Source organism: Tetrao urogallus (genome assembly GCF_951394365.1).
Source record: "Tetrao urogallus genome assembly, chromosome: 2".
NCBI classification, from domain to species: Eukaryota; Metazoa; Chordata; class Aves; order Galliformes; family Phasianidae; genus Tetrao; species Tetrao urogallus.
The window spans coordinates 56,533,825-56,678,003 of NC_136814.1; the positions used below are offsets into that span (position 1 = coordinate 56,533,825).

General features: G+C 38.8%; 2 protein-coding genes across 2 annotated transcripts; one reads left to right on the forward strand and one right to left on the reverse strand.

Moving 5' to 3' along the window:
- Positions 1 to 9,831: 9,831 nt before the first annotated feature.
- Positions 9,832 to 82,665, reverse strand: AKAP7 (A-kinase anchoring protein 7; the record flags this gene model as incomplete). Its single annotated transcript, XM_079550291.1, has 8 exons — positions 82,338 to 82,665; positions 78,413 to 78,568; positions 77,284 to 77,429; positions 73,803 to 73,939; positions 69,946 to 70,106; positions 59,460 to 59,572; positions 49,388 to 49,532; positions 9,832 to 10,034 (listed from the first exon to the last, which is right to left on the reverse strand). The coding sequence occupies exons 1-8, from the start codon at positions 82,534 to 82,536 to the stop codon at positions 9,832 to 9,834; spliced, it is 1,260 nt and encodes a 419-aa protein (XP_079406417.1). The 5' UTR covers positions 82,537 to 82,665.
- MSH5 (mutS homolog 5) lies at positions 52,609 to 55,038 on the forward strand (the record flags this gene model as incomplete). The annotated part of the gene is made up of 1 exon (XM_079550289.1): positions 52,609 to 55,038. One exon carries the CDS (start codon positions 52,609 to 52,611, stop codon positions 55,036 to 55,038), a length of 2,430 nt encoding a protein of 809 aa, XP_079406415.1.
- Positions 82,666 to 144,179: the final 61,514 nt, after the last annotated feature.

Genomic DNA, 144,179 nt, shown 5'->3' on the forward strand with positions numbered 1-144,179 from the left:
TGTAGCCGCATCAGAGAGACCCTGCATGGTGACTGCTGGACAACACAGGGCGCAAAGTGGACTACATACAATATGGAGATTTTTGTGCGTGATCAATGTCCATCCCTCAGGGCTTCTGACTGATTTTGTCCACATGTCTCCTGTGCCATCATGGCCAATCTCCTGGGGCCAGCTGCAGCAGAAGGAATCTTCTCTTTGGCAAAGAAGTGGAGTAAGGAAGCACCCAGCATTTTGGCAGAGCAAAGCTTAAGGGATTTCTTCAAAGGATAATGATTAACAAATGTTACCAGTGTTCTGAAACCTCCTTTTCCTAATTCTTGCAAGGACCAACTGGAGCCTGGAATATTAATAGTAATGTTAATGCACTCACTTATTAGCTAACACAGTGTTCGGTGGAAATGCCTGCTGGTAGCAGAAACAGCTCTGCTTAGTGCCCTGGCCCTGACTACACCACTGGCTGCTATGCAGCTACAGGTGTTCTGTGAGGCAGGAGCAGAGGGATGAGGCCCCATGGTGCAGGCTGTGACCTTCCCCTGACTCAATGGCTTGGCATGGCTGGCCCAGGTGTGGATGCTGAACATCAGGCTGGGCCACACACCTGCATGCAGGTCCAAGTGTGGCTGGCTTTCCTCTGAAGTGCTTTTTTTTTGGCTCTCCTGCTGGATAAGAAGGTGCTTACAACCAGTCTGAGCTGTTGTACAACACATGGTATGGGGAGGTACAGGATCCTGATGGCATCAGTGGAGACCCCTCATCTCCTGCCCCATGCCTGCATGGCCATTGGCAAAACCTCTTTGTGACCGGTTGAAGATGCCCAAACTGAGGCAAAAGAGAAGTGTTGAGTTACAATCTATTTGTGTTCACCTTCCCAGCCCTGGTCATCCTGTGCTGGTGGAGTATGTTCACTCAGCATGATAGGACACATCTTTGCTCCTCTCCTCAAAGACATGAGGCCCTACACAGAGCCCTTTATTCTCTCTTCATGACCCTGGTAGGTTAAATGACTACAGCAAAGATCTTCACTTTGATCCTGCAGCCTCCAGGCTCTGTTACTCCATCAGATCCTCCAGTGTAAATTATTATCTTATATAAATTATTAATTCACATCGGTGATCCAGAAATGCTACACAAGTAAAAGAGCCAAAAGGTCAGCCAGTAATTATGAAGGAGAATCCCCATAGTGACCATGGATATAAGTGGTCTTCCATTAATTTGAAATTATACAGTAACAAGACAAAATGACACAAACTGCTCTGGGGGTTCTCCACACATACCTTCTTTAGTGGGACTCACTAAATCCAGTTATGTCTAGTAATATGTTTATTCTGTGTTATTTTCAAAGTGATAAGTCTTCATATACTGAAAATGCAAGAAGTGCCTAGTATAATATTAAATGATGTCACTCTAAGCAGTGTGTAACTTCATATCCTTTTCTAATGTTCCTTTAAGATACAAGTGAAGTGGGTGTCCTCTGTATTTTAGCCCCCTTCTAAAAAATTACAGGATACACATGTAAAGAGAATGTTAGATAAGTTACAATAAACATTAGTTTGATGAACAATAGTTCTATATGCATGCTCAAATTTAATACTAAAAGCAGCTTCAGTCATGTTCCCATAGAAATTTTTTATATTTTTCATGTAATGGGACAATAGATAGCTGTCTTGCACTTGCAGATTTGCCAGGAAGGGTGAAATAATAAATATCTGCATTTACTTAAGAATTAATCAGTTTTTTCATTTTCCTATCTTCACTTCTGAAACTTTGTCTTCATCTTTGCAGTATTATTCTTTAGGTACATTGGTCTGGCAGTTCTATACACAGACCCTTTTTTAGCAGTCGTTCACTGCAACCAGGTGCAGTAATGCATCTCATTTTATATCATAACGGTCTTTTCATTTGTGTAGTTATCATATTTGCCTGGTTTTGTAGGGATTGTTAATTCACCTCCCTACACAAAGAACAGACATTTCATTTCCTCTTATATTCTGTACATTACAAGCATAATGTGACACAACTGGCAATTTGATGCTGCGTCCACTTGTAAGCATTTGGTTATAAATATGCTCTTAGAGAAGAGAGATGTGTTACTGCTGTGCTCTGTGCTGCTGCCCTGATGGCTGGGAGCACCTTAGGACTGTAAGATCATTCACACAGAGACTGCATAGTTACCTGTGAACATTTAGAGATTTGGCTTTGAGTTCCAGACACAGAGCTTCAGTAGACCTACATTATGGAAAAAAAGTCTTAATAAAAGTTTAAATAACACGTCCTGCTTCTTTGCTTCTCCAGAGATCCTTTACTTGAGTGTGCAGATTCAGTCTCAGACTACTTTGTCTCCTCTTAGGGGTTTACCCTTAGGATCCCTCATATCACCTCACTACAGTATTCTTCCAGAGAGGTATTTCACACCAAGGTGATCATTTAGCTTTTCCTCTCTGATATATTTGATGACTATATATATGATTGGAAAACATGACCAAAAAGAGTGACATTTGCCTCTACAGTGCATCTGAGTGACAAACACAGGTGTGCCCCCCTCAGCTGACCAGGCGCAGAGAATACTGTCAGTTTTCTTCATTTCACCACTTATTCTTCTGAACATTTTCACTCATCAAAGCTCTCTTACTCTGGCAGCTGTTTTGCTGGCAGCTGATGGCTTTTTACCCTGACTTTGTTTTCCTGTTACATTCTGGTTGTCTGAGTTATGACTGAAGTCAAATCATCTCAGTATCTGTTATTTCTTCTTCTCTTCTGAATGTTTCAGTGTCTGAAGTTCTCTGTGTGGTTGAATAAAAAAGAATAAAAAAAAGATTTCCAGAAGCGCAATGCTTTCCGTGACTTGTAATTCACGGTTGTAATTTTCCTCAAAACCCAGAACCTCCAGAGTAACCTCCATCCTCAAAACATCCCTTTCTTATCTGAAAGAAAAACTTTTATTTCAAATAAGCTTCTGCTGAAATCTTCATGTATTGTTTGTTTCTTAATCAGCTCTTCTAACTACCTTAATTCTCCACTTCTGATTAACCCCAAAGGGGACTTGAATTTCCAGTAATGAAGACAGGCCCTTGGAAAAGGTAGTTCCCCATTCTAGTCACTGCATTTTGAATCTGAGAATTGTTAAACAAAACCCAAACACTGTGGGAGTGGAAAGCAGACCCCAGCAGTCAGACACGCTGTGCCAACACTTGCTTATCAGTGCCAGCATGCCCCCTTTGCTATGCCAGGAATGGCAGCCGTATCTCTTTTGGTTTTCCTATATACTGTTCTAATTACTGATCCACTATGAGTGTGTTTTACTTCTCAGCCCGGCTGTCTCTCAGGTCTGATTTTCATTCTGCACAAATGTTCTCATTATGAAGACTTAACTCGAGGAGAATATAAATGAGAGGATGAGTGCACGCTGAGAACTTGCTTATCCAAAAATTGTATTGATCAAAGGAGTGGTGGAGTTAAACACACACCAGCATTCATGTGCTCTCATTTACTGAATTCAGTTAGTTTCCTTTCCCATAAGAATGGTGTGACTCTTGGTCTCTGAAGCCAGGCCAATTTCATGATTTTGCTTAACTGAAAGTACAAATAATTTCTAAAGAACCATTATACTTGCCATTAGTATGAGGAGTCCTTTGCAAGCAAGGTTCCCACCATGCTCATACATCAAGCTTTATGGTTATATGAAACCTCACGGAGGAACTGAAATTCCAAAAGGTGCTCACATATGAGGCCACTGGGTGAGCCTGGCTGGGAACAATTTCCAGAAGGCTGAAACACTGCTGCTTCATCTGAATGCTTCATCTGACCAGCAGCTGAACCACCTATGGCTAGTTTCTAGGATGTGCATCCCTTGGAAGCTGCTTTCATCCAGTGGTTTTAGGCTGCTTCAGGCTCCAACAGCAGCCACCTGTAGAGCAAGACAGCCTCCTCTGCCCCCTCCCACTGTAAACCAGATTGGAAGTGGCAAAGACACGGACTTCTTTGAAATTTCAGTGTCTACTCTTCCCCTCCTCTGCAGAGGGAATTGCCAGTTTAGCTTCTCCTTTTCTAAGGCTCAGACAACATGTCATTAAAAGCTGGACAGAGGCAGGGGGCATGCACAGATAAAGAGCTGCCTTGAGGAAGACCACACTAAACAAAACCTCAGGTGAGGAGCAGTGCAGCCACAGGTGTCCAGCAACCCAGCTCCCTCTGAGGCCATGGGATCCACTCCTGGCTTCCATTGGGCCAGCTCTGCCTCTGCAGCTGGTGTCTCATCTGCAGAGAAAAAGTGTCAATTTACACTTAATTTCACCAGCATATTCCCAGGCACAACCGAATTTAAAATGTGCATGTGTATTTCTACTGAAGTTCAATTTACAAGCTCTCTTGAGTGTGGTGGCTTCAATGTTTTTGTTTTTCCTGCTGGCTGGTTGTAGAAATCTGTAGTATTTCCTCAGGGCTTTCACAAAATCAGAATTCTAATAAGAAGACATACGTCACATCTCTACATTGACATAAAAATGGAATGGTATCATTCTCGTTGCTAGAACAAAGCATGGCTCACACACTTTGACTGCTCACTGACCCAATGTGGCCTTTAGGCTGAAATAATACACACAGAAGTGTGCAGTCAAAAATCATGAACGTCCATAAATTCAAAAAATGAGGTCTCTTAAATCCTAATTTCCAAGTTGTATAACCTTAAGAGGCATTTTTACCATTGAAAGCATCAAAGTTCAATAACTCTACCACTAGATACAATGTATTATCCAAAGTATATTCCAGTATCTGTGTATCTGGATACTCCGTGCCTGAATCACCCCTCATGTTCCAGTCCCTGTTTAGATTTGTATCAGCCTCAGCCAACACAAAAGCACCACTAAATGGTCTCCCAGAAGCTTCCTGCACATTATCTGCTGTGTTAGTCTCCTTGCAGACTGAGCATCTTCATGCCATGTTCACCTATGCTTTGAGTCATTCTTTCTAAAATAGTCTCTCTCCCCACATCAGTGAATTCATGTCTGTTATCAGGACTTAGACATGATTTCAGGAGTCAGACATGACAATCCTTGTGGGTCCCTTGCCAATTTGGGTTACATTATGATTTACTAATCTCTCTCATTACTCCTTCAACCCCTAACACCTCAGTTCAGCAGTGCAGACAATCTATGGCATGGGTTGTTGAGGTATCAAAAGTATGGCTTCTACTCGGAGCAAGTGTTGATATCAGACACAGTTCCTCAGAGCAACTCGAAGAGATCCAGCCAGACTTGGAAGCTGCTTTGGAACCATCACAAACATCTCCATAGCCAGCAGTACAGAAATAGTGTGGAGCGTGAACTAGAACTGAGAACAGAACGTGGACACACTTGCACCATCTGTTTTTAATACCAACACTTTCCCAGAACAACCTGTTGTATGAATCCTTCTTTGGTTTTGGCTCAAAGCTTGCTTCCTGAGGTACTTCTTGTGGTAAGACTGACTTGTCTAGGAGATGAGCAACGGGTGTTGCCGTGTGGCAATCAACTGTGTGGACAATTTCACATTTGAAAGCATTTCTTTGGAGCTGTTTGCCTTCAGAAGAGAGTCCTCAGGGCTGTTTACTGGCAGAAGATCTGGCCTGTGACCAAATAACTTTAGCTTGCTGTGGGATATTGGGGGATGATATCATTGTATCCTGTGAAGGCAAGATACAAGTTGGCGCCTCCCAGCTCCCTCTTATCTGCTGGCAAGGCCTGGAAGATGGAAACAAAGGAGTTTCTGCTGAGATCCCAGAGCCAGAAGCTGCCACTCCAAAGAGAGCTGACTTGGCCACTTTGGACGTATAAATAAGTTGGTACTACATTGAAAAGTTGCCATCACTGCCGTGGTCACTGTCGTCATCAAAGGAACGCCCGACAACCCACCACTACTGAAGACCAATCACTGAACTACAAACCACGCTAGATCCATGGAGGTGACTATCTCCCTCTTGCTTCCTATAAAGACTCCTTGCTTCTTTCCTATCTTTTCTATCGCTCTTCTTCCCTTCCCCATCACCCTAATTTGTAATAGTGTCCACCCTCCTCTTCCCCATCTCCCTGATTAAGATTTGTAATAAACTGGTCGGACCAACATTTGAACTGTTGTTTCTTAATCTCATGCTGGGTATACAGATATCAAAGAACCTCCTCTCCCTCCTGTAAATTGGAGTGAGACACCTGTGCACCATTACCTCAAGACATTCTTCCAAAGAAGCACTTAAATAAAAATCAGAATTGTTGTCTGAAGATATAGGAGGAAGGCAACATATTTTTTCTGGGACATGCTGTTATGCTTCTGAGAGCTTCACACCTTTCTACACGAGGTTTGGTCTCTGTGCACCTGCACTCTAAAGTGTTCACTCCACTGCCTGTGGCTACAAAAACAAAACAAAACAAAAACAAAAACAACAACAAAAAAACCCCAACTCCAAAATCAAACAAAAACATGTATTTTGTTGTTGTTGTTGTTGTTGTTTTTAACCCTATTTTGAGCCCGATTTTGAGTAAATTAGTAGTGCTACCTAGTAAAACAAACAAACAAAAAAAGAAAAGAAAGAATTTTAGAAGAAACAATCCTAGAATCACAGAATCACTCAGGTTGGAAAAGCTTTTCAAATGCTTTTGAAACAAAAGCCCTGTTTACTTTCATGGGTCAAAACACCTCAAAATCAAGGATGGGGTCCAGTTTCTTTGATATGGACATCAGTGTCTCTTAGATGCTCTGGGGTGGCCTCCAGCCATTCCTGATCCAGAACACATCTCCATAGAGTTTTGCTTGTCATATCCCCCATACCAGGACACCCCAAATGACACCAGGTGGCCAATAAGTCCCCTAAGATTTACTTTTTCAAGCTTCTATTCTTGATGATAGCCATAAGTACTGTAAATGTGTGGAGTCTCTAACTATCAGATCACCTATCAAAGTGTCTGGACGTGGCTTCACTGAAACATCAATTTCTACAGCTTTACTTGAAATTAGTGGATTATGTCTGCTGTGCATAATGATACAAAAAGGCACTTATTCATGGCAATGACTTGTGTGGATAAAAGGGAGGTGACAATCTGAGACTCAGAGGTCATACAGTTTTTTGTTTTCCTGCTTTGTGTTGCCATACGTAAGTTGTATTTAAATTACTTGATGCCATGGTAAATAGATATCTCCAAATGAAGTAGTTCTTGACAATACATATCAGATGTCAAATCAGTTTGATATGACCAAGAAGATTTTATACAGAGATACAACAGTTACAGCTTCTCTCTCCAGTTTTAGGCATCCTGTAGAATAAGAGGACATGCTGGGCTCAGAGAAGCACAGTGCAGAAAATGATAGGACTCACCTGTGGAAGTTTGGATTTTTATATCCAGTAGGATGTCAAAAATTTTTTTTTTTTTTTTTTTAAATTATATTTGAGACCACTTGTTAAATTCAAACTTAATTTTTCGAAGATTGGATGTGAACCTGAAGGAAGTTGTAGCAGTACCTCCTTAAATCTCAACCCACATCACCGGAACCCGGTTTTAAGGTTTTATCATTTAAAATCTTGCCTTGGAAACTTTTCAATGAAATCAGCATTTAAAGGAAGACAATGTGGTAACTGGTGGCTTCTTGAAACAGCAATGACTTGGGATTAGCTTATCTGCATAAATTTTTTCACATGATTTCAGCACTCAGACTCCAGATCAGTGTTTTGGCTCTAGACCCATGAATCAGCTCCACCAAGCTGACTATACGAGCAATGGTTCTGTCACTTTTATTACTTGCAAAGCACTTCATTTTATTATTATTTCCAAAGTCTATTTGGAAATAGGTGAAAACATACACAGTGCAAAGGAAGAAATACTTTATTGCGAGCGTGGTTTGAGAAATGTATGACATTTCAGAATATACTGTTATATACTCAGTGAGGGAAAAGAATGTAAGCCATGAAACATGAGATAAATGATCAGTGCTTGATATCAATGAAGAATATGCACACAGCTGTTTTAACAGCACAAAATTGATACCAACCGCAACATGTATGAAATAGCTTTTATCACCAGAGGCAATTTTAAACAACGTTCATAGAAAATGCAAATATTGGACCTACTCCTGCATTGTACATCCAAAGCCTTTCTGAATCTTGCGGGTACATGGGAGGAACAGTAAGAGCAAATTGACACACAACCCCAGGCAGCAGAAGGCAGAGATAGAAGAAACATCACAACCCGAATGCATAAAACACTGTTCTAAAAAAAAAAGAAAAGGCAAATACCATCAAGGAATATTATTATTTTCAGAAGATCTTAATTGCAGCATCCTGACTCCATTAAAGCCAGTAATGTTTGCCATTGACATTAGCGGAGCCTGAATTTTATTCTGAAATTTGAAACATTCTTGTGGTAGTGTAAACATCTGCAGAAACAGCATATCAGCATCTACACACATATTCAAGTGCTGTTTTTTAAAAAAACAATTAAAAATAGACAGTGCTAACCCAAAACGCTGGTACACATATAAAAGGCAGAGAATTAAAAGACCTTTTTCCAAATACACATTTTAAAGTATTTAAAAGCATCCATTTTTTTTAAATATCCATATATCATTGCTAGAGAAAAAAATCCATGAGAAAAGTCTGAAGTATCTGCAATGATAAAGGAAGGGCACAGTGTTTGTTCAGATTTATTTGAAATCAGTAGTTTTCCACTTTGGAACCACGATGTATACCTGCACATTCAAGTGTGTTTCAAAGCAGTGCCGAGGAGTGGCTGTATTTAATGATGAACTACAATCCTTCTGTGCAAGTACTTCAGCATTATTCTACAGGAGCCATTTACACCCATTCGTATTTTCAGTAAAAAAAAAAAGATGAAAAGAGAAAGGAAAATTTCTTGAAATACTTTTCATCTTCAAACAACCTGATGAGGGTCTTCTACTACAGCAATTTACAATCATTCATTTGGAGATCCAGAGTTGATATAACTTTTCCATTTATTGTTAAGGTTGTGCCCATCTTCAAACAGTTCTTTTCTCATTTTCATGCGGACCTCAGGCGTGGATAACAGCTCCTTTATTTGACTCAGCCCAGATAACAGGGCCTGTGTTTCTCTGTGCAAAGCTTCCTTTACAAAGTCTGCTTCATGGCTCTTTCCTAGAGAAGAAGAACAATATAACATTTTATAATAACTAACGTCACTTAGAATCATTAATGTACAGAGACAGAGACCAACCATATCTGTTTTGGACAGTGTTAAGTGCTTTTTCCCCATATTTTTTTATAAAAAGGTACTCCATCGAAAGAAAACACACAGTTTGCATCAACAACAGTTACCAAAAATACAGAACAGAAAGGTGTCACATTTCAGAGAAACTCCTGCTATGTTACATACTGTGTAATAGAATCTATGACGAGTACTGGTAGTGGTAATTTTTAGCTTGGGATGCCTGCTGCTGACTTTGCAGCCCCATGGCAGTGCCAGGCTGCGCACGGGGCATTGTTTCCACTTGTGGCAAGGCCTCTTCGTGCCCATTCCTTACGATCCAAAAGGCAAACACAGAGAACTCAGTTCTTCTTCAAAAGCAAGGGAGGGACTCTTGGTATTAAGAGCCCATGGAGACTGGAGCTGTTTCACCATTCTTGTCCTTTTCCAGCATTCAATAGATTTTCAGCAATGCAAGCGCTTATTAGACCGGCAGGCAGTGTCCCTCGATTTAGAACAAACTTCTGATAAGAGCCTCTCAGAGCAGAGTGCCTGTCACCCAGCACCGCTCAGCAAGTTTCAGCAGGGAGCTGGGACACTTTTTTGCTGTTATTCTTGGTGGGATACTCGCTCCCAGGCTTTTGCTCAGTGCTCACTTGCTGTTGCCATTGTTGCTCTCATTCTTAGTGCCACTAGCAGCTTCCTCAGCTTTCAAAGGGCTCCCATCAGTCTGTCTGGCTTTGTTTTGTGTTTCTTCTAAATACTGCTGTACAGCCTTGAGCACTGCATTCTCCACCAGCCTTTTGCTGAGGCTCACGAGCTCTGCGTCATCTGGTTCTGCCGCGTGCTTTTCACCTATGTGTCACAACAGATAAGAGAAGGAATTCATTTCCATGGAAAGAGCAGCTGGAATTGCATCAGGAGGAGCCTCTGGCTGAGCTGGCCATCTAGATTTCAAGTTATTAGACAGTTCTAAGTCTGCCTCTTCCTGACTGTAAAAATAATTTCCCCCTCCAGGAGCTCTGAATCAAGTGTTTCATGAAGATGTACACAGTACATCAGACTAAAAGTATTTCATTTCTCATCTTTATTGTAACAGTCCTGTAAGCCACTGGCTAACATTAACAACACCCACTCAGCTTAGAAGTGTGCAAATTTCATTTCTTCTGGTCAGTAATAGCACATGCCTACTGGGCACACAACTGATTTACATTTTAGTAAAATTCTTATGTCTAGCTGCTCCTTTTTCGTGAGTTTGCTTAATAAATTTGAAAATGTCTACCTTTTAATTCACTGCTTAAAATGCAAGTTTGTCACAGGAAAAAAATATTAAAGTATTTGTCTAAGAGCAGGTTAGAAGATACTACTATTATTACTACTTTTCTTTTAAAATCCAGCACAAAACATGGTAAAACCATTTCCTCCCCCCGGTTCACCCTTCTGTCTTCTGATCTAAAGGTCTGTCACTGATGTAAGTGCCAACTCTATTCATAGGTATCTACTGATAAAAGCAAAAAGCTGGCATTTCCCTGCATTGAATTCACTGGAATAAACACATACAACCAAGTAACTGTACACATAATGAGGATTTACATGTTACATATAGTTTGAAATTATACTTTTCCATGAATCGTTTTCCTAGTGACTTATGCAGCCTGCTACAGCATCGTCCTTTGATGAGGAATGAAATCCAGGAAAAATGCAATCTATTGTCCAATTTCCACTGGCTGTATAATCTGCACTTGCCACTTTGCAATTTCTTGCCCTAGGCAAACAACTGTTTCCCTGTGCGTACATTTAAAAGTCATATTTTTAATGTCCTTTTCTGGAGTTCGCATTCTGTAACCAGTAATAAGAGGCTGCTTAGTCACACGCATCTGGTGAAAGAGATACTATTGTATGTTCTCAGTACAAAGCTCTGCACTGTTCAATTACATAAACTTGTTCTCCTTCAGATATGTAAATTTATTCAAGTTTGCCAGCACATATAGATTATAGTTATAAAAGACTTTCATTAGTCTTGCTAGGGGACTGAACAACCTGTGAGCAATTTCAGTGATAAAACGCAGTTCATAAGGGAATTCAAGAGGGAGAGGTACACAAAAGCCTCCATTTCCAGGGGCAAAGCCTTTGTTAGCTATTAGCAGGAGCATCCTGCTCTGGAACAGCAAGACAGACCAATGTCCTCCAGTTCTGTTCATAAAGTTAATACGGTGCCGTTACAGTGGGTCTGAAAGAACTGGGGTCTGCAGCTGAAGAGTGATCAGACTAGATCTGGGCAAAACATTTCATTTGGTTTGTAAAATGTTGGGAAATACCCTGAAAAAAATATTCAGAAAGGCATCTGTGGGGAAAAAAAAAAAAAGTTAAAAAATAAGGCATCAAAAACAGATTTTGCAGTTCCAGGTAGAAGCATTTCAGGTTAACGTACGAGTCACAGACACCCTTCCCAAAACCACTCAGATGCCTACGTACCCCGTGGCACATCAGTTACCATGTTCTTCCACTAACTGCATTCCCTGGGTTTAAGTCCATCCTTTAACTTACTTAGAGGAGGGACTTAATTCAGGCTCTTATCTCTTTGGAGACCTACGATACACATGAGCAGCATCTCCTCTCAATTTCTATGAGACGATCCCTCAGGCTCCTCTGAATGCAGCCCTTTGATTTCAAATTTCCTCTGCTTTTATTAAAGATGCTCAGAACCGAAACAAAATGTTTTGGTTGTCACAGTCTATTTATTTACTAGAAAAAATACTGCTTTCCAGTTAGGAGTTTTTTATTTCTCAGAACTGCCAGTGAATCACAGAAATTGTTACTCACGCAGCTCTAATGATCTGTCCAAGGAATTCTATAAACAAAATCGATGGGAATAGGTGCTCAGCAGCCCTGGCACTTGACCTAATAGTATTTAATATGCAGAATATGAACAGTCAGCAACAGAGGTCTCCAGATAACATAAAACAGTTGTGATTGCAGTTATTCAGAATCATTTTACTTACAGTATGTTACGTGGGGTTTTTTTTGTATTTTACATTGTTGAAATGAACAGAGCTGTTCTCCCACAAATATTTCCCGCATTCTTATTAAACAGTTGTCACTTCTACATAGGTTTTGAGTTCACAAATAAATTATATATGTATATATATGCATCTAGATGCAAGTAGATGGTTTGCTGTGTAATCTGTCAAGCATGAAAAAAGATCTAAAACGAGCCTTCTAGAAGTACACTTTAGAAAGCCACAGAACTGCTTTTAAAATTTTCTGTATTTTTAATATTTTGAGATGTTTGTGGCTCACCAACAGTCTGTAGTACTCCTTAAGTCCTCCACTCCCACTGGGAAGATTGCCATAGGATCTGGCTGATGTATGGTGTGTGCACATCCCACTATCAAGAGAAAGCCTAGATTTATCTTCCAGACACTTCGGTGGCCTGGCACATGTGGCTATACGATTCACTCATTACATCTCTTTACATTTTCAGATTCCCTAAATAGCACTGTGTGTATGCGTGTGCACAGTACTGAAGTTCATTGGCAAGGCAGCTGTGTACTCTAGCAGCATTTCTATTCATGACCATTAACAAAATGAAATAGGTCAGGCAATAACAACAGGTATTGATCATTTATATTTACTTAAATTTTTATGTATACGTCTACTCCATGTATTTTTCTCCATGCTGCATTTGTTGCTTGCAGGCAACAACGTAGACTGTTGTTTTCTGAATATCAGCAAAAAGTCATTGCTCGTATGCATGTTTTAGATTCAAAAAGGAGGTTTAAAAATTCAGCATTACTTTGACTGTAATCTCTAATCTGAGAGATATCTGAAAAAGGGAACAGATATACCACGTGCACTGTATTTACATCCATAGTGTGTCTGTTAGTATGGACTATGGACCGCTGATTTATTCCTGTGCCTATGTATGAAAAAATGTTTCCCATCTTGCATATGGCTTAGAATAGAAACGAAACAAAGCCTCCATTTTATCCCAGAGTGTGGTAATTTTTGGAAGATGAAAACAAATTCTTATTCTGTGAATATGACTCAATGCATGCATCCTTTTTATTATTTACTAAAACTGAAGCAAGCCTGTTATCCTGAAATGGCCACACATTTTTTTTCCAAAGGGGAACTACGAAGTGCACAGAATTATTCAAACAAGGATTTATGATCCCACAACATGCTGCTGCAGTCACAGACATGAATAGGAGTCCTGAAACAAAATCTAAGTTTAGATTCAAACTCACTGCTGAACAACTCCATGGGATTAGGTTTACTTTCCAATTTGATGCTTCCTGACATTTTTACAAGACCATTAACTGAATTTTGAAAGATAGCCTTGGAACAAATCAGATGCTGCAGTCCTGGTTCAGCCTGAGTTAGATACCTGTGTGAGCATTTCAGGTTTGGAGAGAGGCAGGACAGTCACTGGGATCAAATCCTGTTTATCCTACTTGTCCATTTTTGAAGAACATTTCACTAAAAGAGCCAGCTATACATCCATTTTACAAGAAAAGACAGTTTTACAGCCTTTAATCAGCTACATTCTAAGACAAACTTCTGCAGTCCTTGCTTTATGGCCTTAAAACGCCGCATTTTGTTTTTGCTTTCAACAGACTTTCATCACTGAAGAATGATGCCAACATGGGGCAAATTATAAAGGAGAGTGCTGGTAATTCACATAGGTGGATGAGACGAGCTGGAAAGATTGTTTTCTGAGGACAGGGGTTATAGGCAATGAATGCCCTGAGGACTTTCGCGGTAACAGAAATGCCTCTGTCTCCCATTAGTTCATCAATTTCTAATACTCTTTACAAAATCTGGAAACAAGAAAATCCACAAAGGATTCTGGCACCTTTTCAAAAACTAAACTTTATAAAATTCCTCCTAAATGCTAGAAAATACCATTTTTCTACTTACACTGTGCCTCTTGCTGACACTCAAACTGTGAGCCAAGTTGCTGTTGCACGTGCACAAAACTTTGTACTTCAGTGAAGGAATCCCTTTCTGTCTGAGATCCTGCAATGACTGAGGAGTCCACTCTAAGTCTTAATAATCACCCACCATCAGTTAATTGATTATGATCCCCTGGTACAGAGGCAAAGGATTTGCTACCACACAGTATGGTGAGATTGGAAGGGAAGAGACAACCACCCAAATTACTGATGGACTAAGGAACGTCAGCAGACTACTATCAATGATTTCTATGATGGGGTTGGAACTAACAGAAAGAGGCCAATAAAGGCAAAGTCAGACAGATTTCAGCCATGTGAATCCATACAGTTTGTGACTTCAGTGTTTGTGTCTTTACCATGGTTTACTATTCCCAAGTCACCAAGAGAAGATCTACACTCACAGTACCCAGGCAGATGTAGACTACTGCAAGGCTGCCGTGCCCTGCTACAACCCATGGAAGTACCTCGTTCTTACTGTGATATACCTTTGTGCCTGCAGAATCTAATTCAAAATTAAAGTAAATCTCATTGACTTTAGTGGGAATAAGATTCCCATACTGGCACAAAAAACTGCAGTGTTCTTGGCATCAGACCAACGTGCTGAACACCCTCTTTGCTAAGGACTTTCAGATAAATTTGGTAGGTCACATATTCTAACAGAACTACAGCATTAAAAAAATACCACCACCTTCATCCCACTAAGACAGAACCTACAGTCCATAACGAGCTGAATTTCAGGCTATGACCACTCACTGGACTGTATGCTTTCCACCCTTGTAGCAGACTGTAAGTCATCCAGCACAGTCAAGATCATGGTTTTGAAGAAATGAACACAAACAAGTGCTCATGCCCATATCTAATCAACACAATAACCATCAGCAGGAAAATCGCAACCCTGAACAATTCCTTGTTAATTAGGAAGGGCTTCCATGAAATGTCTCCAGTGGTCACTTAAGATATTGGCACAAATAAAGCAATGAGAGGAAGGGTGAAATTACAATGTTGTTATGACATTACAGTAAGATTACTGCATTACTGCATGTTCCCATAAACGACACTAAGCATGTAATACAGCTAGTTTAGCTCACCTTGGACATGTAAAAAAACTTGTTCGGTTTTAAGAATTTTCTTTCTGTATACACAGAACTGCCTAACAAAGCAACACTAACCCTTCATGCTGAATGCATGGGTTTCTAGTGTGTTAATTTATGTGATTTAGCCTACAATAAAATAAAAGCATAACAATTATGAATTTCAAGTGCAGAGGAAATTCAGGCTATTGCAGCTGTTCAGGGAATATGACGCTTTTGCCAGTTTTTATGATGAAAGCAAGAATATCTGCAGGCTGCCTTCAATTTGGAGGCTTAGTTAACTTGGCAAAAGTTTGTTTTGTTTCAGACAAAATCCTTCAAAGTTCAGTGATCTAAGATTTCTGACCATCTCTTCTTACAAGTGGAGAAACACAACATGCTCTGCTAAACCTATCCTTTCTCCTACAAGCACTGAAGGATGCAATGTCAGTTATGAACATTCCAAAAGAAAAAAAAAAAGAAAAAGGTCTAGTTTGTTAAGCAAATAATTCAGACAATTATTTGGTCTTAAGTGATTGGTCTGTCATAGGGTTCCAGTCACCTAGGCTATATGAAATCAGAGTTGCTGCAGTTAAAAAGTAGCTAATAATTCTAAGGTATGATCACAGTTTGCCAGCAGTTAACCTAATTCACAAGAATCCAGAACGTGTTGTCAGAGCATAGTGTAGAGATACCACTTCGTTTTAAAAAAAAAAAAAAAAAAAAGAAGATGAGTATATCATAAAACTAAATGCAATCAACCTTTCAAACAAACCAAGCAGATTAGGTTAAAAAAAAAAAAAAAAAAAAAAAGCATACTAGAAGGTAACACCTTTTTTTTTTTTTTTTTTTTAATTTTTAGTGTTTGATAGTACATATATCTTAAATTCATCAACAAGCATTTAATAATCAAACAAAATTTTATTCTAGAGTCTCTCTTACTGTTAAAAATCAAGAAACACTGAGTTTCAATTATTTGTTTAAGCCAGGGGGCCACACTGTTCACAACCTTCCAATGCTAAAAATGAAATAGCTGTAAAAACATTTTCTTCGTCAAACAACAGAAAACACCTTAAGAAGATAACCAATATTCTCAACATAATAGCAACATTTCCTTCACAAGATTCACTACAGCTCCAAAAATGCACTCTTGCAGCAAAAGAATACTTCTCTCTCTTTCCCCCATATTTCTACTTCCTTATAGTCAGCAAGCCAGTCTATTCCAGTGGCATTTCTATGAAAGAAATTCAAAAAATGTCAGCAATGACATAAACTGAACTAACCATCATAACTTTTACCAGTTTACACTCTATACCACAACAGGTTGCTCACTAACATGCCTTAAAATTCTGTTCTCTTTCCACTCTGTTGTCCATTCTCAAATTTTATTTGCTCTAACTGCAGAGTATTCCCAACTCTTTAGCATCCTAATAATTATAATCTTGTCTTCTTAGCATCAGTAGAGAACTGCTTATTTATGCTTGTCCTGGTCCTTTATTTCTGTCACGTTAAATACTTCTAACCTGGAGTTTCATCTTCACCTCTTCACCCTCTCTTATTTTAAAGCAATGTTTTTCATAGTCTTCTGTCAACTCAAGGTAAAGGAAATAAGGGTTTGATATTCAAGCTAAAAAGTGTTTTTGCATTTTTCTTCACTATATTCAGAACTAGCCTTGAAAAAATAAAGCAGTATTTTTTTTTTTCTTTAGTCCTGTTAAAGCAATGCATTTGTTTCAACAGTTCACTTTGCCTGCATGTTTTCCACATCTACTTCTGGTTAGAAAGACTAAGTGAATTTCCACAAGATGAGTATTAGGAAGAAGATGGGCAATGTTTCTCCTTAAGAACAAATAATATCTTTCACAGTTTTGGGATTTCCTGCACCAGAAGTAGTCGTTCAGAGCACCTGAAGATCTGCCTGTCCTCATAGCCTGGGTGCAGCACCACAACGATCCAGCTATTCTGTCACTGAAAAGCGTGAAAGCTTGCACTTGGACACATCACTGATGTGGGAGCTTATACTTGGACACATCTTAACACATAACAAGTTTTCATCCAAAATCTAATCCTGTAATCTCTTCTTATTTTATGCCTAGTATATGGCTTAAAGAATGGTTCCAGGCAATTAAATTCACCTTTCAAAGCTTCATTTGCAACAGAGTTACTCACCACACTGCGTTACAGGCAGTGCCCCAAGCAGCCGGGGCTGTGTTGTACCAAGCCCTCTGTCCTTGTTGTTCCAAGGCCCTCACTCCTTATGTTTCAGTCCGTTTGTAAGTGCAAATACCCACGGTGGGTGAACAGAGCACACAAGGTGGAGGTAACAGAAAGTACTATCTACTTGACTAAATCAGAGGATCAAGCCTTTCAAAATATGCATACGCTGTATATGTATTTCTCATTTCATAGATTTCTCATTAACAAAAAAGATAACCCCAGACTCGAGAAGGGTGTTCTATCCCTGAAACTCACCTCAGTCTCATATTATACTACAAGAACAAACTTTTTTTTTGTGTGCTGAAAAAAGCCTCTCACACTCTATTACTGATGCGTTTGTGAAAAGTAAAGGGAGAGTGGAAAAAAGAGAGGAGAGAGAAACTTTTATGATTGTGTTAATCTACACTGAGTGGTAATGGATTTTAAAGACAGAAAAACATGTTTCTCATTTGCTGTTTCCTCTCAGCCTCAGAAGTGCTGCAAAACCCATGCCTGATACTTAATACGGCTTTGTTCAATGCTTGTGCTTTGTACTAAAGTGGAAAATTGAATAAAATGCCATTTAAAAAATTATTGCTACGATGTGAAACGGAATGAGTAACACCATAATAGACCATGACATAAAGCATTTCTCTTAGCGAGAAGATACAAGTTCTCCAGTGAGAGTAAATGAATTATCCATATCTCAGCATTTTAACTCACAGGAAATGAAGCAAGTGGCCAGATGGATTCTACCTGAGATGGGAAGATATTCAAAGGGATTAAGCCATCAGCAGGAATGATAAAGCTAATGGAGGATTTTGAGACTTTGGGCATTGGAATCCAGACAAGATTCAAAATAAGGAGCAAATTTTCTCTATACCAATTTAAAACAGCATTCATAAGGTTCATGAGGGTTTCACACTGGGTTATGGGCCTGACAGAAGTTCAGCTGTGTATGCTAACATCAGAACTACAGGTCAGAAAGAACCACCCATTGCAAGAGTTTGGAAAGGCCACAGGTATGCCAATACGTCACACTTCCAGGTAAAGGCCCAGGGACTTAGTCTATACTCAAAACATTTCCTTTGGTAGAGGGTAAATTTAAACAACACCCGTGACATCCAATCCATTTTCCTTTAACAAATGCAAAGTAACTGCATATCCCTTTCTCCAGTTTGACTTCCAGAGCATACGTAACAGCTCTCCAACACCCAGTACTCTCCCTAAATCTCAGTCTTTTCTCCTAGTTTCACAATTCAAGCTTAAGGGAACAGAAAAGACAGTTTTACCCAAATCTTAGGAATAGCAGAAAAGATATAAATAGTACTAAATCAATAATAACTAGCTGCTGAACAACACGTCAGTACCATTATTACAATACTTCACAAGATCCCTTATTTTCCCTTTTGCCTAGTGTTTAACAAGTAGTAACAGCCCAGTGTTATCTAAAGGACCACTTCACTGGACCAAGGACCTTTGTTTGCCTTGCCTGCTTTGTTTGTCTGCATTCATCTGAAAATCCCAGTCACAATATTGCAAAATGTAGAGTCTGCTCCGCAGCCCAGCATCTGTCACTGGAAGGAAGCTTTCCCCAAAATATATACAAAATGTTCCCTCTTGTTCCTATTATGCATGATGTAACAGAAGTAATCCTGCACTATCTTAACAGTTGCTTAATCAAATTAACCTCCTCCTGCCTCCTGGGTTTGCAGCTCCACAGTTTCCCAGCCATTTTCTGGAAGCGAAGCTGCCTGGGTTGCCATAATTTTGAAGCATTATCTTCCGGTGAGAAAGCAACCCTTCTGACTTGTTCCATGTGAGCACCCCTCACACAGAGATGCCCTCCATCTGTACCCTGCTCAGCCCTGCCTTGTGCCTCTGGGCTTCCCAGACAGAAGAGACTCCGATCTTCCCAGAGCAGACTTAATTTGCACCACATGCATGTCCTTTTATGCTAAAATGCAGCAGTAGGCACAGTGATGTATTATCTTGCTAAAGGGGAAAAAGAGAGAAGATTTGGGGTTTTCTTTTCCTTCCCAAAGGCGAATATTTTCTATGGATGAAGCCTTTTTTCAAAAGAAGGCAGAGTACAGTATTCCTGTCATTCCAGGTCAGAATGGAAATGTCAAGTCAAGTCTGACTGACTGGGATTATTTACCCAGATTACATTTTCTAATAAGCCAAAATGAAGCAAGTTAGTTGTCTTCTCTTTTTTAATTATATGACATCTCTAAGAGAGACAGTGCAGGTTTTTTTAAGTATATTTACTATTTCAACATTTTCTGGATTAAAGGTTAAAACACGCCTCGCTGCTTCCAAGAATACCACTCTCCACTAGAAAACAAAGCACACAATTAGCTAGCATTAAGCATTACAATTAAGATGGGGAAAAAAAAAGCCCATTTAAGTCAGGGCTAACCATCAGGTTAGGAAGGAGTAGACAACCACTACACTACAACCACTACATAATGGCTTTTAACACTTTTCCCTTACTGTGACTGTGTTCTGTAACGCATGCTTTTCTCCATATGTTAGGATTTGCATGCAGTGACTGACTTTGGCCTGAGCTCATGGGGACCAGGCTACAGCATGACCTGTCATATAGCAATTCAACAGCAGAAACAAATGAGTTTTGCAAATTGAGGGAGCTGTTTGTATCTGATAAGAGAGAACAGTATTCAATGTTCAGCACATCACGCTTCTTGTCTGGCCATAATTTGGGTTTGCTCACACTTCATTTCTGAGTGAAGAAGGAAAATACAGCTTAGGTTCTCCTTTGCTATTAGACAAACCATTAGAGCAATGTGAAAATGATTCCCTCAGCCCAGTGTTTGATTGAGACACACACAACTGTGTTGGCACAGGTGAGCTGCAAGTGCCACTGTTTGCTCTCTGGCACTGAGGCCTGCTAGCAGAAGCCAGCTTGGGCCCACACCACCACAGTGACTCAAGGATGCAAGCTCCTGGGCACTGCCATGCGTTGTTTTCAAAAGTGTTTTTTCTCCAGAGCCAGATCTGTACCATGCTCTACAGATTTACCAGCACAAGCAACCAATATTACCAAGAACACATAATGCAGTGCAGCAGCAGCTCATAATGCAACTGACAGAGACAGGATTTGGCTTGAGACTCTGATAAAGCTGTGGGTACAACACAGCCAATTTCCTCTTCCATGATGATAAGATCATTCTGCAGCACTTCTGATTTAATCTTCAGACATGAGGAAACACAGAGATATCACTCATATCCCTTGAGGTTCTCTGACACTTTCTACTTTTCAGGGCAGGTCTGACAGGACTTGAGAAAACATACTGCTCCTTCTTTTGTTTGGTGAGCTGCAAGTGGCACAAGTCCTTTTTCTCAATTAGTACAACAAGGGGAAAGGCACCATGCCAGAGCATACATACAGCTCAGTAAGTTGAGAAAAGAGCATGTGAAAATTAATATGAATATGAGAAACAGTACTAAGCAAGGGGAGTTCCCTTAGAATAGGCTATTTGGATGTTGTCTTATGTTCAAAGGGAACATAATGCAGCTTCTAATAGTATCAGTGATAGCAACAGCGTCTCATTTACACTTTGGGAAATCAATACAAACAATGTCATAGTCTTTGCTTTATTCAATAGTACATTAGTGAGAAGCAAGAACAGCTCTGAGCACTGTCTTGCCTTGTCTTCCTTTTGTTGCAGCAGTGGTCTTACTGAGATTATCTTAAAATCATCTTAATGGCTTAAAAGACAGAATATCTCATATCTAAGTGTGTGTGTGGTAGATACAGAACACATTTTATCACTAATAAGCAACACTGTTTGATCAGCTCACTTGAAGTATGAGAAACTCAACACAATGCTTTCTCTGCTTAAATGGAACATCTGCATAGAGGACAATTATTGAAGTTTACCTAAAACATGCTTGTATTTGTTTACTTTGCTGTCCTTTATACTCCCTTTCAAACCCAAGAGAATATGGGATAGCAGTAAACAAACTGCTTAAGGACAACAGTGTATATGCAGAACATTTAAAGTGGCCTTATTCTCCTTACAGATCTGCTGCCTTCTCACTTGAAGAAATTGTGCAGGAAGTCTCCTCCAGCAGCTGTGAGCAGAACACCAGCCTTCTTCCAAGGGAGTCTGACATTGTCTGCCTGAGGCTGAAAGAACAGTATTTTTAACCTGTCCTCCTCCTCTTCTTGCTACGAAGTAGATTCCAGATGAAGCTGGCACTTTGTTGGCTTGCCATCTGAACTAGCCCTCCTGATACTATTTATAGAAGGCCACTTCTACATGGTCTTGCTGATATTCCCATCCATCTTGCTGCAGTCCTTAACTCCAGGGATGCCAGCAGACTGTCACAGCCATGACACTTGGCAGGCCAGGTCCTAGATTGGTATAAACCAGCACTATTCTTACTTACAGCTGCTAAGGATTTCACTTGACATTTTCACTACCACTTTATTCACGCCCCAGATAATCTGTCTCACTTTTGTGAGACAGATTCACTTGCATGTTTAGCAAATACCCCTAAACACTTAACTTGCTTCTAACGAAATACTTCAGCCTAAGTGTCTTCTTAGACAGCTCCCGAGCACTGAAATATCTGAATGGCATATTACTGAAATTATTTTAAATGAATACAATCATTATTAACTGACTGCGAATTTTAATGTGCATTTAATGAGATTTTGTCACTAGTAAAAAAGCTATCATATTTGTTGTACAGAAGTAAGTTTGCAGGCAAAAGCACTGTGAATTGTTATTTATGCTACACTGCCAATTGACAGATACTGGTTAACAACTAATTATTTGGTGAAAGGCTATCATCCATTCCAGTATAATTAAAGAAATATTTATTTTCTATTCAAGTTTTTATTCTAACTTTGTGGGAGATCTACTATACACAAACTAATTACCGTTGAAAGATTTTGCCCCAGGAAAGATGATATTCACCACTCTTTGGTCTGTGCTACTGTTCTGGTGTTTTGAATCAAGCAGCAGCGTAATTTGGAATATTAAATGCAACTGCCAGCTGTAATCTACCATGGCAGCTGCTACCCCACAGAAACGCCCAGGGCTGCTTGAAATCTACCTCAGCAGAATTTGCTCACATTGCAAGCTACTGTAAAGTTTCCTTCTCCCTAGACTGCCATACAGAATGTTTTGGATATATTCTTAGGCATTCTCTGCCTGCTGCCCTGCCAGGCAAGGAAGTGACCTACAGTGGATGGAATTTAAACTGACATCTTCAACCAAAGAAATTTAAAGCTCAATTCTGCATCTACAAAAGTTTCCTGCTGCATCAAACATTTGCCAATCAGTTTAATTGAAGGAACGCTAAGTGTGCTCAGTAGACAGAGAACACACTATTTTTATTTTGCAATCTGCTCTTCCATTCGTGCAGTTCTCTGAATGAAACACCTACCAGAAACAATAAACAAAACATGTGTCTAATGTCACGGTGAGAAATGTCTCCACATAAGCAAGTTTCCAGTGCATTACCTCTCCATTTGGACTGCCTGACCCTGTAGCAAAGTGTGCTAAAAAGTTACTTGAGCATAAATTTTGAAATAGATAGTAAATGTAAAAAAAACAAGTGACAGAACTAATGCACTGCATCAACCTGCAGTAAAATAAGCATTAGGGAAGGTCCCTCTCCTTGACAGAAGATTCTCTTTGCTGTTCTTTACAGTGCACCAATACTGCATAGTCTCTTACTATGCTTGATTTCTGCCCAGAAAGAGCTATACAGTTATAAAGTAATAAATAGTTCATTTTTCCCTATCCACTGTTAGACTGATGAGTACTGATTAGTTCCAGCAGTGGTAATCTCTGTATTGGCTAACTCAGATCATAAGCTCCGTTCCCATAATCTATAAACAAAACAATGTCAATATAATCTCTCATCTTTACTAACGAAAAAAAAGTCTCAAAATTGAGTTATCCACTGCAGCACTAAAGACTAAACAATGAAGAACTTGTTTTTGTATAATGAAATAGATTATTTTACCTGAAAATACATAAATGGATCACAGAATGCTCTTCACAGCAGAAACGTTACATGAACTTGATTCATTCACTGCATTTTTCTTCCACAACTTTCAACATTCCCAGACTGGCATAACTATGATTTCTTTCTCAATAAACCCAGTTCTGGAATTCTCAGAGAAATATGTTTTTGGAAGATACAAAGAGAATGGGAAAGTACACAAATGTGAAGGTAAACTTCTTGTGAAACACAGGCATAATACACCTTACAGAACATTTTAAGCCAGGAGAAGTACAGCACTTTATTTTTGGGGCAGCAGCCATGAAGCGATAATACTGGGAGGAATGGCAAGAGAAAGATGCACAGTCCATAAAGCCCTCTCAGAGATTTGTCCTTCCAACTATTCTTGTTGCACTTTCCAAAAAGCATTACGACTACAACTAGTTGTTCTCTCCATTTGAGTCCCATCTGATGTCTATCTCAGAATCACAGAACTTTCGAGGTCAGCAGGGACCATCTGGTCCAATTTCTGCTTAACTGGGCCACCCAGAGCAGCATGCCCAGGAACACATCTGTGTGGCTTCTGATGATCACCAAAGAGGAAACCTCTCAGCTATTTGTTTTATATCCATGAGTATTAGCAGATCAGCCTGCACTGAAGCAAAGCTTAGTACTTTAAACAAAGCAGAATCCTTTTCACTGTGCTAAGGGTGTTATACCTAAACATGATTACCAATACAAACATTACTGAGTCAACCAAGAAAGACCATAATGTCTACACTTCCAATCCTTTCCCCTGCAAGAAAAGTTTCAGCTACTTGTCCCTCCCAACATCCCTCCTGGCAGCAATATGACAGCACTATTGTATGCACATGTTCACAAAGGATCGAGGCTGGTCAGTACCTTGCAAGATTGAGCCCATATATTTCTGATGTAACACGAAGGTATTTTTTACTTGATCCAGTCCTACACTGGAAGAAGTTATACCTAGCTGGTTCTTACCATCATCTGCCCCACAGGTTTGGAGAATTCCTTAATTCAATTCAAGAAAAACAAGATGGGTTAGTAATGGAGAAGTGTTTTACCTCACTGAGGTGATTTTGCTTTAAAGGATGGCTCATGTAATCTGCTCTGCTATGGAGCAGTATATGTAGCATACATCACCACTGTATGACCAACAATACTGGCAACAATGACCACGTGGGATCAGCAAACACTTTTGTCAACACTTCTGAATTTAAAAGAGAATGGGGTTTTATGGCCTTACAGCCACTACTGTTTGCTAACTTAACAACTGCCAGGCTAACAGCTTTGTTTCTATCAACATTAAATTGTAACAACAATATTAAAATGTGTTGTTAATAAGCGCTGCACATAACCATGTATTTCTAACTAGAACTCACTGTAAAAGAAGGCAGCTTCCAGCAATCCACTACAAGGCACTGGCAGGATTACCAAATACGTGTCCAGTTTTCAACTCCATGGTCTTATCCGAGAGGTGGGCATGCCAAATATCACACAATTCCTACATCTGGGCCAAGATGAATATAATCACAGCAAACGGGAGCATTAAAGGCATTGTTACATTACACTCCACTCTGCCTGTAATTTAAACAGATTTTTGGAAGCTAACAGTTGTGGAGGTTTTCACATGAAAAGTAGTTTGCAAATAGAGGCTCTTGGCCTCAGTACGGAAATCAAACATATGATTTCAACACAATACAATGAACCTATGCAAACATGTATACAAAATCATGTGTGTCATTCAAAAGTCAAAACGTCCTTATTTTGACCACTTATTCACAGCAGTGATTTCACAATTGTGCTTATTATAAAATGACATTAAACTATTTACCCTTAGATGCTTGAGCTAATGGTCAATGCTCATACAACAGATTGCAACAAACTGGCCACAAATAAATCCAGAAGGGAAGTTTTCAAAGGGTCTTCACCTTCAGAACAGACATTTTCTGCAGCAGGCTCCCAGTGAGGTTGTGGAAGAAAGAAACAATCAAGGTATTGCTGTAACAGACTGTAGCACTCAGTGATCTCAGCACTTTTCTCATCTTGCTCTACTGAGTCACAAGTTGCTTGGTGGTTGATTCTCCGATCATACACTTTTTGAAAATGAGACCCTTGAGTTCATGAAAGTTTCAAATATACTAACATGACATTTTAGCACTCTGCCTCAAAGTTTTCCATCAGGTTCTTCTCAATTTTCTTATTACTCTTCACCCTTTTTCCATCTCTTCTCACTGTGATCAAGGAGAAATGTTGGTATGTGTCCCACCACTGAACTAGTCACCTACACCAATTAGATCATCCTGGTCTTCCCTTTACTATAACTGAAAATTCCTCCTAATTTCTCAAAGGTAATTCTTTAACTCAGAATCACAGAATGGCCAAAGGTTCCTCAAGGATCATGAAGCTCCAACCCCCCTGCCACAGGCAGGGCAACCAACCTCCACATTTAATGCTACACCAGGTAGCCCAGGGCCCCATCCAACCTGGCCTTGAACATCTCCGGGGGCATCCACAACCTCTCTGGGCAGCCTGTTCCAGCACCTCTCCACTCTCTCTGTAAAGAACTTTCCCCTGACATCCAACATAAATCTTCCCTCCCTCACCTTAAAACCATTTCCCCTTGTCCTGCTGTTATCTACCTTTTCAAAGAGTTGATTCCCCTCCTGTCTGTAGGTTCCCTTTAGGTACTGAAAGGCTGCAATGAGGTCACACCGCAGCCTTCTTTTCTCCAGGCTGAACAAGCCCGGCTCCCTCAGCCTGTCTTCATAGAGGAGGTGCTCCAGTCCCCGATCATCTCTGTGGCCCTCCTCTGGACCCTCTCCAACAGCTCCCTGTCTTTATTGTACTGGGAGCTCCAGACCTGGACACAGTACTCCACATGGGGCGTCACAAGAGCAGAGTAGAAGAGGACAATCACCTCCCTGTCCCTGCTGGCCACCCCTCTTCTGATGGGCTCCTTTAGTATAGATATGATGACTCCTTTAATAAAGATAGGTTTGGTTAAAGACTTCATTGAAGTTTCTCAGCGTTCAGCAGAAAAGGATCACTGTGGTCCTAAGCACCTCCACACAAGGTCTTAGGCTTCATACACATTTTCATTTGATATGTAAGTACATGTTACATGAAAGATTTGACTTCTAACCAAAACCACAATTTAAAGTATTTAAAAGCAGTTACATATTACCATGGACTTTTTTCGATTACGTACCTAAGAACTTCCTGCCTTTGCTCATGTTTCTACTCAGGAAAGCAGCACTTCTGCCATTTTTCTAAATAAACTCTGTAATAAACACTGCTGTTCCGCCTCCCTCCACCCCCAGTAACATAATTTAATAGCAAGGCAATCGCACTTGACTTGATTCATGTCCAGAATTCCTAGTTGTAATTCATTTAACATAAAACATCCTGACAGAAATGTGGAAGGGATCCCAACATCTGCAGTCTAACACATTATAAAGTAAGACAGTCTGCTGTACCTTCATGAAATACGAAAATGTAGCCTAATTCTAAAAATAATATAGTTCTGTGCTCCAGAATTCCTTACACTCAAATAAAAATTGACACAAAAATTGAATTCAAAAGGTCAATTTCTTACCATAGGATACTTATGCTTATAGGACTAAATTTTTACTTATCTTTCTATTAAACATAAAGGGAGAGAAAAAAAAAAAAGATTTTCTCTTTTCAATCAAATGCCAAATATAGCTGAAACAACTATAGATAGTAGAAAAAAAATTCAGCAGTGTGTGTTTGTACCTTGCAGGGCTACTTTCTAAAAGCAATAAGTAATTTTAATTAAATAAATACAATGTAGGGACATTTCAGTTTGAGGAAGGCTTCCATAAAGGTATAAGGATACACCTAATGTCATTCTACAATCCCCACTTTTGCAGTCACCTTTATTTTTATTCTTTTCAAGATAACTACTCTTTTTTGTTTTTGAGGCCATAAGTAGGCATATATGTTGTTAGCGCTTTATTTGTTTTTGTGGGTTTCTTTGTTTTTTTTGTTTTCAAGTCTGCTTCCTCCTATTTGAAAGCTTGCTCTTCCACCATCCCCTCTAGGACACCTTGCAATGAAGCTGAACTTACCAGTACAACTAACTCCTCTGTTTTACCCGCCAGATTTTCTCTAAATCTCTGCTTTCTCTTTTTCTGCATTGATACGTACAATTCCCCCATTACTGCAGGAATTATTTTCTAAGCCAACGTGAATCCCAAGATTTGACAAACAAGTATCCACAATCATACTTCACAAACACGAATGACAGCCTTGGATATCACCAAATATTGCTTATGCTCACAGCCTTGATCATTAAGCCTAACATCATTGGCAGCAGGAGAGAGATTTGTGTACTTTTCAACTTTGACTTGTAAGTATTGAGCAATTAGTTTTGGATGGGGCCACCAAATCCTAAAGGAACTAACGACACTATCACGACATGTTTTTCAGCATTGCACCATATTTCTTTACTGTTTAGAAAGTCTGTGGGATCGTTGTCTCCTGTGCCCATTTTCTTCCAGCAGAAAATGGAAGCAACATTAGAAACCTCACTGTGGTCACTCAGAAGCTTTATGAGTGGAAAAAAAAGATTAACAACACCGAATTATTATTCAAGCTGTCATTTTGAGGAACACACATACCTCTCCTTCAAATTGTTTGTTTCTTTATCCACATCATGCATAACTTTGTTGCACATATCTTCATATCCTACGCATATGAAGATGTGTAGGAATTGAAACAATATTGCCCAGAAAGAATGTCAAGACCAGAAAGAATAGAAGCACTGAAGAATGGAGGATTTACCAAGTTCAGATAATGAGCGTGTGTTGTCATATACAGGGAAGAAGATAGGAAAACTGTAGGGCCTTCCTGGTATCTGAATGGCCATCAGCTTGAGCAGCCAGGAGTTAAAATCTCAGAAAAAGAAAGTGAAAATGTCATGCACCAATACATGCGCCTGCTGGACAAGCAGCTACCAGTATCAGAAACCAGTTAGACAGCTTGGCAAGCATTCAAGGACAGTTTAACAACAAAGACTGACTTACTGCTTGTGGTAGGTAAACCTGTCCTGCCTCTCATGACAGAAGGCTGGACAATACATCTTTTCTGTGAATGTAGTACAAATACAAAATAATTCATGTCAACCGCTATCCAACATATTAAAAGTTTAGTCAACTCACTGATTTACAACCATAACTTTTAGAATTTTCAAAATTAATTCAAGACTTACTTAAATAAAACGATCACATTTTGTCCACTGACCTTTCGTTTACTCTGGAAAGCAATCCCTAGTTTGATGTATTTTGGCAGTTTTGGGTCAAACCCAAAAGAGCAAGATTGAATTTTGCTGGCCAGGCTGTGCGTTTCAGCTTCCCTTATTCCTGCCTAGACAGTATGCAGCCCCAGTCCCTGTATTAATTTACTTACTTCCACATCTATTTTCAGGTATTATATTCAATCTACATCATAAGTAATAATTTATTGTTTGACAGCTACTCTGCACTAAATGCTTGATCTCGTTAAATCAAAACATAAATGCTCAAATTGTTATGCTCTGCCCTGCCAAGATGCAAATTTCAACTTCTACAGTGCAAATAAGTTTCATATTCTACTGTGATGATCATATCACTAATTGTCTGATACGTAATTTTGTATATGTTTAATATTTACAAGTCTCTCTGGTTTGTTTTTTTTTTGTTTGTTTTTTAAATCATGCTAATTCATGAAAGACTCAAACCAGGTAGCAAATGGGCTAACATGAAGTTTAACACCACTTATTTCATAAAACGCTCTCTTTTTTTTTTTAACCACACACACAAAAAAGCATCACATGCAAACATTTATTACATATGTATGGTAATCCTGAGCATATACATAGCCACCACAGTACCATATGTTTTAAATGTAGTGTGTGTTTATGAACTTGTATATATCAAATAAACACATGATTAAGCAATTTCTCAGCATGCACCAAAGATGCACTTCAAGTAAAATTTAGTCAAAGGAAGAAAAGAATAAATGTATTGAAAACAAAGAGGTGGCACCTTTAGCTTCACACATTCACTGTAATTAATTCCTAATGGGCACTGAAGCATGGAATAATAGGGAGAAAATGAAACAAAAAAACCCAACATGTTTAGCACTAACATAGGCAAACCAATGCCAGGCCTAACTGCAGGGTTATCATGGAGAGAATTCCCTTATGACCACAGAAATATCAAGAATTTGTAGACCACACACACATACATAATATACTCCATAGTGTATTTTTGGAATTTACACTTTTTTAAGAAGTCTCTTCTTAGGAATAGGAAGCCAAATTTTGATGGCCCTACCAACTTCATTGTTTCTAGTGCAAAACAACCAGGCGATTGTTACTGTCACAAGGGAAATAAAAAGCTCAGGTTAATTTCCCAGCGCAATCCCAGTTTAAAGGCCATCATGATAGCATGACAGAAGATGACAAACATACATGAATGTCATTCCCTTCCTCCCCTCATATGCCTGTAGTGGCAGGCAGGGCTGTCACAGAGCAGCGATCGAGGCAGCAACCGCTGACACAGCAGCTACGGAGGGCAGGGCAACACATGGCACGCTGGGCTCAAAGCCATGGGACATGAGAATCAGCGCTGGCGCACACAGGGACAGTTCTGGCTCTTTCCTTCTCTCTCTTACCAGGCTGTGCTGGGCTGAAGGCAAAGCCCAATACTTACTACCCCTGTCAAATACTTCCGCTACTTTTCTCTTTCCAAGGTATCTCAGCACACCTCCTTCCCACACAAAGAGCAGCGCCGCCTCTGTGTTTTTATCTCCACGTCAGACACCACACTCTTATCTCAGCCATCACCAGACCTCCCCACTTCAGTTACCCATAGTTGTGCCATATAACGGTGCCTATTCCCCCTCCCCAGGGCATGTGCCGCCCACATCAGACACTGCAGGCCCCAAGCCTACCCTTCCAATGCTCTTCTCATTTTGCCACAGTGCAATCCCCAAACACCACTGTCAGATCACAAGCAGCTTCAGGTCACGTTGTGCTAAATGCTATACACACTGTGTGTTGCTCACAGAACTCATAGGAGGAAAGCTGGTGCATGACAAGGGATGCCTGAGAGGAAGCACAGAGGTGGCAGCGTGAGAGGATTGAGAGCAGTGGGATGCAGGAGGACCCACCCCTCGTGTATCTTTGGTTCTCTGTCAGCACAACAGTCTCAAAGCACACTTGCTAATGCTGTCTGTGCCCCTCTGCTCTGTGCATTAGAAATGAGGAGCACTAGCAACTTGCTTTTCACACAAAGGAAATCTATACTTGCTATATGCTAAAAAAGAGTTCTGAAGTATAAAATGTTCAGTCATATTCCCCATGCAAAATTTATAACAGTCATCCTCATCCCATGACCTGTTAAGGAAAGACACCTATGAACAGCAGACTCCTTCAGGCTGCCTTCTAGATATATGGCATCGGCGGTGTACACATGATTTTGACTGATGATACCTCCTCTGATTTTATTTATGCCTGGACAGCTTCCTGAGGAACAAAAATGAATATAAACCAGACCTATAAAAGGGGATTCTCTAGCTTACGGCCAATGCATTATGTGAATTCAGTTAAAACTGGTTTCAGGAGGAGTGTGACAGAAATTTGGCTACAACCTCTAGAAGAAAGGTTGCAAATATTTCACCCAACAGCAAGTCAAGAGTGAGAATATTATTGTGTAACCACACTTAAGACAAACACAATTTTCAGCACATAACTGAGTAGAAACAACACTCCAGCCAAATTAGCCTGCGTGACTAGGCGCACCAAAGGGTAAAGCAATCAGAAATCGCTTCCTCCTATCCAACATGGGTTTGCTCAGCCAAAAACCAAAGAGAAGTGCCGCGCCTGTTGGTCACTAGGACGTGCTAGCCGGACACACACTGTGCTGCCACTGTGCTGCACGTCAGCTGATCGTCGTGCGGGCTCCCGCAGCACCCACACAAAGAGGACTGCTGGGCTCTGCCAGCCGTCAGTCCCCTGCCCTGCAGTCACAGCCCGCCTGGTGCGGGGAGCACCGCCAGCCTTGTGCCATGCTCACAGCAGTGGGACCTCTGTGTCCTGCCCTGCACCTCGCATGTTAAATGCCGCTAACAAGGAATACTGAAACGTTCACTTAGACTGCTTCTGCCTATGGAGATGGTTTGCCAGAACGCAAATACAATCAGACGTAATTACTCAGCTGTATTACAAAGAAATCATAATCTACTTAGCAGAAATATTGTCCAGTCTGTCACCACCTATTCAGAAAGGAACAAATCCCACCCGCGGAATTCCAGCCGGCTCTCCTCTTTAAACTCCCCGACACGGGCAGCACGCCCAGCGGCACTTACTGATCTTGTCCTCGCCTCTCGAGAAGGGGAAGCAGCAGAGCTGCCCCATGGCAGCAGCCACGCAGCGCTCCCCGCGCCCCTCTGCCTGCCGCGAGCTCGACTGGGCGCGGACCGAACAGAGCTCCACCGCCTCCCGCCCGCTCGGCTCCCGCTGCCGGCGGCCGCGGCACGGGGTGGGCGGAGGGACGGACGGGGAGAGGGAGCCTCCGCCCATTGGCCCGCCCCATCACACGGCTCCAGCCCCGGCCCGATCGCGGGTGGAGGTGAGAAATAATCACAGTGCTGCGGGCATTAGTGCTGTGGGTGCCCACGTCTTGTAAAAGTTCAGCTCATACTGCAAGTTCTACATTCATAGGAATTCTCTTCAGCTGTGCAGTGCCCTCATCTGAGAAGATGCTGTCAGCCCAATCAAGAGCAGAAAGAACGCACATGACCCACATTCTGCTATGCAAGTGAATTAAACATGAATACTACAGGGCATTCGTGAAGCCAGTCATCAAAGCACAGAGGCTATGTCTAAGAGCCAGAAGGTCCTTCCACACTGTTCAGGATCAAAACAGGAACACAGGCAATATTTTATGGAGAAAAATAAATCTTCTCCATTAGGAAATGTTAAAAAAAAAAAAAAAATCAGAAACATTAGAGTAATACAGCAAACAATAGCATACATTTAGCGGGCACAATCTCCTATATATCCTGTCTATGCAGTATTTGAATGAATAGAGAACTTGGGGTGCTGTCATCTTTTGGATAATGTTATACAAAGCAGCACATGAAGCATAAAATACTTCAAACATGTAGCAACCAGTTCTCTTCTGGTTGCTCTTCTCCTTCTAAGCAGTCCTGGCAATTCAGAGATGTTAAGTAGACAATATCAATTTTGGAACAGTCACAACCAGTGACAGATCTCTTTCATATATACAAGCCATCTTTCAGCCAAACCTAACAAAGCACATAATCACAAATGCAAATACAGAAAAGAAATAGAATAACAAAATCACAGAATCACCAAGGTTAAAAAAGACCTCCGAGATCATGTAGTCCAACCATCCATCTACCACCAATATTTCCCCAGTAGAGCATGTCCCTTAAAACCACATCTTAATGCTTCTTGAACACCTCCAGACATGGTAACTCAGCCGTCTTCCTGGGCCTTTTCTATAGCATCTGACCACTCTTTTGGAGAAGAATTTTTTCCTAATATCCAAACGGAACCTTCCCCAGCACAACTTGAGGCCACTCCTTGTTGTCCTATTGCTAGTTACCTGGGAGAAAGGGCTGACTCCCACCTTGCCACAGGCTCCTTTCAGGTAATTGCAGAGAGCAATAAAGTCTGCCCTGAGCCTCCTCTTCTCCAGACTAAACAATCCCAGTTCCCCCAGCTGCTCCCCATAATACTTGTGCTTCAGATTCCTCACCAGCTTCATTGCCCTTCTCTGAACCTGCTCCAGGGCATCGATGTCCATCTACCCTCCACTGAGGGGCCCAAAACTGAGCACAGTATTCAAGGTGCGGCCTCACCATAGATGAGTACAGGGGGATGATTACTCCCTGCTCCTGCTGGCAACACTATTTCCAATACAAGCCAGGATGCCCTTGGCCTTCTTGGCTAAGTTGACAAACTGCTGGTCCATATTCAGCTCAGTGTTGACTGACTGCCCCAGGTCCATTTTTTCCACACAGTCTTCCAGCCACTCTGCTCCAAGCCTGCACTGTTCCATGGGCTTGTTGTGGCCAAGGTGCAGGACCTGGCTTCATCCCAGTGGTGGCCTCAGCCCAGTGATCCAGCCTGTCCACATCCCTCTGTTGGGCCTTCTTACACCCAGGCAGATTGACACTTCCTTCCAACTTGGTGTCATCTGCAAACTTAATGAGGGTGAACTCAAAGCCCTCATCCAGGTCATCCATAAAGATACTGAACAGGACAGGCCGCAGTACCGATCCCTGGGGAACACCACTCGTGATCAGTGGATTTAACTCTATTCACCACCTCTCTCTGGGCCCAGCCCTCCTGCCAGTTCTTTACCCACCAAAGAGTGTTCTTGTCCAAGCCACAGGCTGCCAGCTTCTCCAGGAGAATACAGTGGGAGACAGTGTCAAAGGCCTTGCTGAAGTCTAGGTAGACTACACCAACAGCCTTCCCTTCATCCATCAGGCAGGTCATTTGATCACAGAAAGATCACAGAAGTTGGGCAAGCAGGACCTGCCTTTTGTGAACCCATGCTGGCTGGGCCTGATACCTTGGATTTCCCATATATGCAGTGTGATCTCACTCAAAATCATCTGATGAAAGGGGATTCAAGGAGGGCTCTGTCCAGGTCAGCCTGTGGTGCTGCAATGTGCAGGTGAGAGCAGGGACCATGAAGTCACCTTCACAGCTGGATATGGTCCGTTTAGATATTTGAGAACATATTCACTGCCAGAAGTGTGACTGATCATAAATCAGTGCTTTGTCAGCTTTAGTTCATTCTGTTTTGACACTTCTTGAAATTTTGGTGAGATACATAAAGCTGTCACAGGCACAGAAATGTGACTGGATGTCTAATTATAACAACTGTAGTCACATGAGGCCTGAGCAGCCACAGCATTAGAAAAAGCAAACAAGCCCTACAGTACACAGGTACCTGTTTTGTTGAGAGGCAGAGAAGCTGGAGGGTCCTTGGGGCTATAGCTGATGGGAGGCTTTTCTCCAGGCAAGGAATGGTAAGGTAGCGCCCTTAACAAGGATGCCTGCCTAGACTAGCCAAGTTGAGCTGGTACAGAACCAGCAAGCAGAACTATTGGCTTTTACCAATCAGAAATTATCATTTTTAATCTCAGAAAGTGTCTCTTTCAGAGCAGACAAAGAAAAATAAAAGGTATTAATTCCAGGCAAAGATAATTTCAGCCTTCTTAATGCTTTTGAATACTGTCATCCATCCAGAAGGAACATAAGTTGTTCCCAAGCCTGGGTATCTCTCTCTATGTGTGTATAGGTATTAGATTGTCTACCACTGTCAGGAACTGTTTTTTGAGCATCTATCAGTTCAAGACTACAATCTCTGTCAAGAAGAAAAAAGCAGAAACAAATGAGGAAGCCTTTACAACTACATGCCTTCTGTTGGACTTCCTGAAATGCAAACATTTTCCTGCTGCACTTAACACTGCAGACTATACTCCCATTTATTTGACACTTGATTTATAATGCAGTGTTAATTCCATCAGAATTTCCATTGTGCCCTTCTGAAAAGAATTCCATTTGATTTTTATTTTTTTTACAGAGAAAAAGCTTAAATGACTAAACCAAATTGATTTTAAAGTGTTTGATTTTCTTATTCTTATGGTTTAAGCATATCCCTAGAAACATCTGCTACAGGGAAAAAAAGATACTGCGTTGGCATTTGCATTCTAAAATAGAAGTGCCTATTTTAGCTTTGCTTTTTAAAACTACATTAAAATATATACTTCCAGGGATGTCTAACTGCTAATATATGTTTTACAACACTGCCTTCTAGAGAGAGAATCTTGCTTTTATTCACTGTAAATTACTGCTTCTCAGACTTCGACTTGCTGAACATACTGTACCTTTTCCACAAAGGCTGAAAACTCAGCCACTGATATGCCTGACTTCTATTTTAAGTGTAACCTGAAGGCGAGGCTCAAGACCAAATCTGCCAACTGCCCAGATTGCTTACGCTCAGGAATGCATTCAGAGCCATGTTTGGAATGAGTCACAAGCTCTTCTGGGTGAAAACCTTAAATTCAGGAGTACAGACAGAACCCTTTCTTGCAGTGAACACGTCCGTGGTACGTGCCCTAATGCATCACACCAGCTCTGGCAATGATTTTGCCTAAGCAGAGGGTAGGTGTATGAGATGGGCTTCCTAGAGAACTCCAGCATATGTGAATGTTCTCCTTGATAAAGGAAATGTATAGATAAGCCCTATGAGTATGACAATGTGAAAAGCTAGGGGAAGACACACCTCATACTTCAGGCTCTTTCCAAGGCTCACTTTACAGGCCTGAGCCTCTGAGTACTTTCAAGCATTCCTTTAATCCAGAACTCCTACTGGCTCAATTTGAGTGAAGGATACATTAGTCAGAGACAGAGAAAAAACCCTCCAAAACCACAACAAACAAACAAGCAAACAAAAAAAACCCTTGAATCTTTTAGCTTAATAAAAATTACCAAATGCAATGTGAAAAAAACACTGAAATTTAATTTAGGGCAAAAATACTTGCACCTGTGAACTTTTTCATTCTAAAACAGCTGAGAGTAATGAAGTTTGAAAAGCTATGTCCCTAGCAGTAAGTAGTTAGAGACAGCTATCATTGTTCACTGATGGTTAACTAGGAGTTAACCTGACTGTGAGCATACTAAAAAAAATTAAGGAGAAAATAAAAATGTTGCCTTCCTTCTAACATATCTAATATAGTAAAGTAAAAAGACTTTTTCTTCTGTGGATAGAAATTAAACAAATTTTAAAAACAGTGGTGAGGTTCTAAATGACTATATACGAATACTTAAGCTAGGTACACCTTCATTTCCAACAAATTAATGCTGTATTTTTTTTTAGAGGAGTTCTGATTTTTTTATTTTTTTATTTTTGTCCAAATGATGGTTTGAGTATTTGCGTTGTTTTCCTGATTATGTTAAGCATTTAACAATACTTATGTTAATGAACGGGAAAACTTGGCTACCAAGTTGTTAGATGTTCTCAAATTTCTTTATCTTTTTGGCATTCAAACATGCCAACTTTCTACATTCGAAATAAAATGCAGTATCAACATGGCACAGTGTGATGTTCTTTGCTGCATTGACAAGGCCTTCTTGCTTCAGCTACAAGAGGGCGTCATGATCACAAACTCTCATACTGATGAGGGATTTCACGCAACCCAGATATCTGCTGGGAAAGCAACATGGCACAGTGCAAACAATCCAGCAGACTCTCGGAGTGTGTTGAGGATAACTTCCTGGTCCCAGGTAATGGGAGACCAACCAGAGGTGAAGTATTACTGAACCCGTGCTCACCACTGCAGAGGAAGTCATTAAGTTAAGATTGGAGGCAGTTTGAACTGTATTGACCATGCCCTGGTCAAGTTTGTGATTTTGAGGGACATGGGCCTGGCAAAGAGCAGTCAGGACCCTGGCTTCTGCAGAGAACCTTCAGGCTGTTTAAGGAATTACTGGATAAGATCCCATGGGAAATTGTCCTCAGGGAACAGAAATGGAACAGAGCTGGTAGCTCTTTAAAAGACACCTTTCTGAGAGCACAGGAGCTCTCTGTCCTCCAGCAGAAGAAATCAAGCACAGGAGGCAGGAAATCACCATAGCTGAGTTTGACCTGCTGGTCAAACAGAGGGAAAAGAAGGAAATGTACAATCAGTGGAAACAGAGACATGCGCCCTAGGAAGAATATAGCGATGATGTCCAAACGTGCAGGGATGGGATCAGGAAAACACAGGTGCAGGTGGAACTGAAGTTCACAAAGGATGTAAAAAATAACAACAGGTCCTACAAGTACATTGGTCAGAAGAGACAGGCCGAGAAGAGTGTAGCCCCTAAATAAATGAGAAGGGAGAACTGGCTTCAACAGACTGACGAACTCAGCAAGCTCTTTGCTTCAGACTTCACTGGCAGACTGGCTTCTGACAACTTTCATGTCCCTGAACCTCTAGCTGGGGGTAGGGGGAGCAAATCCCTCCTGCTTTAAGGGCAGAGCAAATCACATGAGATTCATGTGACTGCCTCATGAGACTCAATGTGTACAAGTCTATGAAATTAGACAATACCAGTTCACTGAAATCTAACAGCTGTGAACTTTAGTGAACTGCACACCTTAACCTGTTCAGAGTATAAAGAAAAAAATATTTGGAAAATAAAGGATTAACTTCGACACCCCTTCCTTTGAAACATGTAACACATTCTGTCTCATGGTTTTCCAAAAAGAAGTCCCAACTTCTGAATGTGCTCAGCTGAGTTCTAGCTTCCTCCACACCAATAAGGGAGAAAGCAGCTTCATCTTCCCAACAGCCAGACCTCCACCACTGCCAGGGCTTTGACTACTGCCTGCAGGCAAAATGTCTTTTTACCACACTGCGAGAGTACTGCAGTTGCCACACTGCCTGTGTGTTCATCTATTGGATTCATTATCACAAAGAAATGTGCCACATAGTCTCTGGTAAAAGATCCAGAGAGGCAGTAACACTAACTCCTTTCTTATGATATTCTCCTCCATGGTTTCTTCGACACCAAAGCAGAAAATTCACTCTAAATAGAAAGCAAAGGAGATTTTGGAAAGCCAGCTAGCTTTTGCTTTCTTGGGTGGCTGCAAACAGAACTCCTTTTGGTTAGACATAGGCAGATTCCTGCTATCACCAAATTACAGAATTGCAAAATGGCTGAGATTGGAAGGAACCTCTAGAGGTCATTTGGTCATACAGTTTCATACACACCTATTTTATTTGTAGAAAAATGATATATTTTTGAGAAAAATATCTTAATTCTTAAAAAAGAGCTGTGACTGAGACACCTCTATAGACACCATAAGCAACTGAGCAGACATTCCTATATATTTCTTCACTCAAATAACACAGTGGTATTTATAAAGATAAGAAAAAAAGGAAAGGGATTCTGTACTTACTGTCAAAACAAGAACATACAATATCTATTAAGCAAAATAATAAATCCATTCTCCCTTCCTGAGTCTATTGAAAATATTTCTTTATAAAATGTAGTCAAGCTTTATAAAAACTAAAGTGGTTTCCTTTGCTCTGGATACTACTTATTTGCATAACATTTTTGTGTGCTGTAGAAACTAAAACTGCATTTACTCCTAGAAACAAAAAACTTGTACAGGAGATCACTGGTTACACCTTTGGTATTGATGTTTATTTTTAAAATACCTTTCTGCGCTAATTGATAGGATTTATGTATTTATATTACTTACAATGCTAAAAATGAACTTTTCATTAATGTGCTAAAGAAGCTTTTAAGCAAGAATGCAAAATAAAGCATAGCTTAAAAAGTAAGCTCACATATAAAAGATAATCTTTTAAATGGACATTCACAAACATGTCAGTCTAGGAAACTCTGAACTGTTTCCAAGTACAAGAACATTTTAATGAATCATGTACTAACTGTACATGTGAGAAAGAACATCTGGGCTTTACTCAGTCCAAAGCCTGCATGTAGTGGGTAATCTGTAATCCACAGGACTGGCAGGAAGCAGCTTTGGTATGTCAAGAACGCTGACAGTCCAACAGTCAAAGAATGCTCAAAAATGCATGCTTATTCAAATGCATTTCTTTTGTGCTTTTTGTAACTCTCTCCATGTGAACACACCAATTTGGAGGCTCAGTTGGTTAAAAGGTTTCCAGAGAGAAAAGAGCTGCTTAAAGGCAACTTTTAGTTAAATAAATAGCTGCGTTACGGTACATAGACATGCATGCATGTGCACATACACAAACATGGAAATACACACACACACACACACACACACACATACACACACTCATCAACCCTTTATGTTGATAATTTGTCTTAATGAACGAATACCACTAAAATTAGAGAAGACCAAACAGAACATTTTGACTGATATGTCTGCATCCAAAAATAGAATAAAAATATGTACATACTACTATAGTCAAGCACTCGTGTAGAAGTATACTTATGTTCATTTTGAACAGCCTAGAAATGGAAGCATCTCATTTTGGGACCAAATGTCTGCAAAAGATATTCCTTTCTTTGAATTGTAACTTTTGTTTATACATAGACATGTAACACGCTTCTTCTATAACGCAGATTAACAGGACTTGTCAACATAACACACCTATCAAATGCACATTTCAGTCGGGTAGATAACATTCATTCAGTCCATGGGTTATATTTCATTGCACGCAAGATGACCAGGAATGAAAATCTGTTTGGAGAACAGCCCTTAAGATAGAGACTGTAGAGAGAATTGCTAATATAAGTGCGCTAATAGCACAAAGGTTTTAATATAGTTGCACTGGTGGACCGTTGCATTTGAATTTCATAAAATTGTTTGAGTTGGGAGGGACCTTTAAAGGCCATCTAGTCCAACTCCCCCACAATGAACAGGGATACTTATGGTTTGATCAGGTTGCTCAGAGCCCTGTCCAGCCTTTGAATGTCTCCACGATTAGTCTGGCTCCATGTAAACGTACACTGAAGAATGTATGTGTATGACAGAATGCAACATCTTCCATTAAATTAAATTAATTCTTCCATTAAAGTGATCGACAAAAACTGAAGAGTTCAAACAAAAACACAATTGTCATAAAAGTTATGTCTATAAAAAGTGAATTTACCAGCAGCGGATTAATTCCATGCATTTGTTGCAACTCATCTAATAAAGAGGGATGCTAAGTAGGATCGAAACTTTCAGAAATATTTTTACTTGGCTATTGCACTGTGCTCTGTAATTTTTACCTCTAACTCTACTGTACTACAGAGTTTTTTTTCCCAAAATAATTATTTTCCTGAAATTTCATTATGTATGCCTCACCGCTACTGGCCTTGAACCACATGAAATCCCAAAATGTGAAAGACATGGGGAAAAAAGGACAGAAAGTGATTGAAGAGTTTAGAAATAAAAGGACATGAAAAATCAGAAAGAACTCAGTTTTAAAAAAATCTTATCCTTTTTCCTAATAAGCAACTTGAATAATCACAGCTTCACTGCACAAATTGGTAATGTAAGTTAAAAAATAAGGCATGATAATACAGAGAAGCAGCAAAAACTCAGATTCTGCTTCGACAGGAAAATATTTACAAATTTAAAACTAAACAAAGCCTTGGTATTTACACATCTGTATTTCAAATTACATAGTTAGGTTTACTTTGAAATAGGTTTGTGCTGTCTATATAGAAAAATGTGTTATAATATTTTAAATCCCATTTGGAGAAAAAAACTCTCTTCATGACTTTCCTAGTTAAGAAAAACTATCCTCAAAAATATATAACCAATATACCAGTCTACTTATCTACATTCAAACCAATCCAAGTAATGAAGAAAGATTATCAAGGTGTTGTGCATATGTCTCAAAAGGAAAAAAATACACATAGAAACATAGAATCACATGAGAAGCTGAAACTAGATAAGTAGGTGACTGCAAAAGAATTAGATGATAGAAATGACTGAGGTAATGGCTAATCCAGATTATGGAGAGCAGTTGAGAGATTTGGAGATTAGCATCTATGCATCTTGGCTAACTTGTCAGAGAAGATAACTGCAATACTGAAAAAAACTGAATTGACTAGCAATAAAAACTACAAAGAATTCAACTTATGTTCCTAAAAAAGTCCATCTATGGGAAGCAGCTATATTTGCCATGTAAAATAATTATTACTTTCACTTGCTTTTACGTGTTTATATGGTCACACTGCAACAATCATAAGCTTTTGTTTGTCTCTTTGATTTTATATTAATGCTTCTACATACTTTTTTTTTTAACCAAAGAATGGCCATACATCTCTTGACAAATAAACCTATTTATATAGCAAAGGTTTTGTTCTGGAAATGATTTCTTCACATTGATCCAGTACAACTGCAATACAGTAGTAAAAATAACATCTGTAATAATAAATATGCACCAATATGTCTCCTTTTCTGCCAAGGGTTGTATATGTCCTAATTAAGTGATGCAAATTTTAGCATGCAGCGCTTTGTGTTTCCAATACGATAGATAAAAACAGAGAAGGAAAAATACGGAGCTTTTCTGCATTTGAAAGATAAGACAGATTAACATTGGTTGGGCATTTTAAAATACAAAGTGCCATTTCTGGTCAATTCCATATGTGAACACTCTTATTTTGGAATAAGAGTGCTTTGTTCCTGTTCAGCTTGACCCATTTTCCATGTGTATTTAATCAGGAACAGTTTTATGTGTAAAGAAGCCTTTTGTTTGTTCTCTTGATTAAAGCAACAAAGCTCAGTATGTAGGCATTCTGACCCAAACATCTTTAAATAAATCAACAAGCTATGAAAACACTAACTGGGTATTAAAATGCTTTTCCACTGTTTCCCTGAATAAGTGATTTTAAAATTACAAAGTTTTTTAAACAGTCTTTGGTCAGCAAGTACTTTCTGCTATAATTGGTAGGCTGTGGACAGTTAGTCAGAGCAATTGAAAAATACTCACACTGTACCAACAGAATACTGTTTTTCCTCTCAGAGTACGCCCTTTGAATTACTAAAAAGCACTCCGTGCAGGTACAGCAGGAGAGCTTAATTAAATAACAGTAAGTCAAATATAGCTTCCTATTGATGTTACGACCATAGAATAAATATGCATGAACAAGATGTGACTTTCTAGCTTGGAAAATTGTAAAAAATTACTATTTTCTACTGGTATATTCAATGAAAGAACACTAAATATTTTATTTACTCCTCACATAAATAAAAATAAACTCGCAGTTTATTTATTGCAGGCATTTAGCATATCTTGACTTCAATATGTTATATATTTGCAATCTATTTAAAAATTTAAGAATGAATCAGCTGTTTGGAAACCAACATCTGCCTGAGGAAAAATGTCTGTAAAGTAAAAATACTTAACATACAAAAAAGATGGTTGGTAATTTTAAATTGTACTTTACAGCATGTTAGCCTATGTGATGAAAAATCAGTTGTCTTCTACTTACTTACTCAAGAAAATTTTCACTATGAGTCACATTCTGATTGATCTGAAATACACTTTTGTACTTTCTGTCAGGTTTACTTCATCAATTTTCTTCCCTTGTCTGCAGATAATTTTGAAAGCTATTTGTGGGAAATCTTATTTTTGTTGTTTCCACTGCTGATAACAGCACTGGCATGAAACATCTCTGCTTCAAACATCTTTTTATTGGAAAATAGGAAGACAAATACCAGCATTTAGACTTCAGACAGCCCTAGAATTTTAATACAATATCTTTAAAAGAAAATTGCAAAAACTGCCCCATACAAAGTAAATAATATGTAATCATGGACTCACAAATAACAATCTTGGAAGATGATGAGGTTTTACTTACTTTGAGTATTACAAAATGCATGATTGAACACCAAGCATCACGCTCCTGTATTTAAGACTCTCTGCTGCTTTCTAATGAAAAGTTTTGTACACATTTGCCAATGTTAGAGCTGAATGTTGGGGACACTAGAAGTTGCCCTTGAAGCAATAAAATATCATTGTGAAATGAAAATCTTTTTGAATCATATTTACAATGATTGATTTCATTTCAGTCAACTTGTTAGCCTCCCTATTTACACAGAGTATTTATCACTATAGCTTTTAATTCATAACTGGTATCAAAAAGTTAACATAAAAGTGCTGTATCATTATGAAAAATGCCATGCTAATGATAATGTTTCAATAGCATAAAGTTATCAGTAAAGGAGGAACTGTACAGCATATGGCATATGTCACTAAAGCTAAAGAGAGCATACATCAAGTTTTAATGTAAGGCAAGAAAAAATGAATGACTAGGGGAATGCTCCATTCTCAGCAACGAATAGAAAATATTTGCAGTGTATGAAACTACTGGATCACCACTTTCTATCCACTGTCCATAAAGAACCTGGTTTTTAGGTAAACTAAAATGTGAGTGCTTCTCTGCCACATTGAAAGGAATCCCTCTTATACGTCAGTATTTGATGACATGACACTATAAACAAATAGTGCTTTTAAGAAAGACTTCACAGATTAACCCACGGTATCTGTTGCTTTACATGTAGGCAAAGCGCTATTTAGCATATTGTATGCAGAAAACTGTAGCAGCTGTGGATAAACTCATCACAAACAGTGAATGAATTACTAATTACAAATGTTAAGAAATAGCCCCTGTGAAGCTGCCCAAGACATTTTTATCCATTAGCAGCATGACTGCCGTTACTAATTAAAATTTAGGAAGTGTGCCAGAGATATGCAAGAAACACAAGAATGGTTAATCACATCCTAATACAGTAGAGAAATTAGAAGCCTATAAATAGATCATCAAGGAAAGAAAAATTAAAAAGTGAAACAATATGAATAGGAATATTCTGAAATTATAGAACAAGGAGTAGGACAGATAACAGGCAAATTCAAAGGATGATTCAGAATTTTAGAAGTGATTCAATGCCATGCAATTATGGAGAGTAAAAGAAATCAATAAAAGACACGCATCATTTTAAAGGATGTAGAATCTGGACGATCAAACCAACATTTACTTGTTTACCACTGCTGTGTCCAACATGAGAAAATGTTTAATTGCTGTATGAATAAAATCAATCACAGTCGGGTCAAACCAGCTGCCTGGCTAGCACTGTAAAATGTAATATGGAAGCATAAGGTGCACCACTACATCCTAAATCGAGGCTATTAAAAAAGTTACTTAAACAATTCCGATGGCCTAAGAACAGCTGTCTGCAAGAATATGTTTTGTTTGTAACATGTTCTGCTTATAAGGTTATTGATCTCAAATGCAAACCTTACAAATATAATGCATCCTTCAGATGAGATTCTGTATGGTTTTGTATCTATATAATTAAGAAGCAAACTAATTAACAAATACTAACAACTGTTTAAATGGGGTTATCGCAGATCCACTTCTTGCCTATATTAGACATCTCTTAGCTCTTGCCTATCTGATATGCATTTTAGGATGGGATGAATGACTGTCTGCAGATGTCTCCCACTTCAGAGAGACTGCAAAAAGCAGACTGGACACCTGCCTTCTACGTAAGTTCCAGAGAAATGGAGACTGACTCACCAATGCTCTGCTGTTTAAAAACCCACCTGTTCGAAGAATTATTTGAGAATAGAGCATTATTTACCATATTCTTACACTTACAACACTCTTACAACAATTAAATGGCTGTCATCTGCTATTTCACTTTCCAGATTGCTACTGCTAGATTGCAAGTGTTAAGTGGAGCCCTAACCTCTGGCCTGGCACACAGTCCCAACATGTGAGTTCTAGTTGGGCAGAAAGAAAGAGCTGAGTGGTTTCCACCAAAGTACAGACTACTGTAAAAAACTACTGTTTTGAGACTTCTGTCTCAAAGATATCACAGAGGAAGTCTCATATTTAACCTTATTAGCAGCCACTCAGGAGAACCTTACCAGAGTTTACAGCACAAATACAGCCTGGCATGTGAAAGCTTCCTTTGATGTATATATAATTCAATTTTATTTTTTATTACAATAAATACATTCTCTTTAAAACAAAAGTCTACAAAAATCTTAATATACAGATCCTGAAAAATACTTAAGCAGGATACTTAACATCAGAGTCATGTTTAACATAAGGAAATTTAATAATGATCACTTTGATGGCCAGATGGTCTACTGAACATCTCTAACGTGACATAAAGAACTGACCCATCATTCAGCTAAGGGAGTACATATTGAGAAGCTCACCTCATTCCAACATTCACTGTTCTTTCAGATTTGGGGTGACATACAATGGGTGTCACAGTGAGTTGTCTGAAGAAGCACTTTTTGATGGCTTGCTGTTTTATTTGCTTTAAAGAATAAACTGGTCTCTGCTTTGAGAATAAAGCTTCAACCCCATTGTCACTGTCATGTCAAATTCTAACTTCTGAATACATACCCTGAGGGGCTGACATGCAGATGCAGAGATCTGGTACATGCATCTATAGGCTATGCTAAAGATATTGGATGTTTCTCTGTTACATACCATCAGTGCTTGTTCACCTGCTGTGCATATTGTTACATCTCAGTAGGTGTTCCACCTCTGTCTTTATCAAGCTTTAATGCTTCCTCTATTTTTAAACGTTTTTAAAATGTGCAGCTACCAAGCTGGTATGTGTTGTGGCATTTCTTAGCAATAGCAATGACAGTATGCAGCCCTTAATTGTGTATCGATTTGTGTTTCTCTTCTAGCATTACATCTGACCCTTTTTTAGATCTTTTCATCTTATTAGATGAGTAAACTTGAAATTTGGCCAAACTCAAAGTAGCAAAAAGTAAATACTGCCTTTGTATTTTCTGTGCACTCTGAGGAAAAACCTGTGCTTGAGTGCCCATACGCAGAAAGAATTAGGGCTGGGTACAGCTCTTGTCTGTAATAAGTAATTTTTAATTTTTTCTATTTCTGATGTGTTGATAGAACTGCATTGACTCCCTCTCATGTTTACTTGAATGCTGTAGCCAGCTATGTTTACTAAAGCCCCTATTCAAATAATCTTTTAAAACATTTAAAAATATTTAAAATATTGAGTTTTTCAAATTTCATTAAAATAGTTTCTCCTTCTCTGAAATTAAACAATAAAGGCTTTAAACTCTGTTCAAATATAGCTGTTTTTCCTCTACTATTGCTTTTAGAATGTACACAAAACTAGAAAAACAAGATGCATACATTTTGGAAAGACGTGTTGACCCTCTGAGGGTCTGAGGAAAATGGGGATCAGAAAGCTCCATTTTCTTAATGTCATGTCATTGAAGAACTTCTATCCAAATATGATGGCTAGAGAGAGCCAGATGTAGTACTCATATAAAAACAATTCAGAGGATTCTGTTCTGACTGTGAAAATTACACTTCCCATAAATTCTTTTGCATTATCACACCACAAATCAGCCAAAGAGGCATCTGATTCTTGCTTTGAATATCAGCTGATTGACTGTTGTTAAAAAACATTTAATGGGACTCACACTCAAAAGCTGAAAGATTATCTCATTTTAGCATTCTCAAATGCTGCTAACACAAAAAGTTCAAGAAGCACAGAGATTTAAATAAATGTTCCAAAATAATATCATCAATATCTACCAAATATACTTTTATCCATAATGAGCTATTTACCATATTCCTTAATCAGATACATATTCCAAAACATTCTGAAGTATATTTGTGAATAGTTGAGCCTTACTTTAATCCAAATGAAAAATGTTGTTCCATGGTAAATAATCTTTACTTTCTCTTTTTCTAAGTATTTGAATATATATAAGTACCTAATTGGATGTGCAAACATATGTGCAGATATTAGCGATATATATACACATAGATATAGCTATAAAACATCCATAAGACAAGTAAAAAATATTATATATATTAAGAGAGAAAGAGAAATGTATAAATAAATCTAATTTTGGTTTTGATTGATCTGGATTTTGCAATATTGTTGACACTAATTTAAAGAGCCATCCTATATATTTTTTTTAATCTGTACCATAGGCAGTATTTTCTATTTGTTTTGTAACAGTAAATTTAAAGAAAGATGGCCTAAGTGCAAACAAAACCATTAACACAAAATAATATTTAGCATCTGCAAAGTGACTGGCACGCTGAAAGTACTGTGTAAGTATTTAATAATTCCTCAAAACAGACCTGAGGATCAGTAAGCACTTCCCCCATCAGTGTTGGAGAATAGGGAAACAAGGTACCACAAGGCACAAAGCAAGTTATCCCCTGCACCCTACATAGGGTACTGGAGACAACACTACCTTTTAGTAGCAGTGTTTATGCAAATCTGCTCCGAACAATAGAAACTTAAAGAGATGGTAATAACTGCTGGTAAACACCCTTTGTCTTCTCCACTACAGTTAGTTTTGACATAGCATTAAGTATGAACAACTTCAGATGTTGAAGAGTAGGTGAAAAACAGCAGATGAGGCATACAAGCTCAGTGTAGTTTTTTTATGATGAAAGAATAGTATTTGCTAGGGAAAAAAATGGAGTATATGGAATTAATCCCATGTATTTCTGTTCATTTCAGGCCTTAGAATGTTATAGCTTTCCACTGAAATCAGCTCAGACAGAAAAGATGCCTGTATCAGCAGTTTTCATTTTATTTTTTTGCTCATCGTGCCTTTAAGGATTGTGCAGAATTTGAGGATGAATGGACACGCTACCTTTGCAAAGTTCCCATCTTTTTGTGATTTTTTAGTCTTTAAGGATGCATCTTCAGAATAAGTGGAATTTTTCTTCTTTTTAAGATTTCTCAGTCCTTAAAGATGAAGTCGTGGCTTTCCTTTAAAACTGTCTGCAATGAAGGTGTTTCTATTGAGCTAGAAGGGATGACAATGGTCTTGAAAGACTTCCCTAATGTATGTTTTATTCTCTCTTTCTGAGGATTCCATCATTCCTTGGTCATGGATATTTTCATTAATAAAGCTAGGATGCTTTTAAGTTGGAAAGGTTATATCCACTGACATGCTTGTTGATATCCCTCTGGTCAATTTTTGTTAAGAATATTTCTGCTTTTTACCAGAACTCTGGAAAATGCTGCAATGTATACAAGAATTAGTTTATCATAGTCTTTAAGTAAGCATTTTGTTGTTGAGGACACCTGTAAAAGATTTTTTATATTTCTTTCTTCTTGTTAGAGGAACCACACAAGAACAGATGTTCTCTTTTTCCTTGAGTATGTCAAAGTGAAGACTTCAATTTATTAACATTTAAGACTGTCCATATTCTTGTTGAAAAGGAACCACTGCTCATTCACAACATGCAAAACAAAGTTTTGCTCCATTTCTGAATTTCTATTTCTAAAGGAAAAATCCAAATGAAATCTTCAAATGAGCTTTTGGCATGAATGTCAGTATCCCATGTCTTCCAACACCACTATATTACTATTGACATGACCCAAAATAGAAAATCAAAGGTGTACAAAGAAAAAACATAAGTTGACCTTCTGTGACCATGAACTGTTCCCTGTTATAAACCTCGTTTAACATTCACATCTGACACAGCACATATAAAGATCCTGCCTAATTAGGAAAGGGAAAAAAATTACAATTAATTTTAATTTTGCTGTACGACTACTAGCCTGTCATCCCATTAAAGATCTCCAAACTGTGGGAATGGTGTCTTTCAAGGTAATAAATTACTCAATACATACCTAGGTTGAAAGGGTTGACTGTATTTAAGTAAATATCCTAAAAATTTTCTAAATATTTCACTGAAGATTATTTTAACTCATGTTCTTAATATGACTAACAGCAGTCTCAACCAAGCTCTACCATCAGCTAGTGGGAACTAAGTGGGTTTATGATAGAGCCTTTATCTCATAGACTCTCAGTGCATAGACCTTCTTTGCATACCACCTGAAATGCCAGCTATATATGATTTGTGGCAAAAATTAAAAGTCAAGCCTAGAATAACTACTGAGTGAAATTTCAAATAAAGCAGGAGTAGACAAATGTAATTTCTGGTATTGTAATGTTCTACACAAGGTATCTGTACGTCAGTAGTGTTGATGATACTCTGACAAGTTATTAAATCTGTTACACCATTTAAATTCTCTTTATATATGAATAAGTGAAGTCGCATCTCTCCCATACCAGAGATATTTCACTTATTGTTAATCATCCATAGTTACTGTGTCTAATCAAATTTGGTAACACATGCTGCCTTTGTAGTCAAAAGAGAGATGAGCTCTCACTCATTTTAGAATAAGAAACAGGACTGGGGATGGATAGTTAACCACAAGCTTTAGCTGTCATCAAGAAGCACTACACAGTATACCTACATGCCAAGACTTGAAGGACAGACTTCTGTCAGACTCCATGGATATTATTACAAAAAATTCCTAACACACACTGCAGAAAGAACAGTTTTTCATGTAGATAAATTATAGACATCACTGATAAAAGAGGAAAATGAAGATGTACTTACCAAGAAAAACAGAGGACTCACAGTAGTAATAGCCATTGGGTTGCTTTTTTTTCAACATAGAGCAAAGATCGAAGCGATGCAGGATTTCATTTCCAAAATAATGGCTTTTATAATCTTCATAAAGGCTTGAGTCAATTTTTTTCACCTTTAAATATCAATATAAAGTTCAATTACAGGTTCTGCTAGAAGACTGAACTTTCACATTTAATGCCTATAGTTTCATTTTAACCAGAGGTTTTGTTAAAATGGAAATTTGCTTCAAAATGAAAGAAGAGTACTGAAACAATGCTATGCCAAATATTCTGTTTCAGCTACACAGTTATCTACTGCAGAACTTAAACAAAGGATTAAAAATGTCATTAAACCTCCTTTCTACTCATTCTTCTTCAGTCATGTACCATACACAACACTGCAAGTGCTTTAATTTCAAATGGTTTGCAAGAGTCTTCATGGAACACTTAACTGTAAATTATTCTCCATATCAGCACCAGGCAAGTTATTACAGAGAAAAATCTCAAATGTTTGTCAAGAGCAGTTTTATGTTCTCAAAGTCATCAAATGGAAAATATGTACTTTTTTTTTTTTTCCTTTTTTTTTTTTCCCCTAACAGATTGGCGCTGTGGGGACACAGGCTCTGTGATGGATGTACTTGCTGCTGTTCTCTGTGCAGGTGCCACTGGTAGGAAGGCTGAGCACATATCCCCACACATAGGCAGAAGTGTAGAGGACATACACTGAAAGTGCCCCAGCAAGATACACTGGTGCAACAGTACCCACAGATAGGGCAGACAGCAGACAGACCCCACTCACTTCAGCATCTGGCACTGAGACTCCACTGGCTCCAGCCACTGACACAACAGGCCTGCGGAACTCACACACTGCCCTAACTTGAAATTCACACACACCAGTCCCCCCAGTAGCTGGCCCCTTATCCCTGCAGCACACACAGGACTGGGAGTAAGATTACGCAGACAGCTGGTTAAGAGGCGATTTAATAAAACAGGACAGCCTTCAGTGGTCAAGCAAGTGCTGTTTTACATGATTTTTTACACTCTTTTTTGTCCCTCCTTTGTTTCTCCAATATCCCCTTCCCCAGTGTGTTTGTCCATTAGTTTGTAGTCTCACCTTTAACATCCTTTAACATCCTGGACCCTCAAGGTTTACACAAACCAACAGTTGCGATGTCCTATTTTGCCTGTACTTTCCCAGCAGCCCACCAATTAGTGTCATTGGCAAGGTTTGTTTTTTGGTTTTGCCTGTATTACATTTGCCTGACAGCTTTGTGTCTCTATACATTTCATTTATGGCTTCTCTCTTCCCCTTATCACCCCACTTGACAAGGCCTTCTACTAGACAATCTGATGGAAATAAGCATTCCCACACTCCACACACTCATAGCAATCACTGTGACTGACTAGGTTTAACTCTTGTTGCTGTCTCCTTAACCATGTTAATCAGGCTTGTGTCTCCATATGCCACTGCTTTTGGCTTCTTGCTTTTCTTATTATCCCCATCCACACTGAAGAGGTCCTCCACCAGATGCCCCAAGGCAGATAGATGCTCTCTCCTTCCACATACCTTTATACAACATCCATTTGTCTAAGCAGTGCACATACTCATTTCTTGTGATCCTTTCACAGTTACTCGCATGCAATATGTGCTCAATGAAGGTTTTCTATTGAGTTTTTACTTCAATAAAGATTCACTTCAAAAGAACCTTGTTTCTCTAAGTACCTGCACATTTGGTTCTATCATCGTAAGTCTTGTTCAACCAGGTCAGAAATGTCTTTCCAGTTCCTTAATCTCTGAAATGATGACATCTAGTGGTGGATGTTTTCTATCTAAGGTACACAATCTCCTTGTAAGTGTAAGTGCATTCCAAACTCACTCATTATTTAAAATATGATATTCTATGGCTGAATTAGTTCTTAGATAATTTTGAATTCTAGGCTACTTTGAAACTAAATCATCAATTGTGTTCTCTGGCTGACAGTTCTTTGAAATACGCTTAGTCTTCCATCAGTAATTTAAAGAAAGACCTTTTCAGCCAGGAGAATGCTTGTCAAAATGTGAAGCCTCAAGTATTCGGTGAAGAAAATGAGGGAGGAATCCAGGGAAGAGATTGAGATCATCGTGCTCCAATAAGAAACAGCATTCAAAAGGGGCTGGGATGGTGCTTGTCAAAAACAGATTGGTTGTGAGTGAATCAAATGCTAAATGGTCAGGAATTGAGTTTTGCTGTTGACACATTCCTGGAAGATATTTGGAAAACTGAATGATATTTGTACTGAGTTGGAGCAGTTGATGGAGCCCTGCCTGCAATGGCTGCAATGAGGTGCTGATGGTAAAAGGATGAAACAATGCAGGTGCATGGGAAGGTCATGGCTCATTTATACCAGCAGTGGAGAAGAGGAGCTGTTCCCACATGGGAAAGCTACAGACGCTCGATTATGAAGGACGTGCTGTACTTGGGTGCTGGGTGGGGAGGAAGAAAACACCCGGCCTCTGAAGCAGTGCCGCAGTGAGCGGAGGCCTCCGGGGCACGCGGCCGTGCGAAGGGCCCACAGCACAGCAGCACAGCAGCACAGCCCGCCGCCTGCCGAGGGCCGGGCTGGCATCGCGGCGGCCAGAGGCGGCGCTGCGGACCGTTTGGAGCGGCTCGGCCCCGGCGCAGTGCCTCCCTGACAGGCCGGGAGCCAGGGAAGGAAGAAGGGGGTCGAGGTCGCGGCCTTCACACAGCTGCAGTGAGCTCTTCACCGGTGGGCGAGGAGGACGAGTGGAGGGTAAGGAGAGGAGCTGGAGGCAGAGAGGTGGCTGTTACTGTGGCTTCTGTAAGGGAGACTGGCTGACCCCTACAGCAAACGTTCATCTGCTGGTACAGAAATTGGCACTGTGTGAAGAAGCAGGTGCATAAATAGCAGGGAGGCCCAGCTGACCAGTCCGTGTGGCTGTGTCTTTGCAAGGCACTGTGGTCAGTGGGGCAGGCAGTTGGTTTTGTGTGTGCGTACATATGCACAAGTACGCTGCTGTATTTATGGGCATTTGTGCTTACTTCTGGTAAAGCTGCACAGTTCACTTCACAGAAATGCTGGGCGTAGGTCTGAGTTGCTGAGGTTGGGAAGGACCTCTGGCAATCACCCATCTGCCCTCTGGCTCAAAGCAGTAGCCTGCATCAGGTTGCACTGGACCACATCCAGTCAGGGATTTTGTTCTCCAGTAGAATGAGTGCCACATCAGCCACGAGTTGCCCCTTGCCACCACTGCTTGCGCCTGAACAAGAGGAGCAAGAGTGTTCTGACATACATATGTCTGTCTTGTGGTATGCAGGGGAGTTTGCAGTTACTTACTATGATACAGAAGATTGCTCAGTTTACTTCATGCCTGACACACCTGACAGTGAAGGCCTCGAGCTGCTGCAAAAAGTGACTGGGGAAGTTCATCCTAAATGCATAGTGACAAGTGCAAAACAGGATCAGAATATTGCCAATTTCCTGACCAACCTAGCAGACAGTGATAGGGATAAAGGAAAAATAGAAATTGTCCTGTTTCCTAACATAGATTTTGGCCTAGAAGTCAGCAAGCAACGAATTCTATCTAGACAATTTCCATTTATCCCATCCCATATGACTGCAACAGAAAAAATTCTTTATTTGTCCTCAGTCATCCCTTTTGAGTGCCCACTCATGATAAGAGCATTAGGGGGGCTCCTTAAGTACCTCGACAGGAGAAGGGTTGGAGTTGAACTGGAAGAAAGCGGTATTGCAGTTCCTGTTTTAGCCTTTAGAAAGTTTGTTCTGTCAGAAACTGTGAATATAGACCAAGACACTTACAGTGTTCTACAGATATTTAAAAGTGATATCCATCCTTCTGTGTATAAACTTTCTAGTGGATTAAAAGAAGGATTCAGTTTATATGGGATTTTAAATCGCTGTAGGTGCAAACGGGGAGAAAAACTTTTGAGGCTGTGGCTTACACGACCTACTCGGAACTTGACAGAGCTAAACAAACGGCTGGATGTTATCCACTTCTTCCTGTTGGCTCAGAACCATGAAACAGTCCTTACCCTTCAAGATTGCTTGAGGAATATAAAAAATGTGCCTCTTATTCTAAAAAGAATGACTCTATCCCATACAAAAGTTAGTGACTGGCAAGCACTCTATAAGACAGTGTGCAGTGCACTGTGCCTTAGAGACACATGTCGCTCTCTGCCCCATAGTATTGAACTCTTTCAGATTATTTCACGCGTCTTCACTGATGATCTGCAATACATTGCTAGTCTTATCAGCAAAGTGGTGGACTTTGAAGGCAGCATCTCACAAAATCGCTTCACTGTTAGACCCAATGTGGATCCCACCATTGATGAAAAGAAGCGAAGGCTAATGGGTCTGTCAGACTTTCTTACAGAAGTGGCGCAAAAAGAACTGGAAACGTTGGACAACCATATTCCTTCCTGTTGTGTGATCTACATTCCTTTGATTGGGTTCCTTCTCTCCATTCCACGGCTACCGAGCATGGTGGATAAAAACGACTTTGAAATTGAAGGCTTGGACTTCATGTTCTTGTCAGAGGATAAACTGCACTACAGAAGTGCTAGAACTAAGGAGCTAGACAGCCTGCTGGGTGATTTGCACTGTGAGATAAGAGACCAAGAAACACTTATTATGCACCAGCTGCAGGCAAAGATCTTGGAGAGGTCTGAAGTGCTTAACAGTGTGATTGAGTATACTGCACACCTGGATGTGCTGTTGGCTTTGGCAGTGATGGCTCGGGAGAACTCCTACTGCCGGCCACGCTTTACTCAGCGCCATGGCTTCCACATCAAGGATGGAAGACATCCACTGATGGAACTATGTGCAAAGACATTTGTGGCTAATCCTGTGAACAGTGGTGAGGCTACCAGACGAATAAAGATAATCACTGGGCCCAACTCATCTGGAAAGAGCGTCTACTTAAAGCAAGTAGGTCTTATAATATTTATGGGTCTAATTGGCAGTTATGTACCTGCAGCAGAGGCAGAGATCGGAGCAATTGATGGGATTTACACAAGAATCCACACTAGGGAATCAGTTTCTGTAGGACTCTCCACATTCATGATTGATCTTAACCAGGTTGCCAAAGCAGTAAACAATGCCACAGAGAGGTCATTGGTACTTATCGATGAGTTTGGCAAAGGGACCAACACACTAGATGGCCTGGCCCTTCTGGCTGCTGTGCTGAAGTACTGGATCAGTCAAGGAACCCAGTGTCCGCAGGTCTTTGTGTCCACTAATTTTCACAGCTTAATGCAGCTGGAACTTTTGCCTGACACACCTCTTCTAGAATACCTGACCATGGAGACTCACCAAGATGGAGATGAATTGGTGTTTTTCTATCAGATCAAACAAGGAGTCTCCACTGTTAGTCATGCTGCCAACATTGCTGCACTAGCTGGAATGCCTGCCAAAATTATTGAAAGGGGTGTGGAAGTATCAGAACTGATTCGCAATGGAAAAGCTATCAAACGTATTGATCATCCTTCAAAAGGAGACCAGATGGAAAAATGCAAGGCTGTTGTTGAAAAGTTTCTTAGCCTAGACCTTGATGATCCTAATGTGAACTTAGAAGAGTTCATGCATAAAGAGGTGTTGCCCTCTGCAGCATCAATTCTATAGCACGGCTATGTCTAAAAGCATATATTACAGGGTATCTGCCACGTTCGATAGGGTGGCTTGGTAATTTCAACAATAAAGACTATGACTAATGCCTCACACTACATTTCACTTTTAAAAATTGTCTATAATGTATGTCATTTCTTATTCTTGTTTAAAATCAGTATGGTAGTTGTATATCCCTGTATGGTGCATGATATGAAAGCAGGAAGACTTGAAAGAGGAGAGAACCTCTTCCAGCTGTTGGATCGTGCATTTTGAGCCCCTATTGTTAGATTCTCAGACTGAAAAAATACTGTAGAAAAATCAAAACAGTTCTGCTGGTCTCATGGCACTATAAAAACAAAGTGTTGATTGTTTTGTTGAAGTAATCATTTCAGTCATTTTAGGATCATCATCAAAGGATCACATGTAAGTATGTGCTTTGGACTCCCAGATCAACAGATCACTTTGTTACAGTACAAACCACTAAAGTAGACACTGCTTAATGGAAATATAGAGGGATTTAATGAGCTCTGTGACATTTAATAAAGCTGCATTTCTGGCCATAAAGGCAGAGAGATTCCAAGAGCTGATATAAAAAGAATGGGAGTCAGAATCAGTGGGGTCTAACTAGAGGGGAAACGCTTTGGTTTTATCGATAATCACTCTCTTAAGGTCCTGCAGAGTAAGAGTACATAACTATGCTTTGTGAGTACAAAAACAAAATTACAAGTCCAGGAAATGGTAAACTATACTAGGCATATAAGGCAGGAAAAACCAGCATTTTTTTCAACTATTCAACTAAACTTAAAAGATTAATACCAGAGCAAAGGAGTCCATTTCACTTCTGTCAGTGCCAAGGATCAACTCTGAACCCAGCATTTGATCACTGAGTATGCAACACATATACATGAACAAGTGAATAAAGAGGAGGCATGATATGTAACTACCAAAGAAGTAATAACCTTCTCTGCAAGAGCATAAGTGCCTTATCTAAGTTATCTAAGACAGAAAAGACATGAGATAACTGATTGTCTGTAACCGCTAACAGTATTGCTAATCAGAGAGAATCAGCAGATACACTGGATCTCTCTTCAGCTCTACTTGATTTCAGGAAGCCGAGATTCCACTATCACTAATCCAAGAGAAAAAAAAATTATATGAGAAAAAAAAAAGTTATATTCATAATTACTAACATTTAGATACTTAACATAGATACTAAACATTTTATCTGTTTGGTATATTTTACTGACGACAGCAAGAAGGTGAACGTGAGTGTCCACCAAACAGATCTGAAATCAGAGACAGTTCAGTGCAGGCTCAGTGCAGAATGTCCTCCTTTTATGATGTGCATTTATGACACTACAAAAAAAGTAACTTTTGTTATCTATAATGAAACCAGGTTAGTGACAAATGTTTAACATAAACTACGTTAAAAATACAAGAGTAAATGACCAAACTGTGCAGTTTTGCTGCTATTTTCAGTGTAATAATACTGCCTGCAAAATAATATCTAACATCTTGGGGATATTACCACTGAAGTTCAATGACAGCAGTGAACAGGCCATGTACTACACTTACAAGTGTTGTTTAAAGAGTTTTCCCACAAATATATTCTCTTTTATTAATTATACATACTGCATTCTAAATATGTGCTGCATAGAGTTATATCATATGTCAAATATTCTTAAATTATATTTTTGGAATACTTTCTTGTCAACCTATGCCTGGACTAAGGATATACAGCTTTTTAATTAAGCAGATGCTATCTGAGCAGTGTAATTGCCAGTCATCTACTAACAAAATCCATTTCATCACATTTGCAGTTCAGGCAGCAGCATATGTACTAAAGGATCTCTGAATATTATACAGCATTTATCAGGTGTGCCTCACAACACTCCCTGAAATAAATAGCAGATGAATGAAAAACAGAGGGGTTGTGACTGACCTACAGCAACGTAGCAGAATAGTGAGGGAAACAGGAATAGAAATGTTATTTTTAAGTGCAAAACTCAGTTACTTCTTTCACTGTGTTTCAGATGTTTTGTTCAGAAGATAATGATACTAACCCAGTATTCTTACCATCCACGTCAGCTGTGAAAACAACTAGGCACGTGCAAGTAAATTATCTCCCTTTGTCTCAGCCCAAAGGGCACCCAAAGACACACAGTGCCTGCTTAATCTGGGGAAGTTTTCCATGGCGCATTTGATTTCAGGATTGTCAAGCTGAATGTGAAGAATGAGTTTCTCCACTTCTGAGCAGTTAAGAAGGTTCTTTAACCTGAGAAGCTGAGAGGGCACTCAGGCAGCTCTTTCCTTGTCCACTTTATCTGAAATGTTATCCTTCACTAATTTTGATTTCCAAGGTTGTGGGGTTTTTTTTGTTTGTCTGTTTTTGTTAATATTTATCATTTATCATTTTGTCTATTTTTAGCTTAATGCTGTGACTTCAAAGTGCAAAGCTGTTTTCTTGAGATTTTTCTTCAAAATGAACTCTCAAACTCTTCTACATTGTAAATACCCGTGACAACTTTGGAAAGTTCAAGTCTTCTCAGAAGATACATAGGTCACAAAATGTAAAAAGATATTTAAAATTATTTTTACAAAAGGAAATGTTGGTGGAATTTAGATGTCATTGTATGGAGAATGGTTTAAAGTACTGATTCAAATTAGAAATCTCACATTTTAAAAAATATTGATATATATTTGAAGCTGTAGCTATGAACTACAGTCAACTACTTTGTTCTGTTTACTCTTTTATATGCTTTCTCATGCTATCGTCATCCACTCTCCATTTCTTGTTTTTCATGCTGTTATATGATCTGAAAATGCAATCCAACATTATGTTAAGAAATACAACAAAATAGATAGAATTTCTGTGCTTCATGTTGTTATTTATTGTTGTCAGGAAATGCAACGAAACTATCTTACGAAATATATGGACACAATAAAACTAAAAATGATAGAGAAGACTGATGCTAATGCCAGACAGTGGATTGACTGACAAAAATTCCTGATAATTTACAGATTTTTAATACATAATATCTTTCTAAACAGTGCATCTTCAGAATACTATGTGTATTATCCAGTATTATGGAGGACTAAGGAAGATGATTTGAAATGACACCGACCCGGTTCTGTCAGTAGCTGTGAATATCAGAACACAGAAAATATGTATCCTGGCCAATACTTCATGCAAGGTAGATAAATGTTTAAAAAAAAAACAAAAAACAAAAACACAAAACCAACAAAAAAGCAGACTGGCAAAAAAGCACCTTGATTATCTGAGATGTTTTAACAAAACAGTTACATTGGTGAACAGCTGATATTCTGCAAAAGCTGTGCATTTTTAGAATGTTTTAAAAAGCAGCTGTTAATACAAGCAAAAGCGTCAGCCTACAATTTGATGAGCTATAACACACCACCTACAACCTGCAGACAAGTCCTTATTTTGCTTCAGAGCAATTATGCATTATGTCCCTGAAGCTACTTAATACATCTCAGAACTCATTCCATCTTCCAGCTGATTTCAGAATATTCCTTAATTAAGATCTTCACCTTTCAGATTTTATAGTTTTTTTCTAATGAATAAAGTACTTTAATGCTTGCTAAATCACCTGACAATAATTATACTGTGTACTTTAATCCTTATTTTTAGAAAATATTTCTTCTGAAAATTACTTTCCAAGCCAATGTTGAAAGGTTACATAAAGCATTGTATTGCAATACCAGCAAAGAAATTTTATGGAGATAGATCTTATGTTAATAATAAATTACTGTTAAGTTAGTGTGAAATAAAAAGCTAAATATCCTATTATTGCTTCTCTATATTTCTCATTATAGTTATTGTAGCTTACTTCTAAGTTTGTCTATTTTTTCTTGTAAAAAAAAGCTAATAAATGGGCAAGAAATAGATACCTGCAAGAGAATATAATGCTGCATTTTATCACTGCTGTGTAATTCAACAAAACATATTCAATCAAAAGAAATGCAAGCCTGCACATTATGCATAATCAACATACAAATTCCCCTGTTTATTTACTTATTTTCTCCCACAGAGTAACCAAACAATATCCACGCAAGCAGCATATAAATTCTGTGACAGCATTGCCAACTATGTGATCTACACCTTAGTACTAATTCTGTAATTTTGAACAAGTAATTCCACCTTTTTGCTTTGCATAGTTTCATTAAAGAAAACAGGCTATGATTTTACTGTAATGCAAATATCAAGAGTATTAACCTACAGTACAATATAAGACTACTTTTTACACAGTAGATGTACTAATTATTCCTTCCAACATATCAGTATTTTAAAATCTTACCTCTTCAGCTGGCTACAAAGATGTAAAACTATGATGCTATAGCATAAGCAACTCCTTCGTTCATCTACAAATTAAACTTTCTGGAATGCTGCTGAGCTACATGAAACCTGAGCTCACCTGCTTACGTAGCTGTGTTGATTTTGACAACTTCATAAAGGTCAGATGGGGCTTAAAAGCTCTTTCTTCTCCTGCCAAGATGCCCTTTTCTTGAAATATCTTCCTCATAGTCTCTAAGAGGGGAAGAAAATGTAGAGGAACTCAGAAATTAAACCACAGAATGCTTAAAAGTGTGTTTCCGACTGTAGTATGAGTCGCAAGCACGCCAGTATTTAAAAAAAATATATAATACCAAAAGGCAGAGAGGTTTCTACACAACTTCAAAGGTATTCACTGTTTCATGTGAAAATCTTCTTGCATTTGCAATTACTATGGGTCACAAATTTGGCATTAGTAAGATAATGGCAATTAAATAGCAATCAGTGCTGCCTTCTTTTGCCATCAGATTAAAACAGTCCAGGAGTTCTCACTGAAAAGTTTTGCAAACTCCAGGAAGACTATAAACAAATACCAAAATTTTCTGTCTTTAAAAATATTGTTCTGTGATAAGTCCTACTTTCTCTATTTGGGTAATATCCCTCTTAGACTAAAGGAATCCTGAAGTTGGAAGCTATAAAGTCTGTCACTGAATTTATGTGGCAGAGCTGGAAGACATGCTAAGTATACTGAAGTTAGATTCTTATTGTTCTACTTTTTTAGTCTTCACTGTTGCCTTTGAAGTTCTTTTCCTAATTTTGAAATACACATTTGTCTACCACAAAGGTCAAAGCAGCTCTACTACACAGACCTAGCTTGCCATATCACAGCTAATCTGCCCAATATAATGTTTTGTTTCTTGGAAATAAATTTCAGTGTAATTTTTGAACTAGGCTTTATTTTTAAACTGAAATACTATAAATGAAAAATATCTGTTGTAATTTTGAAAGTTCAGATGAATTAGATAAAACCTGTGGCAAACAGAATATTCCTATTACTGAAAAACAGAAAAACTGCTAACATTTTTTTTCTGTGCAAATACAACTTCAAATTTTTCACTAGCTGTAAATCTAGATGACACACGCTATCCTTGAGCTAAAATCGAAACAGGAAAAAAAAAATCCTATCAGATGAATTTAATCTGCTCTTACTATAATCATGTATCTGCAGTAACGTGAATTACTTCTGGTTGAAATGCTTAAGCTGTATCAGAAAGATCCAGTGCATTATTCTTCTCCTTGGAAGGAAATGCATTACACTGGCAAGTGAAAAGCAAGGCTAGATGAAAAAAGGGAAGGCCCAATAAACCAAAATTCAGGCATTTAAAGCTGGCTAGCGCGAGTCTGCCAGTTCACACATTCTTCTAGTACTTACTCTTACCTTTTTGATTGTTTGCTATAGTAAATATATGTGAGGTACTTTGGAATCACATACAAGAAGAGATTTTACAAGCTTGTGCATGACTTCACATCAGAGGAGTTCTAAAAAATACAGTTCTATATAAGATGTCTTAAAACTGGAAGGCTGACATATTTCACTTGAATGGAGAGAAAAGATTCTAGAGATCCCATGAAGTTTTTTGTTGTAGCTAGAATTGGGTCTCTGGTGGAAAACTGGACAGCTGGAGAGAAGATTTGGCTGTGCGAAAGTGTGAACTGTCAGTACTAAAGCCACTTTTTTTCCATAGCCAAGTAAATTCAGGCAGATCGACAAAACACAGGTAACAATTGGTATAAACAGTCACTTGCCCTGTGGTAGTCAGTAAAATTAGATTTGGTTTCACTCTATGGTTTTTGAGTCTCCATTCATTTACCATCTGAATTTATTTCTTGCAATTACTACTATACTACCCAGCCAATGAAGTAAAGCAAACATTTGTAATGACAACTTTTGTAATAACATTGAGAAAAGAGAGATGAGAAAGGCATCAAAATTTAATTTTAAAGTAAATGCCAGGGTTTCAAAATAAGCTACTAGAATTCTCTTTCTGGAGGATGTATTCATATTCTGCACGTAAATAGAGAAGGAGGTGGAGGTATGATGCAGCCCAAGAGATGAGGTACAAAAGTGATCTGGACTTCCTTCCCACAAGTGAAACAAACTCATTGTGTTATGTTGGACAATCACTATTCTTTTCTCATTTAATTCCTCTCGTTACATGAGAAGATTATATAAAAGTGCATGTATGTGTATATTTATGTATATAAGTAAATGTTACAGAATCATAGAATGGCTGAGGTTGGCAGGGACCTCTGGCCCAACTGATCTGACCCCTAAAGCAAGGCCACCCAGAGCAGGCTGCCCAGGTCCATGTCCAAGCAGCTTCTGAATACTGCCAAGGAGGAGGCTCCACAGCCTCTCTGGACATCCTGTGCCAGTGCTCAGTAGAGAAGTGTTTTCCCACATTTGGACCAAATCTCCCATGTTTCAGTTTGTTCCTATTTCCTTCCATCCCCTTCCTTCATTCTTCCCTCCCTCTCCATCCAAATATGTGCACAGGCATAACTTCCATACAGATCTACAAGTAAACTATAGATCTATGCATCTACGTATCTTAATCTACAATCTGTGAATAGTTTTGGATATGAGGCTATACACAAGATCAGCTTATAATACCTACCTGTATTATTTTGTGTCTGTGGGAAACAGTTCTACGTTTGCCCTGAATCCCTGCTAAGCTATTATGCAGCTGTGCACACAAGAATTCATGAACAACAGATTAACATATCAAAACAGATGCCTAAATAAATGTTTGCTGCTTATTCAAATTGAGATGCAGAGGTTCAAATTAACTCATTTAATAATGCTGGGCATGTATTTCTGTGCTTCCAATGGCCAGCTTATTTTCTGATGTTGGTAAGCTGAGTAAATGCTGAATAAAGCGTTAGATGAATTTAAAACTGAAATGGTTGGTAACAAACCCATTTTCTGCTTCCTTTATTTGGTCCTCTGAACAGCATCATCAGTGCATCATCAGCAGTTTTAAATTTGATCTATTTACATGTGTATGTGTGTGCCCATGTGTGTTCCCATGGTGATCGGACATAACCTCCTCACACAGCTTTGCTGTGGGATAGATCATTATATAAATATCACAGGCTCAAAAGATTGGCCACACTTACTGGCACTACAGATAACTTCAGTTGTATGGCTTTGTAGTACACTTTGACATTTTACAGGTTAAGGTGACTTACAAATGTCATTACCACAATGTTTCTTTCCTCAGAGATAATGAAAATAGAAAGAAATCTGAGGAGATGGAGGGGAAAGAAAGAAACAAAGCAAAATGTTATTCTGAGAGCACAGGAAGAGTAGAAGATAATGTAATGCTATTAATATCTATGCAGCCCTCTGAAGAAGAGATCACAAGGAGGGTTTTAAAAGAATGGGGATAGAAAGCATGGATTTTGTGGGCAGAAAAAAAGTTCCAGGCTTAAGGGATTTTATGAAAGGGGATTTGAAGAATGAACAAATATGTGAAGGTTAAACTTCATGATGAGGATTGCCTGATCTGAAAGCAAGCAGAGGCCAGTGACAAGAATGATAGACAGACAGTGCACACGGGTCTAAGCATCTACCATCTTTCCCTCATACATGACATTACTAGCTGGACTGAAAAACTAAGAGGATCTGTATTTTCCCTTATTAATTTCAGGGTGACCAGTTTTTGCAGCTTCAAAGAATACCCTCAAAAAGTTAAGGCTATATTTGCAAGCTCAGTGACTTCCTATAACAAACTTTTGGACAGCTTTCAGACCATCTTTCGTGCAGTTCGCTGTACTCTGCAATATCACTTTGCACATTATTTTTACAATGTCAAAATTACTGAATTTCATCTGTGCCTTTTATATTGGATGTAGCTAAATTCATTAGACAACTGTTTTCCCATAATTAGACCTGAAATACAATACATGAAACTTGTCCAGAACAGCTATAAACTTGAAAGGCTCAGAAATTCCACAGCTAGATCAATACAGAATGATTCACAGAAAAATTGTTGTATGTGAACTGTTGGGTCACAGCCTGAACCACTGATTGATTACCTGGGGAAAGGACCTGGTCAGCCCTAGGAGCACAGGTGAAGGTAATCCACCTGCGTGACTGGAAGGGGTGGCGCCTGGCTGCACCTCTCTTAGCCCTGATTTAGGGGCTGACTGCCTCTGGGGAAAGATTTCTTCTTGGAGATCCTTCTTTAATGAGGCTTTCTCTTGTGATCCTGGAATCTTGTGATATGGGTATGCAATCTTATTCTTTTTCCTTATTGTACCTTTCTAATGCTCTGGTTCTTTTACCATCATGCTTTTGATGTAATACTTTTCCCATTGGTTTGATCTGCCTAACTGCTACAATTGTATATTGAATAATAATCCATAATAGCCTTCTTCTTTTCCAATATTTCATTGAATGCATGAAGCTATTATGTTTGCAGATTTTCTTCCAGTTTATTAATTTCTGCTCGTTTTTAAACCATGGTCCCTACATTAGAAGACTTAGTAGAAGTGTTCCTGACTATTCTCTTAAAACTGAAGACACAGGGAAGCTAAGAATTGTTAAATTACACTTACAATTATAAATTTAACACACTAAGTAATGTACATTTTTCTTAAGTTCCTAGTTGTTATTTTAGGAGAATTGTAGTTGTATTTTTAGGAGAATATTTTGTTGGCTACCACTTAGCAAAGTTTTGGGTATTACAAATCAGGTCTTCATGTCATCCTTACTTTCACAGTAGTACTGAGTGTAACATGCTCAGCATTTCTCTACAGATAGGCAGGCAGCTTTGCACTGGACCAGCAGGCAAGACATAGTCTAGGCTATTTCCCAATAATTCTTTTATAGTTACTTAGGCTTTTCCACAGTGAGTTGCCACCACACCACTATCATGTATCAGTGAGCTATATAGTTATTACTGATGCATGTCTGAAATAATCATGGGTTGTTCTTTTTGTCTCCATCATTACACAGGTATATAAAAGAACAAATGTGTTCACTGGTTAAGATCAAGAGAGCACCTGGATCAAGCAATCCACACTTTGTACACAGATGCTAATATGTAAGATAAGCCTGACAAGACAACAATAATGTGAAGGCTCAACATGAATTCTTAATGGAACTTAGTTCCTATAGTGCTTTTAATTCATCCCAGTTCTTCCTAAATGTTTGTCACCATGACAAAAGAATCCCCCTTACATCTGCCCTCTCTGTACTCCCCTGAAAATGCCCTCATTATAGAGTCAAATCATATTTTTGCATTTCTCTCAGCAGACCAGACATTTTTTTCTATTCTGCCTCCTGCCATGCAGCTGGTCCTGAATTTTAAGACCCCATCTGAGTGTAAGTGCAGGGAACTGAAAGGTGAGAGGCACTGCAGTACAAAGCCAGGCCCCCATCCCAGTCCAGTGCTTCTCATATCCCCTTCAGCCTCTTTTGCTGGTCACAGCATTAAACATTCACTACTGAATAATAAGATCTTGAGCATGATACTTTGGTAGTGTTTAATAACTATTACCTACAGGAGTACCAACTCATAAAATTAACTGGTGCTAATCTTTAATGGTTATTGTTTATTTTCATTAAAATGTATGCCTCTTTTGTCAGCATTTGTCTACTCAAAGGGCCTAAAATGAAAACTGACATGTAGCAAAAGGCTTAATTAGGAAAGGCTGCATGCAGAAAACTACATCATATCAAAAGGCACGAACAATGCACAAGTCTACTACCAGGTAGGTGTCTTGGCTCTTGCAATGCGATCAGCAAAACCATTTTTTTTTCCTGATGAGTGTATTAATCACGTGATAGTCTGTATCAGCCAATACATACATACTTTATATTTTTTAAGAAAAAAAGAAAAATCCAACTGCCAGTTACTTTAAACTTTAGAGCATGCTTTTCTTTGTGCCGTGCATGAGCCAAGTTTCTACACAGGCCAACAACATTCGAGATCTATTCCTTTTTGTTTGTTTTTCTTGTTGTTTACCTCTTATGAGTTTGTGGAAAAACTATGATCGAAAGTACACGCAGTCGTAGGAACAGTAACTAATACAGGTACATGGACTGGAAGAAAAGCCTAACCTACCCCAGCAGTGTATCTTGAATAGGGTTCTTAGGGATTTGGACTAGCAGCTTTTTGTTCACTTTTTACAAATCAGTTATTTTAATGAAAAACTACAACAGTTTTGAGTTCATGATTTTTACATCATACAATGTGGTTTAAAAATAACTGACAAGAGACAAAATGTATTTATCTTAGCATCAGCCATCTGGAAGCTAAGTGAACTAAATTAACTGAATTAAAGTATTTCTTTAGGCTCTCTGAAGTCAGGGCAACATAAATCGCCCTAAGACAGATGACAAATATGTGGTTACATAATCTTTTAAAGAGGCTCCTGCTCTCTAGCCCCAGGTCAGCCACCACTCCTGTCATTTGTGCTGACAGTCATGTAGCATTTCAGCAAACTACACTGACAAATTGTAAAGGTTAAAATTACCTGGCAAAGGAAAAAAAGGTTAGTTTAATCACAGCCGAATTCACTCTGTGACTGCAGAATCCCACAGCACAGCAGGGAGCCATACTGCTTTGGCACAGTTGTAATGCTGTGTTATGCTTGAGTAAAGCTGCAATGCACTTAGAGAAACAGGCTGTGACTGCCTCTCCATTTCTCTCTCTAGTGGTGACTGTTATGAAAACTAGCATAGAGAAATTAGACTAAATGTCATTTTTAGGAAACTAAAGTCAGAGAAGTTAGGCATACTACTTGTTTTCCTCATCTAATTAATTAAAGAGTTTTAAAACATTTGATTAAACATTTTAACGTAATTAGAATAATTCAACATTTCTTTGAAAAACAAAGGATCGAAAGCAATAGAAACAGTCAACTGCCAAAACATCAGTAACTCTTGTTGATGGAATTCAGGCTCCCTCTGGTGACCAGAATGCAACTGGCACCATTCATCCCTGAACTTGAAACTACGAACCCTATGGTATTAAAAAACAAAACAAAACAAAAAAAACAAAACAAAAAACAAACAAACAAAAAAAAAACAAATCAACAACAAACAGGATTCACTCATTGTATCCGTTTCAAACAGCATTTTTAATATAATTGTAAAAATGAAATCTCTTATTTTTCAAATTCACTTACTACTTCAAATATTCCATGGCATAATGAAGTACAAAAAATGACAACTTCTTTAAAATCACTGTACTTACTTAGTTTTTCAGCCACAGTCTTCTAAGGCTTAGACAAAAATGGATTTCAGTACTTCTCATGCTCCTTAGTTAATACTTAAAAATAGTGTTATTTCTAGTAGATAATATATCCTAATCTCTGTTAATGGATTGCTAGGGAATAAATAGGAAATCACAACAGACAGAAGATATGACCTCTGCTTTTCCTGAACTTTTTTCTCTACCAAACTTCTGTTTACATTAGTGTTACTAGACATGGAACTTGCCATGACGGTTCTTCAGTATATACAGATGTTATCCGTATCAAACTTCCATGTTATTTATGGAACAGTATCTTACAGGAAGCTAATGTGAACTTAATGCATTTTCTATTGTGTTACTGATAATCCTCTTTCAACATCTTCAAGAATGCAAAATAACAGGTGAAAACACAGTTCACCTTAAGAGTGCGGCAGAAACCACATGCAACTTGGAAGGAACACAATAGTAACTCTGTAAGAAACTAAGCTTAGATCTTGCCAGAAACCAAACCAGCTACAGGAGTTTGCTCTTCCACAGACAACAGAATCATTAACATCCTTCAAACAACAATGGAAGTTTTTTCTTTCTGCAAGCTTCAGTTTTAAAACCAGTTCTAGGGAATCACAGAATGGCCTGGGTTGAAAAGGACCACAATAATTACTGAGTTTCAAGCTCCCTGCTATGTGCACGGTTGGCAACCACCAGACCAGGCTGCCCAGAGCTGCATCCAGCCTTGCCTTCAATGCCTCCAGGGATTGGGCAGCCACAATCTCCTTGGGCAACCCGTTCCAGTCTGTCACCAGCCTCTGTGTGAAAACTTCCTCCTTATATCTAACCTAAACCTCTCCTGTCCCTGTTTAAAACCATTCCCCCTTGTCTTATCACTATCCACCCTCATAAACAGCCGTTCTCCCTCTGTTTATATGTTCCCTTCAACTACTGGAAAGCTGCAATGAGGTCTCTCCAGTGCCTTCTCTTTTTCAAGTAAGGGAAAAGCAAGGACCCAAGTTATATTACAGACAAGCTATGTTTGGAGAGAATACAGCTTTCACAAATGGAAAAATACATTTTCAACAGTTGTCTTATGTCAAACATGTAGCTGCAGAAGAATATATGTGTACAGATCCTGATTCACAGAAGTCCAGGAAAGAGTTCCCAGTATCTTCTCTTGTAGCTGTCTTCCTAAATTGTATACTCAGGATACTATCCACAGAGCAGGCATACAAGGTATATTTTTGACATACAGCTTATTTTTGAATGTATATGAGAAACTTGTTACGGAAAAACTCAACAGTGTATTTCTGCTAATGTGCTTCTTTGTATTAGAAGGTATGTTTATTGTTTCAAGTACAGTCCAGAAACTATTACATGGTATCTGAGTGGAGAAGTGCACCAAAATCTACACCATACAGATGTAGATATATGATAGAAGTAGATAATGGTAGATAAAATGTGATCATTTTAATTCAACTTTTTTTTTCAACTTTAATTTTGTTGACAACCTGAGCATCAAAAGGCACTTTGAAAGCTTCACCATGCAACTTGATAGATGAAGCATCCAACACAACCAAAGTCATGAGGGGTACTATAATTGGTTCCAGAAGTTAATGTAAGCAAAATATTCATCTGTTCTTTTCAATGGATGCAATACCAGCTGAAGGTCAATAATTATGACTGGAATACAGTGACCATACTAGAGAGGGAAAGAACATATTCCAAAAATAGGGAATCTCAAATAAAAAAATCACAATCAAGAAAATGTAGGAAAACATTAAATTGGAAATTTGGAAAATATGTGAAAAACACTCAAATTTAATTCAAGAGATTACATTCTAAATATTCCAAACTCAAAATGTTCCAGGATGCACCAGAACACAGTTCTATGATGATAAGGGAACTATTTTATCATTTGCAAATAAAAGAATGTCAGTGAGCCACTGAACACAAGAAGAGCACGTTTCTGATGACTGGCATTTCAACTTTCTTATTTGTGGATGTGATAAAAAAACGTAAAAAATACTAAACATTTTAAGGCGTATCAGAAATTAATTAATGAGTTGCCAGAGAAAGTGCTGTATTAATAAAGACTTTCACTATTTTTTTTATCCATTCTGGACTGCACAAGAGATTTTGTGATAGCAGCAGTCTTTGCTGTTCTGCAAAAATGTCCCATATGGGTTGTTGCATCATTAGGAAAGTAGAGTGACCTCACATTCCTCAAAGCACAAAAGATAATTCCTTAATGCTGCAGAACTCTTTTTAAAATATTCTTTTCAGGGAATAGCTAGAATTGCTGGCATTGTTTTAAAGTGCTTTAAAGGACACTGATGATTAGTAATGTTTGCTGAGAATTTTTAATTACTGTCTGTAAACAGTATAGTAATAGTTTGAGTGTAGCCTTGTAGACAGAAAAAAATCTCCACTCTACCTTATTTTGTTTGCTGTTTCTTAGCTGACAGTTATATGACTTTTAATTTGTATATTCCTGCTGACTTGAAAACTCTATTTTTAGATACGTTTTGTGTGTCTGACAAGGACAGTGGCCTTAGTTTCACAGGTACATGTAGGTACACATGTGTAATAGTGTGCACCTGCAACATTTTTCAGTAATTTCATAATTGTTAAATGAAGGCAATAAACACTGAACAAGCCACAGACTGGTTCCACAAGCACTCAAAAAAAAAAAAAAAAAAAAAACCAAAAACTCAGGCTAAAGCTGTGTGGACATGGATTTGATTCCTTTGGTACATCAACCATGTTCTGATTTCCCTTTATCCTCTAGAGGTGGAGAGAAAGTCTCAAATTGATTTTATGTATATACTTCTATATAAATATGTGTAAATATGTATACAGTTCTGTGTGTGTATTTGCAGTTATACACAAGCACGTGATGAGGTTTAAGAGTTATACATACTGCACAGAAGAAACACAAAACTTAAAGACTCCCAGACCATAGAAGAGGAACAAATACCACCAACTCTCAGTACTCTGTTCAGCATGAACACTAAAGAGAACTGTGCAACTTTACAAGTCAGATAAAGTGCATATCAGCTGAGAAACAACACACAGTGTTTGAACCAAAACAAGGTAAAGTCTTTTTATCCATCTATAAACTTGTGCTGTGCTTTTTATATATGCTAAGTAAAAAGATCTCATAGAATGGCACTGTAATTAAAGTCCCTTTCAGGTATGCTGAGAAATCAATTGTGTAACAATAGCAGCTGTAAAAGGTAAATCAATGTTGACTAAATTAGTACCAGCTTACTCATATTTGTGCTCCGCTATGATCTAGGTAAGGCTTACTTCATAAGGTTGCTAGAAAGTCTTTAAAGCACTTAACATTATATTCTGAAGTTGTACCTGCTATTTCCGAAAGTACAGCTGTATGATCATTTTCTGCCAGCTGCACAAACCCAACTTCATTTTTGAAATGATCAATTCCTTGAAAAGACAAATCCACGGTTTTTCCTTTTAGGAGATCTTCTACAAAATCCTTGCTGTCAGAAAGAGCACCAACTGCTCTGTCAAGGGAAAGATAATATGTATGTCACAGTCACATATTTTAATATTGTTTATATATTATTAATCTCTCTATACAAAAATCTCAAAATTTTTAGTATTAATTTACTATTTACTCAAGTATTTCTGCACTACTTACTATCAGTGCAGTCAGTATTCTCACTATTTTGTAATGGCAAACTGGTTCACACATCCTGCTGTAAAACTAGAAACAGTAAGGCAGACAGCCACAGGTGTAATTCCTGAACAGAGTTCATCTGAATGACCAGATATTAAGATGACAGTGTCTCTATTACTCTGTGCATCACATTTAAGATGCTTATTGAGAAGGTTTTTGTTTTCTATTCTTAAAGTAATTTACTTTTGTTCATGCCCTGCTATCTGAGTGGGATGCTCTAAGATTCTGATTCCTTCAAACTTGCCATAGAATGTTACTTAAAAGTATAAACAGATGTTAGTGACATTTAATATGTAATATAATGATAAAATTATATGGAAATTACTATTAAGCTCATTAAAGCTGACAGGAAAATAAGTATCACCAAAACCAATGCTTACTTTAAAAGACAGAAGTAGCATGCACAAATAATCCACATGTAATTTAACAGCAGCAACACTCATAACCTAATCATTTTAATTAGCCCTATTAGGTACTTGTATGAGAACATGAAATATTTGTTTTGAATCGCTTTTGTTTTGAAATGATTCACAATCAAGAAGAACCCTATATTCTTAATGCCTTCCAAAGATCTCTCATGTGCTTTTTAGTTCTAGAATTGGAAGTTTTCACGAAACCAGTGTTGGCTTTATAAACGCTAGATGGCAGTAACAGGATAAAAACTCTCATGACTTTATTTCACTCTTTTTACAGCAGCTGCATGAAAGGCATCAGCATGATTTCCAACATGTCTGTATTTCTTATGCCTGTACATACATATACAAGCATCTCTACACACTTTTCCAGTGTGCTTAATAAGATGGAGTATTGAGAACCATGCAGTTAATTGAAACCAAGGCCAGGTTAAGTAAGTTACTTGATTTCAATCAAGGATTTTTTTGTCATGTTATAGGGAGTGCTTGCTTTCTTAATGTTATTTTAAATCTCACGTTCTTGGTTTTATACAGTCTTAAATGTGAAGTGTACTTATGGAGGCCAGATTGCAGCCTATCTGCTAGAAAGCTCCTATGCAAATTGCAGGTCTGGATTCCCGTACAAAGAGAAGCTTAAAATACAGATCTCCCATTTCCATGTCATGCTCAATTGAATATTATGTTTAGAACAGTCTTATCACGTTTGGACTTCAAATAGCATTCAATGCATTTCATTTCTAGATACAGAAATATATATATAGACAGAGGCAATACATGATAGTGTAGATATCTGAATAACTTAATGGATCCAAACTTATGAATCTGTGAACTCTCAGCTGCCCAAATCACTAGTTGCAGTTTGAGTTGTTACTGTCACTCAACATTACACACAGGTTCTTTTGCCAGTCTAGATCTGGATTTCTTTCCATTAACGTGGTATCAAAAATTGGTGATGAAAGGAAAATGCAACTTTTCTGTCTTCAAGTCCTCACAGATTGTTAAAAAGAAAACATCAGTTACAAGAAAAAATAAGAATACCACACAATAGAAAATGCAACCTAGAATACCTTGAGGACAGCTGAGCTAGATAGCTGCAGGAAGCACCTGGACAGGAAAGGGGAGAATCACTGGGGAAGCTGCTGACTAGAGGACAGATCCTGTGTTCCTGGACTGTGGAGTTCTGCTGGGAGAGGCAGAAAAGAACTCCATAAGCAAGTGCCAGCTGCCCAGCAAGAGCTGAGAAGAGCTCAAGGTGTGGCTAAGGATACTGAATTTGGCAATATTTGTTCTGACATGCAGTTTAGAACTGTAAAAAATTATTAATGGCAAGGTATATTTGCCTTTGAGATAACCCCTCACAATTCTTTTTTAAAAAGTTCACACTTAAATGCCTTCAATAATAACCTTGTTCTCACTGTTTTCACCAATTCTCAGGTGCCACCACAGTTTCCTCATCAACCAGAGCAGGTGTGTCTCCTCCAGGAGACAAAAGGAACATGGCGGAGAGTGCAGCAGATCTGGGATACCTTGCTTTCCTTTCTGCTCCTGGTTAGCTACCTCTCTCTTTTCAGAGTGTTGAAGGAGGAAGGCTAGAAACTCATAACTTCAAAAGGAGAGGTAAGAACATAGAGGCCTAAGGATTTAGTATTACAGCACTCAAGAAAACAAGGGTGAAAAACAAGCAGGGCAACTGATTTAGACACACTGGTATCTCATTATTTGTAAGCATTATGTGTTTTCAGCCAAAATACCTTCTGCTACTTGATGTTACTTTCTACCTTGAATTCTTTCTTATGAGCCATCTGTACTTTAAAAGCAAAACCTTTTGAGGATAAAAGTGATTTACCACACACAATTAATAGACACATTGTTTAGTAATTGTATTACCATACCTCAAGCAATATCTCACTGCACTTGTTAGTTACTGATTTAGATAATTCAGTGTATGGACTGCATGGCTTTTAAGACCATTAAGATATACAAATGATGGAAGTCTCCTGGAAGACCTCCTATTGGGGAGATAGAACAACTGGGGCTTTTTTTTTTTTTTAAACAGAATTACAAGAATATAATGAATTTTGATTCATGAGCAATTCACAACATTGATATGTAAACACTGAAGGATTCCCAGATGTTTGCATAATACCACCAGGCTATTTATCAGCATTTTAATTAATATTAGTTATCAGCCATTTCATTTTTGCAATTATGGTGTGCATATATAGAGACAGCATATATATATAAGCTACTAGACACCACATCTATGTAGAAACTGCCAAGAAAGTCCATGCAAAGCAGGACTGTGAAACTCATTTCAAGTCACAATTGCAGCTAGACATGCAAATTACTATTCTAAACATTTGTAAATTACAGCTGTACTGACTTGAGTTTTATATTAAGAACTTCACACTAACCACTGAACTTGTACCTTGAAGTAGGCTTGCCTGAGCGCTATACGACATGTGATAAAGAGCAAATGCCACCAAACCAAACAATTCCACTTTTATACAGCAAAGTCACATGTAACACTTACATGCATACGTCTCTGTATTATGCACACGCTTTTCTACAACTTTTATGCCTTCTATATGATCAAACATTCAGCTACTTCCCTGAAGCAATATAAGGCAATATAAACACCTCTCTTTCAGTGTAAGTATATTCTGGAGGCATTTAAAGGCATAAAAAACTAATTGCATGAGACAGTACCTTGCAGCTAAGGCTTATTTCATTGTAGTTTTTCATTGACTATTACTAACTTGGCCTGTAACATTTCCTGAGCTATGAAAATCTGAAAGCTCCTCTGTTAATCTGTTCAATATCCCCTACAACCAAAACACAGTTTTCAAATAACTCCTTTAAAAAACATGAGATTTTTGCATATAAGTTCAGCATATGCTGTGAAAAATGCAAAGAAAACGTGCACTTTGGGCAAAGCTCATGACATACCATGGTATGCAAACAGCTAATATTAAGATTAGCAATTTAAAAGCAACATGAATTAAATATTCAGTAACTCCAGTAATTTAGGGCTTACAAAAAGCATCAGTTATTCTTTCTATCTTTTTGCAAACTTCACCAATAGAACTTCTTTTCCAAATACCTACATGCTAATTTCTTCTTTGCTGGATAAATGCATCACTAACATTGTGACGTGCAATGAACCACAGTGAACCATTGCTTTGGAAAGCCTATCATCCTTCTGTATTATTGCATCTTGGAGAGCCCGAATGTTGTCAGCAATCTGGGAAGACAGAGACATAGAAACAACAGTTAGCCATTACGCTTACTGCATCCAATAATGCAGCTGAACAAGAAAGCACACAAACTCAAGTCAAATGTTTATGTAGAAATCATTCTTGCAGAAGGAACTTTTATCCTGCAACAAAGCTGTGCTAGCTGATCTGAGTAAACTCAAAGCGAATACAAATGCAGTGATAACAAAGAAGTAGACACTCCTCATCACATCAGAACAGAACCTGATTTCCCTAAGATTCCTAGAACAGCTTGAGATCATGCAGATTGTTGTACACTGACAGGGGCACAGATCAGAGACTTCTTTAGTGAATTTCTCTACCGTGTGTTGAGTGTGTATGTGCTATGTACAGACAAGCATCTGAAAAGTGGAAGAGGTCAGGCCTATTTTAAACAGAGAATATTCTGATATGTATATCTGTGTGTGTGGAGATACCAGACTTACAATTCTAATCTTCATGTCCAAAAGAAAGTACAATGTACATATTTTCTTCAAACATTTCAATGAATTTCTGTAACATTTTGACAGATCTAACACCATCAGTCTTCTTTAAAAGTATCTGATTTGCATTTTTCTCCAGTGAAAAATATATGCTTTATAAATTGTATCCAAACTGTTTACTGTGCTTGCAATTAAGATAGCTGTTGTATTGCAGTAATTTAAAAAAAACATGCGGGAAGGCTTGAGTCTATGAGTAAATCAAATCCAATAACCTTGACTGACTGGCAAAATGAGCTACTTCTTTAAACCACAGTAAGCAAAGACAAATCAGCTTTGGTGTACATAGTGTAAAAGAAGCATGTAGAAACTGTCAATCTGTTTTTTATTTGAAACTCCCTGGTGAATGCTTAACAAATATACTGTATATATTGACTTTTATAATGAGCAGAAGTAGCTAAGAGGCTTAAAATAGCTGTATGTAGTTATAATGAGCATACATGTTTCCTGAAAAAGCAAAATGTAATGGGGGCAAGCAGTACTTTTGTGACCCACATTGTTAAGATAGGTTTTGCCATGCAGTAGTTTAACCTCATACATTTAGTAGCTCCTTTTTTTATTTATGTATTTAGAACATAAGACACCATATACATTAAAAAAAAAAAAAAATTGTAACTGAATGGTATCAACTCTAGGGAAAATGGTAAGGACAAAGGAAAGTAAAAACCATTTGCCAGTATCAACCATTTGTTGATACTGAATCAACAAAAATCCAGAAGTGTTTTCAGTAGTGTAGCACACTTGAATAAAATCACGCCAACACTCTCGTTATATATCATGTTGAAATAAAACCATTTCCTTCATGTGTCAGAACTTATCCTGGCTATATGACACATTTATTGTAGTTTCAGATGCAGGAGAAATTTAAGCCATACCCTAGTGCTGAAGAAGATCAGCATTATTCAGCATTCATATCAGAAGGCAACACCTCACTCTGCCTCACCCATACTGTTTTCTGAGTAGTGCATCCCAGTCCTTTCCTGCTTATGTCCTGAATTCTCCCTGCACTACCACCTGTTCCCCCTTTAGCTATCATATCACATTGACAATTTCACATAGCTTGAGATTTCCCAACTTAAAGAGATGTCTGTCCCAACTGTTCCCCTCTCGAATTATTTTTTAAAATTCCTTCTGACTAAGAAGTCAAATATTGATTTCAGTGTAACCTCTCCCATTACTTAGAATACATTACTCTAAAGAGCAATAATGTAACAGTTTTGTTTACTGAACACCACTGGGAAGTAGCTTTAAAAATTTAACAGCTTTTTGCAATTACAATCAAGACCGAAAGACCCTTGGGGATTAATCTAGCCAGTGCTAACACATCAGGTGAAAGATAACTTTTATCAGGTACAATAATCATCTATTTAACCATTTTTTGCACAGTTAAAAATACGAATTGAATCTAAAGCCAAAATGAGTGGAACACCGCATTTTACTTCATTAAAATGAAAGCAACTGAGAGGAACAGTTCATTGAGTGTTTCAGAAACATCCCTTGCTACAAAACGGTTCTTTGTGTAAAGCTCAAAATACTATATAAAATATGAAGAAAGAGCAATTATGCCTAAAACACTGGAATAAAATTAAATTCTCACAAAAGGAAGACCTCTAATTGCTAACTGAAATACTACTAGTAATTACCAGATCCCTGCCGGCTATCAAGAAACCAGATGTCTGAAGTCTGAATTTTGGCTACTGTTGCCTAAACAAATTCCAACATGTATTTTCTACTTTGATAACAACTCTATATCTGAGGCAAGTGTTAACAAAACTTTCTAGTAGAGTCTTGGAATTCCTAAATGCTCTGAGATTTAATACATTTGTCCCATTACCTCCGTAAATGAAAGAAGATCAAATACACAGCATATTAAGAAAGAAGCATATTTAGTTAAGATTTTTCTGCTCCATCAGCAATTCAATGTAACAACTGTGAGCAGTAATTCTCAATTATCAGATTATGTAACTCCTACATTAATTGTTGTTGTTAAATTATGGAAGAGACAGGAAGAAAAGATATTTCGGAGCAGGATGGCATAAAAGATCAGCAACGCTTGTGTCAGGCTATCCTAAAACTATCCTGAAAAGGGAGGGCTTCTGCCATCTCTTCTTCACATAACATATTCTGAGGAATCAAAGACTGCACTTTCCAAAACTAGCTTATATTGTTTTCATTGCAGATTCTCTCCATTTTTGACTTTCACTGAAAACAGACAGTACAGATGCAGAATGAGTTAAAATTCACCTGAGAGCTCTGTTACTGTTAAGTTAAACATGTGCTAATTGCAGGAGAATAAGTTTTGAAAACTTTGCTGCACTTCTTGAACCCATTTCAACAGCATCTCACTAAAGCAGTAGCTTGTTTGAATTTTAAACAAGGTGATCAGCTTTATGGGAAACTTTAAAAACTTCAAAACGCAAGATTAAAACAGCAACAGATCCAAATTTAAAATCCTGTGTATATGGAGAGCTAGAAATACTGCAGTGATTTTCCTATTAAACGGAATGTCTTTCTTCCTTATTCCATGTAAATGACAAAATAAACAACACTGAAACAGTGCAGAGGGAGAAATTAAGGCAATTTCAATCAAAATAATATGAATTTTGTAAGAGAGCATAAAAAGATAACCTTTCTCTGGTCTTTCCCAGATGAGTAATTTTATTCACAAAGATGTTAGTTAAAAACATTAACTGATAGAATAGGCTGCTAATGTTCTTCTAAAAATACCTGAAAAAAATGAGCTTGCTCAAGCTCAAACACTGCTCTTCTTACAAACACATGCAGCTGCTGAAATAATTCTAATTATACCAAATTACTGTAATAAAGAATATCACCTCTGGATTAGTAATTGGAAGAGAAATGAAATAATTTGGCTGGTACTGTTTTTTCTTTTTCTTCTTTCTCTCACTGCCTTCTGGAACTTCCTTCCCAGTAGTCCTCTTTCTTTTCTTTTCCATGTTTATTTCAGAGGTTGTATGCACTGCAAAGAAAAAAAAAAAAAGAAAAAAAGAAAAAAAAAAAAGAAAATACTTTCAGCATATAGACGAATCAGAACAAAGATACAGTTAATATCATACCCAGTAATCCTTAATATCACTTCAGTCAGCTGATAAGACCACATCTTCCCAGGCATCTGATCTGCCCATGCACTGAACTGTCTGACTGGGATCCTACTCTAGCCTCCATGAACACAGCCATGCAAGTGGAGTACCATGCTTGAACTAACAGTACATCCAGGCAAGGTTTATAAGCTGTTAACATACATACATGGCTTCCAAACTACAGCTGTGTTTCATTTAGCCAAGTTGCTGCAGTGCACTAGGCCAGTAACTTGAGCATGGACGTGAGTTCAGAGCAATTCCCCACATACTGCATTTTACAATATAAAACAAGATACGCAGGATTATTAAAGGAGAAGGTTGTGGTAGACTAGGAGTGGCCAATCCACAGTTCATGGACCAAACCCAGAGAGAAGAAAATTTAAGTCTAGTCTATCATCTTTTCCCTTCTCAAAGCCCCCTTCCGACATTTAAGAAAAAAAAAAAAGCGCATATCCTCAGTTCTTGTGTGTACCACAAATTACTCTTCTCCCAGCTTATTTTGTTTGCAGCCCCTCTCCACTGTTCAATAACAATTGCACTTCTAGCCGCATGCTGGGAATACACATCTGGGAAACAGCTCATAACAGCCATCACTTCAGCAGCTCATATATAGTAATGTGAATAAACATACATGAGACATCATTATGCTGTGGCTCATTGCTTCAATGAATCACAAAACAAATTTTTAACATGCTCAAATATCTGCAGGACTGAGGACTAATAAACCTCTGGACTTGGTTCCATTTGCAGGGAGACTGTACTCCACGTGCCCAGCCTACCTGTGCATTCCAACAGACAGGATCAGGAACTGTATGCAGAATATGTCTATCCTTTTACACTATTTCCATTTAAATACACTTACTAGCAAGTTCATCTTCAATATCTGTGTTGGCAAATGGCATTTCTGCCATCAAAGAATCTACTGAATCAGCAGGAGGACATGGCTTTTTTCCCTCTTGTGTCCTTTTTTTATTTCCTTTAACAATTTTCTTCTTTTGTTGCATATTATCCAGCCCATCTGTAATATATTTAAATAACACACTGGGGATGAGTTTTCAGTATAAATACCTACATGACATTATAGATAAGCAATATACAAAGCATAAATTTATCTACTTCTCAACAAATAAATAATGATATAAATCTTTTTTAAGAATGCTACTCTTCTTCCTTGACAACAGATCAGTAAAAGTACTTCAATGCTTTATGTGAAATAGCATAAAAAAGAGAGTCCAGCCTTCTACATTTAATAACTTATGGTTTTGATCCGTTCTAAGTAAATGCATTAGAAGCAAAAAGGAGAGTTATGAGCAAGTATAAAACAATACAAGTCTTCATATATCATGTATAGCTCACTCTGGAGAACAATAACAGCATGTGAAATTCAGTGCAGACAAACACTAGAAAATTATTTGCAGTGTAAACAAACACGCTGAAAATGTGGCATGAAGGAGCAGAAAGGGAATCCTACAAATTCACATAAAACAAAGAGATCTCACTTACTACATCATGCAGGAGCGAGATGATTATTCTAGTCCTGTATCTCCCACACAGTGTAATATGTGTATTAAACTACACCTTAAGAAATGAAAAATCAGTATCTCCTCTAGCAACAGAGAATGTAGACACAACTAGACATCCAGTAATATTCTCCTGGGACAGCTCCACAATGGGATTACTGTAGTGGAAGAAGCCTTCTGTTAGAATTGCAGTTTATCCCAGGACAGCTCATTATGACAGACAACACACTTTGAAAGCTTCTCTTGTGACCATGCAGATAGTCCAAATTTGGCCCAAGGGGAAAAACTGGCAGCAAAAGTGCATATCATGCTACTGTGGCATGCAAAGCTATGCTACATGTGTAAAATCAACAGTATAGAGCCAGTCTGGGCCATTGGGATGATAAGCAAAAGAAGAATCTGCCTACATGCTAACTCTAGCCTAAGGTAGGGAGGTGTAAATCACTATGTGGTTGTGGTCTGACACCTACGTTTATGCCAGAGACTAATAAAAAGAAGCAAACTGTTTGGAGTGGCCTCCATAGTCAATAAAGAACTGGGTATGACAAAGAAATGTTAAAGCAACAATACATTTATTACCTAACATTTAGAGTTAAGCTTACGTGCTAGTGATCCACCAGCATACAGAACATAATATTTTCATCTTTTAGAAAGGTCACAAAAGGAAGAAACGAAAACCCATGAAACTGACAAACAAGGACAGCTGGGGTAGGAAAGCTGTCAACAAGATTCAGAAATGCAAAACTATTAAGAGCAAAATTTGGTACGGTAGCATCAGCTGTGGAACAAGGATTCACCTAAATCTGAGGTGTGTGTATTGCAGATTATGCCTTCCTTCTGCCCTGCAGACACAAAGCACAGCATGTGCTGAATAGCGGCAGGTGGGCAGGGGCACAGCCCGTTAGTGACATCCCTTCCCAAACAACACAGGCACTGCTTCTCAACTCTACATATCGAGATTCCGATCAAAAACTCTATCCCACCTTTTCCTGAATTAAACATTAAGGAAATCACCAACAAAATCCAAGATTTGTATCCTAGACACTAAAGCAACATGAAAACAGGACTTTCCAAGTTCTTGGCAAAATGTTGATAATCTGAGACCTGTGTAACTGGAAGAGTTTCCACAGCAACTCCTTGGCCACTAGACTACTGAAGGATAAACTTTATTCTTAACTGCATTAATTTCATATATGAAAAGGGATCTATGCTATTCCTGTATTTGTCTTTCAGCGGTTACTGAGCTACCCGTCATTAAGCAGTCACTGCTGTTCATGAAGATGAGCCACCTGTTCCAGCAGAAAAAAGAAGAAAACAAAACAAAACAAGCTACGTGTCATAGAGAACACAAAAATAAGGAAAAACACTTTCATTGTACTGCTTTCTCAGGCCTCCTCTCTTCACACTTAGTTGCAAGAGAAACAGTTTTTGATTATTTTACACCTGCACATCAAAAAACACCAAAGACTAGGACTGTGGCTGCTGTTCCCATGAATAGTAACAAATAATGATTGGGGTTGGAACTGGATAAGCTTTAAAACCCCATCCAACCTGGGCTGAATCTATTGCTGCTGTGGAAATGGCTCTCTAGGCTTTCTGAGCTCGTACTACTGGCACAAGCTTCACAGGCCCAGAGAATTGTAGAATCAGAAAGGTTGGAAATGACCACTAAGATCATCTAGTCTAACCCATAACCACCATGCCCACTAACCAAGTCTGAAAGTACTGTATTTATACATTTCTTGAACACCACCAGGAACAGTAACTGCACCACCTCGCTAGGCAGCCTGTTTCAGCACCTGACCACTCTTAAGAAATATTTCCTAATCTTCAGCCTGAACCTCCCATGCTGCAACTTGAGGCCATTCTCTCTAGTTCAATTTCTAGTTTCACAGGAGAAGAGGCCAACCCTCACCTCACTACAACCTTCCTTCAAATAGTTGTAGAGAGCAACAAGGTCTATACAGGATGATCCAAGGGCTGGAGCACCTATTCAATGAAGATAATCTGAAGGAACTGAGCTTGTTCAGCCTGGAAAAGAGAAGGCTGCGCGGGAAACCTGATCATGGCCTTCCAGTATTTAAAGGGAGTTTATAAACATGAGGGAAATAAACTTTTTAAAAGAGTAGATAGGGATAGGATAGATAGATAGATAGATAGATAGATAGATAGATAGATAGGACAATGGGGAATGGTCTTAAGCCAAAGGAGGAGAGATTTAGACTAGACTTTGGGGGAAGTTTCTCATAGAGAGAGTGGTGAGGCGCTGGAACGCACTGCCTAGAGAGGTTCTGGATGCCTCATCCCTGGAGGTGTTTAAGACCAGGCTGGATAGGGCCTTTGGCAACTTGATCTAGTACTTCATCTAGAGGTTGGCAATTCTGCATATAACAGAAGGGTTGGAACTTGATGCTTGAGGTCCCTTCCAATCCAAGCCATTATATGATTCTAAGGTCTTCCCTGAGCCTCCTTTTCACCAGACTAATCAATTCTAGTTCTCTCAGCCACTCCCCATAACTCTTGTGTTCCAGACCCCTCATCTTGACCCTCTCTGGACATGCTCCCAGGACCTTGATAACTTTTTTATAGTGAGGGGCCCAAAACTGAACACCACTCAAGGTGCAGCCTCACCAGCGCTGAGTACAGGAGATGATCACCTCCCTGTTCCTGCTGGCTGCGCTATTTCTGGTACAAGCCAGGATGCCATAGGCCTTCTTGGCCACCTGGGCACACTGCTGGCTCATATTCAGCATCGACCAACACCCATTTCTTCCACAGAGTCTTTCTCTGCCCCAAGACTATAGTGTTGCACGGGGTTGCTCCACCCGAAGTGTGGGAAACAGCACTTGGTCTTCCTGAACTTCATCCCAGTGGCCCCAGCCCAGTGATCCAGCCTGTCCACACCCCTCTGTATGGCCTTCCTACCCCCAGATAGGTTGACACTTCCTTCCAACTTGGTGACACCTGCAAACTTACTGAGGGTGCATTCAATTCCCTCGTTCAGATCGTCAATAAATATATTATTAAACAGGGTCAGCCCCGAACTGACCCAGCTAAAGAAATCTCCTTTAAATAATAAGCCAGAAAGGGATCGGTGTAACACTCCGCACAGCCACACAGCGCAAGCCCGATTATGCTGACGCGGAGCGCTCACGGAACCGCTCATCAGCGCCCCGTGACCGCAGCTGCCGCGCGCCCTCCCGCCCCCGCGGCGCGCTTGCTCGGCCCCGCCCGCAGCCCGGCCCCCCCAGGCCCCGGTCCCCTCACCGTGCTTTGGGGTCGAGCCGGCTGCGATGGCGGGCTCTTCGCCGGTCCCCGCTTCTGCTGCTGCCGCCGGCCGCAGCGCCATGGGACCCACGCGCGGGGCGAGGAAGAGGCGCGGGGAGAGAAGGGGGCACGGGACGAGGAGAGCCGCAGGCCACGCCGAGCAGAGCGAGGGGAGCAGCCTGCGCAGCGCACGCTGCATCTCCGAGTGGGACGAGCGAGGATGCCCGCCGGGACACCGCGGCCTGGACGCAGGCGCCGCGTCGTTCGGCCCGACGAGAGAGGGGGCACGGGGCCGCAGGCGCGGGACTACAGCTCCCAAGGCGCACCGCGCGGCCGTCCCAGGGCATGGCGGGAGGTGGGCGGCGCTGGTGGTGCTCCGAACCATCGTCCGTGTGGTGGGCCTGCATAGTGCGGAGCGATAATTTTCTGTCTTTTAGCTGTAGTGTTGCTGTAAGCAGCTGTTCGTTTTTTATGAGGCAGCAGAGCACTCTTACTGGGGGCAATAACGCCCCAGCTGCGGCGGCACTGCCTCCCGTTGGGAATCTGCCTCTGGGACATCGGGTGGGAGGCTGCTCCTAGGAGGCGAGGAGTGAAATGCTCTGTTTTCCTGCTTGAATAAAGACTTTGCGCCCCTTTGAAACAAAACTCTGGCGCTGTATTTTGTGGATGATGCCAAACCAAATCCTGCTTTATGTTTTTGCAGATACGTCTGTGCGTAAGGACAGGATCTGGAGGGGCTGACTGTGTATATGTAAATACAGGTTCTTACTTTCACTTTTGGAGGGAGTGTGAGTGGAGGAGAGGGAAAACAAAGATGGCCATAGCAAGAAGTAGCACAGAAAGATGTGGGTAGGAGATTGGAAGCTGAGAGACTAGTGAAAGTTGTGTGGATTTCTGTACTTGACCTGTCTGTACCTTTTCTTCGTGGCAGATAAAATCTGCTTAAAAATGCTTCACAACTATTTTGACCCATTTCACTCTGTGTTTGCCCTTAATGCCTTTCACACAGTATTTTCATTGGGTCTGCATAGTCTTATGGAAACTACAGACTAGATGTCATAGAATCATAGAATCACAAGGTTGGAAAGGACCTGCAAGATCATCTAGTCCAGCCATCCTCCCACTACCATTGCTACCACAAGCACTAAACCATATCTTGTAGTTCCTCATCTTGAACATGCCAGGGACAGTGACTCCACCACCTCCCTGGGCAGGCCATTCCAGTGCCTGGCCACTCTGAGACAAATAGTTTTTCCTCATGTCTAACCTAAACCTCCTCTGGCAAAACTTGTGGCCATTTCATGTGACACAGAAATCCAAGTCCTGAAGAATCTGGGGGAAGTCTGAGCATAAGGCTGCAGGCAGTGTTTTTTGCTGTGTGTTTCATCTGAATATCAGCTGTCATAAGAAGTCTCAATACATACATGGTCACCTCTTTCTGGCCTGTTTAGCATTGATGAGTGAAATACTTAAAAAATTATTTCTGTTCAATAGCCACCAGCCTGGAGATATGGAGATGTATTCTTCAGGTTCATGGTGTGCCTGAGTGTGCAGGTTGCAGGGAAGTGAAAAAAATGCATTTGTTAGGGGTTGTGAGATTAGCTGATATCATAAATCATCCCCTACAAGTGTTTTGAAGGAAGATGTTCAAGAGAGGACTAGAAAGCTGATTTTTCTGCCTGCCTAAATACCATAAAAGTTACATAGTTGTCACTGACCTGGTGCCTATCTGACGCAAGCCAATGCGTACGCTGTTGCAAATGCTTAGGTTTGGGCTGATGCCAAAGTTTTATCAGTTTTCTGTGGCCTTGTCTTTATTAAGGAGAGTTTCTGATTAACCTCACAGTGGCACAGTTGTCCCTTTGAGGAGAGAAAATCAGAACTCATATGACAGCTGAGTGATGTTAGTGGAAAGACGAAGCACAAGCAGCTCTACAAATGGATTTGTGTATACAGCCACGCTGCCTGTACCTATCAGTCTCTCACCTGTCTGTCTCTTAATCCATCATTTAATTTAAATCAAATTTAGTAGAGAGTAAGAAAATTCAGAGGCGTGATATTCCCACACCTTTCCTGAAAATGAGTGTTTTGGGAAAAAAGAGATTCATTTAGATCCCAAATGAAGAGATAGTGCTCTGCATATGTTTTTCCCTGAAACAGTGACAGCTGGCCATGAGTTTTGGTCGTGCATTAGACGATAGGTCACAGCACATTTTATCTGCACATATAATCTCTTATCTTAGTCAAACAAGAGAGATGTGGGAGCCATGAGAATTCAGGACGTGATTCACTTGTGGAGGATAGGAAATAAAGGGGTAGGAACAAAATACGGTTCAGGGAGGCCTAAATATTGAAAGAGGATATTGAGATATTGTATAGGATGTGGGAGGGAGTTGAGAATATTGTCATGGCAGTGCATCAAGACTATAGGGGAAGCTTTGGCTGTTGTGATAAGATGGGAGGACGTAGCTGATATGAAACAAGGCTTTGTTACAGCCGCTGCTGATAGAGCAACTTGTTTTCTCACAAGTGAAGAACAGACTGTGATCTCATAGTAATAAGAGACTTTCTATAGGAACAAAGAAAAGCACAAGTTGCAGAACTACAGATACTGGAAAATGAGAGATAGACAAAAGTGCCTGGATTAAAGTAACTTAATGCAAAGATCAAAAAGCAAAATGCTGGGATTGCGTCAGTAACTGAATAAAAGGAAGAAAACCACAGTGATTTTGTGTATTTATGCACTTAATGAATAGAAACTATGTTTTATATCTAACATGAATATTGATATCAAAGTTACATATATGGATATTTGCATGATCTGTTGACATGGTAGTTTGTGTACATTATAAGAGAAGGGAACAGAACAGAGGAATCAGATGAAAAATCAGCTGATTATCCAGATCTGCAGTTCCTTACTTGCTACCATCTAGGTGGTGACCTGTTAAGAGAATCACCTGGTAAAGGTCAATCTACACACTGAAATGCTATTAATATTGATGTATTGTTCTGAGCACTTTCAGGTACCTCTAGGCTTTTGTGATGGCAAGACACTGAGCATCACTGTGAGCAGACAGAGGATTCACCAATCAAAGTGGGACATGAATGCCTTTGCCAGCAGGTTTACTGGCCTCCTAAGGAGGGCTTTAGACTGGGTTACTGAAAGATAGAGACATAAACTGGGAGAGAATTTTCCCAGATGTACTGGCAGAGAGTGGTGAGAGATGGTGGGATGGCACATGCAGGATGGTGTGCTGGCAAAGGCTGTCCCTCTCTGCCTGAGAAAGCAGCTTGTGTGAAGCTCTAGCACTCAGAGCTGGGAGAGACCAGCTGGAGGTCTGGCACACATTTGGGAGGACCTCAGCTGGCTGGAGAAGTGGGACAACAGGTGCTTCTTGAAGTTAAACAAGGACAAATGTAAGATCTTGCATCTAGGTCAGATGTTTCTGGCAAAAGCATCTGGATGCATTTCTGCATTAGTTTAGGTCTCTGACATTTTTTACATGCTTGGATGAGCTCTGCACTGAACATTATTATTAGGGTGTAAACTCTAGCCTGAGCTCCTTCAACCAGATTGCCTTGCTGTAGCATATTTCTGAAAGTAGCTATGCTTTATGGATTTAGTCTTACACAAAATTTCTTTACAACTTAAATCAGACCCTTTTTCTGTATAAAGATTACAGTGTTGTACTTGCCTACACATCTTCCCAGCCTTCTTTCAGCACAGCTCCAAACAGCCAAAAGAGAGGAAATCCTTCTGAGGCCTTTAGGGCTGTGCAATAACAAAAGCAGCAGGAAGAACATCTCCAAGTAGCAAAAATAAATTTGTATTAGATATGTCTATTTAGGAGCTGACTAAAATATTCGTTTAATTTTGCTTTGCTGGATCAGACTGAAATGACAGGGTTATTTGCAGGAAGACATATACCCCTTAATGCAAGTGGAAGAAGATACACACCTCTGAGAGAACTAAGACTTAATTGCTGGATTACAGAATCACAGAACCACAGAATCTCAGAACGGCCAGGGTTGGAAGGGACCTCAAGGATCATGAATCTCCAACCCCCCTGCTACAAGCAGGGCCACCAACCTCCCCATTTAATACTAGACCAGGCTGCCCAGGGCCCCATCCAATCTGGCCTTGAACACCTCCAGGGATGGGGCATCCACAACCTCACTGGGCAGCCTCACCACACTCCAGCACCTCACCACTCTCTCTGTAAAGAACTTCCCCCGACATCCAACCTAAATGTTCCCTCCCTCAACTTAAAACCATTTCCCATTAGTTGTAGTGCAGAGAGACTGGCTTAGGACATAATTAACCTCACAAGCACATAGATATCTTACAGATCTCTTTCAGGATTCTATTACATCATTTTCAGTTTGCTTGTAAATTGCATTCCTTCATGGATGGGGAATTGGGTGGGGATGCAGAGAAGACTAATAGCCCCTGTTAAAAGGCTACCAGTTGCTAAGCAATTCTAGTTATCCTTGTTTTTTCTACAGCTCTTGTTCCCTGAAAAAAAATACAGTTGTATTTTTGTATATTGTTCCCTGGAAAAAAAAAAAAAGAAGTCAGTTGTTTATCCATTTGCCCTGCTCATTGTATCTCACTGGCTAGTTTTAATGTTTCCTCTTAAATACTTGAAGCAGAGGGTACATGCTTTCCTAGTCTAATTCTTCTTTCACTCCTCAGCACAAAATAAAATCCACAAGAAGTCATCTGAATAAACTCTCATTCTGCAGCAGAACTGTCATGCTATTGCTGACAAAACCAGTTTTCCCTGCGTTGCTCCAGCGTCAGGTTGGAAGAAGCTGTTCTTTTCTTTACCTGTTTCAGAAGTACAAATTCTGTCACACAATTAAATATATAGAAGTTTAGTTTCAAAAATGCAAGGTAACCATAATACCAACAATGTTATGGAATGCGTCTACTGATTTATATTTTACTATCATTAAATATGCACCCACAGATGTAACTATAAAACATAAAATAAATGATTTTGATAGCTACGATCTTGTTTCTCTTATTCTTCACATGTACCATTCAGATTTATGCAAAAGGTTTTGTGCAATGGAGACCACTAATGACAGTCTGCAAAGTGAAGACAACATTCAGTTTGATAGGAAACTTCCACACAGTGTACATTGAAATAAAAACACATTTCTCTTTTAGAGCCTTTAATAAACCTAGTGGACTTTTTAACTCCAGAGGTCAAGTTAAGTTTGGTCTGAAGTCTCTGGAGTTGCTCTTATTTTCTGACTGAAATAGAAACTTAGGAAAAGTGTGTGGACAGAAAATTTAATCTGAAAAAAGAAGACACTGCCCACAGTTTTAAAAGTTTGATTTTAAATGCAGTGAATATTGCCAAAAGCCATGCGGAAGTCACGCAGCCGAGACACTAGATCCTGCATTCCTTGAGCAAAAGACACTTTACTGGGAGTCTTAGGCAAGTAAAGAATGCAGTTCTGAATCCAAAATGCATATTATTCCAAATGTGGGTGGGGGAAATATGTATTTACTGACTAAACTGAAAAATCTTGATTCTCAGCTGCCTATCTATTGTGTTTCTTTCTCTCTTCTCCCTTCTTGCTCATCTGTCTGTCCCTCTCTTCAGCCACAAACTTCTCCTTCAGCCCTGACTTCTTTACCTTCCCAGGCTCCAAGTATTACACAAACACCCTATGTATTTGTCACCACTGTGCAGGCTTTGTGAGTGTCATTGTATCTTTTTTCCCTTATTATCTGTAGACTTTTTGTAAGGTTAGGATGTCTGTGGAATAGAGGCAGTATCTTTCATGCATGTTTACTGAGCACAAAGTCCAATTTAAAAAAAAAATGAGCTTCTTGTTGCCAGCACATAGTGCAGCCCCTTGTGACGTAGAGATCATCACTCTTAGTCCAGAGGCATTTCTGGTGCATGCCTAAGAGCTGTTCTAGAGACACTCTTCTTTCTCCACAGATGGCACAGATGGCCAGAACAACTAGGAAGGCATCCTGCTGAGCATATCAGTTAAAAGGCACGAGTTGGGTGTAATGAATCCAGACCTACAGTCTGTGATAGGCTGGTTTAGAATTAGGAAAAAATCTTTGTGCTTTGGCTTAGTATGTCAGTCCCTGGCAAAGCCTCTTGGAGCCCAGACAATTAAATTCAGCATTTACTTTCTAAGTGGAAACACTCATGTCAAAGCAAATGTTTTTGGGATGTGACACTAAGCCAGGCTCGGTTGGAAGAACCCGATAAAGACTACTGCCAATGTTGCAAAGCTCAAGCACTCTGAAAACTTCAGGCAGTGTAGGCTTTGGGACTCCTCCAAGTCAGAGCCTATGTAGGAAGAAATAATTGAGTAGTGTTGTTTTGTATTTCATGTGAATTTTGAAATTGATTTACCCCTGGTGTGGCTGGGGCTAGCTGCACAAAAAAATCCCACCCACTGCTTTCACATCAGCAGTCTCTTAAGATGTTTGTTTATATTTAACTAGAAGAATTAAAAAAAAAGAAAAAAGAAAAAAGAAAAAAACCCACAAAACAACTGTTGTTCAAAATACCTTTCCTGTGAGCTATTCAGGGAAACAGTAACTTACTGTCAGAAAGAGAAAAGGGTCCCTGACCTAAGAAATGAGAGGGCTCAGTTCTAATGTTGTTTTGGCTGCCATTCACACCTGGACCTGGCATCCAGTTTCTGTCACTGAACTCCCTGGCAGTTACTGGATGTACTCCTCCCCGGGTGACTGCCAGCTCTTTGCTAATGATGAGAGTTACTGATCCTCTACTGGAGGCTTAAGGTTTAATGCACAATTTGCAAAGGTGAACCAATTCAGACCTCCCACATTTTACAGTCATTATTTTAACTTAGCTTAAGTGAAAGACTTAACTCATCTAGTGTTATGAAAAAGCCTGAAAAACATTTAAGGAGAAAAAACAAACACAAAAAAACAAAACAAAACAAAAAAACCCACCTAGGTAATTACCTAGGTGCATTCTAGGTAATGGGAAAAGAATGGATTTTAATTTTCCACCTTGCGCATTAAATCTCCTACAATCTTGTTCAATCCCACAGCCTTTGCTGAGTCACTTTGAATTCTTATTCCCCATACTAAAATGCATTGCAAGATCTGAAAGTGTATGGAAACTATCAAATTTTCTCTGGTAAATCTGGCTTTGAGTCCAAACCAGAGCAATATTTTCAACATGCCTATGCCCAGGACCAGATCTGGGTCTCTTTATCAGGTATACAATCTCACCCCGTAAGTCAGTACCGTGTCCTTTTGCATGTGTCTGTGAAAGTGAGTTCACGATTGTTTGATGGAGTTAGTAGAAGATGAAGAAAGTATGAGGAAAAATATCTCCTCAGCCTCCTTAAAAGCTGTATTTCCTGTAGTCTGATCACAACAGCTATTTGGTCATATTACAAGAACTTGTACCCATGAAGAAGGGAAAGAAAGCCTAATTTTAATCAGTTTCATTTCAAGAGTGGAATTTGCCAAACTCAATTCTATGCATGAAAATCAATGTACAACTTAAAAATAATGAAACGTGGCTTACGTATCTATTTTGAATACTGAAAGGCAAGAGCTCAAGCATACATTAAAATGCATCCTGTCGAGACCCCTGCCTTTGGTGGATAGCCAGAGAAACAATGCAATCTCACACATAATTTGTACTTAGCTCGATGTTTTTCCATATGAGCTATGCATCCATTCAGTTTTGATCAAATGTATGATAAATTACCATACAAGAAAGCATTGCGGTATGGCTGCTCTCTCTCTGGTTTCTGCTGGTTCCGGAAAGCTTTGTAATCATTCTGAGCAAAACAGGTAAGCATCAATGTTGCAAATAATACGTACATTTAAAATAACAAACAAATAATACTATGAACAAGAAGTTATGTCCTGGTGCAACAGTGGTGCTATGGTTTAACTCCACCAAGCAGCTCAGCACCACAAAGCCACTCACTTTCCCCATGTGGGATGGAAGAGAGTACCAGAAAGGTGAAAGTGAGAAAACTCATAGACTGAGATGAAGACAGTTTACCAGGTAAAGCAAAGCTGCACACACAAACAAAGCAAGATAAGGAATTCATTCTTTACTCCCTGTCAGCAGGTGGGGGTTCAGTCACTCCAAGGAAAGCAGGAGCCATCAGGCCTGGCCATTACTAGGAAGACAGCATCACTCTGACAGTCCCCTCCCTCCCATCTTCATTTCCCCCAGCTTTTCTTGTGAAGCACATCACACGGTAGGGAATGTCCCTTTGGTTCTTGCTGTGTCTCTTTTCCAGTTCTTGTGTGCTCTGAGCCTCATCACTGGCAGAGCAGTGGGATGCAGCAAAGACCTTGGCTCTGTGTTAGCAACAAATAAAACACTGGTGTGTTATCAACACTGTTTTTCATCACAAATCCAATATGTAGCACTATGTGAGCCACTCTGAAAAAAAAAAATTAACTGTCCCATCCAAAACCGGTATAAACAGTGCATACAGTATTAGGAAGAGAATTCCTCATGTTGTGGCTAACTGAGACACGTCAGATGCATTTGCAAAGTGAGTAAAATCTACCTAGAAAAATTTGCATTATGCTTTTGGGGCAATTTGGAAGGCAATGATGGGATCCCTCACTTGAGGATCATTCAGTGGAAGAAATCTTGTTTTCTGTTGATGCATAATATGGTCAGGACCTGTTCTTTCACGTGAAGAAGAGCAGGACCAGTAGAAGAACACAGAGGGAAAAAGGCAAGCTGAACTGACAAAGGAAAAGTTGAGTTGTGCATTAGTGAAATCTACGTGTGGATGTAGAGCATATGTTCCCAATTATGTGCTGTATTTGGAAGACTCCAAAGACTCATGGGAATTACCACTAATGACAGTTGACTTGTCATATCTATGTCATTAGAAGGATAAACTGGGAGTTTTCAGAGCAAGAGAGAGCAAGTGGATACAGCCTACTGACTTCCTGTGAGAACCCTTAGCCTCAGGGTCTTTGTCCCTTTGATAATAAGTCAATGTGTTTTTGTGTTCCTAGATGTGTTTTACTCATTCAGCTCTGGTCTCAGCTAACATGCTGTTTACATCCACCATCTGAATTTTGCTAAAATTGCATGTTGTACAGTTCAGTTTCTGCCATACGGCTAAAAACGTTTTCACCCAATTGTCAAATGCAGTTCTCAAAGTTGCAGAGACAAGAGCCCATCATTATCCTCAGTGGCTTGCTGACTCCTTTCAAATCATGCAGCCAGACTTCTGCTGAAGTCCTGTCTCGCTTTTCACAACAACATTCCCTCACAATTCCCCGCTTTTTTTCAGCATTACTTTTGGGGGATTTATCTTACTCCTCTGTACCTCTGTGTCTACCCTTCACCTTTGCCTTCCTTCATCTAAAGCACAAGTTACCATTTTTATTGAAGTCACTCCCAAGTCTTTTCCTTCTTCATGTGTGTTGTTTCTTTCTAAGGAAGAAAACAAAGGATCAAATTGAGGTCTCAGCCTGTCTTTGACATCTCCCTGTTAATGTCTGGATTTCAGCCCAGGTGCAACATCATTAAAGGGAGTTAGTTTTTCCACCCTCTTTATACTCATTTTTTCATATTTTACTCATTAATTTTACTTTTACTCATACTCATTTATTCATATTTTTTCTCAATCACCAGGGGCCACAGTTTCCTGCCTGTCAGTTAGTTCCTAACAAATAGGCTATATGTTTGTCTCAAGACTCTCTCTCAAAGCTTTTACATCAATCTGTGTTGTAGGATGTGTTATGCAGAAATTAACATTTTACCTAAGATAGAGCCTTGTTATTGTACACTACGATACTTACTGTTTAAATTCTTGTCCAGATCTTCAACTTATGTGTCAGTAGTGGTACAAAATCTTTATTGCCATGACAAATGCAATTTAGTTTCCCTCTGTAGTCATGTAAAAAGTCTTCAGAAAGGTATTTCTTTTAGAATTTCAACATCAGTAATGTCACCTATCTTTTCAGATATATCCACAGCTTACTCATCTGTATATTAGCGAATGAGACTTGGCTGTTGTGATTGTCACTTCTGATGTTTGACAATCACATTAATTATCTTTTATTTAATACTGAGAAGGTTGATTTCTTTTTCTGAAAGGGTTGGAACTTAATTTCTGGAAGGACTTTCCAATAATACCTGTATAGCTCATGAGAAATACAGCCTAGGTCTTAACAACTGGCATTGGGTGCTGGAAGTTGCACAGCTGGGTTATTGCATCTGTACATCTGGATGAATGTGTTGTGCTTCCTAGCAGGGTACAAATATGTTCCCTCTTACATACTGGAAAACTTTGCTGCCAAAAACAGCAAAACTACTTTGCTGTTCTCCTTTAAGCTGTTATTTGCTATTGATGTCACCAGAAAAAAAAAAAAAAAACCAACAAAAAACCTGAACAACAGCAACAATAATCCTTACAACTGCTGAGCTAGTAATACTAAGACAATCTTCTAAGCTGTTTAACACTTGTCTTACAGCTCGCCTGTATATGTCCTGGTCTATCTCAGATGGAGCTTGTTTGCTTTAAAAATAAAATGAAAACTCCAGAACTTTCTGGAATGAAAGAGATGGACAAGAAACAACTTCTCATGTGATAGTTACCATCTGTTCAAGACTCGACAGAAAAGATAATATCATTGTGTAAAAATTCATTTTAAAATCTAATTTTGAATTATTAGTACAGCACTTCAAAAAGAATCTGCAAGAATCTGAGTTTGTCACAAAACGCACATATTTCTAGAAAAGCATATTTCTGAATCTTTAGAATTATTATTACCTGAGAAATTTTCTTTTCTCTATTATGTTTGCTAATGTTGATTTCTGAGTGAATCATTGCGTCTTGTAGTGTTAAGAATTATATTGTTTAATTGAGCAAGATAACACATATGACAGCTATGTTAGTGGAAGCCCAGGATGAAAAGATATATGAAATACATATAGAATATAATACATATATCAGAAGTTATTATGTAGATAATATCTTTTTTATTTTCTTTGAGTTTGCTTTTTTTTGAAAGCAACAATTTTATATTCTTTTTCTGATTTCTACCATTAAAAAAAAAAAAAGAAAAAAAGAAAATGTGTGTATTCCCTGTACTGCGAGTACACTGGAATACTTAATCAGTTCTTTGAAGATCAAAGGGGTGTACGCTGACAGTGATTCTGCTGGGCACAGATATTTTTCTGTGATTCTCTTCTTGCTGGAAAAGAGTAGTTAAATATCCCTGCTTCTTGCTGAAGTGTTCCTCTGAGGTGACCAGCACAGTGAGCAGACGTGGAAGCTTTTGGAATAGCCAAAAATACTGTTCCCCTTACATTCAGAAAGGAAAAAAAAAAAAAAAAGAAAAAGAAAAAGAAAACACTGTTGCTGCTGTGTTCCTGCTTTCAGCCATATACTGTATGCATCCAGCAACAAATAAATGTTTAGCAAAAATGCATTTAACTCAGCTTATTATAGTTTCTTGTCTTTGTGTCTCGATATAAATCAGAAGACAAAATGACAGAATACATTGTTAGGAAAATGTATTTTTCCTTATCAAAAGCTGTATTATGCTAGCTTTTACATTACACTGCATTTACATTGTTACCAAGTTTTCATGGCAACTGATGGCTCATGGTGTACTTTCTCAGGGAAGAGGAATTTTTGTCAGAATAAGGACTTGATGAACAGGTCCTGTACATTATGAACTGGCACACAGAAGGTCAGTGGCAACTGGCTGAACACTGCGCACTGAGGCTGACAATTTATCCTTCTCTCTCTGTATATCCTGCCAGATCCTCCTCTTTTTTCTCAGATATCTGAAAATCATATTTTTAACACTGCCGAACTGTATGAAATTCCAGGTTTCTTACCTCTCTGCACTGCTAATATTAAAATTTTGTAAAGCAGATCACAACCTGTGTTCATTAACACTGGTTTAAAAAAATCTCACCATAAAAATTTAAATACTTACATAAAATAGCTGGATAAACTACGAGTGGAAGTATAGGCACAGTAAAATTAAAAGTCATTTGTATCCTTACTCATTTTCTACAAGTTCAGAATAACTAAGTCTGGGGCAATATTAAGTTTGTATTTTTGTCCTTTAGTAGTCTTTTTTGCTTAGTTATGATTGGAATTTGTGGTGGCAGGAGAGATATTGCCCACGGATAATGTTTCACAGGTTTTGCTGCTTCTCTAGCACAAAAAGAGTCACAGAGTTTAGAGTTTAATCAGTGCCAAGACGTTGAATTCATTGGATATTTCACTCCTGATGTCGGTAGGGCCTGGATACTTGCCCTTGCCCTGTGGCTGCACAAGATGAAATTCTATCTGTTTGGCAATACAAGACAAACTTTCTAGTATCTTCAAGCCAGGACGGAATTTCACACTTCAGGGGTATCCCAGAATTACTTGCCTTTTGGTGGCAGACCCAGTTTAAAGCTGATCTCCTACCTCCTTTCCACACTGCAGCTGTGCACGTTTGTCTCTGAACCACTGAAGAAATGAGTAGGAAAACATTGGAATAATTTAGATTAACAATACCTTAAAGGATTTGATCTTTTTTTAATTTTATTTTTTCCAGTTCTGGTAATTTCAGCAAGCCACCTGGCACCAGGTTCTGCAGCCACCTCTGTTGACACAGCTGATGTGGATGCAAAACACAGGGTGGAGCTGATCAGATCAGGAGCAGGCATGTTGGATGGAGCAGATAAATTATCTTGATTGGAGCTGTCTTTACTGCCCAAAGGCAATAGTATGTGGATCCACAGCTTTCATGTGTAATGTTGCTTGTATACAATGGGAAAAAATGCTGTATTCTTTTCATGGTATATTGAGAAGAAAGAGAGGTGGACATTTTGGATAAGGAGATGGTGCTTGTTAGCTTTTTGCTTATTACACTCCTTGTCTGTTCTGGGCAACACTAGAGAATTGTGGATGTTTTGAGGTCAAAAGTGCTGAGAATATAAGATATAAAAAAAACCACTCATTGGAAGGGGTTTGTTTGCCCAGTTTCCTTAGGCTTCTGTCACTGAACTGCCAGCCATCGCCCTTTAGCTTTTGAAGTCAGTGACAAATTTCAGCCATATGTGCAAGAGGATAGTGATCTTAAAGACAATTAACGTCTTACAAGCTTTGCAAAACAACAACAACAAAACAAAAACCAGTCGGCTAGAGGAGAAAGGGGAACGATTCTCAGCAAGGGGTAAGGTGGGCAAGTCAGCTGCCTGCCTTCCCCAGTCAGCCACAGCCTGTGCTCCCCTCCCAGAGGCATCCGAGATCACTGCCGCAGGGAAGCAGCTTTAGGGAACAAAAGACACAGGTCTTTGCTGGACCAGAATCTATTGCTTGTGCTGCTCAGCAGTGTTTGTTGTTTTCCTGTTAGCAGCTACTGAGCTTTTCTGACATACAGCTGAGAGCTCGCTAGCTCAGAATTTTCTGGCAATGCCGGGAATCTATTTGGTTTTCATTATGAGGTCAAAATAAAGCAATTGAGAAAGAAATTGAGAAATAATTTCCTAAATAGCTTGAAGGAAACAGGAGAAAAGAACTCTCCGTTTTCTGCTTCCCTCTTCAGCGGATATCAGGCTCCCAGTACCCTGGAGCACAACACCTATGAATGGATGGAACATGATAGCCTATTTTTAATTACCTCCTTTATTTGCAGTTGTGCAAAACAAAGGAATTTGAAAGCCTAAAGCCAAGCTTGCAAAAGGAAAACCTAGGTGTTCTCACAGCTGAATTCTCCACTCTTCATCCTCTCTCTGCGCTGGTTCCCTTTTTCATTCTGACTTTTGAATCTGCCCTGATGCCCTCATCTGACACAGCAACTACATCAGGGAGAGAGAAAACAGGATAGGCTTTCACTTTTGTCTGGCAGCACAAGCTTGCATTCTGTGCTTCGGAGGTTTTCAGAGGCTCTTTATTCCATGTAATGCTCCTGGAGTGGAGAAGCGTATCTTTTGTTCTTCCTTATAAAGGGATATTTTTATACACAAAGATATACAGTACACTGAATTACAAGAGTTTTTTATGTTCTGAATTGTGAGGCTTTAACGTAGAAATTTGTTGCCATTCTATAATGTAGCTTTATCCAAAGCGTTTAACTTCAAAACCTTTAAAGCACAGATGAATCAAAGCCTCAAAATCCATCCAACACATCAAGTAATTGTAGTGCCATCGAAAACATGGTGAGACTCTTAATTTAAACAGATTTCACTCCCAGCATGTTAAACATGCTGCCTGCGTCTATATGCTAAGCTGTATTATCTTGGCTTGTGTATGTATGGCTGTATATACTTGGAAGTTATTAAGCTGAAGGAGAGCAGTTGTGTAGTTTCCCTGCAAATAGGAATGAATATTTTACGTTTCAGAGTATCTCTTGTTTTAAATGCCTTTTTGCTCTGAAGCACTTTCTGCCCAAAGTGTTGAAGCATCTGTAAGTCTTCTGATTCCTTTAATATCGTTTCCACGTTAGATAGCCAGATGGCGGACAGCGATAATACGCTGTACTAATCACTTAGGAAGTCTACAGATTGATGCTTTGAGATTTAGACCCACAGCTACTGCCATCTCTCTTTTGATGGGAAGCGGCAGATACTATTCCAACCAATTGAGTGTTTTAAAACATATAAACACTGAACAAATGATCTAAACAGGAAAAGGGCTGATAAATACCATTCAGTGCTAATGAACAGAAGGTTTTGTCCAGAGGAAATAATTCCTTTTACAATTATCGGAGATCAACATAAGCTTATGCAGTAGTGTATATAGAAACCTAAATACAGATTCTTGCTTCTCTATAACTGTCACAGAAAAGAGGGAAATGAGAACAACTGAGTTACTCTACAAAGAAAAAAGGAGTCTAAGAAGTAGACTAATTATCTCAATGAGTTGCTTAGTGTTTGATTTTTAATTCCATACCAATCTTCTGCCAAATTTAAGATTTTCTCAATCCAACGGATGAATCAGCAGAAACTTATTTCCTATATCAAACTGGCATATTTTGGGGAATGTTTTTATACCTTGAAAACACTTGGTTTCCTCTCTGAACAATGCACTGTTAAACTATTGGATGCATTTCACAAAAACAAGATGTCAGATGTGCCCATTCCTAACATCATGGATTTTCATGAGCTTTTTTCAAAAGCTTTATTCTTATAATTTCTACATTAAAAGTAGTAGAAAAAAAGAACATTTCTCTGTGGTTTTTACTTTTATCAGGCTATTATGAGAAGCCACAGTGTGCTCCAGGCTGTCAATTGAGACTCTGGAAAAAGAGACTGAGGCAGCACTCAAATACGATAAGCAAGCAGACAAATCATGTAAACAAGTGCTATGGGGAGTGCTTTGTTTTGATAGCACTGATTGTCATTTCAGTAGGGGAACAAACAATCCACTTCAGCTTTTCTGGCTTATTAATTGTAGAACACTTCAAATAGTAAAGACAAAACACACAATCATGTGAAACAGGAAGGTTCGTAATCCCTTTCTTAGAACTGGAGTGCTCTACCATCAATTTTCAAACAGCAGCAATGTTTTATTTGAACCTTAGGGAAAAGTGAGCATCTTCATTGTCCTAATATTTGCACAGCATTGTACTAATACGGCAAAGATGGTAGCCTTCATAGATCTTACCAATTCAGGATTATTTTTTCAGTATTACTGAACCAATTTTTGGGAATCAGACTCTAACATTTGAGAATAGAAGACTGCAGATATAGTCATTATTTTAAAAATAACAATGTGCCTTTTTAATTCAATATGTATTCTTCCTCCTAGTATGCTCAGTGAAAACAAGATAATCTTTTGGATGCTACTGTTAAATTGATAACTTGAGTAAAATTTTTCTCCTATCCTAAATCACTTGCGCTGCATCATAGGAGGAGCTATGAGATATGGTTTAGTGGCTTGTGGTAGCAATGGTAATGGAAGGACAGTTGGACTAGATGATCTTGTAGGTCCTTTCCAACCCTGTGATTCTATGATTCTATGATTCTATATCATTGTAGATTCATTAGTTACATTACCATGCAACGCGGTATTTCATGCTGCTGCCCAGTCAGCTGCAGCCAGAAGGCTTGATTTTAACCTTGGATGACTTCACAGAGTTATTCCTAATATACACCAGGATATTGAAAAACAAACATTAGGTCATCAATTGTAAAATAACAGCATTCAGCACGTACTGCCGTTGCAGCATGCATTTGTGAGTTATGCATTAGGAATATAAAAACCGTTTTTTCTTAAGAATGACAATGGCACATGCACATGAGAAAGAGGGACATGTAAACAAGCTGTGGAAAAGAACAGATGTGTGCTGTTTGGACACACAGGCAACTTGCCTGAGGGAAGTTTGGGTTATTGAGCTAACATGTCAAAGATACATAGTCTGTTCACATCATAATTCTCTGTGTGCTGCGTGAAGAGTTCCTGCTATGCCTCTGAAGTAGTCTATGATTTCTTAGAGCTTGCCATAGTCATACACACAGCTGATTTACAGTTCCATTTGTGTGGGTATTTACTCAGAAACACCAATACAAAATTTAACAGGCTGTTTATTTAGAGTTGCAAGTCACAGAAGCCTCTCTGAGATTACTTCAAGTCAGTAGCAAAAATGCTTCAACAAGTACAAAGATTTCAAAAGGCAAAAGCTTCAGATGGGCTAGGTGACTCTGAGCGAGTTGTAATGGGAACAGTGTTTCACAGGGGTGGGTGCCCTGGTTGGGCCCCAGAAGAGCAGATGGATGTGTTCTCCCCCAACAGCACCCACTGTAATATTTTCTCCTCTTAAGGGAGATTTGTGATACAAGTGTTCATGACACACACAGAAAAATTTGCATGCATCTCTACATGTTGTTACCAGTTTAGTTACCCTTATTCCATGGCATAGGTGCTCTCCCATCCCATGGGATCCTGTCATCCAGTCAGGATTATTCAGAGCTACCTGTAAACAGCCACACTTGACACGAGACAATTTGTAGACCTTATAAAACCAAGGTGACTGAAGCTTGAGGAGAGGAGGCAAAAACTGCCAAGTCTCCTGTGGAACAGAGACTTGCTGGTCTTGTTCAAAGAGACAGAATGACTCACCTTGCTCAGCTGGTGCCAAGAAACTGGAAAAGGGTAAAGGGGACACCAGGCAAGTCCCTGAGCACCTCCCATTCAATTTGTGAGAGGTTGCCAGCATGCAAAGCTACAAATGAATATGCCGTGAGACACTGGGTCTTCCTTTTGTAAGCTTATGAAAAATTTTGGCAAAAAGGTATGCATGCAGTATGCTGTGTAAAACTCTGCTGTAAAGCAGTAGACACCTATTTTCACACCTGTATTTTTTATACCTGTACTAAAGAAAGGTGGTAGCACATGAGATTGTGGTCTGTAATGCTTAATGTAATGCTATGGATTGTATTCCATAGGCTCTGCAAACAATGCACAGATGCTATATGATACAGCAGAACTTCACTAATCCACAATAATGCAGGGTGGCTCCAGTGCAGATTAGTTGATTTTGTGGATTAGGGACCAGGAGGGCATCCAAGGAGAATCCCTTGCTCTAGGGCTGTACCTCACTGTGGGCTCATCTGCTCCCTTCTCAGCAGGGAGAGTCCCTGCTAGGAGCAACTGAAGCTGCGTACAGGGTGACCACGTCTCCCACTAATGATCACACTAGGCACATCAGTTTTTAGAATCATAGCATCATAAAATTGTTTCAGTTGGAAGGGACCCTTAAAGGCCACCTAGTCCAATCCCCCTGCAATGAACAAGTACACCTACAGCTTGATCAGGTTGCTCAGAGCCCCATCCATCCTGACCTTGAATGTCTCCAGGGATGGGGCATCCACCATATCTCTGGGCAACCTTTTCCAGTGCCTTATCATCCTTACTGTAAAAAACTTCTTCCTTATATCTAGTCTGAATCTCCTCTCCTTTAGTTTGAAACCATATCCCATTGTCCTGTCACCACAGATCCTGCTAAACAGTCTGTATCCTTCTTTCCTATAGCCCCCTTCAGATACTGAAAGACTGCTCTCAGGTCTCCCCAGAGCCTTTTTTTTTTCTTTAGACTGAAAAGCCCCAGGTCTCTCTGCCTGTCCTCATAGGAGAGGTGCTCCATCCCTTGGAACATTTTTGTGGCCCTCCTTTGGATGCTCTCCAATAGGTCTATGTCTCTCTTCTACTGTGTACTCCACATTTGGTTGCAGTACTCCAGGTGAGGCCTTTTCAGTGTAAAGCAGAGGGGCAGGATCATCTCCTTCACCATGCTGGCCACACTTGTTTTGGTGCAGCCCAGGATGTGGTTGGCTTTCTGGGCTGGGAGGGCACATTGCTGGCTCATGTCCAGCTGCCATCCACCAGTACCCCAAGTTCTTTTCAGCAGAGCTGTACTCTCTCTATTCTTATATCACTCAGCTTTTACTAATAGGGTGCACTCAATCCCACATCAACAATGTAGGGTGCTTTTACTTGTATGAAACTTAAGTAGTGCTAAATGTAACATAGATAACAATCAAAATTAGTGTCATGACAAAATATTACTGTAGTAACTATTCTAATTAAATACTATAAAAGTGCAATATTAAAGAATTTGAATCTGAATAACCGGTCCCAGTATTGATATTAGGTGACATTTTTTTCTTTTGAGAAACAAAACAAATAAATCATATTGGAAAATAAAAGAGTATGAGACTTTTGACTTTATATCAAGCAGGTTTTAAATTCACTGAAAATCAAAGTGTTCATTATTTTTGATGCAAGATATAACAGACGTCTCAGCAAGGTCATGACTACACACGGTAGGATTATTTTATGCCAAAAAATGGCCTGAGGCAAACACTTGAGATAGATGATTTTAAAGAGGTTAGCTCTCTCTGATGCATATGTTCCCCTCAGAACTCTGTAGGTTCAAACAATGAGTCTGTGCATTTTGAGTATATTGACCTTTGTGAATCTGATAACAGATTTCTTTGAAAATCAATGTCAATTGCAACGCTCTTTGTTTCCATTTTTTTCCTTGATTAAAAAAAAAAAATCACGTAAAATTGTAAAATAAAAATGTATAAGAATGGAATTAGGAATTAGGAATGCCCATTCTTCATGGGCAGAGCAAAATGTGAAAGAGCTGGATGATATAACTGGATCTCTTTCAGACATACATGCTAATATTACTCAGCGCAGATCAATATAAAACTTATAATCAAACCTGCTCTTTCTGTGAGAAAAGATTGTATGAAAGATTCATGATACAAATAAACACCTACATACTACTAAGAAATATATAGCAATATCTTGTTCAACTTCTTTTGATCTGAGTTCTCACAAATAAGAGTTCATTCATCCCCCTGGGCCATATTTTGATTTTAAAACAGACAAGACAAAATTCAGGTCCTGTGTCTGAGAATACAGGTTATTTTTCAGTGATGTGGCAGAGATTTGACCTTTGGTTCTCTTACAACCACTAGGGTCTTATGTGGAATAGCAAGAATTAGATACACTGACGTAAGTAACAATTTTTCTTTTAAACATGCTTTTTTTTCTGACAACTTTGCTGACAACAGCATGCATGGGCTTTTCTTAAGGACTTTCCTATAGTGGAAACTATAGTAACTGCTGAATCTCTTGTGGGCAAACCTAGTTTCTAGCTCTGCAAACCTACAAAACGTGAACAATGTACCTAAAAGGTATACATACATAGGCAGGACTGTGAGGTCTCAGCAGCCCCATCAGTACAAATCTGAAAACACAGTTATAGGATAACTTGTCAACAACCAGGTTCCCCAGATCAGATGTGGTTGTAATGTAGATGGGATCGTACAAGATACTCAAAGAAAACATTGCAAAAGCTGCTTGCCATTTCATGATTACATTAGAACCATTGTTTACTACCTAATCGATGCTGTGATTGACAGCTTTGCAAATCAGATTAGCTTTTAGCCTGTGTGTAAGAGTAGCATAGATGGCTAGGAATGGAAAATTTTGTGGGTCCCAGTTAATGGCAGATGAACAAGAGTTGGAGATATAAAACAGAAAGTCACCGATGTTGCAAACAAGTCGTACCAACTAAAAGCTATAATATATTCAAACTGTCCCTGAGATTTATTCACATCTAACATTGCATCCCTCCCATGCTGCTTGCGTACAGTGAGGGGAAGTTCCCACCCAATGACATCATGGTCTGTCTTCGGCTACAGCCAGCTGCATATTTTTAAAGGAGTCCTGTTTGTTTCATAATTGAACTCTTCACCTTTTGATTGTATGTTTTGTTGGGGGGTTAAAGGGAAAAAGCCTGCTAGTAAAATTACTTAACTTGGCACTCACAGGCTGACTTGGGTGGGCTGCATTCCCTCTTCTGGTCACACCCTACCTGAACCCATGTGTGTGTTAAACCGCTTGACCAGTTCAGTCTTAACACTGGGTCATATCCTGGTAAGCAAGTTCAGAGATACTGGAAGTGTGTGCTTACAAAAACACACATAATTGTACAAAAATATGTGGATAAACTGCGGGAGGAACATCAGGACTTCACTGATAAAAAGGCAGTAACTTGGAAGAAAAAAAATACGTATCTTGATTGTGATGAAATGCCTCAAAATGCATATAACATGCTGTGCTTTGAGTCACTTATTTTTAAGAAAATAAAAACAATAAAACCTTGCTAATCAGGAAAGTTGAAATTATTTTTATGTGCTAACACCAATCTGAATACTAGTTTCTTCTTCATCTGCTACAAATGCATTCCCTGCTGATTAGATTTTCTTGGCCCTGTGAAAGGCTTACACAAATGTGGGAACACTGTCACATCATGAGGGCTACAGTGCAAGGAACAGTGCTTCCACACCAGTAGTGATGTGAGAAAAAGATATTCCTGGAAGTATCTGGGTCTTCGTAGCAGTGGAGTTTGAAGTACTGGAGAAGCATTATTTCATGGTCAAGCGAAGTGGACTTGCAGAAACCCAGCTTCACTGTGTTTCCCAACATAGCAGTCTCCGAGATGGAATGTGCAGACAATTTTCTGACCTGCAGTAGATAATTGATAGGATGCATAAGGCTGTCTTCTTGATTCCTGATATTTTGAGGAGAAGCCAGGAAAAGTCAGGGATATTGTTCAAGTGCTTGGAATGGGACAGAAATAAGTATCTTAGCTGCCTCTTGTATGCACTGTTCTCTCACATCAAATAAAGGCCAGAACCACAGCTGGAGCAGTTAGAAATGACTCACTATTTTCTTAAAGTTACTTTTCCATTGGAGCAGTTATGTGGTTGTTCCACATATGAAATGGAAGATGACCCACACCAAAAAACGATGTGGTCCTCACTATGGCTTGGGAAAACTTACTGTATAAGATTCAGAGCATACCTCCTGAAGAAAGAAGTGTAGTAGCTGCATATGTTTTTTGATGTAAATTTTTGAAAAGCTTTAGCTTTCAGGATACAGGTAAGTGCTTGGATATGGTATCAAATTTGTCTTTTTCTCTCTTTAAATGCATGAGGAGAAGAAATGGACGAGTACTTTTGCTATTTTTTTTCATGATTTTTGTTTTATTTTCCTTTTTTTAAGGAGAGTGCATTTGATTTTGATTTTGCCTGTGTTGTGAATTCCTGTTTTTAACTTTTTGCCTATGGAAAGTTTCAAAAATTTCACAGAAAAATAAAGTCAGTAAGTTGTAGAAAGAAGTTTGGAAAGCAGTAGAAAATGTAAATAAATATTCCATTCAAAGTTCTTTCAGGAATTTGACTTTATTCATGTACAAATATTGTGGTACATATTCTAATTTGTCTTGCTGTTGAGGCCAATAACGAGGCCAAAACTCCTATGAGGAGTTGCAGGGTAAACGTTTAACTCATCTGATTAAGCAATGCACCCTTCCCTCATGCTGTGATGTACACTGCAATACCAAATTCATAGTGGTTTGCCTTTCTACCATAAGAAACTGTGCTCAAGATTGTCTTTAAAGACTCTTAGGGAAACTGTTCCTGTGAATTGTTTGATGATTTGTATGAAATATAGCCACACTCTGTTTCTTCAAACTTAGTTAACTGAGAGTTAAGATTGGTTGCTTCTTGGTTTAGCTGGGTGATTCTAGAAATAGGTATGAGAGATACTAAGCCGGTGAGATAAATATCCTTTTTACCATTGGAGTGGGACCTGGGCTAATTGGCATAGCTCTCATGGGGCTCCAATATAAATAAAAAAACATCCCTTCCAAAGTACAATTTTTCCAAGATTCTATTTATCAGCTGCATGAAATTTTCTTGCAGTAGTGAAAATTATCCATAGCTTTGTCAGCCAAGTGGAAGATCTCTCACACAATCCCATCTGCTCACTCTGAAATTGCAAGGTAGAAGTCAAAACAAGAAAATTTTTACTGTCAGGAGGAGCAGATATTAGTGCGGTCTGCTGGCTTTTTTTAGTAACTACTCTTAAAGCAGGAGTGGAGATCAGAGTCCAAACAGGCACACAGAGATCTCCTGATGAGACAATAGCAACTATGCAGATCTCTACACAAAAAACATGGAGACTAATTCCTTCTATTATCTTAATGAGATAGCTGGAGGATGTGCCTCTGCAAGTTGTTATTATTGATGAATGTGCATCCATTTCATCTAATCTGACGTGGATGTCGCAAGCAGATAGCATTTTCTTCCAGTACTCTCTTTTTTCCAGTCCAGGATTGAGCCAGCTCTTCTGCCCTCTTTTTAAGGTGGCCTTTCTCTCATGCCAAATGACTTTCACCTTATGGCTTCATGCCTAAAAGTTGCAGCTAGTGTGTATGTGCCAAACATATCTATCTATCAGAGTTTTTGATGTGCTGAGGACAAACTCTGTCTAACCAGAGTCCAGAAGTTTTTGTAAGTAAATACTTAATAAAATTAGGTACAATCAGAAAAAGAACAGAGAGATATTAACAGACTGTATTTAAATTCAGAATTATCAGCTTTGTCATAGAAACACCAGATATGCAACAATGATGCTGTTACTGAGTTAGAACAGACACATCCCTTGCTTTGTCAATGTATTTATTTTCTGGAGTCTCCAGTGAATGTTCAGCTATGAAATAAGTAAATTATTTTCTTTATTAACGGCTTCCATCCTGTCCCTCATTACCACACAACAGTGTTCCAACTACATTTCATTTTTCATAATTGGCTTTGAGGTCTGGTTGGTCTGCTAGGCTGGGTCTTTCTGTGTGTTGTGGATGTTTGCTCTACGAACAAAATCTAGGTCTTCAGCAACACTTGCCACTTACCCATGCCAATATGTGTTATCCGCTTCACTACCCTGTCTGTAGCAACGCCAAGCAGCAACATCGAGAGAACACAGGCTTTTCACATCAGCAGTCACTTTGTACTGCTTGCTTTTTGTGATCAGTGGAATTCATGTAGCGGGGCAGATTTTGACCATTAACAACAGCTGAGTAAAGGGATTAAACGAATTATGTTTACCCTACAATGCATAATGCTCATCTTCTGAGTTTTCTGTTATTTTGGTGGTGTTTTTTTTTTTTCCCCCTTGCATGTAATACACACAGCTCTACAACTTCCATTGCTGTGAAAGATGCAGAAGCCATTAAGGTGTGCCTTTTTGTCCAGAGATAAAAGTAAGCTTCTTTTCTTTAACAATTTGATCTGCCAGTCAACATCTCCTTTGACAGAAGTGACTTGTACTAACTTGAGGTCCATCCTCAAGGGAGGGTAGCAGTAACCCAAAAGAATCTTAGCAATTCAAAAGGTGCGCTCACAGCGAAGAGGGCAGCAGTAGTGACTGCAGTATTGGAATCTTAATAATTTAACAACCCCACAATTAAGTTTATCAGCTTATAATCATCATGTAATAACTGTCAGAGTGGGATTGTTGCATTTGTCCTTCCTGTCAGCACCACAGCTGGGCAATAATAAAAGTCACGCCTTCAAACCACAGCAATGTAACCTGTCTCTTGTTTGGGGCGTTATCTGATGCGTCAAAATGCAAGGCGGGAAGGAATCTGGCACTATTCTACTGCCACAAAGGCAAAGCAGAATCACACATTTGGAAATGACATTCCTTGATCAGCAATCAATAGCAACACCTTTTCCTGTGATGCTTGGGTACCTTTCCCATCCCATACTTTGTGTATGTGTGTAGATTGTGTAACCCTGAGACACTGAATGCAAGTTATGCTGTTGCACATACGAAGACTCATGCCAATAGACAGAAAAGACTGTTACAGAATCATAGAATCACTGAATCAGACAGGGTTGGAAAACACCTCTGGAGATCATTTAATACAACCCCATGCAGTGGATTGGTAACACAGGTTTATCACAGAAAAGTTTCAAGTACAATGAACTTCTTTTCTTAGTGTGCATTTTCTATGCTGCAGCATATTCTCCAATAATTGTGAAAGATATTCTCATTGACTTTTCCTTGGAGCCTTGCTGAACACCAGCAGACATGAAAGCAGATTTGTCAGCAGACTCTGGCACGTCTATGAACAAAAAAGAAGAGATACACTTCCCTACCAGAGAGCAAAAGCTTATTCCCTCCTAAGATCTCCATCTATAAGAATACTTCATGGAAGAACAGAGAGATACTCTTTCAGGACCAGCTTTAAACCACTCAGGATTTTACTCTATAAAATCCACAATGGTGGCGCTTAGTAATTAAGTTTAAAATAACTAAAAATTAACAGTATTTACAATATTAAACCAGGAATAAGTTATGTGGTTTTATTACTATTGTGTTTACTTACTTCAGCCATTACCTGGAATTTTTTAAAATTTGTTTCTTCTTCAAAACCTTCAAGATGGAGAAATACTTCCATGCAACAAAGGTACTGTGTGTATTTATCCTTATGCCTTTCTTTCTTTTAACATTGAATAATTTATGGTTTGAAATTAATGTTATTTTCTCGTTTATTTTATTTTATTGCTAATGACTATGTTGCCAGACTAACACGGATTCTTTGCAGGACAAATATTATAAAGGGAAAGTTAAATTAATATTGTCTCGATAAAGCTAAGAAGCCAATTCTCAGGACTTGAACAAGCAGCCTTTTTGAGTTCTCATCTGTACAAACAGCTCCAGTATGATGTTCAAAATTTGCTGTTTACATTCAGCTATATTGCTGCAATCTTTATTTCTGTTAAACAGTGTTTTGGTTGCATCAGCGCCTTCAAGAAATTTGGCAAATTGAATGCAACAGCAGAGTGCTCTTATCAATTCAGTCTCTAGACAAAATATAACTACAAACTTGGAAGAGTGAAAAGATGCTAGAAGAGAATATTTGAAACTGTATTAATGATATTACTCTGGTGCAAGTGCAGTAGAATACATCCAAAAATGAGCAGCCCAAGGAAAATGGCCACCTGTCATGCTGTAGATGGAATGGCATTTGGCAATCTGGATGCTTCATTACTGTCACTATGAAATTATCTGCACCCTTCTACTTCTTAGGCCATGTAAACCACATAAAAAAAGAACGTACACCAAAAATGATATCAAATTTTATTTTGTATGTGTTTTAAAGAAAAGGAACATTACATTTTAAGCCAATGCCACTCTTAGGCTATTTACTTTCCTAAAATTATGTGCCAGAGAAGAAGGAAAGTTTGTTATATGGCCACAGATTTTTCCAGAAACAAATGGCCTAAAACCAGCATGAGAAGAAACATCGGAGTGAACAAACCTCTCTGGGGGGAACACTACTAACTGGGCTTCTCAAGAGTTATGTCTGAGGCTGTCTGAGGAAAGATGCAGAAGGGTGAAAGTCAGTTGCTGTCTCTGTTACAATTTTTCTGACTTTTCTAATCTATGTAAACTTCACTACAGGCATTTCCATTGGTTTTAGCAACACTGGGAACCTTACTGAAAAGAAGACTGTTAGAGGCACAGTTTCACTCTGTGAAAGAGCGCTTTTTTTTTTTTTGTGTTGTGCCAATTAAACTTGCTCAGGCCAATGGCATTAAATACTGGCAGCCAGATTGTTGCTAGCAGTAATAAACAGCAAATGGGAGAGTAGAAATTCAGGTAGCATTAAAAGCTGCACAGACCAAGTGTCTCCCATTGTGTCTGTAAATTAAGCCCTTAGGGATAGTTGCTCCTAGCTTTTTTTGTTTTGCTTTGTTTTGTTTGTTTGTTTGTTTTTGAAAGCATCAGAAACTGCTGTATTATTTTCTCATGGAACTGAAGAATGTTTGGCTGTCTTTCCCTCATGTTAAAGCCCCTGAAGAATAAGGCAGAGAAGATGATAAATACAGCTTTGGAGATTGTTGTGCATATAAAAACTGTCCAGAAGTACAATCCTAAACCAGGTTGCACTGTGATAACTGTAACATCTGCTATATCAAAGAAAGAACCACACTGATGGATTTTCTTGAAAAAGAAAAGTGGTACTCCGTCCCCTCTTTAAAAGAGTCAAAGGCTTTATTAAAAAAAAAATCTGTTTTTTAATATAGATGGAGTCATACTGAAAAATCTTTAGTTAGATTTATTGAAATTATTTGCTATAATGAAACATGAAGATTACAACATCAAGTAATATTCCTAGTAAATACCAGAATTAAAACTGCTTATGCACATGCATTATAACTCACTCTTTAATTATTGGTCTTCTTGACTGTGTGTGGAATGAACAATGCTGAATTAAGCATAGATATCAAATTCTACTTACACTCTGGTCATTGCTGGTGGCCTGTTGCTCTTGGGTGCTCACATTAATTTCCTTTAATAGCACTCCCATTTCTGAAGCATCAAACAGGACTTGATTCCTCCACTTTAAATATTATGAAATACTTACAGTATGAATATGGAAGTATTTATGGCATATTGCCTGTTGACTTCATTTCCAGTAGTAAGCTGTTATAATTGAGAACCTGGCATGCTAAAACTGTCACTGTGAAGGCATATCCCTCCACTTCCTCAAAAAACGTGGCTCAAGTGATACATGGCGCATAGCACTGCGCAGAAACTTTTGACAAAGAATGTTTAGAGATCTAAGGATTTTTTTTCCTAGAATTCCCTAAAGAACACTCAGAGCCTTAGTCATAATACTTCTCTTTCTCTTCTTTTTATCTTTTTATTCCAGTTTTCTCTATCATGACACAGAGGTTACCTAGAAAACTGCTTACTTTACTGCACAGCTTGCTGCAAACCAGAAAATCTACTCTGTGTTCTTACGGAGGTGAGGTGAGAAGCTTTTGGTTAACTTCAGGTCATAATAGGATGAATGGGAATGGCCTTAGGTTGCATCAGGGGAAGTTCAGGTTGGGAATTAGGAAAAAAATTCATCTCTGAAGTAGAAGCATGGCACTGGAAGTAGCTGCTCAGGGAGGTGGTGGAATCCCTGGAGGAGTTCAAGATAGGTGTGGATGTGGCTTTTGAGTTACTGGGCATGGTGGCGATGGGCAGATGGTTGGACTAGGCGATCTTAGAGGTCTTTTCCAACTGTAATGATTCTGTGATTTTGTGACAACGCATAAAAATGATGAAGTTGTACAGGCAGCAGACACTGCGTTCTGGGCTTTGTAAATTCAGTGTGACTGTGTGGTGCAAATAATTTTCTTAACGAGCAAAACAAAAAAGACCAAAGTTAGGAGAGGCCTTGTCTACTTCACAGATTTTATACACCTGTTACTGCTATGTTTCTCTCAGCCTCGTCTTTCTTGTACACACATGCACCAAGCACAGGCCTGACCATTACCTCTCTGCCCAAAGCTTAACTCGCCTTTGCTATGCTGGGAGAAAGCTGGAACGGAAAGATTAACACAGGCAATCAAACAACCACCGACCGGACAAGGCCGGGCAGCGAACACCGAACCCCCCCCCCCCCCCAGCCCAGACGCGCAGCAGCCGTTGGCGGCAGCGCAGGAGGGGCCGTAGCGGAGCACCCGTTCTGAGGATCGACGGGCGCTTCAGCCAATGGCGGCGGGGTGAGGGGCGCGGGGCGGGGCCCGACTCTGGGGCGGGGCCGAGGGGTTGGAAGGAGGCGGGGCGCGGGGACGGGCGGGGCGCGGATTGGCCGGGGGGCGGGGCCGGCGGGGGTTTCTCCCGGGCTGGGCTGACGACTGCGGTTGGGAACTTGGATTTCGTACGTGAGCGGCGGGAGCGCGGCGGTCGTTTGGCCGACAGGTACCGGTGGGGAGCCGCTGTGGGTCGACGCCTTTAGCTGGCGGTGGGGAGCGGAGCCGGGGGGGGTAGGATGGAGACGGGGGGAACGCGGAGCGGTCGCGGCGCCGTGTGCGGGCTGTGGACGCGGCCGGGGGCCGCCGAGCCCCGGACCCGCCGGCGCTCTCTCCCCTCTCCTCCCGCCGCGGGACGCGGAGGCCGCGGGCGGGGCCGGGCCGCCTGCTCGCCTCGGGGGCAACGCTGCCTATTTCCTCTCTCCTCGCTTCGCTCTCGGCCCCGGGCGTCGGCTGGGAGGCGGGAGGTCGGGGGCTGTCAGAGCGGGGCCCGGCAGGGGTGGAGCGGGGACGGCAGGGGGCGGCAGCGGCTCCGAGGAAGCGTGTCCGGCGCGGTGGCTGCGGCCCGGGGCTCACCGAGCCCCCCGGCCCCTGTGGCGGCCGCTCGGAGGCCGTTAACGCTCTTTCGGAGATTGGTTTCGAATCTCCCTCGCGGCGCCGCCGCTGCCTCCGGCCTCCCTGCCGGGTCCTGGGAGCCCGTCCCACCGCCGGCGGCCGGTTGGGGCTGGCCGTGCTCCCCTCTCGGCCCAGGCTGCGAGGCGGGGAAGGGGATCGGGTGTCGTCCCCATATGTGTCCTCATCTCCATTAGTTGAGCTTCCACCCAGCGAGGGCTGCACGTAATGCGGGCACCTGGTGTGGAAATGAAAGGGTAGGTGTGTGTGACTAGAACGGGCTGAGGAGCCGGTGTTCTGTATGTGACCGCTGAGACGTAAAGGAGGTCTGTAAAAGGAGGTGGTTTGAGATTTTGGTCATCTTAATGATTATGATTTCCAGAAAGAGCTTCTGAAATAAAACTGCTGGTTGGGAATAAGCGACAGCTAGCCAGTGAATAAACTGGTGTTGAGGTGCTTTGATAATAGGAATGGCTAGTAAACAGGGCGCTTAAGATGGCTTTGCTTCTTGTAAAGCTGCCCAAGACCCGTTCTTAATTAAAAACAAATCACTTATAGCTCTTTCATTGACATGTAGTGCTTTACTTAGCTTTACTGCCTCATTTTCTTGTCTGCTAGCATGTGCGCTACCAGAGCATTAGTAATGCTATACGCCCATAGCTCTACAGAACAGCCTTCAGGAAATTCTCACAGGCTTGTATATTTCTAGACCTGGAGAGTTTGAAATGATGTATTTCTGTAATAGGAAATACTCAAAAACACAGCTGCATCCTTTGGCGCGAAGTTTTAAAGTTTTGAGTAGGAAATGAACTCTGTCCTTAAACTCCAGAGCCAACCTGTTGCTGGGCAGACCCTCCTTTGTGCAATCCCGTGTTACATGAAAGGGTATTCCGCTGAAGTGTTCTGCTTCAGCTGCTGCTCTCCTTCTTCCAACATTTCCATTTCTGCTTACTGTGCTGTTTTCTCTATGGTGAGAAGTTGAGCTGCTCTCTTGCATGAATTGCAGCTTTCTGCTGAGTTGAGTTCCCTTTGAGCTTAGAATAGGCCTTTCCTTCCTGGTTTTCGGAGGCTGTGGATCTCAGAACTTGTATTGACAGCTTGTACCCGTGGCAGAGGATTTTGCACTGTAATAATGCATCTTATAATGATCTAGACAGGACTTGCAGAATATCACACATATCCCATGTGTGCATTTTGAAGTCAGAAAAGAGGGAGAGTTTAGACTTAACAGCTAGAGCTGCACAGCGTAGACTTACAAGTTTCATTTCTTCAGAAATATACTTTTTGTTCCACCTCTGATTTGCTAAGTCCTCAGCAATTGCAGTTAATCCATAAGAAATAGAATTCTTATTACCACTTCTTGTTATGGCTTTAATGGTAGAGAAAAAACATTATTTGCTCCTGAAACCAGTCTGACCTGTTGGTGTCTTACTGGGATCTTAGTGGCAATACTGTAGGCTTAAATCACTCTCATTTGGGGATGCAACCTGAAGAATAACTTCATTTATTAATATATAACTTCATAGTATTAATTACTACATTCAGTATGATTTGACTCATTTAGTGAGTATGGATATAGGTAAAAATGTACATTTTTTTTAAAATGTGGCCTCTTCCTGAGTCATGTATTTAAGAATGAGGAGCATGGATCATAGGAAAGTGTTCTGGGCATGTTTTAATACATTTAAAGGAGGTATTGCTGTAAGTTCTTATTCAAATAATTTCAAACTAGTTTTATACGCAGCATATAAAATGTGCCAAGGTCATATTCTATTCTGAATTTGGTCCTTACAGGATTCCATTATACATTTTTTTTTGAATTCTGCTTTTACTTTTGTCAATGAGATATTACTCTTAGAATATCATTTTTGTATATAATTGGGAATACTTTAAAGAATTGCAAGAACTAGGAAATGTGTCAATCTGTTCAACTGTGGAAAGGGGAGGAAGTAGAGTAAAGAATGATAGGTCATAGAAACACAGACTATCCTGATTTGGTAGAGACTCACAGGGATCAACAAGTCCAATTCTGAGCTCCACCCAACAATCAAATAGTGTTTCTAAGAGCTGTGTCCAAATACTCCATCAACTCTGGCACCTGGGGCCGTGCCCAGTGCCCTGGGCAGCCTGTTGCCTGCTGCCCTCTGCTGAAGAACCATTTCCTGACACCCAAACTAACCCCCAACACAACGTCACAGCTTTCCTTTGGGCCCTGTCACTGTCAGCAGAGATAGATGATGTACCTGTAACATGGGTGAGCTTGGGTAATGTGGCTATGAAATGGTTCACTGACTAGAAAACAAATCTAAACAGTTTGTGCTGCTTAGCTGTAGTACACAATGCCACCCTCATAACTGAAAGAACATGAGATTATCACTCAGTTTAGTATATCTTAGTTTATCACTTGTAGATTTCAGTAGGGTAAAAATGTTATCAAAGATTGTATTATATAGTGTATATGCTGTTTTTAGATATTTTTAAAGTAAAATCAAGTGCTTTCTAGAAAAAGATGCACTAATTCAAATGGTAGTTTTGTTCTGGAGCTGATCTTATGCTTTTGGGGGAGATGAAGAGGGAGAGGTGAGTTTTCTTCCCTATAGAAGGCAGAATGAACCCAAGAAAAGCAAAGCTGAAAAGTTGCTCGTTGTATGCTAGACATAAGGAAAGATGTGGAAGTAGGAAAGGAGCCTGTGAGAGTGTGTGACTGTGGTATGGCCTGCACTGTACATGTAATCAAACTGCATTTTGATTATTTGAAATTGTGAGGGGTTATTTCTTTCTCTGTAGAAAAAGTCTCTTTGACTGAAGGAGTTAAACTGCCATGCAGTTTTTGAAGAGACTTTAAAAATGAAACTGCAAGTTAAATTTGTGGTTGTCACCTCCTTAGTATTTGCAGGGTGTTGAAGTGCTTAAGTGAAAAATATCTTTTTTTTTTTTTTTTTTTTTTTTTAAACAAGTTAACTCTTATGTTTTTCCAAATCGGTTGGTGGGGAGATGATTACTCTGACTAGAAATTTAATTCTGTATTCTGTTTTAGATCAAGAAGACATCAGGCTGTTATCCAGTTGTCATAGTTGGATCGCATTCTACAAGTCTTCAAGACTTCCAGTGGTGTTAAAGGTAACTTGTGACTTTTGTTGTCTTTATTTTTAATACCAGAAAATTATCCGAGTAAAAACATTCTGAATAACAGCAGTTCTGTGGGCTGTTTAAACTTCTTATGAACTTGTTTGCTTTTAATGTGTAAAACTTAAACTGTTGAATGTGGCAGTTCTGTAATGTTTCACAGAAAGCAGCATATTCACAGTACAGTGAGTATTTTTTCTTCTAGCAAATATTGATTTCTGAATTACAGTGTTTGTGTTATGAACTACTGTGTGAAAGTAACTCTGCTAGCAACTGATTTCCATATTAATGCTCACTATGTGTTTGAGTATGTTGTAAAGATTTACAGGATGTGTGAAAGTCATATCAACAGAAGATAGATTACTAACTACAGAGTAGTCAAAAAATAGCCATTCTGTTCTGTGCTTTGTGTGTGGGTTTTTTTTTTTTTTTTTTTTTTTTTTTGTCCCCTAGTTTTTGGAGCAGTGCTGGGTCTGGATCTTATCGGAGTAGATCACTTGATTGTAGGGAGTCTTTGAGGTTGTCTGTGAAGTTCAGGTGCCTACCCTCTGCTCTGCACATCACAGTTTTCTTTGGGGGTCGGTAACAGATGATACCTGGACTCAATTATATGAGATGCTATGAAGGCCTGACTTATTAAGTTGACCTCTTGAGTAAATACTGATTGGCTGTCTCTGAATATTCTCAGAAGCAGGTAGATGTTTGTTTTTTTAATTTTGGTTTCTTAGTTCTCTTTTTAATAGAGGTAAGATACTGCTGTTCATTAACAGTAGCCTGGCTCTTCAGAGATCTTGTAAAGGAGCATTGCAGGAGTATTTCAGTAAAACTAGAGACTGTCAACGTCTGTGGGGTTGTGTGTTTTACTTGATATAATAGCTACAGTAGTGCTCATTCTTCTGTGTTTTTGTTTCTTCCCAGAATTTTTTTTCTTTCTGAAGAATGGTGTGATATAACTTGACTTTACCTAATTGTTATGAAGCGACGTAGCCTGTGTGCTCTGTAAGGTCACTGTTAGACTTTGGTGTTGAGTAGTAAAGTAGGGTTAGCTAAGGACAGTTTAAAAGCAACTATGAATTGCCTTGCTGCTCTAGATTTGAATCTTCCATTTTGCTTCTGACATTGTCTCTGTGGTTTTCTGTTTGCAAAGCACTATTTCTGGAGAAACGTTCTATAGGAAAAGACTTTCAGTTACCAGAAAATAAAAATAGTCTCTAAAAGAGGAGTTTGGATTCTCTGAGTGATCAATTTCAGCTAAATTACTTGCACTGATGACAAAGCAGAGTGTAACCAAATATTTATTGTTGAAATTACCCTGTGATTAGTAGTGTTATACAGCTAAATGTAACACCAAATTTTACTGGAAATCATGGCTATGCCATGACTGTGGCTTGAGAAGTACAGAGTATAAATGTGGTATTCTTTTTAGTGGGCTGGATAAGAATTTGACTACAACATTTTAAAAACATAGTTTTTGTATTCTTAATAACATTCTTTAGTGCATATTTAAAATCTATGATGTGATCTCTTACCACAAAGGAAAACTACAACAGCTTTTTCCAATTTGAAATGCTCTGTTATCCTGTCTATGGGATTTAAAATAGATATTCTTGCAAGTTTCTGAATTGGATAATTGGGGGACCTTTACTCTGACTCTTGACTCAGTACGTGTCCTACTTCTGAAAACGAAAACAACTAAGATCTGAGGATAAAAATAAGCACTTATTTCACATTTGTTCAAAAGCTTATTACTTTCAGTTACTCACAAGAGCAAGCATTCACTAACAGAATATTTTAGAATATATGAAGTTTTTCTCGCAAATACGAAAAACACAGCAAACTCATTTCAGAATGAAAATTTCAGTTTTAAGATCTGAAATGTCATGTTCAATTTTCAAATAGTGTTTTCTACTTTTTAAACACTGCTTGGAAATTAGCTATTTGCTTCCTTTGAGAAATGACTTTTCTGCCCTTTTATCCTCTGCTTAACTTCCTTTTGAAGCTTTACTTAATACTGTAATTGCTGCTATTCTGTTGTCTTTCAGTTAAAAATGGCAAAATATTAAGCCTGAGTATCATTTATCTTCTCTTAGAGGACTGGATACATTTTTGTATGATGTTTTGGGTCTTTTTCCTGGTAGTATGTTGTGTTATTAGGCCATGAATCTGAATCTGAAACAAATCCCACTTCAGAAGAGGTGCCTAATAACCACAAGGAATGTCTGCACAAGCTTTATGGTCAAGTTATGATTTGGTCTCAAGGCTTCTTTGTCCTCTTTATAGTCAATGCTGCTGTATTGCAGCAGTCTTTGACAAGAGGTTAGCTACATAATGGTCCAAGGCAGCTGCTTGGGTCAAGCTTGAGGTTCCTACAAATCAATACTACTATTTCATCCACTTCTTTCCAAAAAAAAAAAAAAAAGAAAAAAAAAAAAAAAAAAAAGCAGAAACAAAACAGAAAGGCAAGTTGCAAGTGATTTTAGTATTAAACCTTTTGTGGACCTCTAACCTCTCATGCTGATTAACTTAAGATGTTGGAAGTTTAGACTTGCTTTCAGAGAATACTTTCTTCTTTGTGTTGGGGAGGATGTGTTTTATAGAATGCAGTTATCATTTGTGGAGGTGGTTAAGATCTGTGCACTGACAGATCTTTCTTTTTCTCCTATCCTCTTCCCACAACCTCCCCTCTGCACCCAAGTATGCTGTTTGTGCAGTATATGACAAGATTGTAACTCTTTCCAAATGTTGCCAAGTATTGACATATTTTCAATTTGAAAGGGGGAAACACGCGTCAATCTTTATTTCATGATTCCATACTGTAGAAAAGATAAAACATCTAGCCATGCTAAAAGATTACTTTTTTCGGTCATGGTAGAATTTAGTTGTCGTTCCAGAAAGAAAGAAGTTATTTAAGTTTCTTGGAATAACTGCAGAATAATGACCTGCAACATCACAGGGTGGCTAGAGTTGGAAGGGACCTCAGGGATCATGAATCTCCAACCCCCCTGCCACATGCAGGGCCACCAACCTCCACATCTAATACTAGCCCAGGCTGCCCAGGGCCCCATCCAATCTGGCCTTGAACACCTCCCGGGATGGGGCATCCACAACCTCTCTGGGCAGCCTGTTCCAGCACCTCACCACTCTCTTTGTAAAGAACTTCCCCCTGACATCCAACCTAAATCTTCCCTCCCTCAACTTAAAACCATTTCCCCTTGTCCTGACCTGACATAGACTGAATGCTCCAGGGAAAACATGTGGAGGTTGCAAAAGCTTACATTAACAGCATTTTGTTCTTGTACTGTAGTAGAAATGACACTACAGAAGTGAATTTGGAAGTACTTCAATGTTGTGTTGAAAATGAGAAAACACTTGTGGGGAAAAAAAGGTGCATTCTCTATTATTAAAACAAAAAAGAGCTCTGAAGAAGGGCTTATACAGTACCAGAAGGGATTTATTCTTGAAAATGTAATACAAATAGAAAATGAAATCTAACTATGAAACAGTGTAGTAGACCACAATGTTTTGACTTGGAGAGAGCATTGATGTGATGTATCAAGTTTTAAGAATTGATGTGTAACAGGTAACTTAATACTGCATCTTCTTGAATGGTAAGACCTGATTGGGCTAAGGCCAGAACTTATTTAGCACTGCACATGCATACTTGTTTTAGCAAGTTAACTAAGAGATGTGTAACTGTGCATCCTACTTTCATCCTTTGACCACTGTAAGCTCAGTAATTCTGACAGAAATGTTCAGTCTCAGCTAGAGGTCGGGTATTAAACATCAGACAAGTCCTTCTGAGGGAAAAGCTTATATACAAAGGATGATGCCAGAGGCTGCTTTAGTTCTGGTCTCCATATGTATCGCGACTTTCCACTGCTTGTATTTTTGAATGCCTAACGAAGCTCTAGTGGAAAATAAACGTATATTAGCTGAAGTATATCTTGTGGTGCTGACTTGTGGAAATCTTAAGTGATTTGATTACTGAGACATTGTGAGACTTTGAGTATTGTGCTGAGAATGAAAAGTGTTTTCACTTATTGCCAGTGAATGTGTTTTTGTTTTTGGAAAGGCTATGTGAAAAACGAAACGTGCCTGATATGTTGGCAGCAGAGCCACTTTTTGTCAGCTTCTTTGCATCTTTCAGACCTCTTGTTCAGTTTTCTCTAGTTTTCAGGGTTTCTTTCCATTATCAAGCAATCCCTGCTATGAAGATAGCTGGTATGCTGTAGAATTCACCATCTGTTGGTGCTGTTTACAGCATGATTTAGATAATAGGCAGGATGTAACTTATGCAGCATCAAAAATTAGGAATGGGACCAGGTGGAAGTAGATGTTTGCTGAACTACTTAGTCTCTGAGCCTTAATTATCTCACTTGAAACACCAATGTCTATATAAACTGTTGAGTGAGTGAGAAGATTAATTTCCCTAGCAAAAGTTTATTTTAAAATTAAGACTAATTAAAATTAAGACTAATATGTTGTCCTTTAAGATATTAAGTTATTGAAATTGAAATCAATCTGCTTTCTTTTACTTCTGAAGCATCTTTGCTTGCAGAGGAAAATGCATGAATCCTTTCTGTTGAAAAGTTCACAAGGATGTTCTTGTTTGGCTGCTTTTAAAAAGGAGTCAGGTTTTTGAGTTTGAGTTTCTTGAGTTTCTTGTTAAGTATTTGATGACTCCATTTATGTAGTTATCTTAAAGATACTTTTCTGTAAGTGTTAGTTTTCAAAGTCTAAATGGGTTTTTATTTGTACAGCTCCCAAGGTTAACAGCAGCAGAGGATGCTGGCCGAAAGGATCAGTATATAAGCTGATTTTTTCTGTGCAGGACACTTTAAAAAAAGGTGTATTCTGACCTTTGGTTATGTCAAGAAGGTAAAAGCATGGGCACTTCTGAAAGAATGCTCCTTTTCTCTGGTGATTTTCACTTTTTTTCTTGACTGAAGCTTTGTTTCAGGTAACTCTGTCAATGTGACTGTAGATGTCTTTGTAAAAAAAAAAAAACAAAAAACAAAAAACAAAAAACTCTGTCACTCTGATTGCAATTCAAATTTAAGAAACTTAACATTTACATTCTCTGAAATCCCATTCAATACAACTTTTTTCTTTGTTTGAATCCAAACAAACAAAAACCACTTAGCTTCATTTAGAGCTACAGTGAAGTGAGGACAAGCTGTTCCTGCCTACTGGTTTTCTAGCAGGCAGTATTCTTGAGATTGACTTTTTGAAACTTTGTGAGAGATATCCGGGCTCAGGGTTTCAAGAAGTTTGTGTTTCGGGAACATCTGTAGTGGAAAACAAATGTCATCAAGACATAGGGTGGACAAACTACCTGGAGTTCAGAGTGAATAGGAACTTAAGTAAAATTGTCTGATTGACGTACTGTAAAATCTTTGTTTGCTTATTTCATGGGTCACCACTGGAAGAGATGGCTAATATGTATATATAAGAATTGTTTAATGTGAAGCTGGTTTTGATTTAAAAACTTGTTATAGAAGATACAGGAAGCTGTATGCATATTCATATTGGAGGTCAGTTCCCCGTTCTGACCATGTTCTTTCTATATCCAACTGTGCTTTTGAGCTAGCACTTCAGGGTTGAAGGAACAATATTTTGATAGATGATAAAAAATTAGAGCCGGACTGAAGTTGCTTGAGTGTTAGGATTTGTATGATTCCAACTTTTATAACAGGGGAAATACTTTGTTTTAATTATCAGAAACTAGTGCTAGAGAGTGGGACAGCACTGTGTGGGGAGTGCATTAGCCTGCTGTCAGATGGCACTTCAATTCTTGAAAGTATCTCATCCTGCTTTGAGGAGGAGGGCTTCTATATATTTAGGCATTTATGCAAGGATGTTTCATGATATGACTCTTCAAGATGTCAGGTTTTGTTACACAGATACAGGAATTTCTGATTTCATGCATTTGATTTTTTTTTGTGAGTTTTTTTCCTAGATGTGTTCAGTTAAAAGTTGTTCTCTGATAGTCGAAGAACGTAACTGGTACTTGAATAATTGTGTGGAAATTCTTTTCTTTAGGTTTCTTGGTGTTCTGGTGTTTTGAAGTTTGCCACACAAACAGAACAGTGTTTACTTGATTTTCTTCTGCAAACTGGAAGCTGCTTTTGCAGCATGTGTTTTGCTGGGCTTTTTTTGTAAAACGTAGGAGAAACAACCATTAAATAACTTTGCCTGTCAAAACAAAGCTTCATAAGTACTTAATACTCTTATTAAAACAGCAAGATGCTGCTGTAATGGAAATTCTGCATGTATCGTTTTTCTAGTTGTTTGTTTGCTGTTGCTTGAGTAGTGAGTCTTCTATTTTGTGTAAGACCAACTATATTTTGCCATGTTTTTTTTTTTTTTTTTTTTTTTTAAGGCATGAAGTTGTAATTATTTCTACTTCTCAGTAGAATAAAATCAAGTTGCATCCTTTTTTGTTTAAGCATATTTTTGCTGTGTGCTATCAGTCTGAAATGATGGATGAACTGTGTTGGCACAGAGGAAGTAGCCTTCTGTAGAAATGAGTTGGACCTGGAGTTGCTTGAGATGCTCCTGACTAGATTTCATTGCTCCTTACGTCTGATGTGGCGAACGTATTGTGTAGAGTTGTCTCTTCTGTAGTTTTAATCACTGTTTGTCTTGCATATGAAAACATTGAAACAGCAAATTTGCCTGCTAACTGAATTGTAATTTTTTATCAATACTGATTTTTAGCTTCAAGTAGTGATATGAGCCATCCATGGATGGTTCAAGTACTGTGGTCTTGCTGTCAGGTGACCTTGAAAATAAGAATAAAGCCTTAAAAATAGAAGGCTGAATATCTGTAGTGTATATGGAGGTTATGCAGGAGGTCTTTAAGTAACTGGTCTTTCATTCATTTGCAGCAATTAGGTGTGTTGTTTTGAGTTGAATTTCTTTTCCTGCCCTTTTACTTCAGCTTAACCTGCAAAGGAGTGGTTCTCTGTATTTTCTCTTCCCTTCATCCTTTCAGCTCCTGGCCTTTCATAACCCTCTTCTCCCCACTTCATTTTCCTTTGTTCTCTAGTCTTAGATTTTTTTTGTCATCCCTAGTGTTAACTCTGAAGTAAACATTACTATTGTTTGCTAAGTCCAAAGCAGCTGAAGAACTCAAGACAACTTTTTCTCTTCTAGTTGTAGCTAAAGAAACACTTGTAATGAATTGAGTGGTCTGATGGTTATACACTGCAAAGGTTTGTGTAACTTTATGTCTCTGCTGTGAGCAGTAGTAGTTACCCGATCCACAGTTGCGATTTTCAAATGCTACACCACTCATGAATGAAAAACTGCTTGTTGCTTTACCTGAAGGTGATAACTTTCAGGTCTGAAAGTGTAGCAGCCAGCTCTGAATTCTTTTGTTTTGAAATAGGCAACATAATATTGCTGCAAATGAGGTGAGATAATCTGAAGTAGGCCTTTCATCAACAAGATGACAAAATTCTTCTTTTGCAACACCAAGTGAAGATGAATGTGCTCTGGTCCAATACTTCTAATGTTTTGAAAACAGTCGTTTCCTTTACCTTACAAGAAGAAAGGAAGGCACCTTGTATGAGGTATGTTCTCCTTGCAGTTTACTGACCTGTCTCCTTGCTTGGAAAGCACTGCCATAGGCTATGCGTACTTCTCAAGAGTAAGCAGTTGTTCACATGACAAAACTGTTTGCTGTGCCAATACCCTGAAGGGCTGGCAATTCTGCAGAGGGCTATAATATTCTCAAAGAGGTTTCTCAGCAGCTCAGTGCTTTTCAACCAAGAGAGCATATGTTCTATATTTAGTTCACTAGTTTAATCTACTGATTGTGTTGTAATTACTTGTTTGAATCAGTTGTATGCTCTGTTGATTTGATATGATTTTTCTAAATGCACTTGCAAGCTTTTGTGTGCAAGTCTGATCCTCAAAACTTGTCTCTGTAATGTGCTGCTGCAGAGGGATCAGTGATAGCATAGACTTCCACTAGCTTTCTATTTCTGACTGCCCTCTACTCTCCAGTCACATTTCCTGAGTAGATGCTGCTAGATCAGTTAGGAAACATCCTTGCTCGCTGTTGCTATTGATTTAGAGAATGCACAAGAGCTGCTTCAAAAGGCGACTGTTGGTGGTATGGCAGTGGAGGTTGAACCTTCCCACCATTACTCCATTAAATGTTGTTGCTGTGTGACAGATAGCAGCAGAGGGGCAGATGTGGAAGTGCATGTGAAACAAAGGTGTGTCATTGAGTCTCTCCATGTGGAAAAAACAGTAGCAGTTGACATTCACTGATGCTTGCTGAACGCTGATGGAAACTAAAGAGTGCATGTGAGCACGGTGTGGTGGCGGGTGGTGCATTTCAACACCATTGGGTCACCTTTGCTGGTACAGATTTTTACAAGCATAGCATGCAGGCTCTTTTTCATTGCTGGTAAAAGTGCATAACTGGTGGTGACTATGGTGAAAACTAATGTTTTATAGCTGAGAACTTGTTTATCAAATAATGTTACTGTGCTCTTTATCTCTTGTAGTTTGCATAGAAATAAATAGGAGGCATAATATTTGAAGCAACCTACGTATAAGAAAAAAAGATTACTAACAAGCAGAACTAATCTTTCTTATTGTACCCTTATACTGTTTGACTTCTCAATTTAAGGAAGTTGTCTCATCATAATGGTTTAGTGACTTGATAAAATCTTCTCAGCAGTTCACGTGTGAGAATGTTTGAAATACAGCAGTTGACAGGCAGGTAGAAGGTAGTATTCTGGGGAGGAATTTCTTGTTGTGAAAACTGATACTTTTTTTTCCCTACATAAATGCAGAGAATGATGCGTTAAAAGATTTTTGATGCTTTTCTCTGGTGTTATGACTATTTTATCTTTTTTTTCCATAGCTTATGTAAGCATTAGAGTAGTGTGTCGTTAAATATGAGGCATCTCCTGACCTTTCAGAAAAGGTTGAGATGCCATTATGAGTGTCCTAAATCAGATCTGCTGAGTTCTTGTAATAGGATGCCAAAGACTTTTTACTTTTTCTCTCTTCCTTGTAGAAAGTCAGGAGAATTTTGTTTGAAGCTCTTTTGTTTTCTTCTAAGGCAAGAAACTGAATTAAGCAACTAAAGACCTAGACAGGCTTCAAATGGACTTTTCTGAAGTGCTTTATAGTAGAAATCTCTAACATAGCCTACTGAACTTTATATGTTCAAGATAAAAATACTTAGAAGTTGGTATAGTCAGTCCCCTGGGCAGGGCTGAAGTGTTCACACTGTCTACATGTGAACATGCACCTATGCCTAAACTATTGTTGCAGATTTTTAAACGGCCTGTTTGTGCTCAGATTAGAAGTTGATGGGCTGCCCAGCTGTGGGTAAAGGTCACCCTTTGGTTCAGAATGTGACACTTTATTGTTTCCATACACAGTGGTTATGATCTCTACTTCTGATCTCTGTGACACCATGCCCAATAAAGTGAACTGCAACAAATTCTCTTGCCCTCGTGTTGGGTAGGATAGAAATTATGCCATGGGTTATTTGTAGTCTGAGGAATTGCTGCCAAAATACCAGTGTGACCATCTGAAGTCGTCTCAGCTGCAGCAGCCGAGGTACACAGATAATCAGTATGAATTGATTCAGTCCATATATTTGCAAAAACATCACCAATGTCTACCTAAATTATCAAGCTAGCATCTCAAGAGTGTAATTTTTTATATATCTTTTTGTGTTATCAGTTCAACACCTGCAGCAATCAGGACTTTACAGCCTTCCATTCTTGGTCCTATATTCCCTTGTCTGCATACTTGAATTAGAAAGATTCTTGAGTTAAATGCACAGAACGGCATTTGTGCACAAATCACTTTGTATTTTGAGTGTAACAGTGGTGGGATGAGGAGGAGAGCCAGAAGGCAAAACTCATGATGAGTCATTCAAGCTGAATAACTGGATTTAGAGGTCCTGTCTCTCTAATATTAGCTGAAATTGACTTACGTAGTTAGGTTTGTTTCTGCGAACTTCAACAGTTTTCAAATAAACTTCATAATGTGATAAAAGCAGAATCTGATGGTTGGGGTATCATGGTTTCAGTTTGCTTTGGTTATTAGCTGTTTTGAGGTATAGATTCTAATTTTATTTTTGTAGTAGATTTGGCATTTGTCTTAGGAGAACATAAAAGCATTCATTATTAACTTTACGTATTCTTTTCTTGCTTTCCTTAGAGAACCAGATTAGTCATTTTCATTTGTGCCAGGAATTATAGAATCATTGGAGTTGGAAGAGACCTCTGGAGATTTTTCAACCCAACGTTTCTTCCTATTCCTGTGATCCCTAAAGTGGGGTCACAGACACTTGTCCACTCAGATTTGAACACTTCTGAGGAAGAAGGCTGGACAACTTTTCTTGGCATCCTGTTCTCAGTCTGTGATGACTGTCAAATTTTAGGGGAGAAATGCCCATTGTCTCATTTTTTTTTTTCCCCCACTAGGTATCACTGAGCAGATCCTGGCTCTGTTTTCTCTACTAATCATGTCAAATAGTAATGCATTCTAATAAGATTCTCTGCTCTGAGCCTTCTCATTCCCAGGCTAAACAATTCCAGCTTTTTTAGCCTTTCTTGATGTCAGGTGCTTTAGGTGCAACTATCTTTGCTGGGCTTGCTCCAGTAGCTCTACATCTCTTCTGTACGAAGAGCAATAAAGCTGAATGGACCTGCAAGTTATGTACTCATAGATATGAGCCAGAACATAATGGCACAGAGTAATAATGGTAAAGAGACTCCAGAGGTGTCTGTTAAGAACAGGAGAGGATCCTACAATTTGGTTTAATGCTCTGCCATGTATGGTCTGTGTACATTTTGCCAATGATTACCTTGGCACTCCTTATAAGAACATAAGAGTTTATATTTGGTTCTAAAGTCCAGCTTGCAGGTTTTGTATAAGATTTTGCAGATGGTAGTAATAGGGTAGGGAAAGATTAGTCAGAAGAGAACCAGTGCAGAAAATGGGGTTTGCTTTTGTGTGTATGTGTGTACGAAGTTTACCTAGCTCGTAACTTGCAAATCAATGGTTAAAAGAACTTACACAACTTAGCTGTTAAAGCAAAAGCAAAGGCAATATTTCTTCTATTTTGTTTTACTTTGATTGTTATTAGTACAGATCTGTCTTGAGCAGATGTCAGGTGGAGTTTTAACTCTGTGTGTGAGGCACTGTAGTTAAACTTGTGGCAGTTATAGACTGGGAGATGTTAATTTTTCCAGTTTCAGCTGAGGTTTCTGAATTACTTTACCGCTTTTCCCCTTCAGTGAAATGGTTTATCCATTTGTCTGCTTTATCTTCCTCCAAGAATGGTTATGCTTTTATTAAAGCTGAGTATTGTAGACCTCATTTTGCTATCAGGCAAATATTGTTGCAATATGAACTTTGTGCATTGTTGACTTCTGTAAGCTTCTAAGTTTACTCAACAGAATATATCTTGTTTAGCAACTGAAATCTGTGACAGCTTGTCATGACTAAGAAGTCTTATTTCCTCCTTTTTCTCCCTAATAGGAGAAGGTGTTAGCACTAAAAGGATGTTGCAAGATAGGGAAAATGCAGTCATGATTATTGCCTTAGTAACACTTAAGCTGTGCATATTTCAGTATGTGGACAAGTCTTCTGTCAGACCTAGATATCAATTGTTTTTCTTCTGTGGAAGCCAGTTAATTATTTTGGGAGAATTTTCAAGTCTAAGTTTTGACATAGCTATTGATATCCCTTTCATAGTTGTTCTTCAATAAGATTTCTGAATTTATCATTACTTACCTTTGGGATTTCCTCAGATGTAGTTTATTTAGAATGTGAATGTTGCTCATAAGACATTAGATATTTCTCTAGAACATTGCCATGGCATAGTAATGAAGCAAAGTAAGTGCCTCAGGGCTATCCTATAATGCTGCATGCTGTTTGGTTCCTAGAGCCACATGTTCTGCTTAGTATCTGTGTTATCTTATCAAGCATTAGAAGAAATTCACTATCCTGCATGTATCCAGTTATTTAGTTAAACTTTCTCTTAACAGACATTTTATAGTAAACCGAGTGCATGCTGTGACTCAAGTACAAAACTCAGTCCTTCACAGGTATTTCTTTTCTCTTCTAGATGAAGAGAGGGCCTACTAATAGATCACAAAGCAGAGTGAACCAGGCGACAGCTGAGGCTGTATTCACCAAATAAACTTAGCTGTCAAATGTTTTTGGGAGTGTTTCATGAACAGTGGGAGACAGAGGCTCTTTAGGAACCAAGGCCTGGTGGTGGTCATCTGAATTGGTAAGAAAATATGGAATATGATTGATCAAATGAAACTGAGTGTTCCATGCAGAGAACTGACTGAGCTTCTTTTAAGTGTGGAAGTGGTGCTATTTCTTCTTCTCTGCCTGTAAGTGTGTGGGAAAGAAGACTGTTTCTAAGCAAAGGGAAGAGGAAACTGTCCCATATTTATTAAGCTGGTTTCCTATCAGGAAGTATGCATTGAGATTATATGTTTGGCAAGCAGGAGTACATATTTTGGCACATACTTCTCACTTTGTAACTTTAACAGCTTGCCAACATTGCAGGCAACATTAGCAGCAGCCTGTGTCCCAGACAGTTTGGATTATAAATCCCAGTGTCTGCCTGCAGTCAGGGAGAAGGTTCTGTGGGGTTGGATAATACTTGGTGTCCTTGGTTCTTTTTCTGTTTCTAGTGCACAGGAGAGAGGGTGAGGAACAGTTGAAGGAGTGAAGGAAATGGTTACAGTGATAATAAACCTCTCTGTATCCTAGTTGAATATCCTATGAACATTTACCTAAATTTGAGCATGTTCCAAGCCAGTTGCAATGGAACCAGTCATCTGCAATCAAATTGTATCTGAAAGATACTCTTTAAACCATTGTTTGAGTGCGCCAGCCTCCAGAAGTACAAATGACATTGCCCACACAAGCATTCCAGAAATTTTGTATGCAGTCTTTTCTTGCTTATCAAATGCAAAATTTATCCCTATTCTTTCCACAACAATACTAATCATATGCCTAAAACTTCTATGGAGCCAAACATCATGCCATGAACTTCAGATTTCAATTTTAAGATGCGTATTTATAACTCATTTGACAAGAACAGGGATGAAAATGCAGTTAAGCGTAGAAATGTTTTTTGTTTTGACTTTGTGTGATAGTGATGAATGTGCTATTAAAGTAGGTGAGATATTTTAAAGAAAATAAAACTTCTGAAGTTTAAAGAAAAGAATCATAGAATTATTGAATGTCTTGGGTTGGGAGAAACTTTAAAGCTCACCCAATTCCAACACCCTGCTGCGGGCAGGGTTGTCACCTACTGGATCAGGCTGCCCAACCCTTATCCAGCCTGGCCTTGAACACCTCCAAGGATGAGGGAGGTAACCACAGCTTCTCTGGGCAACCTGTGCAAGCAGGTGAAAAGAACTGATAGAACTGCATGGAAAGGATTCAGAGGGAAGGACTGGATTCCAGTATCCTTTTGGTTTTTAGGAGAGTTTTCAGGAGAACTTAGTACCCCTTCAGCAGTTTCTGAAAACTCTAAATTGTGAATTTATGTTGAAAGCTTTAGGAGTTGGGATAATTGCTACAGAGACAGGTTATTTTATGTAAACTGATGTACTCAGGTTTCTGAAGTTGCATAAAATATTCAAACTGCATTAAAGTGATCTTGTTCACTTCCTAAATTAGTTGAATACAGTTCTGAGGTTTTTCAAGAATATTCAATTTACAGAACTGTTCTTTCTGTAAATAGAATGTTTTAAAAACTCAGACGCGTTTTATTATCCTTCAGTGGAATGAAGAGTACCAGATCATGGAATTGCATGCATCTTTCCAACTTCTATTTTTAAGCACTACTTTTCTTTAAACTCTTTGTAAAATTTCTGATTGTTCCTTTTAATGTGAAGGATACGTACTGTCTTTCAAGTTAATTCTTTAGGAATAGTGGAGAGAAATGTGTAAGGAACGCTTATTTGGCTGTAGCAGTTAAATGGACTTTCTCTTTTTTTATTAAAATGTGGTGTTTGTGTTTAAGGCAGAAATTTTTTTAAAAGCCAGGAAGATTCATCAAATACTAGGAATATGTTTAGGATAGATTTGTGTCTTGAAATGAAAAGGAAACTTGTCTACTGATATTCTTTTTATAATACATGGCTAATATGAAATTGTATTTTTTTGACATGTAAATTCCCCTGTTTTCATATACGGTTGTGTGAAGTGTCTGACAGTAACAAATTATGGGTGCTCTTAGCTCAATTAGCTCAATCATGTCTGTTAGTCTGCAATTTGTTGTAAGATGTAGCTTTTCAAGTTTGCAATGAAGAAAGCTGCAGCTGCAAAGAGGAAAAACTGATGACTGTGCATATAGGAGCTACTTGCTATCCTTCAAAGGAACTGGATTAATAGAATAATGTGTTTGTTTTTCTTCAGAGAGAGCACTGAAGTGCTGCCAGCAGGACTGCTGAAATAACTGCATAGTATTCTGTAGACTTGATTATATCTATCATATGTAAAGTGTTTCATATCCTACAAGAGTCAGTGTTTTGAATACTGCTTAGTCATTAAAGATAAAGAGGTGTTTCTTTTCATCTAGCATGAAGTCTGAAAACTAACTTAACATCTCTGCTGTGTCTGTGCTGCTTCCTGAACACATTCATAAGTCTAGACTTCCTCCACGTAGGGAGTTAAAAAGCTTATGAAGCTTGATGCTGATACCTCTTGAAGCTTGTAGCTGTCTCTTGAATTAAGGAATCTGAATCTTATTCCTGAGGACTCAGTAAGGAACAGTGTGCTGAAGCCATAGTTGAAGACAAAAAGTGTATCACTGTGATACAACTTCAAGTAGTAATATAGTTCATTCTTTTAAATTGATGTTAATTAGCAGGAAATGACAATATTTTCTTGCTATAAAGGCAATACAGACTTAATCTGCAAAAGCACGAACAGAAAGGCTATCAAAATGATAAGTGTGGAGCTCTTAGCTGAGAGCGCTCGTTCTTGTTACGCTCCTTGAAGTAATGACAAAATGTTATGATGTTCTATTTTAATTGCAGATCTGTATTTTTTTGTTTTGATTTGTACAATGGTCTTGCAGGCTGCAAAAAGCCACTTTCCGAAGTGGCAACTCAAACCAAGAACAGCAATATTACATATCAGCCTCTGGGAATTGTGGTGTGATTGCTGACCGTAGCTGTAAACAGGGTATTCGCATTTTTTCCTCTGAAGGAAAGAAGCTTTAGCTCAACATATTTAGTTCACCTGCTATTTACTTGAAGAAACACAGCTGGCAATCTAAAGAAACTGTTAGTTCTGTTAGGAGCAAATCTGTTGCACGCTTGAAAGCTTTTCTTTTATTTCTTAATAGTCAGGAGTTCATGAGAGTACAGAGGGTAGAACTTCTACAACAGGCTTCTGTTAAGACAGTTCCTATAAATCTTTTGTTGAATCTTTGTCTGGGAGTGCTTGTAAATACAGTGAATGTTAATGGGGAGAGTTTATTTTTTCCATCTTCCTTATGATCATGTGCAAGTTAGTTGCTTTAAACACTGTTTGGATGAAGTTGAGTTTCTGTGTAAATTGTGAAGCTAGTAATGACTGTCAGATTGTAGAGAATAGTTCTTAGACACTTAAGAATGAGCCTCTGGCTGAAAACTGCTGGCAACTTGCAGGTACTGCAGATACCAAGTGTGCTACTGAAGATGTCATACATGCAGATTTCATAAAATAACTTAAATATATTTATATTTATAGCCTAAGTGTCTGTAGAATGCAAGTAGCTGATGGCAGCTGTTCAGTCAAATGAAGTGTAACTGTAAACAGACAGCTGTAAAGGGATGAAGAATTTAAAGCGTAGGCTTGTATAGTAATTCCAAGCCAAACAGGAATGCTTCCTGAGGCACTTCTCTGAATTATCTTACTGGAGCCTCCTGAATTGAGCTGTAACTGGAAACAAACTTGTTTTATTTCAGAAGTAGTATTATACTGATTTTTTTTTTTTTTTTTTTTTTTTTCTTCTTCTTCCCGTGGGGAAAAACAAAGTTCTACTTAAATGCTTAATGTAAATCCCCTAGTGAAAGCTGATAGAAATGATTATACAAAAGTTTGCCAGACAGCTGCTTTTTTTTTTTTTTTTTGAATGTCTTACGTTAATACTGCAGACAAAGTCATGTCTTTGTTTATTTGAATGGAGAAGGTATAGACCAAGATTGCCTTTGTTGTATGCTTTTCTTGAGTGTCTTTTGTCCAGGAATTGATTTATAGGTTGGAGGGCTGGTAAGGTCAGTTAAGCTGCAGCCTGGAATGGAAGGAAGTTTATTGGGGTAGAGATTCTGTGCCTTGCCAGCTTTAATGGCTCAGAGTGCTGAGACTGATATTTGTAGTTTATTCTGCCTACCTATCTTGCCCCATCTTATGCTTGCATTTATGATGGTAGCAGAGAGTAAGCTAGTAGCATGTCTTTGCAATAGATCTGTATTGCGAGGTGGAGGCAAGCTAGAAAAGCTTGGTTCCTGTGGTGTCGTCACCTGCTTATTATTCTTCTGGCTGAAAATGGGTGGACTTCTGTGGTAGGTGGGAAATTGGAGCAGAGAGGAACCAGGAGCATGGTCTGAAGGCAGCAGGACAAGGGTCACTGTGCAATGAAGCTAGGAAAGTCACCAAGACTCCTCAACTGTGGGATGAAGGATGGAAGTGAGAGCGTGTGCTGTTGGCTGTGGTGAAAAGAAATTGGACTGGAAAAAGTTGCACCTTATCAGTCCTGCTGAGTCCCTAAATTGTTCTGGTCTCCCTCTTGTCCCTTTGTGTGCTGCTCTGTCCCAATGAATGGTTAATAGTCTTACTCATGTGACTGGTCTTAACAGAGTAGACAAATCTTAAAAATCAATGTATCAGCTATATTTAAATCTTTGTGACTTGCTTCTAGAAAATGTATTCATAGTAAGTAATATCATGCACCTCTTCTGATAGGTTTGTTTTTCTTTATATGCCAAGAATTAATAGGAAACAAAGGTGCTAGAAATGGGAGGGAAGGTAGAATATTGGAAAGGCTTGATGCTTCAATAATGTGTACAAAACTTAAAGCTAAGGTAATTTGAGAAATGTGGTGTTTGACCTATGAAAGTGTTCTAGCTTGCTGTTGAAATCAGATGAACTAGCCAAACCAGTAAATCAAGTGTGCAGAAAATGCACTATTTTGAAAAGTCCCCATTCAATACATACTTCATAAATCAAATAAATATGTTAAATGGCACAAACTCTAATTTTTAAAAAAGTAAAAGCAGAATTTGTTTAATACTGGAATGATGGGAGAGTCTTGACAGCAGAAAACTTATCTGCTATTAAAAATTCTACTTGTTAAACTTGTCTTTCCCAGTATTTTTGGAGAGCCCGAATGATTATCTTTTAAAAGTTTGAAGCTTTGTACTCATTCTGTAGTACAACAATTGAGATTTTTTAAATGTTTGTGATGTTGCAAGTATGAAAGTTTTAAGGTTGTCCTGATAATGAATTCTGAAAAGTAACTGTAACTTCTAGTGTGTGCAGTGCCATAAAAAGATACTTCTCAGTTTTAACAACACCACATACCTGAAACTTTAGTTATATTTACTTCAGTATGTTTCAAAGGCAATCTCAGGTTAGACATATTCTCAGTGAAGTAAGGTGCTGTGTGATCCAAGATAGACTGCAATTTTCTTGAGTGCTCTGCTACTATGAAATGTTTTCACTGCCTTGCATAGTCCAATACAAAGGAGGTGTATCTGCTGTAGTTGCCTGTGACCATGTTGCACTGCTCAAATAGTGCAGGGGAGTTGGGCTTTTAGAAGTCTTATAAAAACTGTAGATTTTGACTCAAGTTTGACAGAGGCATTTCTGAAAAATCACTACAAATCGATGATTTAATTCTGAGACTTAAGACTGCTACAGAAGTAAAAACTAGGAGTTTATAGTTGATATATGAAATAGGAGGTATATAGTGAGGTACAGAGTCTGGCTGCTAGTGTTCCTTTCTAACGCAAAATGACCTTCTGGATCAGAGAAGTAGCAGTAATGCAAAATCAAAGTTTCATTTTTATTTTTATTTTTTTTTTTTTTTTTTTTTTTAGAAACACTGTTTTAGAAGAGAAACCTGAGAGCTTAATTTTGTGGATATTTGCTGCTTGCTTTTGTTTGACTTTTTCTCTCATTCTTTCGTTTTCTTCAGAATTCAAATCTATTAGTCCAGAAAGTGGCAGAATTGCACTTTCAATGCATTAGTCCCAAATGTGTGCTGAATTAGAGATTCTAACCATGACAGTCTTAGTGTGTTTGCTAGTGTTTGCTTTTTGAGGCGCTAGCGTGGCTGACCTAATTGGATAGTAAGCTCCTGCTTTTGTTTGCAGTCTTTTGAGTTCTCATCAGACTTTAAAATTGAATGCTGATTGAGAAATTACTTCTCATTGACTTATTTAAAAAAAAAAAAAAAAAAAAAAAAAAAAATTAACAACAGTAACCCTTGGAGCCTGAAAAATTTCCCTGTAAAAAGCATTGGCTTGAATTAAAACAACTTCAGATAGTTGTTACTGCTTTGAAATCTGAAGATTGAATAGTATTTGTAGCTGTATTTGTTGTCTTTTTGTATTAGTCTTTTTTACTTACAGAGAAATAACTTCTTTCAATTAACTGAAAGTAATATACTTTAAGTTATTTCATGATATCAAACACTTCTAAAGGATAAACCAAAATATCTTTAAATGCAGGAATAAATGTGATGCTACAGTTATCTGCATATGCGATTTGTTAGGCATCTTCTGGAAGTCCTTTGATTAGTTTCACAAAAAAGTTTAAGTTAAAAGCAGTATAGTTTTTTTTCCTCATTGTCACACATATACTTCAAGAATAAAATTAGCTAAATAGCTACCTACTATGTTGGATCTATTATTTAACTGTATTGTTTTAAGTGATTATGCCTCCATGTTAATTGTACTCTAACTCACATTCATACCTTATTGCTCTAAACAAGGAACTTCTGTAGTATTTCTATAAGGTATTTCTACAATCCCTGTGTGTTGTGAGAACTGCATTGCTGTTTTCATCTGATAAATTGCAGAGAAAAATCTCCTTTTAAAAATGGACAGTGGAACTGTAAGGAGTGGGATACTGCATGGGTGTTATGCATATGGCACTAAAAGAGGCAGGTGGACATGGCTTACTGCATGTGAAATGTTTCTCTTCAGTAATTGAGTTTCAACAACTATTGGATAAAAATTACTACAAACGTAGGATTTTTATTATGATCAGAATGATTTCTTCTTTAATATTTGCTATAGTAGACAAAAATTTGTATGAAATCTTATGTAGGAGGCTATTTCCCATGAAGCCATTGGGTGGATGAGAGATAATGCAGCAGTATGCGTATGTGCAAGTCCTCTTGCATATTTTAATTTAAAAGATGTGTGTGGATGTTGCTTTCATGTATACAGAGGATATGGAAATCTTCAGTATTTTGGTCACTGCTCGTACGTGAAGTTTTCTTGATTAGCCAAGTCTCAGTCTTTTTGTGCTATCTCACAGCTACTACTGATATTACTTGCATGCGTTCACTAACTTGATTCTGTAGGTAGGGTTTGTGAAATGCATGCAGTTGTATTGATTTGGCTTGCTATTTTGCAGCTTCTGACAGTTGTATAGCCTTGTAACTTCCAGGCCTTATTGTAGCTTTTGTATCTCCCAACAACTCCTACGCTTCCAATGACTTCTGGTCTTCTAGTGTGGGCAGCTGTGCTGCTTCTATTAGTTGTCCTGCATACTGTGAGCTATTGTGATGATATCAAGATGTCGTTTTCTTCCATGACCACCTGACTTGAAGGACACTGTTACTGTTATTGTAATTCAAGTTTTAACATTAAATTATGAGTTAACTTACTGGCTAAGTATATGTAAAGGCTTAAAGGCTTCCCTTCGTTTCTCCTTTGAGAATAGCATGAAGGATTGAGACTTGTAGACTCAGTCTATGGATAACTGGGGAAAAAAGCAACTTGGTTGTGAGACAAACTTTCCAGCAGCTCTGTAATGGATCTCTCATGGCTGATGCATGTGACTGTGTTGCTCATAAATTGACCATGCCTGAGTGCACTGATGATAAAATAAATGAGTGGATTATTTTTTCACAATAGGCTATTATGACAGACAGTGATTAAATTATGAGAGATTGCAGAACACATTCTTTGAATGGCTACAGAGTTGTCTGTTCAAAGCTGCAGAGAGAGTACATTAAGTTTTTGTGCTCCTATTCTAAAAGAGTCAAAGGAGATGTTGAGTAATAGTGACAGCAGTGCAGGCTGACAGAGTGCTACTTTCAGTTTTGGTGGGAGTTATGATGTCTGAATTGTTAGTTGCTAAGATTGAAATAAATTCCTGGGTCATCAAGTATTTAAACACATTGGTTTCAAGACCTTTGCAAGAGCCACTGTAAGTTGGGTTTAGTTTTCCATCTTAGTACTCATCTTGGAAAGTGGTTTCAAAATCTCATTTGTTATATGGGAAAACATTCTGTTTCTGGTTTGACTGTATTAAATACGAGTTCATACCCATTCATCCACACATCAGAATTTCTCACTTAAGCCTTTTACAACATCTTTCCACTGTTAGTGTTCTACTATGTTACTGTATATTTTCAGAGGGCATGTAGGAGAGAAGGCTTATCCAATGGTATGAGAATCTGAGCCATTTCTAGTTCTAAAGTTTTCTTTGTACAAATAATGTTTGTATTTCAGTTAAAATAAAAATTGAAAAAGCTGGTATTACTTTTGTGACAGCTAGTGAAAAAGAAACTGTAACTTACAGGTTTCTAGAGGCCTTTTTTGTATTTTAATTTACAGGATATGGCAGACATTTATTTAATGCTCAAGATTTCTACGTAACTTACGCTATTCTTTAACAACGAATGTTTTATCAATAGATTGTGATTGACTTGAACTTGCTATCAAAATTTTTCATGATGAAATTGAACACCAAAGAAGTGGAGCCTCCCAGTCTTGCTACGTAAAACCAGGCAATCTGCAAAATGTTTATATCTCTACGTAGCCTTATCCTCTGAATGTATATAGCCAAAGATTAGGACTACATAACAAACATCTTTGAATATTTTTAACATTCACTATTACAGTATGTAGCAGTCTTAGTTTTGCTTCAACAGAAGCATGATAGATACCATTAATTCTTTTCTTTTTAGGTTTTTGTTCTTTTTGCCGTCAACTTATGAATACATGGCAAATGGAATTCTGTGCAAAGTTAAAAAAAAAAAAATAATAATAAATATTGTATTTTCTTAGTACTGAGTATGGGAGTGAGGGTGTAGTCATCTCAGTTGTCTGATACTTAGAGCAATGTTATCAGCACAGATGTGACTTAGATGTTTTTCTCAATAGGCGTTTATAAATTCCTATCTTTATCTGTTCTCCTATTGGTCTTCTTTTTTAACTTAAGAAAATGGAGAGAGGGAAAAATGAAACAATGTCTGAATGAATGCATTTCTGTCCAAAAGTGATGCAGATATTGAAAGGACACTTTCCTTAGTTAATCTCTTTTCCATTGTATTTTCTGTCAGGGTGAATCTTTGTTACATGCTGCTCACTTTTTCGCAGGCCTATAGCTGCCATCCTTGTAGATCCTACTTACGTGTCAGGTTTAATGTGTTTACTAAACTTTGTGTGTTATTATTTTCACATACTCTATCTTATGCAGACTGACCTGAGATCTCCCTCCTAAAATGATTACATTTTATGGCTATGTATTAAATTCAGACAAAGGCAAATAATGTGGCTCATGGAAGTATGCAATACAAAACAATATTGCTGGTTGCTGCTTGAGGTCAGCCTATTTGGTCTGGCACAGTACCCCATGCACTAGCTTGTCTGCATGCCAGCCTCCATTCCCTTGGGCCACTTGGCCTTTCACTTCCTGCAGTAAAAATGAAGCACTGAAGTAGAGAACTTTGGTCTGCCAGTCTTGTGAATTGTTTTATTAGAGTCAGTATGTCAAGATACTAAGGGAAGTAACATAAGCGGAGGAAAGATATAGTAAAGAGAAAAGTTGCACCTTGTCTCATACGTCTTTGTTTAATGTCATTGTTCTGGTGGTCTTGAGGTATACTTTGATACGGCTGATGGGAGGTATTTAAATGTTTTGCACACTGCTAGTAAACAAGGAATAATGTGTAGTAATCTGTGCTATGCAGGGTACTGGAATGGCTAGGTTGGCTCTTTTAGCTGTTATCTGTTTTGTAGGGGAAAAATAAATCTTCATGGGTGATACAATGTTGAGAAAACACTGACTCATAGTAAAGAGTTGTTTGGTCTTCATTCAAGTTCGTCCAATATAATGTGGTGTCACCTGGTTGTGAAGTCTATTGGTAGGATGGAAGTATCACATGCGTTTTGAAATGCTCGTGGATGAAATTGTTCCTGTCTTACTTGTATGCTATTCAACTGCAGGCTTTGTATGAAAAGCTGCTTTGGAGGACTCAATATTCTGAAATGAGATTTGCAAGAAGGATGCAGACTAGGAAATAAGAGTAAAAAACTTCATTGAAACTCTAGCCTACTAATTTTCAGAATTGAAAACCTAAATTCACAAGACCAATAGCTTAGAGTTATGTTAGTGCATCTGTACTAGTAAATTTATCCTGTGTCAAACTTCTACCAATCCTGGTAGGATCTGTAACACTGCATCTTCTTAACCTTCATAATGGGGTGACCTTCTGATAGAGTAGCGTCAAAGCAGGAGGGAATCAATGGAATTGTCTAATGGACGTGCAAGAGACTAGGGAGTAGAAGGGAAAAGAATTTGCAGCTTTGTTTACTGAAAATGGCTGTCTATTAAAATACCATCAGCATTTTCAGTGTTGATATTGTAAAAGTATGCTGAGAAGTGCAAGGAAGACGATTAATTTTAAAGCTGTTACATAACAGTTTAAGGCTTCTGATCTGTGACTTTTCTCAAAAACTCGTTAATTCATCTTGACTTAATCTCTTGTTGGTTAATATGCAAGCATGTTAACTGATCGTGTGGACCCATGTGTTGCCAATTCATGAGAAGGAATGCTGTCCTCATCCTGGCAAACAGGTGGGCCTCTTAAATTAAAAAGTTTTGTACCTAGGACTGTTACTTTCAAAATCAGGTTTGAGGATAGTAATGCTTTCTATGCACTTTCTAAACAAACCATGTCTTCCCAAAACTGTTGCCTCAGTGGTGTAGTTCTCATGTTCTATGTTGTACTTTGAAAACAAATTTCAACTTCAGTCTTAATAGTAGGAGACAATCCCAAATGAAAGATTATCATCATTGAACATTAAGTGAAATGAATCCAAAATTAATGTATAGAATAACTTGAATATATGTGAATAATTGATAATCACAAAAGGAATACCAAAAGTAATACTGATGTTGTGTTCTGCTGAAATCTGCTGATGTCATTGAGAAGGAATAAAATCTTACAACACTTATGCAGGCGTTTGTACACGTTTGATTGGAGCATTACTGCCAACCCATTGAAATCAAGGGACAGGCTTTTTTTTTTTTTTTTTTTTTTGGCCTTACAAGTTGCAGCAATTTAAAAGGTGTGTTTAGCCAGTCCTGAGGAATAATGCTCTTTCACAGAATATACTCGCTTTCAATGATGGATGTAGTCAATGAATGCTGGTTACGGGGCTATTAGTTGAAAAATAAGGTAACTAACATATTGTAATACCTGTCTTTAAGAAATACAACAATAAATTGTTTCAGCTGATAAAAGTAGTCCTACTTCTATTTAAAAAATAAAGTTGGCGTCTAACCTTGAAGTTTTTGTCGCTTTGCCATGTATTGAACTTCATGGGTTTTGGTTATCCTTTATGGGATGGGATCAGAAATCAACAAACCTTTAGTCTTGAAAGATTAGACTGCAATACTTTGGAAAGGCTTTCTAGATATGTTACATGACAACTCTACACTTTTCCTTTGGAAAGTGGCTTTACAGAAGTTTTTGGTCACTTCATTAATAAATTTGGAGATAACTTAAAATCAGCTGTCAGATCTCTTGAGGTTGTCACAAGAGCAGCCTAAAAATTAAGTGATAAGCAGTTTTGTGAAGAAATAACACTGTTTTCTTTATAAACAGCTTAGGAACTTATAAATAGTAGCTATTTTCCCATCTACTTAATTTTTAAACATTAAGAGTTTTTCTGGGATTGCTGTCTACAGAGTGCTCGAAACTAGAGAAAGAAAAACTTGCTCCAGCACAGCTTCTTAAAATTTGTTTGCATTCCTCTTCTTCTTGCTGAGTTTCCTGGAGGGATTAAATGCTAAGATGTAGAAATATTGCAGCTTCCAAGTGACTTCAGTATTCTTTCTTTTTTCTCAGTCTTGTAATACTAGGAATCAGTGAAAAGACAAATGGCATCTCTTCTGTTAGTGCTTTTTTTTTTTTTTTTAAATTGATTTTCATTCCTGCTGGGTTTATTTTCTTTTACTAAAGGATATGCTAAAGATTAGTCAGAGCCAATTCTTAAGATAGACTCATAGTCAAAACGGAGAGAGAAAGAATGTGATATTTCTAGTATCTCTGCATGAGGTCTGCAAACAAAGCCAGTACTGTGTTGAATAACACAATGTATATTTTCCCTGAAACTTCTGGATTTGTTCTTTGAACTGGAAGTGTTCCTCCTTAAAGGTAGTCCTTGATTTTCATGAAGCTCAGGACTATTCTTTGTTGACAGGCAGGAGCAGATATAGCTCTGTGTGTTTTGGTTAATAGACAGATTAATGTAGCCTGTGCAGCACAGCGTGCTGCTTAAAACCCGGCTCAGATTGAGCAGTCAAAATGGATTGGTGACTTTTGCTATTCATCCCATCCGAGACAGTTTAAAGGAGGTCACTGACAGTGCTGACAGAGCGTAGAATTCTTTTTCTTCTAGATACGCCTTGCCTTGGATTTTTTTTGTCAGGCAGGTTCTTTCAGGGATAATTAGGCCTTCCATTTTCATCTCTATTCATCAGGGATGATGCTGGAGGAGATTACCTTAAAAACAGGAATCCAACATTGGATTTTCATGAAGTCTCTTCAGTTATGGAACTCAGAGGGCTTCTCAAATATTAATCAAGAACATAATCTATCCACGTTTTTCAGAGCGAGAGACTTGGGAGTGTAGAGCAGAGAAATTTGGCAACTTACACCATTCTCATATTTGATTATCTGTTTTAAGTGGATTTATGTTATTGTCTTCTAACTATTGAATGTATTGAGAACATCAATAGGGATGTATGTCAAGATGCACAGAAAAAGAACGAAATTCCCTTTGTTTCAGCCTCACTGAAAATATTTATAGTAAATTATGTTGATTTCCAGTTGATTTGGGCAGGAACAAAATCCCTATACAGGACTGTAGTGTAATTCTCTTTGGAAAAATTAGCTCTGGAAATGCATTCTGTATTTCTGAAACTCTGATTGATATTGAATACTTAGCTATGACATAACTTATGATTACTTGGATAGTTTTTCAAGTACTGTGTGTGGATTTACTTATTTTAATCCCTGTGAGTTAGCAAATAAAGATATTCACATAATTTCATAAATAGCTTTGTTTGCTCTCTTGTGAATGTATTTCAAATAAAATCTACTTTTCAAATTGAATCAGTTATTTTCTTACTGTTCAGGTGAGATTCTAAACTATGTGGGTGCAACCCAGTCTTGATACAGTTAGGCACCCTGACTTTCTAGTAATGGTTATGGAATTAAGAGGGGAAAGCGCATTCTGCTTAATTGATAATTGGGAAGATATTTAAAAAAAAAATAAGATTAAGTTGAGAAGAGGATGGAAGGTGTGTGTGTAAAACTGAAGTGAGAAGAGTGTGTTGCAAATGATGAAGATTAGATATCACAGCTTAAAACATCACTGTTGCTTTGCCTTGAAAATTTTAAGGAATCCGTTTCCCATGGCAGTGTTGTAGAACTTTGTACTAAAAAATAATTATGGTTTCTCATTTCCATCTGAATGTTTTTATGATATGTCTTTCTTCTATCTAGACTTAAGAGACTTACCTATGCATCTTAGCATAGGGTAATACAAGATGGTAATACTTATTTTGCTTCTTCACAATCTTTTCCCAGGTGTTACAGTGTATTTTCTAGATGCACGCAGTATAAAATCCTTTCTTGTCTTTTAACTGGCATAAGAAATGCAGTGTTTTGATTTGCAGAAAAACTACATTCATTTTGCTTCAAGCATTGAGTAGTATGTAAATGTAGTGATTTGTGAGACTGCAAGAAAATGCTTAATGATGGTAGTACCCCATCAACAGAATCTGCCAGCACATTTTTTTTCACCTGATGTTGCTGGGAATTTTGGTTCACTCTGTCCCAGCTGCAGCAGCTGACATTTCCCTTTGAATATCATTTCATGTTTCAAATCATTCATGTTTGCTCAGTGCTCCAGTCTATCCAGATCTCTACAAGGCCTGTTTCTCCCTCCAGAATGAATAGTGTCTCCCAGTGTAAGTAAACAAAAGAAAACTAATGAAAAATTCTGTCATTTCAGAGATGTCAAGGTACAACTCTTTTTTTCACCTAATCCGTGAGTGTCCAATCTTTTGGCTTGCCTAGGTCATGTTGAGTGCAAAGGAATTGTCTTGAGCTACATTATGACACAGTTAATGTATATGGGTAACAAAGCTTCCTTTGTTTTATTAGAAGTATTTAAAAAAGGATTATGAAAAACGAAAGCACAAGAAAGTCTAGTGGTATTTGACTTTGTTTCTATGAAGCTGATGTGTCAGTCTGATGCAGTGTAAGTGGCTGCAATTCTTTGCAATTCTTAGTGTGTTCTCATGGTGTTAATCGGATACTTTTTTGATGAAATTTTACTTATCCTGTTCTTCATTCTTAAAAATAGTTGTTCACAAGTATACGTACTGCCAAAAAGCAATGACACAAATAAGGTGTGACTAAAGTGAGGGACGTCTCTTTGGTAACGCTATAATATGATGGAAAATATAGCAATGGCAGAGTGGCAAAGTCTTTAGTTGCACCAAATGAGAACAAGCCCAAATGCAGCAGCTGTGGATGCAGGAATGAAGGAAGAAAATTTCTTTACCTTTAGAAGGCCTCCGTTAGGCAGGGATCTCCAGCAAGATGCCCTTTCCTCCACTGCCCACCTTTAACTGAGGTCTGGGAAGGTGTGGATCTTGGCTCTTCCCTTTCCAGTCACTCAGGTGCATTGCATGCAGATGAGTAACCCTGGGTTGGCCTTGCCTTCTTACCAGGTGCTCAATCACTGCTTCAGGTTGTGACTATTTCTGCTACACTAAGGTGTCAAAATGCATATAATTATTTGCCATAACTTGAGCTTTCCATAATTTAATTTTCATTTTGAATACTGTTATTATTTGAAGCATAGCAGAGGTAACTTGTGAAGACATGTGTTTACCTCATTCAAAAGAGCAGTCAAATCTAACAGAACTGCTAAATTTGTGACTCATTTTTAATCTTCATATTGTAGCACAAATTTTCATTTTGATTCTGTGAGCAACTTGATTTCATCTTGCAAGTTATAGTATCTTTTTTGCATTTTTAACCTGACTTATCCATCTTCCTCCAGAAAAGTAGATGACAACCACATAATCAGCATACATACTTTTAAAGAACTCCTAGAATTGGGGGCAATTCACTCCCTTGGACTTCATGAAATTCACAGCTTTGATTTCAATAATACCCAGTTCTAAATCTTGATGTGCAATGCAGATTTTTTATCAAATGTGAATTGCTGGCAACAATTGCATTTTCTATTAATTTTATACTTACCTTTTTTTTGCCAGCCATCTCTGGGACACCATCAGTAGCTATAGCAGATATGTTGACAAAGGCTGAACAAAATCGTTTTAATGTAGTTTTTATGACTTCAATAGAAATCTAATTTTACTTGTCTTTTAATGATACCGAAGAAGCCATTTCTTCAATGACATCACATTCATTTTCAATATAGCTAATAAAAATGGTAAGTTGAATCATATGTGTAGCATCAGTACTTTCACCTATTGTCAATGTTTAAAATCTGAAATTAGCAGCCTTACTCTCCAAATATCACTTGATATTTTTTTCAATTGTTTCTTGAATTTGCTGGGTCATAGGCTGCTGAGACTGATTTTAGTTGTTTGTTTGTTTGTTTGTTTTTAAAGAATCTGTTATTTTATCAGGACAAATTTTATCTGCCATACTTCCCATATGTTGCTTAATATGCTTACCATAAGTAAATGGTTTTATTTTTTTTGCAGTCAGATTTGCTACCACATTACTAGCTTTTTATAATAATCCATTTGAGCTATAATTTAAAAATATATATATATATTAAAGTGATGACAGACTTTCAGTTCTGCTATTTTGTCTTTACAAAACATTTCCTTGATGTACATCAAATTTGGCAGCATGCTTTTACAATTTGAGAAGACATTTCTAGGTTCTGTTTTCTTTTGATACTACATTAAGTAGGTTGAAATATTACTGGTAACCAGCAATGTTTTACTCACCAAGTGGCGCAAGTGAACGTAACATGTAAACATGCAGGTTTCCATTAGACTGAGTGTACATGGCAGACATGAGAGGTGGAGTTAGCACTTGTGCTGGTTTCGACAGTAAAAGCCAGTGAAAAGCATGCATTCCCTGTTTGTAAACAAATGATATTAAGAGTGTGAGGGAAGGATCAATCTATTTACATCTTATGCTACTGGAACAAGTCATGAAATAAGATGAAAAAAATAATAATGGAGGGGGCAGTATTCATGTACTGGCTTTTTAAGAGGCATTTGATTGTACGCTATTTCAGGCACGCAACAAAATTGTTCTGTGCGAGCTGTATCATGAGGGTGCAGAATCTTAAATCTTTGCTTTTCCAAGTCCTTCATAGATTTGCCCTTTCTTACATGAACTTCATGTTAAAACTTTAACTGGGCAATGTCTGTGCAAGAATGAAGTTGCAGTTGCTGTATCCACTGTGAGCATTCTCTCTAGAAATTGCAGGACCTGCATTTGGAGATGTTGTGTTCTATCCGCTCGCTGACCATACACTGTAACCTCACCCATATCAGGATTTGTGTCTTTCCCACCCTGCCCCCCTTTCTGGCCTCACTGTAGTTTTTTGGCTATTGCACAAATATGACCTTTTTTCCTGTTTTGTCTTCAGCGGCTGTTTCCTGTTTTCTTTCCCTCTCCCACCCCATTTTTTACTCCTGACTTTCTCTTGTCTTTACTTTTTTTTCAACATTTACTTTTTTTTTTCCAATTATTTCTTCTTTGTAATAAAAAAAAAAAGAGAATAGCAGCATTCCTCTACTGTGTTTCTGTATCCAGGCTTCTTGCTGAATTTGCGTTCAGTGTCAATTAGGTATCATTCATTCTGCATCCCAAAAGTCAAATCTGTTGCATGCGTTTCCTATCCTAAGAGATACGGATGTACATGCTTGAAGTGCTAAAAGCTTAGATTTGTTGATGGTATGCTTTCGTAGCCTTTTTGAGGCTAGTTTGTGTCAGGTTCATCTGGACCTGAACTTCAGTTCTTAATCTTGCTTATCTTGTTTCAGGATCTGCTGTTCAAGTGAACTGATCTGTATTGCAGTCACTATTGTTTTTTTTATTTGTTGCTTTGTACTTAAGTTTTATGGAAGTTAAGGATTGGTTAAAAAGGATGGAGCACCCAACCGAGAAAGGATATGGAATTTTTGGAGAAGGTTCAGAGGAGGGCCACAAAGATGATCAGAGGGCTGGAGCACCTCCACTATGAGGACAGTCTGGGAGAGCTGGGTTCTTCAGCCTGGAGAAGAGAAGGCTCTTGAGGAGGCCTTATGGTGGCCTTCCAGTACCTGAAGGGGGCCTGCAGGAAAGCTGGGGAGGTACTTCTTTTTCTTTATAGGGGCAGATAGTGACAGGAGAAGGGGAAATAGTTTTAAACTGGATGAAGGTAGGTTTTTAGACTAGATATTAGGAAGAAATTCTTTACTGTGAAACTGGTGAGACACTGGAACAGGTTGCCCAACGAGGTTGTCAATGTCCCCTCCCTGGCAGCATTCAAGACCAGGCTGGATGGGGCTTTGAACAACTTGGTCTAAATAGAGGTGTCCCTGCCTATAGAAGGGGGGTTGGAACTAGGCGATCTTAAAGCTCTCTTCCAAC